Source organism: Cyanistes caeruleus, chromosome 3 (assembly GCF_971803275.1).
Source record: "Cyanistes caeruleus chromosome 3, bCyaCae1.hap1.1, whole genome shotgun sequence".
In the NCBI taxonomy this organism is placed as follows: Eukaryota; Metazoa; Chordata; class Aves; order Passeriformes; family Paridae; genus Cyanistes; species Cyanistes caeruleus.
Window position 1 is genome coordinate 96,550,252 of NC_141703.1, and position 121,896 is coordinate 96,672,147.

At 39.6% G+C, this 121,896-nt stretch overlaps 1 protein-coding gene across 4 annotated transcripts; it reads left to right on the forward strand.

The window, feature by feature from the left end:
• The first annotated feature begins 6,038 nt into the window (after positions 1-6,038).
• On the forward strand, positions 6,039-120,533 carry ALCAM (activated leukocyte cell adhesion molecule). 4 transcript variants are annotated; one of them, XM_086883209.1, is made up of 17 exons: positions 6,039-6,426; positions 85,817-85,917; positions 88,598-88,817; positions 92,836-92,900; positions 93,281-93,368; positions 94,210-94,392; positions 99,182-99,309; positions 100,913-101,042; positions 106,569-106,681; positions 107,530-107,665; positions 107,741-107,874; positions 109,334-109,466; positions 110,190-110,228; positions 110,534-110,651; positions 112,602-112,658; positions 117,405-117,519; positions 119,041-120,533. In XM_086883209.1, the coding sequence occupies exons 1-16, from the start codon at positions 6,327-6,329 to the stop codon at positions 117,490-117,492; spliced, it is 1,833 nt and encodes a 610-aa protein (XP_086739335.1). In that variant the 5' UTR covers positions 6,039-6,326; the 3' UTR covers positions 117,493-117,519; positions 119,041-120,533. The 4 variants fall into 4 exon arrangements, with proteins under 4 accessions (XP_086739335.1, XP_086739337.1, XP_086739336.1 ...); XM_086883212.1 differs by having other exon boundaries at positions 6,094-6,426; positions 107,741-107,878; positions 109,338-109,466; XM_086883211.1 differs by lacking the exon at positions 112,602-112,658.
• Positions 120,534-121,896: the final 1,363 nt, after the last annotated feature.

The following is a 121,896-nucleotide window of genomic DNA, read 5'->3' on the forward strand; positions in this document are numbered from 1 at the left end:
AAATTAAGCATGAGCAGACTAACTAGTAGAGGCAGGAGCATTTCACTGAATTGACTACCGGCTCCTGGTAGCTCCTGATCTTTACATTTGTTTGTATTACCTTTCTCTAACCAGCAAAAATATAAGCAGCGTAGTTTCAGTTTGGGAGGTTGAGGATGAAATCTCAGGAATTCTGAATAGTTTCTTTTGATCACCATTGGTCTTTCAAACAGATTAGGAAATTTGTTCATATCTCTAGGGTTCAGTATCTTGTCCAGTGTCACAGGCTGCCAAGCACTTAATGCTCTTGCAGAATCTGAAATCCTCAAATGAAAGGCAGGAAAAAGGTGAAAGCTATTTGAATACCTGCCTTATAAAACACCATTATTTAATGTTGTAATAACGACTGGCAGCATGCAGCAGGGATGAAAGGAGGCTGCTGGCCAGAGTGGGCCTCCATTCTCCTCTGTTGCTCTGCCAGGGTGCTGTCTGCACTTGCTTTGGCAGCGTGAGTAGAACTGGGCAACACAGGCCCAGATTTGGAAGCTGGGGCAGATTATGACAGAGCTGACCTTGCAAGAATCAAGCCAGTCCAAATCTCAGCCACAAGTGACATCAAGGGAACAGATGGGGAACTGCTTCCAGGTGAGGCTGGCAGCATCACCAACTGCACTCCACTGCTTTGTGAACAGCCCCATGGAAAGGCTCCTCAGCCTGAGAAGCAATTTTACAAGCCAGGACTTGGCTGAGCCCTTCTGGGAACTATGTTCTGCACCTCTTGAGACTCAGGAAAGTCCATCCTATACACAGGCAGGCCAACTGTGGGTAAGTGTAAAGAATTGTCTGGATCCATCCAGCAGGGCAGAGAAACTCAGTGACATCCTAATAAATAACATGACACTCTGCTCTTTCTTGCTCCTTCACAGCATGCCAACATTGCAAACCAGGTGTTGCAGAGCTGCTTGCAGGATAGTTCTGGCAGAATGCAACGTGTCTTGTCAAGGATGCTCCTTAGTACAGGAGGCCCATCAGATCCTATATTATTAAGGAATTTTCCTGTTGCAGTCAGGGGCTGTCAAGGACTAGAAAGCACAAACAGTCGAAGAATTTGGTTTCATGGACACTGAGAAAAGGGGAAACAGTCTAATCATTTTAGCAATGCTAATATTATCACTGTTTGTATTATATCCACTTGACTCCTCCAATATATTATCAGTGCTACTCTTTGCAATTATGTATCACACTGGATATTCACAGAAAAAGAATTCTTTGTCCTCAAAAGTGGCTTTTGTAATGAAAAAAAGAGACCTGAAATCTGAAAACTTCTTACTTTTACCTACCTCCAACCTTTATGAAAAAGACAAAGGAAAAGGTAAATGAATCCTCACAAAAGGCAAGTGGGTGGCCAGGAAAGTTGATATGTACTGGTCCAGCCTAAAGAACTGGATTTCTTTTTCTCTTTACGCACTTCTCAATCATCATCATCTAATGTGACTCACCTATTTTGTCCACAAAACCTGCTTATAGTCTAAAGACTTTATTTTCTTCATTTTTGTTTTTAAGATAGATTACAAACTTTTAAAGATAACCAGCTATTCCAAAAACTCTTTATTCTCAGGTTCCAATTTTATTTTATGAAAATTTCATCTCAGCTGAAAGCATTCTGTTTTGTATTTAATACAAATGTAGTATTGTTTTAATGAATGTTTGTACAGTACTGGTCCTTTAGTTAAACTATGTAAAAAACAGGTGCACTGGACATTGGTAATAGAAGATAAGTTTGTTTCAGGAGCCTAATTGCTATACTGCTTACTGTAATAACACTGGCAGGCATTTGCTAATGTTCTTGAGTAGTATGATTTTTGCAGTGAAGAAATACTGAAAATGCTGCTTCCAGTTATTCTTACTGTAATTTGTCAAGGCTTTTTTATTTATTCCAAATATATGGGACTTGTTTACTTAGGTCAAAGACAGCCAAATTTGCAAACATCTGCAGAAACCCCAATTAAGTAGGTTTTCTTCTTTGCTGCTATTGGTCACAGTTTGTTTTTATGCCAGCTCTGGTTCTTGACCATTTATGTATGACATCTATGTGTCCTGCATGTTCTGTTTGAAATAGTTTACAACCAAGAGACACTTGACCACGTACAGCTGATCCACTTCAGAAAGACTTGGCTGCCCGTTGTCCTCATGTGCCAATACTGAGCAATGCAAAACATTTTCTGACAGATATGAGTACTCATCTACCACAGCTTGTAGTGCAATCAAGCAAAATCAGTGAAAGACTGTGCTTGACTTCAACGTGCTTTCACTCAGATTTGCAGAGCCTGGTGTTTAAAGGTATTCAAGGTGCATAAGGGGGCTGGAAGCACCTTGTGGATTTCTCAAGAGTTATAAAACATGAGCCAAGTCCCAGATGATTCACTAAAAATTCCTGTGGCTGTGTTGTAACCGGCAGTATGGATTACATATATGATTAACCCTTGGTGTAAGATAATGTTGAATCACGTTTTAACTCAAATGACAATAATCTATACACAATCAGAGCTCTTCTGAATTGACACCTTTACCCCAGCAGCATCTAGCCAAACAACCAGAATCAGATTTGCAGAAACACAGGGGTGGACATCACATCCAATGCTTGTCTTACAATTCAGTGGCAGTTTCAACAACAGGACCCTACTTTTCAGGCTGTATTTTGGGTGCTGAGCCAAACCAGCCCTCAAAGTTTCCTTGGAACAATATTAATTGTCATCCACTTACTATTAACAATAGATTAAATTATCAGGAGCATGGCGCTCTCTTAAACACTACTCTCTGCTATTCTTGCTAGAAATTACCTTCCAAAGTGTTTTATGCATCTGTTGTAAAAGAGAAATGACATTTCAGCTTAACAAAAACTCTTTATTATGCACAACCATTATTAATGGATTACACTTTTAATCCACTTTGTCACATAAATAGAAAATCTACGGTTTGATAGGATTAAGCATTTAACAAAGTATTATTATTATTATTATTATTATTATTATTATTGCTTTTCAAAAACAGTTATTTTCTACAGAATTTTTTTTGTACTAGTAAGTGCTTTAACTTCTTCAAAATAAATGTTTATTTTGGACTTTAAAGGCAGGCAGTTGCTGCTTTCCCAACAGATCAGTGCCTCACTCATGCTCCCATTAAATTCAATAGGAAGAGGAGCATGGCCCAAGAAAATAATCTGTAGGAAAAAAAATCTATGCTGTATCAACCTAATAGACATTAAAAGAATTAATTATAAGTCTCAGAAATGAGGATAGTCGAACTGACATAGCATATAAAGATATCTTTAATAATTATCTTAACAATTGCTAATCACATTTAGAATCCTGTAAAGTTATCAAAACACTTAAGTAATCTGAGCTTGAGATGTTTTCTATTTACTCTGAATTCAAAGAGCTCCTTTCATGTGAAAGGTAGAAACAGCTTTGAAGATAAATGACAAAGGAGTGAGGGAAACCCTAAAGAAATCATACTTCTGATTAAAGTATTATGTCCTAAATGTAATTTCCCACATTTCTCCTATTCCTTACAGACTTCAAGCAACACATTCAGAGCAAGATAGTCCTCAAATAATTTTTCTCAATACTATCTTGAGCATAAATTCTAAAATTACCCTATATGTTTTAACTGCCTTATATATGTAGTTCTATAGTTTGCCTTTTAGTCTCTGAACTGTGCCATTGGAAATTATTTACAATATTCAGAAAGATTTCCTCATCCCTTCTCCCAGTGAGAGAGAACATATACTATTCATTATGTTGATGCAAATGAGGCAGCAGTTAATCATCTGCTTTGAAAACAAGGTACTTGGGCATTATTTAATTCCCTAAACCAGCAAACCATGTGTTTGCATTTATACAAATTGATCTCGCTATTGCCATGTTGGAAAAAAAAAAAGCAAACATGAACTAAATGCAGAGTGCATTCTGGCCTATAAGCCTTTTTCTATATTTATTTGCACTCAGATAATTTTTAGAGTCAGCCTTTTATGTCTTTTTTTTCTGAGCCCAAATTTTACTCAATTCTACAAGCTTGCTCATATCAATGAAGAAGGCAGGAATAGGCCCTTAATTTGTAATGGAGCCCAAGCTGCTGCAAAATCAGCACATACTACTAAAAACTCTAGAAATTAAAAAAATAAAAAATGAAGTAGAAACAAAAGTTTGAACTCTGTTAGATGGGCATCTCAGTGCAATTCCATAGAAAGTCTCTCTCAAGATTTTGAGGTACTCTCCAGGTCTGACAGCAAGAGAAATATTATATATCCCTACTAATGATTACCCTACAACTTCTAAACTTGCAAGAAAATAAAATACTGAAAGGGAAATACTAATTTGCTTCAACAGGAAAACAAAAAGATTATTGATCTTAAAAGTAACATTTTTTAATCTGCTTAGTAATACACCCATAAAGAGAAATCTGCTGAGAAAACAAAGGATGACAGAGCTCTGCTGAGCAGTAAGCCTAGAAAGTAAAGTATTTTTAAAACTGATTGCAAGGCGTGCCTTACACAATATGAAAGATAATAATAATAATAATGTGGAAGAACAGAAGGACTTTTTGAAGTGAAGACAATGCTTTAGACTTGAAGTTCTAAAAGCCAAATATCCTTACCCTGCTTTACAGAAAGCACAAAAAAGTACTGTCTTTTTCTAAACCTACTTTGATTCACTGTAATGTTTAAGTATTTTTAGTTGTTAGCCATCAAGAAAATTGTTTTGAAAATAGCACAAAAGACTGGCTAAGTTTGTATTTAATTTTCTGGAGTTTTGGGGAAGTTCCCGTCAAAGAATTCAAATCATCACATGGTGAAGTAAGATAGAGCACCTGACATTTCAGATTTCACTACTAGGAAGTCCCTCTGGAGAGACCAAACCATGTGCATTATTCATATTTCAGATTTTGGACATCAGGTTTACTTCACATGACAGCGTGGGCTACATATTGATCACATAGAACTGTTAGCTGAGAAACTTGCTGTGCTGCTTCAGCGTGCTTATTTCCTTCCCTCCCAGTGAAACAGCACTGCTTACTGAAACCGAAACGGGGGGAGAATAGAGCACTGTGCATGAAAGCGCTGCTTCTGGATTACATTACTTTGATGAGGAATCTTTTTGACCTTTAGGGCAGCCGACTTCCACAAGTGACGAAAGATCCCTCTTCACCCTGCAGTGCATTTCTTCATGCAACTAGAGTGTTGTGAGCTCCCTGTCTTTTATCCAATACTCTGCTATATCGATTAAAGCAGATTAAACTGATCGCTATTATCTCTTTTTTTTTTTTTTGCCTTTTTTTTTTTGCCTTTTTTTTTTTTTTTAATAATTTTGGCTCGGAGGAGGCACCATCACATTTCTATACACACAACAGAACGGGCATTACCATTATTATTTTATTATTTTTTGTTTAGCTTTGGATCTGCAGTACTCGTAACCAACACGAATCCTGAACACAGCACCAGAAAACAGCCCAAGCGACGAGCAGAGGCAAGGCAGGGGTAGGTGAAGGGGTGATCGGCTTGTCCCTCATGCCCGCCAGCCCCGGCCCCCTCGCCTTCACAGCGCCGCCCCGGAGGCAGCGGCGCATCCCGGGGCAGGGCAGGCACATCCCGGGGCAGGGCAGGCACATCCCGGGGCACGGCAGGCACATCCCGGGGCAGGGCAGGCGCATCCCGGGGCAGGGCAGGCACATCCCGGGGCACGGCAGGCACATCCCGGGGCACGGCAGGCACATCCCGGGGCACGGCAGGCGCATCCCGGGGCACGGCAGGCACATCCCGGGGCTGGGGAGGCACATCCCGGGCGGCCGAGGTGGCACATCTCGGGGCAGGACAGGCACATCCCACGGCATAGAAGGCACATCCCGGGCGGCAGAGGAGGCAGCAGGCGGCGGGGGCTGCCCGCGGGGCTCCCCCCGCCTGTGTGCTGTGTGCCGTGTGCCGTGTGCCGTGTGCCGGGAGGGGCGGGGGCTCGGGGGCCGGGCCAGCCCAGCCGCCGCCGCCGCCCGGCTCCGCCTCTCCCGCCGCAGCGCTCAGTCCTGGAGCGCCGCTCGGCTGCCAGAAGGAAGCCGCCACCTGCTCCGGTGCGGAGTCGCTCCTCGCCGTGTGCCGAGAGGGAGAGCAGCCGCCCCGCCGCCCGCGCCCGGGAAGTTACCGCCGCTCCCGCCGCCGGGGGAAAGCCTCCTCTGCTTCTTCCCGGCCTCGACGAGGGAGAAGTCTCCGCCGCGCCCCGGTGCGAGAGGGAAGAGCCCCCCGCGGGCGCGCCGCCCCGCTCCGCCGCCGCCTCCCGGTCCCGCCGCGGGCAGGCGGGATGATGGAGCCTCCCGCCGCCGCCGCCTGCGCCTCCTGCCGCCGCCGCCCGCTGCCGCCCCTGCTCTGCCTCCTGCTCGCGGCGCTCTGCCTGCCCCCAGGTGAGCGCCCGGCCGCGGGAAGCGCCGTCCCGGCCGCCCGTAACTTGGCGGAGGGGAGGCCGGGGCGCAGGTGACGGTGCTCCCCCCGCCGCTCCCCGGAGCGCCCCAGCACCTACCCCGGGCTCCCTGCTCGCCGGGGGTCGCTCCCGAGCGGTGGTGCCCGCCGCATCCCGCTGCGCTTCTGGAGGAGAGCGCTCCTCTCCTGCCCTCCGAGGGTGCGCCGGCTGGTGCTCCTGCGGGAAAGGCAGGGGCTGCCCCAGCGGGGAGGGGGACCGAGAAACGCCGGTCTCGTCTGTCCCCGTGGGAAGCGGCGGTGGGGTCTCTCCGGGGCGTTGTCAGCGGCCCCCGGGCAGCGCTGTCCCCGCGGGAGCGGCAGCCGAGCCCCGGTGCGGTGCCGCTTCCACTTGCAGGCTGAGCGGCACGTCTGCGCAGCGAGCCGCCTGCAACTTGGGCGCTTCGGCCGCTTCTCCCCTCCGCCCCTCCAGTGCCGCCCGTGGCCTTGCCGGGAGCCCGGGGGACCGGCGGCCTGGCGCCGCTTTCCGCTGCCGGCCGGAGCCCGGGGAGCGCGGCGGGGCAGCCCCGCTGTCGGTGCCCGGCCCGCGGGGGCAGCGCTGCGTGCCTCAGGCTGCTCCGGCGGATCCGGGTCGCGTGGGGAACTTCGCTTCCCCTCCCCGCCCCGTAAAAGCCTCGCTCCTGAGCGAGGCGCTGGGGAAGTAGGAAGGCGCGGAGAGTGCTAAACATCGTAATTGTTCTGGGAATATTTTGGCTATGAGGTGTTTGTAGGCTTTGTTTTGTAAATATTGAGCGTGAAAGTGAAGTCTGAGGGAAAAGCTGTGAAGTGAGGAGTTCTGCATTCAGCGCGGGGACCGTCTCATTATTCTTGTAGAAAGAGCGTCAGCCTGTGGTAAAATTTTGTATTGCTTTAAGGAATGGCTTTGCCTCTGTGTGCCTTTGCAACAACGGAGGCTTTGCAGAAGTGTTGGAGCCGCTGGTGGTTTTTCATTCCTGGCCTCTGCCGGGTTGTTACGTGCTCTCCACTTAACCATTTACGGCCAGCAAGGGTTGGCGAAATGGAAGAGGAGAGCAGACGTTTTTCACTAGCTGCATTTATGCTTGTGTTTTACCAGCTCCAAGTAGGAAACTAGCTACAACAGTAAAGCAGTAAAGCAAGGCTGCTGGATCTGTAGTTTCAAACAGAAGAGTGAAAAAGCTCCAGACGAAATCAGCAGCAATATTGGAGCCGTAAGCAGTGTGTCAGGCTGTGCTGCTAGGCTTTTGCTGTGGCAAGTACAGGGTATAGTCACTGTCGGACATAATAAATACCAGTCCCGGTGGCAGAGCTTACAAAGAATACTGGTTGCTGTGATGCACTGTAAGTCTTCAGGAAAGATTGTTCATTTTAGGAAATCTTGAAGGCATGTGGATTATCAGAGGGATAAGCACCTCAGCTTCTAAGAAGCAGGACTTGGCCCCTGTGGAGAGATTTAGCTTAGTAAATACAAAACTGTCTTGGTGATTGTGAGACTGTCCACATTTTCCATTTGAAGAAAACGTGAAACCATAAAATATTTTATCTCAAAGGTTGTGTTGATGGAGCTGTATAAAAAGATGGCACTTGACTACTTATGATCTTAATAGGTTGTCAGCAAAGCCATTTAACTTGTTCTTTCTGCTCTTCACTCCTTCCTTGCCCCCTCAAGGAGAAGCCCAGGCTAACTGTAAGGAACTACATGTGGGGAGAAACCAGCCCCTCCTCATCTTAGAAACTTTCCCTGCAGTACTGGAAATGCCCGGAAAGCCCAGTAGTAGATTTAAACCTCTATCTCTATGTTTATTCTGAGGAATATAAAAGATACTTAGATACAAAATTACCTATAAAAAGGTCTTGATGTTGCTGTAGCTTTACTGGTTCTTCCCCCTTGCTATCTCAGCTATTTTAGATGATAGTTTGCTATCATCTAAATAAATTACGGATGTATTACTGTACCATGGTGCTCGGCTTTTGGGAGTTCCATTTGAGCTTCGGATGTGGAAAGCAATAGCTGAGCTATTAATAGTATATTAAAAGTTTATATCCTCAATTGTAAGTATCTCTGGCAACATTCAAGACAGACTGGAGATCCTTATGAGAAAACTTGATTTTGTTTCTCCACAGAATGAACTGCCTAGAAAGATACCCATCTTTAAAATAGAGAGAGGCTCCAAGTACATGTTTGGCACTAAGAGACTGACTCGAGGTCAGACTAAGTGAGAACACCGATTATAATCTCATACATCTCTAGAGGAAATGGCTGTGTGTGAAAAGAAAGTCAACTCTTAATCAGGAGCTAATCATGATCTTTTCCCCTTCCCCTAACAATGAAACTCTTAGTCTCTCATTTTATTACTGGACTTGTTACATATTGCCAGTATTGCCTAAGCCTAGTGAGCCGGAAACGTGTGATCTTATTCACGACACTCATTGTGTTCTCACTCCTGACTGCGATTTTCCCCTGGTGTATCTGGTGTGACTTTGAGCTAGGGAAACTGGATTTCTGTATTAAGATCTGGAGTTCACATGGGTTTTCTGAAACTGAAGTCAGAAAGCATCTGCACCACGTGTATATGCTTCAGCGTGCCATGTATTTGTGGTCCAATAGAATAAGCAAGGTAACAAACCAGACTGATTCCTAAATGAGTTTTAATTGTTAGATTGATTACTTTGGGAAGCTTTTTATGTATTTAGAGATTTTTTTTTTCTTTTTTGGTCTGAAAGTCTTCCAACATAAACTACTTTTCTTGTGCTCTCCCCTCTACTGTTGGGTTTGTAGCACTGAGAAGGCAGAGGGCAACAACAGAAATCATCCAGGTTGTAAATCCTTTCAATTTCAGCCAGCTGATTTTTTATTGAAGAGAATATATGTTGTTATGTTCATTAAATAAATATATGTCACAAGTCATATTTAATTTCAAGATATTTTATTTTCTCCTTCCAACCTGTGTCAGAGTAATCCCCTGTCTTGTACTACTATCCATTCTCCTTCCTAAAGGAACCTGTGTTGTTAAAATTATTTGCCCTGGGTTTGTATATTGTCTTCTTTGTGGCAGAATTCCTTTGATTTACTTCCAGCACAAATTTTTGAGGAACAGGATCTCTAAATATTTATGCAAGATGATAGATAAAGGGGAAAATAAAATAGTGTGGTTTACATAGTGCAAATTACATCTGTGTGAGCTGGATAAAACTGTGTTCTCTATTTTCTTGCATATATTTTGCTTACACAGTGAGGTTTATAGTCTTTAGATGTAAGAGTCACTCAGAGTTCTCTGAGTGCAGATTTCTCACTGCAGATTTCCATGGTGTTATACCTGATTCCATATGAGTTCCTTCTAAGGTGTATGAAAACAAACATTTCTGCAGCAGCAATAGCTTTAATATATTGGCTGCTCATACCATGTCACACCATCATGGACTTTTTCAGGTTCCTACCAGAGGACTTTGTGGAGAGTATTTTTTGGCCAGTGATTTTGGACTTCTTGGGTGAAATAAGAGCAGGCTGCTAGTAGGAAACAGACTACAAAGGAGCCACACCTCTCTGTATGCGCTTTGAGCCTAGTAACAGACTAGTAACTGAATGTGCTTGTTTTATAGGAGCTGTAATTTGCTCTCCTAACACTAGATTATCAATATTCAGTCTTCCCTTCCTTGTGATCTGTACTCCGTGACCATAACATGATGATTGCAGATAAGCTGGCTTGAGGTCTGGTCTCCAGTGGTTGTCTCACACACAGAAGTTTTGTGGCTTTTTAATACTACCATGCTGATTGTTGAAACTGCTTTCACACATCTCTAATAGAATTGTGTCATAGTATGGTCTTGCTTAGTTCTGCCAGCTCTGATAGGAGGCTAGACTTTATATATTTATTTTTACAATACCTAAAACCCCATAATCTTCAGACTCCCTCTTCAGTGCTACTCAAGGTTCCTCTGGGTTGGCTGGTGTGCAGCTTTTTCCTCTGGTAATACAGTAATTTTTTATTAAAAAATGTGTATAAACTGCAAGGCCACATTTGTAAGAGAATTGAGGACCTGTTGCAATATTCTGGTTTCTCTGTCTTCAAGAAAAATAGTTATGCTTCCATGCACTGGTGCTCAAATGAGAGACTCTTAAAGAACTGTAAATGCTGTAGGGTGATAATTAGAAATGACTCAAGCAGAACGTGATTTTTCCAGGAAAACCTGAATATTAACAACTCCCTTATCATTAACTTGATATGAAATGGTTGAGTGTTATCTTCCCAGAAGACTTTGACCTACATGTTCTTTATCTTGGTATATTTTCTTTAATGGGAACAGGATGAATATTGAGGAGGCTGTACATTTCTGCCTTTAATATGCTAGAAAATGAATCTCATCATTTAGAGAGGAGATTCTATTCTTGTGCATACACCTTGTATTCTGACAGTCCAGTACTGGCAGTGATCAGATTAAGTTTTTTCCTTTTTTTTTTTTTTCCTTTCCTTTTTCCCCCAGTGTGTTTTATTGAGGATGGCTTGAATCACAATCCTGTACCAGTGGATGTTAATCCGCTGCACCGAAGTGTTGACTCTTTTGAGGAATTTCTGCCTAGCTTAAGGTCAAATTGCATTTGTTACCATGCATATACGTCTCCTGAAAGGCAAATAAATATTTGCTTATTAAAACACTGCTGCTTCTACTGATCTAGTATTTTTATTGTTAATAATAATTATGTTTCTCTGGAAGGTAAAAAATGGGAGAAAGTGATGCCATAGTGTAGAGAGCAAGACAGAGCACCTGCAGCTTCAGGGTATGATTTTTAGAGGTTATCAGGGGTTAGAAGAGTTCTGTAATGTTTGGGTAGAAAGCATTTGAAGTGCTTTAAACAGCAATGGAATACTAATCTGTTCCCTTAATATGAAGTAAAAAGTGCAATTGGTGATTTAATGAGTGCTTCAGCAGTCTGTATATCCAGATATTAATTTTTACTCTGTACAGTTAACCCCTGCTGTGAAGAAAAACTTTGAAAGTTCAAACTGCATTTGTGTGTTGTGTTTTGTGCTGTGGTAGCACCATCTGTAGTATGACCTGGCATCATTCATCATGGGTTTTGGTTACAGCAGTTTTGGACTTGAGGGAAAAACTCTCAGACAGCAGCCAAGGATAGCAGAGTCCCCAGGGCTGGAGCCCTGGCAGGCGGTGACATTTTGGCATGTGTCATGGGCTCTGTGTGGTGGCTGTCCCCTTCCCTTAGCTGTCTCTTGCACATAGTGTACATGACGGGTCCCAGCTGCCCAGGCTGGAGGGTTTTGGGTTTTTATTGGAACATCAATTCTGACCACAGTTGGCATCTTTTAAATTTTGAAGAGATATTGGCAGCTAATTCAATAGAGGGAGCTCCTCTACCTTACTGTTAGAGGCAGCGTGTCTCAGCCAGACCTCTGGCTTCAGCCAGAAAGTTACATTAAAAGTCTTTGTTTCTTCAGTGTTTTTGTAGTGCTAGGCTTTGTCACTGAAAGCATCTTACTTTCAATCACAGGCTTCCTGTTGCATGAAGGGGAAGGAAGGACAAATCCAAATCACGTAATAGGCAAACCCAAAAAGATGACTCAATTAGAGATACTTCTCTTTTGCTGCGAGGCTTTGGGTGTTTCAGATGAATACACTACAGAATCAGGCTTTTAAGTGACGCTTTCTTGCCTAGGGAGGCAGGTGGTGAGATTCATGGGGAAGCCCAAAAAAGAATTAGAATAAATAGAGGGTATTTCCAGGGATTGAATGGGCCAAGAGTGGTGTGGCATGAAGTAGGATACAAACAGAACAAGGAAATGCTGATGCCACGCTTACTGCTGGGGTGAGAGAAAACTAGGAACTTCCAGTAAAATGTTAGGTAGGACACTTGTTTAAAAAATATCTCTTTTTTCAGTAAGTTCTTTTAGGATCTGGTTTTTAATTTTTAAGGAAAAGTGGAATATGTATGCCATTCTGTAAACATGGTCATTGTGAAAGAACCCAGTTTAGGTGTATGCTTTTAACCCATTCCACGTCTTTAACAGAAAAGCATACACACAGAAAGCTGATAACTGCTCTGTAAACGTGGGACTTTATATTTTTCTTGACTACTTACATTTTTAAAATTGTATTTCTTATCAGATGGTTTTGAAACTAATTATGAAGTCCCAATAAAGAACAGCACTTCTAAAAAAAAATATTCTTTGAGTCACCTTCAAGTAAGCTGGTAATGAACTCAGCATTATTCTTCAGATGAATCCCAGACAAATGCCCTTTATAATTTTGCTTGCTGCAGAAGTTGCATTTTTTTAATCCATTTTTCTCCAATTTAACTAAAGAAAATAACCATAGATGTTGGAGAACAAAACAGATGTCACTTGTGTACAGCTTGATTTAAGTGTGGCATTTTATATACAACTGACTCATTTCATGGTTTTGTTGTTTGATTTTTTTAATGTGAATTTTTGGTGAGGTGTGTTTGGGGTTTGTTTCAGTTTTTTTCTTCACTTGTTATTGTTACAAAGTGCAACAATTTATTTTTTGAGAACTCACTGTTGAGCTGAGTGAGTTTTTCATGCTGACCAGGAAGAATTCCTCAGGCTCCTATTTTAGAGGGTTGGCACAGTCTATCTCTGGGTTGGAATGGTAAATGTTCCCTTAAGAGTCTATAACTGGATATCTTACAGAGAATACATGGCTTGAAAAATTGAAGGCAACTATGAGAGCTCAAAATTATTTGTAAGATGCTGTTTCTTTTAATTGCAGCTTCTGAATTATTTTTCTGCTGATGAGATATCTGGAGTATTAATCTATGCATTTTTCCCTTTCTGCGTGGAATTTTATTTTGTGAAATGTACAAAGCAGCATGTGTTTAGCAAAGTGAATTCCGTGACTCATCCAGATGAAATCATGGTTTGTTGGATTATTCTACTTGTTCTGGAGAGTATAGATGAACTCAGTGGCCTTTACCTACCAAACCACACATGGAACAGGAAAAGGACAAATGGCATGTTCAGGCAGGATTGCAGGGAAATTGCAGTGTAGCCATGTAACTTCAGAAGAGAGAAAAATGCTGAATCAATTTTTTCATTCTTGATACAGCACATCATATGCTTGCATATGGAGAGGATGACAGAACATGTATTATTTTAAAATCTACACAGTGACACCCCAGTATAGGATTTGCTTTCTAAAACTGGGGAAGGTGAAAATTTCTGACACTTGACAGCAGTGCCCTGACAACTGGCGATGTAAATCCAGAAAACATTTGCATCTTACGCTTGACAGCTTTAAAGGTTAGTGGGGGGATAATTTTTCAAAATTTAATTCATGACTGAGATTTTTGTCAAGTATTTTTAGTATTACTCTCCAGTTTTCAAACTGCTACACAACTTACTGCTAATTTTGGACCTGGCCTACACACAGAAGCAATAAGAAAATCAGTGTTATGAATGTCCCAGCAGCTTCCAGTTTGAGTGAATTATGTTTCTTACTGTTGTGTTTTTGCACAGACAAGAACTTAGTAATGCAGAGCTTTACGGTTAGTAAAGTAATTATGGTTAGTAATGGAGTCTGTGGTTTGAAACAGTCACCAATATATGAGTAGATAATGACAGCTACTTTGCATTTCATGAATTTATATTTTGCACTTTTTTCCCCCAATATTTCTTCTTTTGTTAAATATTTAAAACTTTCAGAAAATGGTTTACTCCAGTAGTTTAACTCTTGACATGGTTTCTGTAACAGGACTTTTGGAGGGACAACTGTTCCGTAGCTCAGTTTGACCTGGCACGTCACACTGCTGTTGAATGATGCAACATCTTCTGTTTCAGCTTTGAAGTTTAAGTCCTTTACCCTCAAGATTTAACCCCAGTTAATGTGAGGTGCCCCACAGCAGCAAGTTCCAAAGTGTCTATGTGAATCTTGGCGTGTGCTTTCTGGAAGTTCACCTGCAGACTTGGTAAAGGTCAGGTTCTGGTATTTCATCCAGACTCCCTTGTGTCTGTGGGTCATTTCTTGTCACTGTTGGTCGCTTTAAATACCCTGAGGTGTAAAATGCAAAACTTCTGCACAGCTTCTGGGGGCAGCAGGAGGAGATGTCTATCTTTTGAGATAGTGGGAAATAAGTGGTGTGTTGCAAAGGTGACTACGGTGGTTGTAGAGGCAGGTTTACCATTTTTTAGTAGATTCACAGAATAATTTTGGCATCTTCTATGCATCCTAACATGATGTATTGCCTGCTCTGTAAGAAAGCTCTTTCCTTGTCTCAGAAGAGCTTTAAGCCCTTGGTATCTGCAGCCAGAAGGAAGGGAAACTTTCTGACCTGTGTGTAAAATTGTTGGTGTATCAGAGGGGCAAAAAGAGATGCCTTGTGTCTGCCTGAGAGCTGAAGGTATAGGAGCAGGGAAATGAGAATTGTGGGTTTTTTGGAGATCTCATGGGAGTGGGAATGTATCTGGGCATTGAGGCAGGCTGGCAGCACTTTGCAAAGCCTGCTGGTTATCATCATCCTGCAAAGGGGGCTCTGGAGTGCTGCTGCAGCCACCAGGGCAGCACAGCTCAGCCTGAGGAGCTTGGGAGCTCCTCTTGCACAGCATGCAGCTCAAGAGCCCACAGGCTGGAACTCCCTGTAGTGGTGGTCATCTGTAGGTCTGTGGTGGCTGTTTCACTTCTGCTGTGTAAGAGGGGAAAGATCTCTGTTCCTCCCAAGCATGAGAAATTCTTACCTTTTACTTGGGGTGTGCTTACTCTCTGACCTGCAGAGATGCGCCTGCTTACTTCAGAAGCACTTTTCTTCTGCTGGAATGGTGCATGAAGCCCTCTGTGTATCACTTTTTAATCATTATGTCCATCTGCAAGTCCAGCAGTGATAAGGAAAGATGAGCTTCTGCACACCCGGTATACTCACAGTCTGGCTCTCTTTCCATTGCATCAGTGGCACAGGGCATGGAGGAATGAATAACACAGTGTGTTTGTGTAGTGAATGCTGAATGGCTGAGTGTGAGCTGCCAGCAGCTTTATCCAGAAAGAAGTGGGGTGTTGGGAGGAGTGATATTTGCACCCAGAGGAGGAGAGGAAGGTGAATCATTGCTAACTGGAATGCTCAGTCCAGTTTCTTAGATGTGGGAGTAGTTTTGAAGACTGAAGGTGATGGCTCAGTCCAAAAGCTTGTTAATTTTTCCAGGCAGAAGTCATGCATTTTTAACTGTTTCTCGAAATGATTCATTCTTGGTTTTACTTATGGCTACTTCTGAAGACCACATATAAGCTTCACACTGAAAGTTTTGTGTGAATACATATAAAAACTTAACCCTCTTGGTAGGGTGGGATGCCTTGTTTTAGGTGTGGATTCTAATTCACAAAAGTAACATCCATATTGCTTTTACTCGTGTTTCAACTCATTTCTGGTCTTCCCATGAGGCATCATCATCTGTAAACAGCAACAATTGTTCTGGAAGGCTTTTCATCTAAGTGTGAGAGAGCAGAATACTGAGCATGTGGGGACCTTGACTCCTTTTGAGGAAGCTCTCTTCATGCAATAGAGTCAATATTTGTTGTTTTTGGACATACTGTGCAGTCCAGATTTTTTTTCATATTCACAGAAGGAGGCTGGTGGCTGACAGACTGCAAGTTCTGTGACAGTGTGATAAACTCTACATAAAACTTGAGGGGCCCTGTTAATTAAAAATAGAAACTTTAAAGGGAATATTTCAATGAAAACCTTTATTTTTTTGCTAAAACTTTTCATGATGTTTAAAAGGTTTTTTTTAGCTAGCTTTTAAGTCACTTCTAGTTATGTTTTTTTGTATTTTATTTTCCTTCTTTAGACCTGAACTGTTACTCTGTCTTTAGGGACTTTTTTTACTATAAAAGCAAAAGTTTTACTGGGGCTTTATTCCAGGTGTGAGGTTATGACCTAAATCTTCTGTCTGCTAATAAAATGCTAAGCTCTGCAGTTTTCCATTATCTTCCTCAACAGTAACTTAAAAGTTAAACAAAAAAAACCAAACAACAACAACCAAAATAAACCAAACAAAAATAAAAACCAAACCAAAAACAACAAGAAAGACAACCCCAAAAAAGCTAAAACCACCAAAATCCAGAGTTTCTTTAATTCCCTGTGGTCAGGGAGCACTGAGGACTGGATGTGGATTCAGGGTTAGATGGGGTTTTATTGGTTGGTTGTTTTGTTGTTGTTTTTTTTTTTTTTAAATATAATTTAGTGAAAGAGGAACTCGATGAGTGTTTTCTGAAAAATGTGACAGCATATGCCAGACTTTTCAAGCAGTGATATTTGTGGAAGCTGTTGTGAACTGGGACTGACAATGGCTTAGGAGAACCACTTTCCCCTTGGACATGTCAGCACTCTTGGGCTGTTAAGTCAGGGTGGAAGTACTACAGCATGCATTTCATCTGAAAGGATTTGAGTGATCTCTAGAACTTTAGTGGTGGAAAAATTATTTGTGTTTCTTGTGGCATTTGCTTGAGCTATACTCCAAACATAATGGACACTTCGTAGCCTTTGGCTGCTTGCTAATGTTGTAGTTACAACTGCAAGGCTGAGTAATTTTGTATGGTCTACTTCTGCAATGGATGCACATCACAGGTAATTTCTGTTGCCAACAAGCTGTTGGTGAGTCTGGAATGCCTAATCTCATGCAAATTATATTTGCAGATATACCAGGTGAATTGCATGTTGAAGAGCTCTCCCAGTGTCAGGGTGGCTGAACTTTGCCACTCAAGGCTTGGAACAGGGAAATTGTCTTGTGATCAGAACTGGAGCAGCACATGTCCAGGTCAGAAAGCTCAGGGAGGACCAGCTCCTGCCACCATTTGCATCAGGAGTAGCAGCTCCTGTGGGATACTCTCTGTTGCAGGAAGGGACTAGGCTGAGTGTTTTGTGACTGGAGGGAGCCTGACAGTGTCAGCCTGTACCCACCAGCTACTGCTGCAGTCAGGGAGCCTCCGTGTCTGTGATTTAGCCTTGCCTTGAACCCTTGTGTGGGCTTTAACTGTGCCTTCTAGGTGCTGTATTTTGTATATTGCCACATGTGAGCTCTTCTACTGATGATACACGAGTGGAGGTTTAAAATCTTGTACAGTGAGTTGGAAGCTAAAGCTGTTCTTCACTGCCATTTTATTTGGAGGGGAGTCTGAGCCTGACATCTCAAAAATCATAGGAAAGGGAAAAAGATGCAAAGATTATTTGAATTCTTACCCAGCAGTTTTTATTCTTTTGGCAGCTGAAATTTAAGAGAAAAGGTCTAGATTTATAGTTTAAAGAAAGCAAAATAACATAATAGAGGTGGTTTTGATTTATAAATGCCGCTTAAACATCAAAAGATATTTGCGAACATTTCAGGCTGAGAAATAGAAAATACTTTTTTGCTAGCGTATTGTTTGCTTAACTTCACTGTGTCATTAACTAGTGTATGTCTGTGTTCTGTAGGCTTTGCAGAGTGAAGGCTTTAGAGGTGAGAACAATTAAAGCTGGAGTATCTAGGATTGCAACAGCAGCATTTTGGATCTTTGACAGGGTATATTGATGTGCATACTTAAAAGTTCACTTTTCTGCCACTGTTCTGTAAGCAAATATTTATGACTGCAGCCTCTGCAGACTGGAGAGAGAAGTTTGCTGTCAGTAGTGGTGATCAGGCAAAGACACAGATCAGCATCTCTGCGGAGTGACAGACCCAAATTAAGGGCAAAAAACTTCCTTCCAGCATGTTCAACCAGGTATATCTCTTAAGCCTGTGAAAAGAAGTATTATGGCAATATCATGGAAAGAGGCAGGGAAGGATACAGTGTCATTTGGGAAGCTGGGGCAGAAGGGACAGACAGCTTGGGGACAGGAGGAGCTGCAGCCGGCGTGTCCTGTGGGTGAGTTTCTGGAGAACAGCTGAGTCTGAGGGAAGCCCAGCTTTTGGATGTGGCTTGTCACATCCCCTGCTGCTGCAGAGACGGTGGGAGGGGGTGTTTGTGGTGGAGAGCCTGGGGTGGGAGAGCAGGCAGGCTGTGTCAGAGGAGGGAAGCAGAGGGCCCTGGCACAGCTGCCTGGAGCCGGCGTGTGCTGCCTCTGCCCTTGTGCGGGAGGGGGAGGCAAGCCCTAGGCACAGGATTTGGGCTTGCAAGTGAAACAAGTTGTGACAGGAGAGCAGAAAGCGTTCTGGAAAGTGGTGGGGCTGAGGAGAGCCCCTGAACAGAATATTTTGAGGGAGAGGAGCAGGGGAGATCCCAATTTCAAGATAAGCATTGCCTGCCCTGCCCGTCTGTATCTCCATCTGCTCCCCTGGGTTAGACAGTCACATGCTTTCCTTTCACCTGCCTTAATTCAGCAGGATGTTCCCCTGGTAAAGATCATGTTACTGCCATGTCACCCTGTTCCTCTTTTGTCAGCCACGCAGTTCGGTGTTATTTCCTGTCTCAGGAAGCCATCTCTGCTTCCCCACAGGGACTTTGCAGAGCTGACGCATTCTTGCACTGGGCATATGAGGCCTGCGCTCATCGTGCAAGCACCTGGACTAGCACACCCTTTCTAGACAGCCTCACTCTCCACCTAGGGGTCAGGATCGATACACTGAAAAGCTCTTCATACTGATGGTCTTTTTGAGGAGAGGAAAAAGCCCTGAATGTTTTCTTCTAGGCATGGTGAGAGGCTTGGTGTATGAGGTAATGTGCCAGGGAAGGGGTGTATTCGCTGGGTGACCTGAATGTCTGTGCCTGGCCTGTTGGGCCATCAGATGTTCCGTGCACTGACTCACTCCTCACACCGTGGGCATTCGAGATGGGCAAGAAACTCTCACCCCTGGAAGGAAGCAGTCCATGTTGTCACAGTGCATTGTTACCAATTCTGAAGAAATGTTACATTAGGTATTTAATAAGGATATTGTAATAAATATAGATGTATGATCCACTGCCACTGAAATTGCAGCAGTCAACCATTTTAGTGCCCTAAGCCTGTTCACGCTGTGTCTGGGCTGAGGTGGGGGGAATCAGCCTCTGGTAGTTGACATGTGCTGTAAACCTATAACAGAACCTATGCTTAGCCACAAAATCCAGAAATTAATCTAACACAATAGTTTCGGGCTGTGATCCAGCATGTGTTTGAACACCCAGCTTTGAAATTATTAGAGTATTTAAACAGATTCTTAAGGACCTATTTTTTAGGATAGAGATAGGGCCCATGCACAGGGGCCAGGGAGGGATACAGTAAACCGTAAGTGATGGTGTAGAGGCTGTTAAGATGCTGGATACTGTCTGTGAATCATAATATCTTTCTGTTCCTTGCAGAGCATGTTGAGCTATCATGACTTGCAGAGAAGTAGTTTAGGTAGGGGATTGATCTAGTTCAGTATTCCCAAGTCTGATGCAAGTTCACGTCTTTGGCTGACTTTTTAAAGCCTCCGTTTTTAAATTGCACACACACGGTTTTCCCATCTATAAAATATAATATATGAGAATGGATATATATATATATATTTTTTTTTGTGCCTGTCAGCAGGGAATGGGCAGCTTACTAAGCTTTCCTGAGTATAATTTTAAATGGAGAAAATGCTTCTATATAAACTGAGATTATCTCATCACAATATTTTTATGATAGTTAATTAAAATGTGAGAAAATCCTTTAGAGCAGATTTGCAGTTTTGTGACTTTTATGAGACTTAACAGGAGAGATCTATTTTTATAGTTATGCCTTCTTATTAGTTTCAGGATTAGGATGTGTTTAAATGCATGGCTATCAAATCCTGTGATGATTACTTGTTTATTTTGCAGTGTAGACTAATTCAGTTATGGTCCCATTCATGTGTTGTTTGTGTCCCACTTTTCAACAAGATATTGTAGTGCTTTATTGTTATTGCTATTTCAAATAAACTTCCAGAGTAGTTTTAATTTCAGTTGATATTTTTTTTTAAATATTAAGTTTCAGTGAAGCATATTTTATTAGATTGTTGTGAATAATGATCATTTAGGTTGTTCCTGCTCCTGGACATCCATTTTCATTATGCTGGAGGATTGTAAAATGTGAGTGAGGGAAGGATCGCTGTGTCTAGCTGCAAGAGACTTAAATGCTTAAAACGTTGTCTAGACATAAATGAAATCCTGTAAAATCATGGCTCTCAGTGCATAGAAATGTGATAGGAAACAAGACCTATAGAAAATTTACTGAGATAAAGTGGGAGTTGCTGAAGATCAACATGTGCTCTCTTTCCTTTGCAGTGGACAGGCACGTCAGTAGAAGATTGATCTTTAGGCATAGTGCTTTCTACTTGAACTTGTGCTCAGTCTAAAGAAAGAATGGGCTTAAATAAATATTTTTTTTGTCTTCCTTTAACCATGCCTATGATACCATGACAACACGAATCTTTTATTCACAGGCTCATCTATCATCTCAAATAACACCTAGAAGTTCTATGCAGAATTTCATGAAGGATCTATGCTGAATTTCTCAGTCTAGGAATCATTCCATCAGAAGTGACTGTGATGAGGATTCAAAGTCCTTTGCCTTGACCTATTTGTGTGAGTGACCATGGGGAGGGACTTGTGCTCTAGGCCAGCAGGTGATTATGCTGCTCTTTTCTCCCTGTGGGTCATTAAACACAAGCTTTAGGGATTTTGTGACAATCTAGAGAGGAGACACATCAGATAAGTATTAGGTAGAATTCTCAGGGCTCTGTCCAACAGACTTGGCTCAAGAATTCATGTTTCCCTGATGCTTCTACGCCAGCCCAGGTGCGAGCAAAGATGCGCTTACGTGAGTAGACTGCAATGTCAAAAGCAAAGCAAGGGAGAAGAGGAAGGGAGAATTGTAATGCTGCCAGGAGTACACATGCTGATGAGAGCTATGTTTATATTAGCAGACTATTCTGATACAGCTAATTAATCAGAATTTGTCTACCAAACTGTGCCTTGGAGATATAGAAACACAGGATTATGAGATTTGCCAGATTTCTGTGCCAGATCTTCTTGGGAGACTTGTTGAACAATGGCTAACGATTGCCTCTGACTCCTAGATTTCCTCCCAGAAAAGCAGTAACTTAAGATAACCTTGTGTCTCATTTTGTCTCAGGCCATTTACCCAGTAATAACACCAAATACACTGAAGTAGTCCACATCATATTTTTATGGCAATTTGAGTTCAGTCTTTATTCACAGAGGGGAAAGTAGGCAGTGAGACAAACTGTTAAATAAAGTACCAGCATTTCACATACAGGCTTTCATACCACTGCAGTTGGATGCATACTGAAAGGGAGAATCATTTATATAGTGACTGCTTATCAAAAGTTAGTAAATAGTAAATGCAGTTTCATTTTTATAATCAATTACCTAGCCCTGAAACTTGTTAGCAAAGGTTAGGAGTTGTAATAATTTTCATTGAATGCCTACACATTATCTCAATGTATTTCTACATGCTGCATTTTAGGGAGATGAGGGAGAAATGTTTCTTTCCTGAAGTCTTTTAAACTGGCTTCCCAAAGATGAGGGTCAAGCCCTTCAATTTCTAAGCTTAATTTATGTTCATCCCACAACAAAGATGATGGTGTGTACTTTCTCATTAGTCAAACATCTTTTTTTTCACTTGCAAGCATAGGTTACTTTACTTTCAGCTTTGTGAGTTTAAAAAATGCTTGCATCCCTGTGTGTTTATTTCAGCCACATCATTGTTTAGAATTTACAGATAAGTGGGAGAGTAAAAAAGGATAACTTTCTTCCTTTTTCATTATTTTATTTTCCTCCAGTGTTCTCAACAAGGATCCGAAATTCTTTGTGTGCAGAAGTTATTTGTTGCTGGTGACAGGCTGTGAGTGCATAAAATTGTCAGTCTTTCAGTCCTGCTAGCCCAGTGTTTGCTGTTTATATGCAACCTGTCATGTTCTTATTTTTGAGGTACTTCCTTTATTTTTGTTCAAACATTCAATAATTGATGTTTGATTATTGACTCTTCTATGATGGTATTTCTGGGGTCTCATGCAGGCTTTGTTTCTGGTTTTGTGCTGGATGGCAGCATATCCTGTCAGAGTTGCATACCTCTGCATAGCTTCACTGAAATATTAAAAAAAGGAAAAGAAAATATTTTGTCCAGTATAATCCTTGGGGGTTTTTTTTGTTTTTTTAGTTTGTTTGTTGGGTTTTTTTTTTAAGATCCTAGTATCTGAAACTGCAGCAAAAAAATGGTTGGATCAAGTTTCAAGTTGCTAGCCAGATTATGCCCAGTAGGATTTTTGATTTATTTTTATTTCTTGCTCAAGAAATACATTACATGTATACATCTTGCTCAAAGAAATTTTGTTATTTTGCTCAAGATAAAATTAATTTTGGTGAAACTGGGTGTCTTGTATCTCTTTGTTTATTTCTCCATGAGCATGGTAAAATCTACTGAAATTGCTATTATCAGTTGAGTTTTTGCTCATTTTTTAATTTAAGAAAAATCATTCTTCCTCTCTGTTAATTTTATAGTTATTTAACACAACCATTTTTTATTTCTTGTTCAAGGCTAGCTTTCTTAGACCAGTTAGTTTTTGAATCATACTGTATCACAAGCATCCTATTTTTTTCAAAGAGCATTTAATTGACATTAGTCAGGCTCCCATTAACTGCATTTTCTGTTTCAGTATTATCTTTTTGTTAATTGACTTAGTGTCCTGACTGCACCTCTGTTTTTAGAAGTGGTAGATAACATTTGAATCTCTGGCAATGTCCAGTCATTTGTAGAATTTTCTTTTTTTCTTCTTCCTGGGGTCTCACTGAGAAACTCAACTGCCAGCTGCAAATTGCAGCAGCATTGAAAATGAAAGTGTTTCTTAGGTGCACTTGATATCTTTATTTAACTGAGAAATCTTTATTTAACTGGAAGCAATGCTAAGAATAGTAACCTCCTCTAGCCTGACTGGCACGATTCTCCTTCAGGCCTTGTTATCTGTGTTTAGTAGAGCTATTTTTCTGTTCTCCAAGAATCATGCATGTCTTCTCAAGTTGTCCCAACTTTCTGCACAAATTAGTCAGGTAATCCAGATCACACAGATGGTTTAACCAACTCTTCCATGAGCACGAGGTTGATGCAGGGCAGGAGTCTTCTGGTAGTGGTTTTCTGGGGTGCCAGGTGTGCCTGGGGCTGTGCAAGGATCCTGGAATGAGCAGGAAGGATGGAGCTGTGGTGATGTGCTAGCAGTTGATTTATGGAGGTGCTGCTCAGTTGCCTTATCAACAAGGCAATTTTCCTTCTGGTTTTGTTTGTTGCCACCTCGTGGAACATCAGCTCAGAGGTACCTGAGCTGTACAAAAGGGACTGGAGAACTGCAAGACTCTTTCTCAAAGTCCTGTGTGGACAGGAGTGGGAGATAAGAGTGAGCTCTGCCCTTTGCTGAGATGAGAGGAGGGTGTTTGAGTGCAGCTGTAGTTTGTCACCATCACCAGCTCGTCCTGGCCAGCTGGGATTGTCCCTCTAGCAAATGTTGCTGCTGTACCTGGGGCAGTGCTGCTGCAGGGTGCCTGGGGGAGCAGTGGCTGCCTGGCTTGCTTCTGGCCAGGAATGGTCAGTGGAACTCATTCCTGTCATCATCTAAAATGACAGAAGTATTGACAGTGGCCTGAGAAGGACTCTGTTACTGCATGGCAAGAGAAATTGGATGGAGATGGAAAAGCTAAGTGAAAGGTAGAGAAAAATTGAGGGAATGAGGGCCGTTGCAGAATTCTGTTTGTAAATTAAAAAAAAAAGCCAACAACCAAAAAAAAACTCTCTTGAAGTAATAAAGCACAGGAATGGTTTCTTTGCTTTCTATTTTATATTTTGCACAGCTTATAAAAATGATATAACTCTACTTCATTTATGTCTATCAATAATTGAGTCTGTAATTAAGGCTTTTATTACCAATAAACCCTTGTGATTCCGTGTGTAGTGAATATTATTAAAGCCCATTTTTCATTATCAATTTCTCCTCTTGATCAGTTATTAAAGTGGTATTTTTTCATTTTAAAATAAAGGACATAAAGCATTTAGTAGGCAGTTCTTTCGGTTTTTTCTTTTTTTGCGAACAAAGTAGAAGAGAGCAATAAAACAGAGATGATGATCCAAACACTGCCATCTCCATTTTTTGTCTAAGAAAACACAGAATTATTTTCTTTTTCAACCATTAATGTGGGCCTTCATATGGGCAGGGCTGACTGAATGTGTTTTAAATTCTGTTACTACATTCCAGTTCTTTGTTTTGCTTTATTCCTCAAAAGCTGTGCAAGTTCAAATGCAAGGAAAATAAACTGTAGCAGAGATTTTCATAAGCTGGTGCCTGCAGATTAACATGTACTTCTGTAGATGCCTTTTTTCCTTTATGTCCTATTGCTGCACTGTAGAAACATCCTACAGAAGGAAGAAACAGTGGTGTGAATGGATCGCTGTCTTTTCATATAATGTGACTGATTTCCTTAAAGTAAGGAAATAGAAACGTTACTTAATTATTTGATGTTGTTGCCAGCATTTTAATACTGAAAATGTGAGTTATATAATGTTTTGAATCAAAACTTGATGAAGGAGAGCATACTATGCTGTTCAGCAATGGTTTCTGCACCAGCATGGGCTGCTTCTTAACATCCTGAACATTTTTCCTCCTACCAGGTGACAAGTTTCTGAAGCTGGAACTGCTGCTTTGAAGACTCTTTAACAGCAGATCTGTACTTCAGACTTTTTGCTCTTTTCCACAGTTTGAGGTAGCTGGTGCCTGACTGGCTTTTTCATTTTCCTCTCCTTTCTGCCTTTTCTCCTGTCCCAGTCCCTGATGGTCTTGGCTGGTTTATTCCTGCTTCAGTACAGCTCTCATATCCCTTGCCTCATCAGCCAAGGTAATGAAGAGGCGCACCAGACTACTCTCAGGATGCAGTTTCCAGCTAATTGTGTGCTCTTGAATTGTCCTCTTAAGAGAATTATTTCCAAGATGGACTATATGCCCCTTTGTAGCCAGTTTCAAAAACACTTTTGGGTGCTGGAAGCACTAAGGCAGCTGTCCAGTACCTTCTCTGCCTTGAACTCATTTACATGCTGTGAAAGTGGAGCATCCTGATTACACCTGATCACTTGGAAGGTCACTTCAGCAGCTCTTCCAATTAAGTTGTCTGTATTAGAAAAACAGAGTTTTATTTTCCTCAGACTTTTATTTGACTAATGCTGAAGTCTCTCATGTCCCCTGGGCAGTTGCTGTAAAATGTCAGGAAGTGAAGAAAAACAGTGATTTCAGCATGTAATGTACTATTCTTTCAAAACTCTTTTGATGTCAAATTGCAGGCCTTGTTCAGTGTAGCAGTGGTGTCCTTAGTGGAAGCTAGGTGATGTGTAGCTTCTGTCAACTGAAATCAAATCACCTATCCTGCTGAGGCTGTGCTTGCTTTGTCTTAATTTCTTTTGCTGATCTTAGAAAACAGTTTTTAATTTTTGTCAGCAGTGTGAGTTTTCAAAGTGGAATAACTCATACATATGGGTTGGTTAGATTTCACCACTGCAAATAGCCAGGTTTCTTTGTTTTTATTATTATTAAATGTGCTAAATAAGCAGGGAAGACCATGATTATTTCTAATGCTGACAAACTAATTCTGCACTGTTAGAAGGTGGCAGCTCTGCCACTGAGATCCCTGTGGCCCAGTATTCGCTCTGTGTGTATGTAACTTCTTTATTAAAACATTAAACTAGTGAAGTTCTGTACTGGTATATTTTAAACACAAAATTACTTTAAATTATACATTTTTAAGATTGTTTCTCTCCTAGTCTGGCATAAAATCTTCCCTCTAGGATTTTTAGTGCTTCGAGAAGAAAGCAGAATAGCCTGCCTGCCCTAATTCATGCAGGGACATGTCTTGGTGGCTGTGAAAGCTTGGTGTGTTTGTGTAAGATTGATTGCTGTACTTCACTTTTTGAGTTCCTGTTTTAGTTTTGCCCTTCAGAAGTTTTACTAGGATAGTTTGTAAGTGCCAATATTGTACCTTAAGTGGGTGTGTTAGATGGTCTTAGGTGCCGTGTTCTTTATTGATGTTTGCAAGTTGCACTAAATATTGCTGGGGAAAAAAATATAAAGCTAAGCACAGGAGACCTTTATGAATAATTTTATGCTTTCAGAAGTGTTATGCTTAGCTTAATGCACACTTTAATTCTCCAGAAGGCACCCAAGTGAAAGACACAATGCAACAAACTAAATCTCTTTCTTCTCTCCTCTTCAAATTTCATCTATCACAGCACTGCAATTGTTTCTGCTACTTTTTTTCATGCCAGAAAGGTGGAAGCAGATCATGGGGCTATGGGAAAATTGCAAATTATTTTACAGGAAGATTTGTGATAAAAGGACAAGTAAGAAATACAGAGGAGGATGTTGATGCAAATAAATGAAGTATGGAGAGCAGGAAAAGATACCTAAAATGAAAGTAAATTCTTGAAACTGCTACTTACATAAGTGAAAATTTATAGGATAGAGTATATCAAACTGTTCAACAGGAAATCTGGACCATATAAAACCCTTCCATCAGAGTACAGTTTATTAAAAACTTGTATTCAGTATGGAGTTGAGTTTATTTGTATTCAGTTTGGAATTGATGTGATGGGCTAAGTGGAAGGCTGTGCTTACCTGCTTAATCTTTACTCAGGTCTATGGATAGATTTTTAGATGATGTAAAGCTAAATTTGGGCTCATGATGGATCATCAGATGTGATCCATTTCAATTGTGTAGTGAACTCTATCTTTACTTTTCTGTTTTGGGTGTAACCTTTGACTCTGAAATTTTGCCAAACTGCAACATTAGGCTACACATCAGCTGAGACCACAAAGTCCTTTAAATACAGTGTTTGGGTAACACTGTAAATAGGAATGAGTATGTGTGTGTGATGGGAAGAGGTGTATCTCTTTAGTTTGTGATCTGAGTGCCCTTTCTGAAACAAAATGACCTGATATCTGTATGCTTCCAACACAAGATCAAAGCATCTTTTTTGGGATCTAGTGAAACATACTGACCTCTGAGCACATGGCACTGAACAAGATTCAGAGATTTTTGAGGTCAAGAATGGATTACTAAAGCTACTGCATTAACAAGGCTTCTTGTTACCATCAAGGCACACAATCCTGGCTCTGCTGCCAGTCACTGGGTTTACAAACAGACTGATGTACACATCTGTGAAATGTGGTTTGAGGAGAAGTATTCCCTGAAGAAGGCTGGCTTTCTGTGAACCAATGTTTGGTTTGCAGGGCCAGGTTTTGGTGTTGGTGGAGCTAAAGGGGTGGTGGCTTCTGTGAGAAGATGCCAGAAACCTCCCCCGTGTCCGACACAGCCGTGGGAGCACATCAGCAATGGTGGCAGTACCTCTGGAATAATGTATTTAAGGAGGGGGAAGAATCTGTGTGGTGGAGATTCAGCAGGAGAGAGGAGTGAGGATGTGTGACAGAAACAGCTCTGCAGACACCAGGGGCAGAGAAGGAGGGCCAGGAGGTGCTCCAGGAGCTGAGGCAGCCCTGCAGCCCATGGTGTGACAGCTGGGCCTCTGCAGCCCACAGAGCTCCATGGTGAAGCAGAGATCAACCTGCAATCTGTGGAGAACCCCATGGCAGAGCAGAGCCCAAAGGAGGCTGAGACCCTGCGGGAAGCCCACGCTGGAGCAGGTTTGCTGACAGGACTTGTTACCCTGTGGAGGATTCACACTGGAGCAGTCTGTTCCTGAAGAGCTGCACACCATGGAAGGGACCCACCCTGGAGGAGTTTGTGAAGAACCCGTGTGAAGGCCTCACATACGGAAGTTCATGAAGAACTGTTTCCCGTGGGATGGAGTAGGAGAAGAGTGTGCAGAGTTCTTCCCCTAAGGAGGAAGGAGCAGCAGAAACAACATGTGATGAACTGACCATTTCCCACCCCGCTGTGCCGCTGTGGCGCTAGGTAGAGTATTCAGGAGTAAAGATAAGGCCAAAAAAAAAGGGAAAGGTGGAGGCAAAGTGTTTTAAGATTTGTTCTTATTTTCTTATTATCCTACTGTGGTTTGACTTGGAATACTTTAGATTGATTTTCCTCAAATCAAGTCCATTTTGTTTGTGGAGACGACTGGTGGGTGAGCTCTCCCTGTCCTCAACCCTTGAGCCTTCGGTTGTGTTTTCTTTCTCCAGCTGAGCTGGGGAGTGATCTGGTATCCAAGCAAGACCAGCCCACCACAACCAGCCACAAAGCCTGTGGGAAGGAGCTGCCTTGAGCTGTGGGTGTCTGCCACAAAGGCTGGGAGATGTGAGTTGCACTTCTGAGTGCTTGGAGCCCTTGAGCACGGTCTTTACCTGCCAGGGTGGGTCAGTGTGTGGAATTGCTGGAGGCTGCTCACTCCTCTGTATGGAACAAGCCTCCCAAAGTATTTTTGTGTCTGCAGTCATTCAAAGAGCCTCAACTCTTAATTAGTTGAAATTTGAAAGGTTTATAGGAGCTAAAGGCATGAAGTGCTTCTTAATTCGAGTAAAAGGTATTACAGTTCAGATGAACAGTCTCTTCTATCCTTTAATCTACCTGTGGTCATGTCAGGAATACCAGTCTGAGATCATATCTCTGGGCTGATGTCTGTGGTTACAGTTAGGAGGAAAAGTCTTCACGAAAAGTGATAAAGATGGTCATCTCTGTCTCTTAAAGCTGAAAAGAAAAATAAATCCCAGAGCTCCTATTTTTCTGTTTTATTTGGCTTGTTTTAATTTATCATATACATAAGAACCATGAAGTTTAATCTGCATATACCTCATCAGGGTTGTTGTTCTTTCTTCTGTCAAGATTAAAATGTAAATATAAGTACAGAAAAGCATCCATATTAAGAATTCAGTGACTGACTTGTTATAATTGAATTTGTGTCTCAGACTGGGCATTTGTGCTTTAGCTAGTTTAATTTGCATTTGAATGAGTAAGTAGAAATTTTGAATTGGATGCTCAATTAGAAAATGGTATGCAGGTACATTCTTCCTTACTGTGGCCTGCAGACACATTTAAAAGACCAAGTTCTAAGTTTCTTATTCAAAAATTAGGTTTGAATTTAAAAAATACTGATTTGTTAGTTCTTTTTCTATACCAAAATCAAATATAGAATTACCAGACTTTAATTAGGACTTTGTTTCAGGAGTGTTGGAGATGCCCCAGTACTCTCTTTGCACTGAAGAGTAACAGTTTTGGTATTTTACTTGCCAGTGGTCTTGAAAAACAGTAGTATCTGGTAAGAGACGTGATTTAAGCAGAGTTGATACACTGACAAGCCCCAATCTGCAGAATCAAATTAGTTTAAATTTACACCAACTGAGCAAAAGAAAGATTTCTGTATATATTTAGAACACGTAGGAGAAGGTCTGTAATTTAGAAGTTCGTTTAATACTACTTTTATGGGGAGGAACATTAGAGCTTGGCAACACCAGCATTAGTGCTGAGAAATTGCAGGTGGGAGATGCAGGCAAATAAGTACTTGCTATTAAACCAGCTTATTAAATGCTGAAAAAGCTGTGGCGTGTCACTTCAGGAACATTTCTGAAAGAAATGTGTTACAGGGTGAAGAATGAAGGACGGGAGAGGGGGAGGAGGAGGTGGAGTGTAAAGTATGACCAAAGATGAATCTGCACCTTCCCAGGCTGGTGGTGCATCCCCGGTGCTGTGTGGAGAAGAGTGAGGGTACCAGGCACTTGTGATGCTCCTGGAAGCCTCTAAGGCTTCTGCCTCAAGTCCTGGGCTTACAGCATGTTGTTATAGGCCCAGTAACTTCAGCAGGGACAAATGGGTATTTTAAGCAAGAAAATGGTAAAAACACAGGAGAACGGAGAGGATACAGAGGAGAAGAGGAAATTTATGGTAAATCTATATTAAATGTATAAGGGGTTAGGCAGCTAGAAGCTCATTATAGGGGAATTTGTTTAAAAATTCAGCAGACTGGAAAATTGAGGTAGGCTCAGAGGAGTCTTGCATTTCCAGTTCAGGTGTTAACTGCTAATTTAAGGCTAAAGGGCACGGCACATTTGGGTGAAGAAAGTGGTTTATGCCCACATTGGAATTTCCTTTGGGGAGATTTATAGTGATGTTACTAAGACAGAAGTGCACATTTAAGACTGGAAGGGGCATCTTGAATCACTGAGCCAGTGCCCACATAGTTGCAGATGATATTATAAATTACACTTACAAATTGACTGACCTTAAAATTATGTTTTCTGTTGTTGCTTCTTCCATTCAGAAGGGAAGAAAACTTAATAATGTGTGTGGCAGTATTTTAACTGTAGCTTAAACACTTCTATCTCCAGTATGTTTAGATAACAAAGAAGTCTTGCTCTTCCCTCATGTGATAGACTTTCTTCTTGCAGGTAAACAGTCTTTTTACTTCTTCAAGTTAAATCAGGTCTTGAAAATACTTTTAACAGCAATGAGCTGTTGAGTTGAGGCTTCACTGTGGTGGTTGTTGTACTTTGTCCTCAGGTCTAATTTAGGTTTTTGTTTCTGTTGAGCTGTCATAGTTGCTGTGTCATTATTTGTCATACCTGGGCTAGTCTACTTGTGCAGTGCTCATGAGACATTCAGGAAAGCTTGGATTTTTATAACTTTCATCCCTTCTCTATTATTCTAATCCTAGGGCAATCCCAGATCTTCCCATGTGGTGCTCTCCTTTGTTCTGATGGCAGCATTGTAGCATCTCTCCACTCTGCTCAGCCTGCCAGTGTTCATCCTTGTCAAAATTTGCTGTGCAGTGACAGGAGGAGCAGAGCTGTTGACTTGGTTATGAGCTGGAACGTGTCATTGTCTTGACTAAATCTGTGGTAATTGGAACAATGTTTTCTCCATGTCTTAACTTTGGAAGGGTAGTTCATTCACCATCTATTAGATTCTAAGTACAAATATGGTGGGGTTTTTTGAACAAAACACTATATTAGTGGAGAAAATTACTGAACTGTGAAAATGTAGTGAATAAAGCAAGATGGATGTGGATAGAAAACTTGATGGATATTTGTTAAGGCACATGAAAGTGTTGGGCTTTCATTCTAAAGACTTAGTCATATCTGTTTATACGTGATTTTTCTTATAGCTGTGCAGAACTGAGCCTAGTTCAGATGATGCTGTTTATATTCTATTCATCATCAGAATTTTCTTTTTCTGTTAGTATGCATGCATGCATGCACATATCCATCATCTAGAGCTGATTGAAGGGAACAATCCAAACAAAGATGTCTTGGATCTTAGAAATCAATACCTGACAAGTTAGGACACAGTTTATCTCACTGTCCTTGCTGTTGCAGTGTCCAAAGTGACCTGCACCCTTCACTGGTTTTTGTTTGGTTTTTTTCCCCTGTTCATTGAAAGCAGAAGAATTCACATAGCTGGAAGTACAAACTTTGGGGAAGTTTTTTGAGATGTAGAACATAAAGGAACTTTGAAGGTAAATGTATAACCACTTTTTACATCATTTCAAAACTAGGACATAATTTAATTGCTCTGACTGTATCATTAAAACTAATTTTTTATGTCCTAAAATGTCTGTTGCATGCAGGGATAAAATTAATGCATAGCTGTTTTATGGAGTGTAAACTCAGTAGAAAAAGTAATATGGTGGGATACAAAAGAGGTAGATGAGAAAGGTATGAATGATGAATAAGAATGATGAAAAATACTACAGGAAAAGTCAGTATGATGTGGTTTCCTATGTTCTCTTATCAGTGATAGATCTCCTGGTTTCAGGCATAGATCACAGCATTTTTGTTGGACAGGTAGACAGGATCTAAGTAATCTGGCAAGTTTGATTCCTTGCGAACTTCTGAATTGAGAGAAGAAACCAAAACTGGTATTTCCAGTGTGTCAGTAACTCTTCTGGGAGAATACATGCTCTTCTTTTCTCGGATATCTACCTTTCCCCACCACACACTTGAAAAATGAATTGTTGCTTTAGCTGGTGAGTAATTAGACCCTAATGGAGCAGAGCAGTGAATTACTAATGAGAGAGAGGGTGGCTGCATGATTGGCAGGAAGGAGGCTGGACTGAAGGATGCCCAGTACTTCAGAGGCTGCCTGTTCTCTTTTTTCTTGTTATTGTTGGGTTTTAATTGGGGTTTTCCCTCACAAATGTAAGGAAACAATTATTGCAATAGCTGCTTATCTTTTAAGGAGGGGAAGTGTTTGAGACAGTGAAAGAAAAAAAGACCCTGGAAGAATATTGATTCCCAACCAGCATCTTGCTCTGATATTCTGTGCATTCACCAGTTACTTTTTCCCCGGTATTACTGAAAGCAAGCAGTCATTTTTCAGAGTGCCAGTAAAGCAATGCTCTGCTATTTCTCACTTAGCTGCAGGAAAGGTTGCTCATTTTATGCACATGTGAACCAAAACAAAGAGATAGGTCTAAACAGCCAGGGTCTACTCCCTTGTAATTAGGAAATCAGAATGAATAGTTTCCTATTTCTTAATAAGCATCATTTTTTGCCACTGTCTACACAGTGTAAATGCAGTGATAAAATGAAAATGAAAGGAGGGGGGAAATAAATATCCTGTCCACCAACAGATTTTAATAAGAAATATATAAATAAGGAATATGCATAATTCTTTGGAATGACATACAGCTGGACTTAGCTTACAAAAATGGCATTGTAATGAGACTCATGCTAGCTTTAAGTTTGCCTGCCTGTAACTTAGGGCAAAATATTTGTTATCATATATTATTTCTACTAACTGTTAGCTGACTCTGGCTGTTTTAGTGACATAATAAATTACAGAGGAAGTTATTTCTTCTGGATTTACAACAAAAAAAACCTAACCACAAGCCCTGAAGAAATAAACAACCCAAACAACTAACCTAAGCCCGAGCAATGCTGTAACAGGGTGGCTGTAAGGCTTCCTGCTCTGGAATTTAATGTTTGACTTTGGAGTTAGCAATCAAAACTCTTGTTTTTCCGTAAGCTATAGCAATGTGGAAGATAAAACAAGATAAGTAGAGTGTCTTGCTTTTGTATTCATTTCTCCCCAGCAGAAGGAAATTGGTTGTGAGATGATAAAATACAAAGCAGCTAAAGGTCCTGCTGAAATCTCATCCTCCTTGGTTATGAAAGGGAGTTTACTGCAATGGCAGACAGTGACACCCTATGCATGTAGTATTTCTCTTAAGGCAGAGGACGTGTGGTCTTGAAGTGCAAAACTGGTTTATTGTAGCTTGTTTATTCAATTTAGTGGGTTTTGCTGCCTTGGTATGGTTTTCTGTGTTTTACATTCTAAAGACAAATCTGAAAAAATGTTGAAATATTTTTTTAAAATTGATATATTGACTTTCCTGGGAAATGATAAATATCACTCTTCATGAGTAAAAATTATACAGCTGGCTGGATGTTTTTGTTTTTTCCACTGATAGTTTAAGAAAAATATTAGATTAGGCTATCAGGGAAAAAATCCTTAAATCTCTGTATTTTACATTCAGACATTAGGCTATAATACGAGCTATATGACTTCAGTTTTTGGAACTAGCTGATAAATTCAGTTATAATATTGATTCTTACACTGCAGTAAATATTCAAGGGATAATGGAAAGCAAATCTGACTGTAATGAAAACTGACTGTAAAGGACGTGTAGTGTTAATATGCCAAACTTCCAAAACTATGGTAAGATCCTAAAAACTGTGTTGAAATCCTAAAATTGTTTGGGTTGGAAAGGACCTTAATGGTCACCTAGTCTCAGCCTCACCTTCCATGGGGAGGACACCTTCCACTGGACCAGGTTGCTCAGGGCCCCATCCAGCCTGGCTGGTCACTTCCAGGGGTGGGACATCCACAGCTTCTCCAGGCAACCTGTGCCAGGGCATCAGCATCATCACAGTAAAGAGCCCAAACCTCCCCTCTTTCAGTCTGAAGCCATTCCCCCTTGTCCCATCACTGCATGTCCTTGTAAAAGGTCCCTCTCAGCTCTCCTCTAGACGACTGTGGGGCTGCTGTAAGGGCTCCCCAGAGACTCCTTTCCTCCAAGCTCAACTGGTCCAGTTCTCTCAGCCTGTCTTGGTAGGAGAGCTCCAGCTCTGTGATCACAGAGGCTTAAAAACATCTCAGAAATGGAGCTTAAAACAAGAAGGGCTAAAACTGGACTGCTTTCATCTTTAATATGATTGCAAGAATTTTTGGAGAAGTTTTACTCAAATACTGAGATTATTAATTGTATTGTTATGGTTGTGTGGGAAGAGACTGTTAAAAGTGTAAAGAGCTGTCTTACTGCCTTTTCATACTGCCACCTTGTGTGGGAGGAACATGGAAGGGAAGGACAGAGATACAGTGGTCAAACTGTCAGAGACCATATGTAACACCAACGGGTTAGAGATCAGCCTGCTAAAAGGAATATATCTGTGTGGTATCTATGTGCATGAAGACTTTTAGACTTCAGCTGTCTAACACAGAAACTCAAAAAAATTAGAATCTTCCTTGAAAATGAAAGCTAATGTACTAGAAATGAGACATAAAATGTGAGCAAATACAAAGTGAGTGACTTGGCTAAACAGATAAAGATTCTCAGCTCAGAATTAGCGTGATTGTTGTTTGCAGTGATGTATTTTTCTGAGGAGCTGGAGATGTGACTCTAAAGCACCTTTGCCAGTACCCAGCTTGCAGATAGGGAGGAAGATCTGTGCAGCCATTCCATGTATATTCATAAATGTTCACTGTAGGGGAAGTGGAGTTTGCGTGTGTCAACTCCTAGGAAGTATCGCAGTCCCCAAAGAAATAATTTTCATATCGAAGAAACATTGTCAGCAAGAAAGACTGGGGGGGTCATGGCTTTCTGTGATTTTCTGGTCTCACAGCTGGGCTTGCTACTGTGATGTGCTGACATTGATGCAGTCAGCCAAAGAAGCTGAACACAAGAGTTGAGGGAGAAATAAAAAGTGCATGCTTCTACCTGTATTCTGCTTGGTATTCTTTGTAATGTGTCTGTTAAAAAATTGGTGAGTATTGTTTTGGGTTTGTTTGGAGGTTGTTTTATTTTGTTCTGACTTTTGGTGGTGGTTGTTTTCTTTAGTTTTTTTGTTGTTGTTGATTTCTTTTGTGTGTGTGTGTGTTTTTATGTTGGTTTTTCTTCTTTCATTTAGTAAATTTTGTTGGGGGATTCTTTACTCCTAGAACTGGCTTCTGTGTGAAGAATTATTAAAGCATGAAGCAGTTACTGCCTGGCCATAGCTCCTCTTTCAAGCCTTCTGTTTGTGCCAACACACATCCTGTTCTTGTTGCTGAATTGTGGATTATGGCTGTGCTGTGCAGCATGCTTGCATGAATCTGGCATGAGAAAGGAGTTTTCTGCTGGGCAATCAGCCCTTTGCCTTACTATTTTTTTATTTTTTTATTATTTTTTTTAGTTGCTTTTCTCTGTGAAGAGAAAAAGGTGATCACTTATTCACTACATTGGCAATACAATGTGGAAGCTTTATTGCCCCTGGGAAAGCCCGAGGACCCTGTATGTTCCCATGAAGAAATGTGTTTTGACCTGAAAATTCATTGTAGCCAGTGTTAGATTAACAGATTGCTGTGCTTTTCTGATCTATTGGTCAGTTTTTTTGGCTTTGCTTTATAAACAAGGAGCTTTTCAAAGTCTAGCCCACAGTTGTATCAGAAGAAATGCCTGTTACTTTCTTCTGTTTCCTTCTCAGTGGTTATGCAAAAACTAATTTTTGGATGCTATACAAACCAATGAAGTAATGGCAGGATATTTCTTTCTCTGCCATCTAAAAGTTGCGAAAAAAACCTTTCCATAAATCAGAAACCCCACTAAAGTCTTAATTACTTGACATCCGTCCCTATTAGTGAGAAGGCAGAAATTGGATAAAGCTATTTTCTTACTGCTGAGATTTTTTTTTCTCTTTCTATTTTTTTGCAGACTTCAAATTCAGGATTTTTTAGATTACTTTTTGAAGGTCCAAGGGGTAATCTTCAGAATATAGGTTGGACTGTTTTTTCATCCAGCTGACTAGCAGAAGAAATATGTTGTGTAAAGGCGATGTCAGGATCAAGAGCATTAGACTGTTTTTTATCCAAAGTGTGAAGTTTTAATGGCCTTTTTAAAAGCTATTGTGAAGCACTATTCATATTCTACAAAGGTTAAGTTTTATAGCTTGCTAAAAATGGTGTATGCTTAGGTTGTTAATGCATTTTGAATTCTCTAGTACCATCTTAGCGTGGTAAAATCGGAATGGATCTTTTCTGACCAATGACTAAAACAGTGAAATGTATTTCTTTTTCTCAATAGACAGTTTCAAAAGGCGAATATATATATATATATATATATATATATGGGTTTTTTTAATAGAGGAAATGGCCACTGGTGTGTGGATATGTCAAGTGTGCTATGAATGAAAGCACTTCAAGCCTTACAAGTTAGGTCAGTGAAAAATCGTGAGGGAGGAGATTACAGACTTCCACTGGAAGCCTTGGGGCAGACTTGTGGTGTGATCTCTGGGCATCTGTATTAGAGTGGACAGGGATTGCCTTGGACAGTTCTGTCTGGTGAACGACTTTAAAATTATCAAGGGATGAGAAAAGTCATATAACATCTAGCTAACAAGGAGCTACTTGTGTATCTCTGCAGTTCCTTGAGTGTTTTCAGTCTGAGGACGTCACATCTTTGTGTGGTCTCCTAGGGGGATTCATCTAAGCATGAGCTTATAACCTTGGACAAAAAAAGGAACTCTGACTTGTGTCACCTAAGCTTCTTATTTAAGTAATGTACATAAGGGGTTGTTTGTTGTTTTTTTTTTTTTTAACTATGCACCAGTGAAACATCAGTCTTGCCATTATTCAGTGTTTTTCTTAGCACATATATGCACAAGATAAGCAGATGAAACTGAGACTGACAATATTAAAAGCCCGCTGGCTTTCTTGGACAGAGTGTGCTGAAGGCCACAACAATTCTGTTGTATTTCTTTGAGGTTTTGTGTTTTCATGGGACCTTTTTGTTTGTTGGGGTTTTTTTGTTGTTTTTTTATTTTTCAAAAAAGGGGAGAGAGGCAGTGCAAATAGTGGTTCTAACAACCCTGAAGAACATTTGTGATCTAACATGCTTTGTTCCTCTTCTTCTAGTGTATCCAAGTTGCTCCACTTCTCTAAGGCAGTGCAACAATATGGGGTTTAGAATGCAAAAAGTTACAAGTGATTAAAAATAAAATCTCATCTATGTGCACAATGCTTAATTTGATTAGGGAAATTTTTCTTGGAAATGTTCCCTTCAGAATGTCATCAGTCTTCATTTAGTAGTCATCATTGTTGCCTGCCTTACAACATGTACAGCTGTGTGGCTGGTGGTGACTGTAGAACTCATTAGCCCTTCTGAAGGGCAGGGTAGCAGTAAATAACAGGAATTTTTTGTTGGTTTTTTTGGCTTTTTCCTTTTTTTTGGTTGTTTGGTTTTGGTTTTTTTTCATCTCTGAACATGAGTGCATCTAGAATACAGCAAATTTTGTGGCAGAGACCAAGAGATAAACACTTTCTCTTACTTAGAAGCAGCTTTTCTGGCAAAAAACCTGGCAGCTTTTGTGTCCTCTATTGGCTCAAATCAGGAGGGCTGGAGCAAAATATGCCTGGTGGGGGATGTCACTTGTGAAAAAGAAACAGGGGAAGCAAACACTCAAATCCTGTTTCTGGGCTTCCAACAATAAAGTGCTACTTTTTTTCCCCTCTAACTTTTTTATCCTAAGGGGTTTATCAAATTTATTTTGCGAGCTGTAAATAAATTTAGGACCCTGCCCCATGTTGAGAACCCTCCACAAAAACAAAAACAGAATCAGAACCACCATTTAAACAGGGTCTGACTTTCTGAAAAGGGACTGAATTTTTACTGTAGCTACAAATGGCTGAGTAACCATCTATTTGAATTGGTTGTGTGTTTCTAACAATAGATCTTTTCTCTTTCATAGTAACCATAGTGAAATGCCATTCAGCTTCACTTGACTTCACAAGAAGCCTGGCATAGAACTTTAAATGGCTAAACCATTTGTTTAATATAATCTTAAGACTGGAGCAAAACTAAAATTCCTAGTTAGCAGCATGTTTTGTGATGCAAAACTTGTTCAGGAAATTCTTGTCAGCTTTAATGATTGAATTCATGGAAGTTAGCATGATAAAACTTTAAATATATATTCGTGTTACTGCTTTGAACAGATTCTGAGTTCTTTTCTATGTAATATCAGAAATGAGAATTATTGCATAATGGGCTATTCCAAGCACTGGTAGGGAACTTTCCTAGTTTGGAATTTTCACATGTTTAGTCACTATAATTTTGTGTGTGATAGCAGTTTGCTAATCACAGGTATATGAAAGTGTGTGGTTTCTCAAGAAAGGTAAGAAGATTTGGAGGTTTTGTCCCCATATGATTCAAATTAAAGTGGGCCTGAGAGTTCTTACTGTTTGATAAAGCTGTGAATCTGTTTTTATGAATCCCTTGTTAAAAAGTGTACAGTGATTAGTAGAACTACCAGGAGAGGCACTCATCCAAGATAACATTGAACTGGAAGCATTAAACTTGTAAAGGCAGTAATACATGAACTGAATGTGGAAACATGCTAAAAATTTTGTATCATTCTAAAAATGTGGTGTCACAGGTTGAATTTTGGGTTACTTACCTCTTTTGATCCTTAGCAGTTTTCAGTCTCAGTCCAGAGAAGATTTTGCATTTCCTTTTTTTTTTTAATTATGATGTAAAAAAACTCATAAAAATGTCATGTACTAAAAAGTGTAGTACAGTTATTACCAAGTCTCTAAAAACTGGGGGGAAAAAGTTTCTTAAGCCTGTAAATCTGCTCCATATTAGTTTATGCCAAGTCTAGAAGTTTGATAAGCCCTACTTATGGGAATACACAAAAGATAAAGTGGTCCTGCTAAGATGTTCACTGCTACACTGACAAAGCAGTATTTAAATTGCAAAGAAATTGTGCAGGTTTGTTTTATGGTTTATTAAAAAAAAAAAATAAAAAAAATAAAAACAGTTCAATGTATCTACAATTCCAAATTTTTTTCCTTATTAACTCTTCCTATCCCAAGTCTGAACCAACTAGAGCTGGAGCTATTTCTTATTCACATAAATCTCAAAGACCCAGATGGATCATACTTTTATGAGTAAAAATCTATAAGATTATTTTAATTTCTTTTTTGCAAATGGGATTAAAGCATTAATGCAGAGACATGAAGAAGAGGGGAAGGCTTTTAATGATTTTTAGTCTCAAAGACTAAATATTTGAGCTCTGTTATCCAGCATTTCCTCATCTTTTTGTTCACCTGCTAGGGATGTGGTGTTTCCTACTGTGCTCTTAGGAGGTTTACAAAAGTTTCCTTGATCAACAGAAGTTTCTCACTCATTAATGTTTGGTTTGAGATTGAAAATGAAATAAATTCTATTTGCAGCAGTAGGGGTTTTGTCATGGTTTTAGTCCTCCATTGCAGAAGATACCATGTTGCTTGGATTTTTCTGTACTTCATGTTTTTTAACAAGTTGTTTTACAAATTGCAAATGCCTTCTAGTAGTGGGAGTCTAGCAGCATCATTAGAAGAATGGGAGGGGAACAAAAAGCTGAAGAAGCTCAAAGACTTCTGTTTTCCCTGACAGCAGCCCCATTGCTTGGACAGAATATAACTGAAATGATGCACTTAAATATTTAAATACTGTATGTTTTTAGCGTTGTGTTAAGCACTTTTGCACAAGAGTAATTGTCCTGTTCATTTATATGGAGTTCAGATGGCTGCTTTCTGAGGCATACATCCTATAAACCTGTAATTAAAGCACTTGAGCACTTGCACAGGTGCAGTGTAGCTATGATGCAGTAAGGACAGCTCTGAAGTCAATTTTGTGTTCAAAAGGTATTTAAACTAAATTTCATGGCAAGATGTATAATTATATCTTTTGTTGCAGGAGGAAGGTTATGGGGTTAGTTCTAGGTTACAGTACACTGAATTCAATAATTCTACATTTCAGGTCATTTTTGGTTAATGAAGAACAAAAATCTTTTACTCACCAGTATCTTTTTCCTTAATAACTCTCTTTATGATACATAATTCATCAGAAACACCTACAGATATGCTCTTTTGAAATTTCAACATGGAAATGTCAAAACTTAAATACTTTGGCATAAACAGCCTTCCACAGAATTCTTCCTTCTGATCCATGTGAATGTCATCATGAATATTTCTCAGATGAAATATTTGGGCTTGCCATTGGAGGCTGTTAAGAAGGTATGGCTTTGTTGAAGAACAGTGACAACTTCATTACTGTTTCTTGAGTGAGGATTGTGAGGAGCCTGTGTGTACTGTTAAAACTGTTGAGATTACATATGCAGTGTGCCTTTTGTTGATTCTTAAATACCATTGCCATCTTCTTAATACAAACCCCTAAGCAGGGGATTATTTCACCTACTTCTTTTTTTTTTTTTTTTTTCTTTCCCTGCCTGATTATGTGCTACAGGGATAATAAACTTTTCAGATATTAAATGCAGAGCAGCTTAATGCTTAGTCCACAGCTCTCTCTCACGCATCATAAAATAAGCATCGAATTTGTTTCTTGTTAAGGGCTTGTCCAGGCAGGTTTGCTGGGGAAACTTGTGTCAGGTGGGGATGAACAGGTCAGTTCAAGAGCTCAGGGTCATTGCCTACCCCAGAATAGTGAAAAAATATGGAGGTTTGCAGTTGTATCAAATGTACTCATTCAATTGTTTCAGTATATTTTATTTTTTTTATTTTCAGTATATTTTTTTCTGGAAGTGCAATGGCCTCTAGGAAACAAGCCCTTAAAAAGTGCTTTGAAACCACTGAGTGTCTCTAGGCATTTGAAATAGAAATGAGCCCTATCTAACACATTTTCCAGAGCTGTACTGACAGAGGAAAGAGCTCTTCTCTTCACTTACTCTCCTGACTGCAGGTGTACCCTTCAGCAGTACCTGGGTGTAATTTCCTTAAGCTGTGAACTCTTACCAGAATGTTTTGGGATGTTATTGATTTGATATGTGTGCTAGGAGAATTTATATCAGCTACCAGGCATACTGATAGAGGCTTTCTAAAGACCTTTGGTTGTGTGAATAGTTGGAATGTTTGTCTCCAGTTCCTTCTAGTTTCTGGAAGTACTCTGTGACAAAGTGGGTGGAAAGCTATATTAGGGAATTGTGTTGCAACACAGTGTCATGGAAGAAGAGTTTTGGTAGAGTTTTATTAGTCATAGAAATCTGGAAGGTAATTAACAATGAATTGGAATAAAATTTGCTTTATGATTAAGGGAAAAAGTGTATTTTCTTACTAGGGAGGGCTTCCTAGGCTTAAGGACTTAGCTTACTTTTCTGTATCAAAGCAGAGGAAACCTGTTAAATTTGCAATACAGTAGAGACTAAGTATCAATCTATTAGAGAAAATAAGGAAAAAAACCCATATAATTTCTGAATCTGTACTTTTAGCAAACATACAGTGAGATTTATTTTTTTTAATGGCTGAGGATATATTTCTGTTGTAAGAGTAGCGGTCACTCAACAGCTTTCACAAGCAGCTGTTGCCAGCCTGTTGGTTAATTAAATATGTTTTATTCAGTGAATGATAACAGTTACTGAAGGTCCAGTGCCTGCTTTAGCATGTTGATTGTATGTGTAGCACACGTAGAACAGGTGCTTCAGTTTCAAGTTTGATCCAAAACTTCATGAGGGGACACATGCTGTCATTTGGCATTTGGAAGCCCAGGGTGCTAAAGAGATCTGTTTCCATGGGTTACACAGTGGGTTTGAGAGTTCCTGGTTGGTGAAATGTGGTTGGTATGTGAACATGACATTAATATTTACAGGGTTGGTAAATATGTGAACAAAGCTCAATATTCTTAAGATGTTACCACTGTTCTTTTTTGCTGGGTGGAAATTGTTTCTGAAGGAATAAAAAAAAATATTGTGCATTTAAAGATTCTTATGAAAATTAGCCTTCCAAAAGACAACTCTCAAATGTTATATAATTAACTACTTTTGGAAACAAGGACAGACAGATTTTTGAATGTATAATTTACACTTATGTCACAGAATCCATAATTCAGGAGATAAGGGATGCGTTTGCTTGCTCTTGATTGATTGTAATTGCAACCAGATTTCAAAAAAACAAAAAAAGGTTAAAGAGAAATTCTAATGGAAATTTTAACATGGAAAAAATTGATGGTACTAGTTTGAAAATCGTGACTTTTAACAATGTAAATTGACTGAATCTTAATAGTACAATATTCAGTGGTGGCATCAATCAGCTTTTGGCCTTCTCTTTTATTTCGTGCTGATCAGCCCTTTCTGAGGCTATTATATTTTCATCTCCCCTGAATAGCTTCAGAGTAGTGATCTGAGGATGGAGGAAGATGAGTGTGCCAAAGCTGTCAGATCTCATGCACACCAGCTTGATGGGAAAAGGGAAATCTGTGACTGGCTGTGGGTCTTGTTGCAAGCAGTCGAATGTGTCTAGTTAGAGGACACAGAATTAGCTGACACAAAGTGCCTGAGCCTCTTGTCTTGCCTCGGTCTTGTGTAGGAAGTCCTGTAAAACTAGGTTAATATAGGTGGGAGATGGGGCTATTTAGATACAGAAGGAAAGTTTGAACTGTGTCCCTCATACCTGAGAAGTAATTTAATGGCAGATTTGATTGTGGTCATATCGGATCGGTATAAGGGGTTTGTAACAAAAGTGTAGTACAGGGCAAGAATAAACTTTTGTACTTGAACTGCTGTGCCAGCTGTATTAAGAGCAGGCTAACAAAGGGCTCTGCCCATTAAAGTGGCTAATAAAACTTTGTATGGCACAGTGAAAGTTCTGAGGGAAGTACCAGACTTGCTCATTAATTGTTGCCTTTTGTGATACACAGCTTTCTTCTTTCATTTTTATTATTTTTTTTTTTCCTCTTCAGAGGATGAGAGAGGTGGATGGCGAACAAAAAGAGGCAGAGTCTGTTCCTTGACTTCTTGGTATGAATCAGACAGATTTGGCATATCTGGGAGGAGAACAGATGACATTTCTGCAGGAGGCAAAGTTGTTTTCATTGACATGGGGGGAAAAGAATCATTCCAGAGTTTTCTTCTTTCAGAACCCTTCCTGCAGCTTTTCCTTCAAAAGACTTCCCTAACGATGAATAAACTTGTCCCAGTGCTTGCAAGGAAATGTTTTATTTTGTGTTATATATGGGTAACACAGGAACTATGGAGTGAGGACACATTTTAGTATTCATCTCTTGATACGGAGAAATGAGTTACATGATAGATTTAGAGGAGGCCGTGAAAATAGCCTTACAAGACAAAGAAGTATTGCAGTCTGGGACTGGAAATTCATAGAAGCAAAGATCTCTGAAATGAGAAATTTGCCATTAGATCTGAGAAATGTGAGTAAGAGAAAGAGCTGTTGATCATCTCTAGGTGTAAATCTTGTCCCCAAATAGGGCTGTAGTATTTAAAGTAGCTTGCTTGCGTTCTCTTAATGATGGTTAGCAGCTGTTTGCAATGTTGAATTTCAGCCCTTGGAGACATGCATAGCAACCAGTAGCACTCAGGAGTACATGATAAAAGATTGTGGTGTGGTTTCTCATTCAGCGTGTATGCCTGTATGATGACCATGAATGAAGTGGGATTTATAACCATGTTTCACTTCCAGGGAAAACAGCCCTAATAGCCAGCTGAGAAATACAGTATAAGTGGTCCTGATCACCCTCCCCAGTGTTTATTAAGGTTAAAGACTGCTGTATGGCAGGCAACCAGTTAAAAGTAAAACTATAAATAATTGTGTTAATCAGTGTATAATATATCTTTGTATTTGTTTATTGCCTTGGGTACTTGATTAGGCAGCTCTAACATAAAATTAATCAGTAACCTTCAGTGTTAACTTCTCAGTGCTCTTTAATTAATCAGTTGTGTTGCAGAGGCTCTGCTGGCTTGGAAAGCCAGGAACTGTGCCATGTAAACACTTTTGTTAATGTCAAGTGAAGGTTGAGATATGCTGCTTCTTTTTTTTTTTTTTTTTTTATTATTAGCTTAATTGAACTAGTCAGCTTTTCAGGGTCTAGGTACAACTTCTATAGGCAATTGTAAACACTGGACAAGAAACGTGGAAACAATGTGTCATATAAATGCTGTGAAGTTTTTTGTGCCTTAACCATTATCCTAAGTCTTCTCCAGTGTACTGATAATGCATGTTTAAGTATCAATATAGCTATGTTATAATAGCTGTGCATTTCATTAAAAAGCACAATGGGAGGGTCTGATTTTTGCCCTTTCTAAACACAGAAAAGGTACCTGCAGATCAAGTAAGCATGGAAGGATTTCATCTTGGCACTGCAGATAATAACATAAGCAGAGGTACTGATGCATTTTGGATATTGGATATCAATATTGCATAGACTGAAAATGGTTTGGGTTGGAAGGGACCTAAAGATCATCTTATTCCAACCCCTTGCTGTGGGTAGGGACACCTTCCATGAGACACGCTGCTCACAGAAACATCCTTTGAACACTTCCAGGGATGGAAGGAGATTTTGAAGTTCTGCAGATGTTCAGGAGAGCATGAAGAGGCAGGTCATAGTTCTGGGACTTTACAAAGAAGCTATTTGTCAAAGTTGTCAAAGCCTTGGCTCACCTAAAACTGCACCAACAGTGTTATTCAGACCCTCAAAATAACATGAATGTAACAAACACTGATTTTAACAGTGTAAAGTCTTGGTTGTTAGTAACAGTTATGTGAACTTGAAAGGAAAATTATACATTTCAGTCTTAATACTTTGAGTTCAGTTACATTTATGAAGATTGTGTGGGTGACGTAGCAGTGGAAAAGCTGTTTATACATGTTTGTGTTTCTGTGAGGGCACCAAAAGAAGGAGCAGGATGAGGATTGTAAGAACAGCCTGTCTTGCTAACAGCAGACACAGTTTGAGTAGTTTGAGACACAACTACTCCCAGGACACCGTTCCTGGTAGTACCATTGAGAACATATGGTTCATGTCAAGACCAGAAGGCTGTCCTTTGCTGAGACCTCAACATAGATGAACACTCAGAACACAGTGTCTTCTGCTGGCAACGGGACAATGACAACAAGGTTGCAGAATAGCATCTATGTGATTTTTTTCTTCCTGTGATCTCATGAGGGAAAAGCAAACATATTTCAAACAAACAAGGAGAAATGGCCAGCAAACAGCAACCTGTCCCAAGATTTATGAAGGCTGAAGTAAGCAAGAGTTTGAAGCAAGGGACAGTGCCATAACAAGTGTTACCTCAGCTGCTTATGTGAGAATGATAATACAGGATGTTGCATTGAAATCAGAGCTGCACACAAGGTATGTAGGCCAGACCTCTTGGACACAGAGGCGTGTGTGGTGTTGCAAGAGGTCAGTGATATCTTTGAGAAAATTGATCAGGTTGAATTAACTTGGAGATATGCTAAATAATTATCACATAGAGGTGATAATATCCATATAGGTCTCTTAAAAAATTTTCTGATTGTATTTGTCAAGGGCAGTCTTTCCCAGAAAATACAACTCAGGACTTGTTACTGTTCATCTTGACCTTGTTGGTTAGAATATACTGGTTAGCATGTATTGCCAAGTCAACGTGTTCATCTGCAGGCAGAAGAAAGTCTCTTTTCAAACAGCATTGTATTGCCTATCTCATATCTCCCTTCTGCCTTCTCAAACTCCTGAAACCTTGAGGTCATATCCATGATAACCCTGACCAACATCCAAGGAGAATCAGCCAGATGAATTAATTCCTCTGAAGGGAAAGAAATTAAATTAAATATGGGCTTCCTTATAGTCCTTATCTCTGTTAAATGAGAAAATGGTATGTACTGAAGAACCTTGAGGCTGGTGTCTGTGTATCAGCTCCCAGGACACTTTCAGGCCAAAGTAATTAGGGCTCGGCTGATGGATGGACACGTACACAGCTCACCATGTTTACATAAGCTCTGTTTCGATAGGACACCAGGCTCCATATATGACAGTGTTTATTGTAGATGAGCAAAACTTATTGTGGCTTTCATCCAGCAGGATGATAGATGGGGATTCTTCACAGAAGGAGAATGAGAAATAACTGCCAGCACTGACAAAAATGCCAGACCGTGAACTGAAACAGTGAATAGGTGGTATTGCAAAATCAATGCAACTCCCATACAGGATGATGTAGAGGGGTCATCTGTCTTCGTCCTAGCAGACAGTCATCTACATCAGATACAGCTGAACATGTTAAATGGAAGCCTCATCCAAAAAAAGTATCAAGGATGACACTGCTAAAAAAGACTGATGTTACTCCTTCTGCCTGACAGGTTGGGCTGCTTGGTCTCAGTCGCACAAAAAACTGCTGTCTAGACATGGGGGTGGGGGAAAGCCTTTTGCCAATAGTAAAAGTGGTTATAGAGTTCTTTAAATGTGAAAGAAATAGTCTCCTTTAGCCTTTCTCATTCAAAAGTGCTGTTTATTAAAAAGAAGAATTGGGCAATTTTTATATTTGTTCTTTGAAGTTTAGCATGACCTACAAAACTACCATATATCTAAATTCAGAGGATTCCCTCTGCCAATATTTGTATCCTTAAGTGTATATTTTTCTAGTACTGGCTGAAATGCTGCAAAGTAGACATTTTTATTCATTGCACGCATCTGGTTTCTTTAGATAAACTAAGTAAAAAGAGCTAAAATACTGATGAGAGTATTTTTCAGCTCAAGCTTTATTTTCCTGTGCTTTGCCATAAGCTTCAATACCGAACTATTTCTTAGCCTGGAAGTTCATATTACATTATCTTTCTAATAGTTAGAATAATCTCCAGACACTGACAGGCTTATTACTGCCATAAGTCTGGGTACAGTGACCACTGCTATCAAATGCAACTCTGTATCTGAATTCCTACTATCCCAAGTTTATGGCTGAGCAAAGTAGGTAAACCAAATCATTCGAGTACTAAGAGACTTCAAAGTCTAGAGACAGTTTAAATGCCTTTTTTCAAGAAATCCATCATTTGCACCAGACATAATACCTTAAAATTATAAAATTGATATTGAAGTGGACTTAGAATTACTTTTTTTTTTTGTTAATGCTTACACTAATGGACCAGCTAGGGGTAATATTTTCCTGATCTTAGCTCATGAACAAGTAGAAAATGGTAGTGTAATCAATGATGAAGCAACCATGAAATGATGAAGCTCAAGATGGGGAGGGAATTTCAAGTTACCTGGCAAGTTCTTCATGCTGATATTTTCCTTCCCTCCTTTGAGCATTCTGCCTGTTAGCAAAAAGAAGTAGGTAAATCACAACAGGGCTTCATTTTGAGTGGGCAGTACTGGGGAGGTGGGAGCAGCAGCAGGCAGCAAAAGAGGGATTCAGAGCTGTTGCCGTGGCACACAGTGATTGTGCCAGGAAAGCCACAGCTCACCTGGAGCTGAAAGTGGAAAGGGACCTTGAGGACACAAGGCAATCTTCTGCCACTGCATGGGAAATAAAAGAGTAAGCTGGAAAACGCTGGCCTGTTGCTGAACAGGACAGATTGTGTGACAGTGCAAACAGATAAGGTGTCAGGCAGACCAAGTGTGCAGAACCTTCTTTCCCTGAGTTTCCACGGGGATGTCCCTGAGGTCCCAACAGATGGGCTGCCCACAGGCTGGCAGTGTGCCCTTGAAGCAGGCAGCAGCTGCTCTCTGGGGCTGCATTAACAGGAGAATTGCACCAGGTCGAGTGAAGCAGCTACTCCCCTGAGCTGGTGTTCCACATCGAGAGTGCTGCACCTGATTTTGAGCCTGTAGATAAAAGACAGATGTGGGTGAACTGGAGCACCTGGGGAGAGGAGCCTGCCATAGAGGAGGGGCTTTTATGGTTCCATGATCTGCCCACATAAAGCCTTGAGGAGCCTAGTGCAATCTTATGGCTGGCTCTGGTTTGAGCAGAGGAGCTGGACTAGAGACCTCCTGGAATCCTGTTTAACTTGAATTACTCTCTGATGACTGTGTGGAATAGGTCATTCTCCTCTGGATTATTGTCCTTCCTTTGCTTCCCTGCTGCATTCGTAGTCTTGATACTGGATATACCTGAAGTTTGCTTGAAATGTATTGTAAGAGAAGAAAAAGATCTTTTGATACCCTGGTTAGGGGGCTTGTCCTATAGTGAACGGTGTTTGAAAACTAGGTATTAGTAGTGAAATGTGATATGCTTGGAGTTGATCTGAATTGTGAAGCTCTCTCCTCAATGGCAGCTTGTTAGCAATAGTCAATTCTAGTACAATTCATTGATTTCCTTACTTGTTTGGGAAATGTATTTTGTTCCCCTCTGACTTTTCTCTCCTCCCATACTTTCCTACAAAGGCCTTTGTCACGGCATACATTTCTTGTTGACACAAAATAGCAGGAATCTAATACCATGTACTTGGTAGGCTGTGTGTCATAAGTATTAGATACCAGACTCGCTGGTGCCAAGCTAACTAACAAAATCATTTATCAGATCACTTCAGGAGTTTTCCTGCATTTGCTTAACCACTTTGAAGTGATGTAATAGGCTACTGACTTCTTGTCATCAGGGAATACACAATACAGTGTCTGGCTTTTGTAATCAAACCTCCAAGGGTCTCTGTGCAGACCTGTAATGTGACTCCTGAATTCTCAAATACAGACAAGTCCACTTTCATAAAAAGGTAGTTTAGCATGAATGACACATGCAGAGCACTAAAATTTCCCATTCAGCATTCCCCCGCCCATTTACTAAGAACCATTTCTCAGCTGTGCATTTTTCAGAGAAGGAGTGACTTAGGCCAGGTCACTTAAAGCTGACAAGGTGGAGAACTCATGCAGGTTGTCTTTGCTAAGACAGTTGTGTTTTGTCAGGAGAATGCTCTGAATTGTTGATCTTTGCTCAGTGTGGCCTCTATTTTATATATGAATGTGCAGTTGTGATGTTGCTCATAACCAGCAATGAGTTCTTTGTATTTCACTCCAACAACATTATATGGAAACATCAGTATAAGGAAAATCATATATTCCTTTTGATAAATTTAGTCTGCAGGGATGTTTAAAAACCTTTACTTTCACTGGAAAATAAATGATCTGAGAATTTTTATTGAAACAAGCAATTATGTTGGCAGGTATTGTGTACTTTGGCCTTCTAAGGAGAAAAAAAGTGTGCTGAGGTGCCTGTTTTCTTGCAGTTTTTTCCTGTGGGTTCATGACCAGAGGCTTCTGTTCTTGGACTTTGTCTTGGGGCAACAATTATTTAGAGGGCATAGTGAAAAAGTCTGTCTGCTAGAAAGCTTTACAAATTGTATTTACAAATTTGTAGTTTTTTGGTTCAATTTTCACTCCTGAAACTTCTGTTATTTTACAGTCTTCCTGAGAAGATGATGACAATTGCAATTAGAAATATAATCACTGAAGACAATAGTGCTCAGCATTCTCTAAATATGCCGTTATTTTTTACCTTATTGTTCAGGGATATTTGAGAAAATTCTGTATTTCAGTTGCTTTATCTCACTCTTATCTGAATTTAACATCAAAATAAGGTACCAAGTGTTTTGCTTCATTGCTAAACATCTGCTCAAGCTGCATCACGATGATTTTGAACAACTGGAGGAAGATTTCCTGAGAACTCTACAGTATAAATTGGAAAACTAATTTGGCACCGTAAATGGATTTATTGCCACATGGGCATGTATTGTCCAGAGTCTTACACCAGCCTTGCTTTCAGAGATCTGTAGTTTATCATGAATGTGTAAGCTGTGTTCTCATGTTCCTGGCCTTTAATCTAGGCAGTGTGTGATTAGTTAATTTAGGTTAACTAAGTATTCTGGGATGTCATTTTTTCATTTTGGAATGAAGTTTCACACACTATGGGCTGACTAATTAGGCTCATTTAGAAAGCAATGAATGACTTACTCTATTTGGAACAGAGTGTGAGGTTAGAGAACCTGATAACTGCTGAAAGGAATGCAGAGTGGTCAGTTCCCAATATCTTCACCTTAAAAATGTCAGTCTATGAAGTGACTTCCTTAGCTTTTGCTAATTGCTTAGAGAGTCACCATTTGCATTTCTCTTCCAGCTACTTTGGAAAAGGGAAGAGCTGGGGATGCCTGGGCTGCCAGGAGCTGCTGCCTTCTTTTGGTGCAGAGCCTGGCACTCACCTTCAGCTGCATCTCCCTTCCTTCTTGCTCATCCCACTGACTCAGGTCAGTGACCTGAGATATCTGTCAGGCTGGTGACCCTGCACATAGCCACCTTGAAATGAGGGCTGATGAGACCTTTTAGTGTTCCATGTGAGGTTGCCAAGTTCATTACTCTGCTGGATATGAAATCCAGGCTCTCTAAGCTCAAATCTGCATTAAACACTTGATTTTTCTCTTTTTATTTTGTTCAGCTTTTGTGCTTGAAAAACAGAAATGGTAGTTATACTGCTTTTTCTAGGTAGCTTATGTAGATGTAGCAAAAATGTCTCTAAACTGGTTAATTTAAAAAAAAAAACAACTTTGTAATTTAAAAATAAAATCGTATTAAGTATATATCAAATATATCAAATACATGAGGGTCCTTACGTTTGCAAATTTTTATATTGACTTCAGCTTTTTTCAGTACACTGGTACATGTTTTGCAATTAATTTCAAATGGCAAAAGGTTGAAAAGGCAAGTTTTTCCCCTTTGTCAGCTACTTCATTTTCTCCAGCATTGTTGAAACCAGTGTAGCACATGTGTTATGTTGTCTGCTGGATTTATGAAGCAGGATGTAATTAATTAAGAAGAATCTCTCCAGAGCCAGTTTCTAGATCAGGTGAAACCTCTGGCCTCATCCTCTGCTTTTGAATGTGTGTATGTGCTTTTGGTGGGTGGAACAGAGACATCCACAGAAAACTTAGTGGCTTTCATTTTGTTCAGAGTGTCTAGTTTGTTGCTTGGGGAGGGCAAAGTGCAGGAGGAAGAGGGAATCTGGCCAGATGAGCTGTTTGGTTTTTTCTTATCTTTCCCACTCTAATCTTGGAAACTTTATGATGAAGAAGTATGGCCTGAGATCCTCTGAAAAGAAGAGATAGCAAGTAAATCAGTATCCTCTTAAGAGCTGGAAACCAAGGCAGGAAACACAGGACTCCTTGCTGAAGCTCCTGTGACATAATACTTTTCCTTTATCTCCTCCCAGTAGAGCTGGGAGGGTGAATACTTCCTACCAGGAACAGGCAGGATTAGTTACACCTTTGAAGTTCACAAGCAGGAGACCTTCAGGGCTTTCTGACAGCTGCTCTTGGAGCATTGATCATTCCAGCATGAGAAAAGTAATTCCTGTTGATGACCCAGTAAGTATGCACTCTTAATTTGCTTTTTGGCATCTCTGAGGGAGCAGCCAATACATGTAGAAGTGCTCCCAAATTATTTTTTTACGCTGCTCCCTAAAGTTGATGACTTTTAATCCAGAGTTCTTACTACATGAGAAGATAACTGTCCCAAGTCTCTGTAGGGTACTGTCTCTTCCCTCCTCTGATTTCCTTTAGCATTTCCCATGGTACTGGAATTGAAGGGCAGGGAGTGGCAGAGGTAGCCCCTGGTGTGTGGTTTTATGTTCAAAAGCATGATATATCGAGTTTGAAATAAAATATTTCATTTTAATGACCATAAAGCATCAACTTAAAACAGTTATCTATACAACAAAAAATAAAAGCCTGTTCAAACCCACACTGCATGCAGTCTGTCAACCTTTGTGATTATCTTCTGTTCTGTACTCGAGAGATTTTCCCAAAGCATAGAAAAAAAGCCAGAAGCTCCTCTTTGTGCATCTAACCCTTCTGGGAGACACTGCTCTTATTGCTTCACCTTGTCTCCTGAATTTAGAGCCTGAATATGGCAGTGGAAGCCATCCAGGGTATAGTCACACCACTAAACCTTTACAGTCTGTTGTCATGTACCTTACAAAGACAGCTTTCATACTGACTGCAGAAGGGATGTAAAACATGGGTTATAACAAGGATTTGCTTGTTCTTGGCTTACACATAATTCTCACAAAATGACTGCAAAGATGTAGGGAAGAATGAAATAAAACTCTGGAGGTGGTACATGTCCAGAGAACTTTAATACCGTATGTTGATATAACCTGCACCAGCCTTGATTCTTGCATGGTACTACAGATTATGCTAGAAATAATCCTACTCAGTTGTTACTTCTTTTGTTGTAGGAAGAAAATGCAGACATAGGTCAGGATGTGTTAAACCAATTTTCATGTCATCAATATTATTCTCTTCCATCAGAATTAGCAACACACGGTACCACATAAGTTATCCATGGCTGTAGATGGGACACGACAATAATTTCTATTTGTTACTTTTATGATCTCACAAAGAAAAGGAATGGCAGCATTTATCCTTCCCTGTGAAGGGCCACACACTGGTTAATAAAGTCTGTGTTTACTGGTAACAGTGACAGCAGTCAGCCAGTCTGTGCAGGCACGTGAGCAAATGAAATCCCTGCACACGTCCTCCGGATCAGTAGATACCAGCTAATTTCCCTGTTCAGTGGAGCGGATAGATATCCCTCCAAATATCTAATATCGATATCCTGAGGAGGCAGAGTAGCTGGATAGTCAAAAAGGCAGATCCTTTCCCCCATCATCTCTCCCCAAAGCGCAAAGGATTCAAGTAATACCGATTCACTGGCAAAACAAACATGCTCAGGTGTGTGTCTGCGAAAAAGGACTTGTTACAATCAACGGTGGCGCATATAAGCTTTGGAACTAGAAGTTTCTTGGCTGTATCTCAAAGCAAGTTCCCGCAGCTCTTCATTACTGTGGGAGATAAGCTCATCCTAAGTGATTCAGACTAAAGACTTCCTTGAGGAAATGCCAGGAAATTTTAAAAATTACGTCTATCAGAAAGTGAGTTTAGATCATGAAGAGAAGATCGTGATGAAATCACAAAGAGCCAAAATCTCTGTAAAAGATAAGACTGGCAGCTTAAAATGCTTAAGGGAGAGCATGGGGAGGATCGCTATGCTGCTTGGGATGGTAGTTAGACATAAATAGATAAATATTAATCTAGGTTGTTAAACTTGCTAGTCTCTCCAAAATATTCCTAGATAAATTTTGTCTGAAAACAAATGAGAAAAATTTTGTATTCTTCCCTTGAAACAGAAACTCTGTGTCCTTCCTGTGAATTATTGTATCTTTCTACCTCTCTTTTTTTGTGTGTGTGTTGGAGAGCACAAAGTAGGAGAAAGGATTTTTTTTTTTTTTTTTTTTTTTTTGTTAATCCTGTCTTTCTCACAGGAAGAGACTTGAAAAGTCAGCTCACAAGTTCTTAATTGATGCAGTCTTAAAACTACAAACAGCTTTTTTTCTCATATGAAATTGTTTGCTTATTTTAAGGCCAAAAAAATTGGCTAGGGAATTAGTTTGGCAGTTGCTACCAAGAAAATTCTAGTTATTATTAGTTGAAGCTATGAAATTGATTTGAAGAAGTATCATAAACCTCTGCATGCTTTTTTCAATCTTGGTGATTTATGGTAATGGTGATATCTTTTAAAAATTCTGTGGTTTTAATTGCGTTATCTAGAGAATCTTTATATGTAGTTTGTTCAATATCAGTGTCTCTGTGAAATAAAGTTTCATAGATTGGTGTCATTGTTATATCCTCTAAAAATTTTGAATGTTTTATTACCAGAGAGTAGATTAAATGCCTGTGAAGTGTTTCCTCTGTTTGCAGTGTCTGGGATATATCTTCCAATCTTTGGGGAAATAAATCCATCACTTATGATATCTGTGAAAAGTAATGCTCTCAACAATGATCTATTACATGATTCTGCAAATATTGTTTTTTCCTCTAGTTCTATAACTTTAAAAATATTGTTAATGCTTGAAGCAAGTTAATGTCAGCGTTTTTGCTAGAAAACCTTTACATTATGTCTGCAAAAATTGTAAAATACTGAAACTGCTTATTCAGCATTTTGTCTTGCAAACCAGTGACTACAAAATCAGCATGTGTATTTGTGCCAGTGTGATAGAAATGAGCATGCTTATTTTTGCAGCCATGAACCAAATATTAATATCCGAACAGTCCTCAAGGCTCCATTATGCTGTATTGTTATTTTGTGTGTTGGGACTTCCTCAGGAGCTATCCAAAGTCTCTTACCCAAATCTGCTGCATGTGTAAACCTGCAGCAGTGGCCAGCATGGATTTGCTGGGCATCCCTGCTCTCCAGGGAGGACTTCTGGTGGCTTTGGGTTTGTAAATGTTCCTGTCCAAGGCAGAGCTGGAACAATTGCAGGCTTATGCACAGAATATTTGATTCTCAGCTTCTGTTGGTAACTTCCTTAAAAATGCTGTTGACTGTTTGGATTTTTATTTTTTTTTGCCAAAATATTTTGAGTACAGTAATCACAGGAATTTATCTGACCACTTGGGCAGGTGTACATGAGTCAGTTGTCTGAACAGCATCTGCTTACTGTCAAGAGGGCATGATTCACTGTGAGGAAGACTATTCTTTGTTAGTTCTCTAGAAGTGCCATTTTCCCTCATCTGAGTATAAAGGTGATGCTGAAGTGGCATAAAAACCCACACTGAATGTAATTACAGTTAGGTGAAATCAATTTCACTTGAGTTTACTGCTTTATTAATTTTTCTTAGAGAATGGCTGTAAATGGTTCTGGTGGGGGTAACAAATGCAGTGAGATAAATATCCTGAGTTTATGACTTTAGGACTGTGTTTTAGTAATAAATGCTTGGTAAGTTTTACATCAGCATACAAAAGATCAGTCAAATTTTTGAAAAGCATACTTAGCCCTGATAATACTTACCTTTAAGAGGAGAGAAGTGGGAGTTGCTGATGAGCTGAAATGGAAATTTTACAGCATGAACAGATAAGCCAGGAGTGTTAGTGGTAGAGTATTCAGCTGCATTTTTTTGGTAGGTTTTCTGCATGCTTCAGATATGGGTAGAAGCAACTTTTTACTCAGCTCAAGGACTGTTCATGAATCCAAATTAATCTGTATGCCAAAAAACAAAGAGGATTTTGACATCTCTAAGACACAGGGGCAGCAGCATTCAGAAAGCCCTACTTAGTAAACCACAGTTTGGAGAGATATATAAAAGATACTGGACTTGATAATTTTCTAAGAAAACTTTAAAAAGGATTTTTTAATGGCTTATAGTGCCAAAAGTCTCTTTACAGATTAGGAAGCTTAAGATCCACAAAGTACTTAGTGATTTAGTAGTCAGAAGAAATTAGGATTCTTAATTTTTTTCAATGTTCTTTGAATTATTTTTTTATGTCATGTACAACGATTTTCATGGGCCATGTAAGTTTTGTCAGTGTTTGGTATTGAATCATTTTCAATTAATTTAAAAACTGAAGTTTAAATTTTTTGCTATCTAACCTCTTATTCAGTTGTTTCTGCTTCCTCACCTTTTTTACCATTTTGTTTTGTTTATTTACTCAGTGTTGCGCTTCTTTCAGTGATATTTATGAGAGGAACCTTGACTAACAAGAACAGCAAATTTCAGATCCATCTAGAGTGACATTACTTAAATAGTAAATCAGCAATTTTTTTCCCCTCATAATTCTTCTGGGGATGTGTTTCCCTTGATTTGTTGCAGTTTATGTTACAAGAAATGTTACTTCTTAACATTTCCCCATACACGTGTAATGGCACAGATCATGTCCTGTCTGCATATGTTCTAGGGAATGATTTTATTGATGATCAGCTGTTCTTGACTTCATCTTCTGGCTGCAGAGTCTCTTTTTTTTGCTTCCTAGCATCAGGTTCAGAATGGTTAATCACAGCCTCAAGGGATGAAGTTCCCTCTCAGCAGCTGCTGATGTGTTTTAGAGACTGGTGGTCCAGGCATACCTCACAATACTGGTATAATTCTTCCTAACAAGTAGGTGGTGATCCTGGTTTCCCACAAAAAGTCTTTGATAAAATCCACAGAGGTGGCTACTGAAAGGGCAAATAACACCTATTTTAGCAATCAGGGGCAGAGTTCAGGGATGCGGGAAGCCTTCTTTCACAACTTGAAGTCACATTTCCTTCTCTTCTTTTTTCCCTTAAAATACTCCTTTTAATAAAATTCACATTCAGAGGATCTTTCTTCCCTGTGGTCTTAATCTGATATTGAGTTTCTTAATGGAAGCACCCTTTGAGCCTTCCAGTTTTGATTGGTTGTAATTCTTGTTCGTCCAAATGCCTCTCTGTAGTTATCTGTTCTGCACGGAGGGTTACAGTTTCAGATCTTTCCTTATTCTTCAGGAGACAAATTTTCCTCCTTCTTCCACCTGTTCTTTTTCCAGTGTCCCAGGATTCAGCTGAAAATCTAATTTGCCCTTCAGTTAATCAAGGCTCTGTTCTGCTTCCTTTCTCATCGATATCCGGCACATCTTAGCTGATTAGGACACTGTTAAAACAGATTAACCTTAGCTGTAGATTAAGGACCTAAAATGTTTGCTGTGGTCCTCAAGGGAGAGCCTTACAAGTTTAAAAGAACAACCTGTCCTCTTCAGTTAATGGCAAGATGCTTCTTAAACAAACTTTGGGATTGACAAAGCCTTAATTAAATTGCTTAAATTCTCAGGTGTGGATCTGATCCGGCACTCGCTGATGCTGATTGATATCAGCAAGATTTAGACAGACCCAAGTCCAACACAAACAAGGTATTCTAGTACTGTCTCACAATAATTACAGAACAGCTCATCAGCTTCTTTCTGTCACTAGCTGGAAAACTATATTGTGCTTGGGTTTTACACCAAATGGCAACTGTAATACAGGATCTCTAAGATGCCTTGCTAAAGTCCTTGGAACTGCATTTTTATTGTTTATCTTCAGGTTATTACAAAACTATAGAGGATATTGGGTGATTTGGATATTAAAGCTAGATTTTGGAGCAACTTTTTTAACCTTGCATTTGCTTTCTGTCTTGATATTGTATTAGAAGTCATCATTCCTTGAAGGAAAAAACTTAATATATGAAAATCAGTCAAAATGAAAGGCCTCCATTAAAGTCAACACCTATCTGGTATTTGAATGTTATTCTTACCCTTGTTACCTAGCTTGAAGAGGATTAGATAAAAATGTAGTATTTCACTGTATATGTTTAAAGACTGTCTTGACAGGGCCATGCATAACCTGATCTGGGCTCTCCTTTATATAAAAGGTTACACTGGATTATTTCCAAACCCCATTCAACCCAGACTGTGTTATGAGTCTGTGATTCTGCAGGATGTCCAGGGGCATGGTGGGTGTGCATCTCCCCAGAGCTGGCTAATCCTAAAGATGTATCTTTGGCTAACTTTCTGCTCATGCTGATCTGTAATCCCACCTCATCTAAAAACCCCATATAAAACAAAGTCATAAGTGATGATCACCAGAAGAACTGGGAGTTCTGCTTCTGTACTTGGCAAGAAGAAGCTTTTTAGAGCACAGTGCTGTTTGCATTTTAGGCCTGGAAGTAATGAGAGGAAAGCCAAAGGAGGACTGAAAGCATTAATGAATGTCCTGGAGACATGACAGGGTATCCTTCTAAGCAGGATATTATTGCTTTCTTCCTTTGAAAAACTGTTTGCTGGTCCTTTTAATGTGACATGGAAGATTGCACATGTGTTTAACAGCAAAAAAAACCCCAAAAAACAAAGCATATTTACACAGCTCGCCTTTATAGCTCTCAGTTTTCAGAGTGCCATGAGATTATGTGGGAAGATCTGGCATTAGTGCAAAAGCACCTGGGTTGGGTCTGTAACGAGTCCTCTGTGCAGTTTTTTCCCCCATAATGTCCTGTCACATGTTTCTTCCAGATGGAGGTGAGTCCAAGTCAGGTTAGTTTCTAGCTGGGGAAATGTGGGCTGAGTTACATCCTGAACTTTTGTTTTACATACACGAAGAGGGAACGCTTGGTGCTCTACGCTGTTTTGAAACCGGGCAGGAGAGAAGAGAAGGGGGAGGGAAGCGTGGGGATTGCAGCTATCAACAACTTGTGGATCCTGTTATAGTTGGGGATTTGCCTGATGACACCTTATAAAAGCTGGGGGAAATGCTTTTAATTTACAGCACATATGTCTGTTTGACATATATCTAAGGGCTCCTGCTCTTCAGCTGGCTCTGTTTGGCATGTTTTCCAGGCTGAGGGGTCTAAATTCCTGAAGCAAACTGAAGAAATCCACAGACAAGGTTAAACTTGATTTTAAATACCTTATTACAAATCCTTGTTCAAAAGTTTCCATTCAAAAAATTAAATTTCTAAAGGGGTAGAAGGATTTTGTTTGCTTTCCTCTTAGGATATCTTCAGAGATCTCTTCAAATAATAAGAAAATTTTCTTCTTTGACAACTTGCAGCTCTGAATTTACTGAGTTGGGATAGATTTGGGATATTAGGTGTTTGATTTGTCAGGGCTTTTTAATCTCCAAATATATTAATTCTGATATGATGAATAGAGCACTTTATAGGTTTGTAGTAGATTACAGAATTTCACTTTCCCATAATAACAGAATTTTGGAGGGGTCATATGTTGTGTGAAGACATAATAATCTTAAGAAGCAGTGCAATGGGTGTGCTTAGCCTTGGGATGCCAAGATGGATATCTTCTCAGGGTGTGATAAAGGGGCAGTTCAGGAAATTAGATTTCTCCATTATATGTCACTTTGATCACCCAAAAAGCAATATTGACTCTCTAAATTCATGTTAATGTCTGTGCTGTCTTGCTCATACAGAGCTATATCTCTGATTGACATTTTTGAGAAGAGTCCTGATTAAAAATGTTCTTTATTAATTTTTGACTGAAGTAAAATATCTATTTCTTATTAAGGCTTATGGTTCTGTATCTTCTGCTGCTTTTATTTCTTCCTCCCTATTAAAAATAATAAGGTTACTGTCCAGGAGCAGCTTTACAAGCTGTACACTTTTCTGATGGAAAACATGAGGTTATGTGGTAAGTGTTCAGAGCAAACAGCACATCTCTTGCTTATGGCTGATCATCCTGCACCAACAGGTGCAGACTCTGCTTCCTTCCTCATGCTTCATTTTTCACCAGCCCTTGGTAGCAGCATCCATGGGGATTTGCTAACAGGAGAACTTACAAAGAAATATCATTTTGGAAAAGCATGAAATAGCTGTTTTTCTTAGGGTCTGCTTTGTCTGGGCTCCTCCAGAGCTGGCCTTTATGTGCTCACAGAGCTTGTGGCTGCAAGCCCAGGACTTAACAGGTTTTAAGATCTCTTGAATCTGTGAAATGTGCTGTCCCTAGGCAGAAAGCTGTCCTTGCCTCTTAGCCCCTCTCATCTCCTGCAGGCTGCCTTTTCACCATTTGAAACAAGCCAACCAGGGTGCCACAACAATGGCACATTTACAATTGAATTCCTGGGGTTAATCTTACTGGAGAAGGTGATTTCAGTCTCTGGCCCTTTTTTAGAGATGGCTCTGCCCCTTCTGCAATTTTGGGCTGGGATTTGAGAAAGATCATCTTGAAGAGTGAGGTTTCCAGGTTCCTGTGTGCAGCTGAGGCTGCTGATGAGCAGCAGGTGTGACCTGTTCAGCAGGGGCATTTCCAGCTCCACCGTCCAGCTTCTCACCTCCAGAGCACAGCAGTGTCTGCTCACCGGATCCATGGCTTCTCCAAGGGCAGGGAAGTAGGGAGAAGAGGTGGAAGAAGTGCTTTGCCTTTTGTTTTGTCCCTCTGCCTTGCTTGTTTTGCAGGGGTTTGTGGCACTCTGCCTCCAGAGATGTGCAGCACCTGGTATGGTGCAGGCTGAGTCTTCAGGTTGCTTCATGCCACGGTAATAGAAGCCCTAACAATGCCAACATTTGAAATGCAGAGAGAAGTTGTGGTGTCTGAGCAGTATGGAAGATTGCAAATCTATCTGTAATAACAGATAAAAATATGCTGGCATCTCTAAAATTAAGTAGGTTAGATGTGTTTTTTAATACTTACTGCACTGACTGCTTTTTGCTGTCACATAATTTTTGAACAGAAAATGGAAAAGCAAGGGAAAAGGAATAATTCTGGTATTTGCACAGTGATTTTTGAGAATAGTGGAATAGCAAGTTCTTAGAAGGACTGTGCTATAGTGGAAAAGTTGCAAAGTCTTGCTTTCTCTTCTCAATTTTCTGACAGGCAGCAGAGCCAAATTAAATTGTGTTTAGAACATGAGGTTAATACCCAGGAGACCTGGAGTTGCATTTGTAATACAATGTATTATGGGTTTAATTTTCTAAGTAGCCGTGCCTCCAAGTGACACTTAAAAGCAGCAGTTTAAAGCTGCTTCTTCCCACATTATGTTTCATGAAAAATGAGCTGAAAGCTAAACCTGTTCTGTTTTTCCAAAACAGAAAATGATGGTTTTGTTTTCACAGTCGGATGCCAAATGATAACAATTTTTTTTTTTATTCATGCAATTAAACCTGGAGGTTAGAATCTCAGAAGCACATTATAAGTTCGTATTTCGACTTACAATACATATAGAATATCTTAAAGAATGACTGGGAAAATTATTACTGTGTTTGTTCAGTTTATTTATTCCCCAGGCTGGTGTGTCATAAAACCCCACAAAGGGCTCACAAAGGTGTCGCCATCAGACCAATTTCAGATTTTTCTGTGGAAATTGGTGAATTTTTATACTAAGTGTGCATTGAGAGGGGTTATTTTGCAGTGCCCATAGAAGCTGGATTAAATAGCAGGTTTTGTGGTTACTTCAGAGGCAGCTACTCCTGTAGTACCCATCCCCAGAGTGGGAATGCAGGTCAGCCAAAGGAGCACGTGTGCTGTAATCCAGTAACAAAGCGTTAGGTAAAACTCCACATGCCTCGGTGGGCCTGGGCTCTGACACTGCTCCCTGAGCTGCTCTGCCTCAAACCTGATTGTGTTGGCCTGCTTGGGCAAAAGTCAGCAAAATCACTTAGATCTCTTTGAGTTTGTTGTGAAACAAAGAATTCATTAGCCTGAAAGGGACTCAGCAGAGAGAGTCCTGTGAGTTGCTTGGATAAGACTTGAAGGCAGGAGAAACCTTTGGGCAAAATTGTGAGGTTTTTGTCGATGTTTCTTTTGCTCCCAAAGGATGTGGACATCAGCAAGTTGTTTACTGTGCAAATGTAGGTGTTGTGTTTGAAACCCAGCCTGTTTTAAAGTTCATTTTGATTTTGAAGGATGTGACAGGACAGGTTCATCCTGCTTCATGACCTGTAGGTAAAGCCAGCATTCATTAACCAATTATCTTCATGCTCTACACACATCAGAAGAAAGCATCAGATAAGAGAGCTGCTGTCCAACCCCTATCTGCCTACCTGAGCACCTGGGTCAGATATGAATGTGCTTAAATCAAAAAAGGAAACAACTAGCCACAGGAAGGCAGAGTTATCGCTTTGAATTGCTGCCCTGTTTAAGTTTTATGGTGCCTTGGGTACTGAAACTCTAATGATGTAGAAAATACAGTCATTGTTTCACCTTAATGAAATACAAGTGTTTACCTTTGTCAGAACAGTTTGTCATCATTTGTTATGTACCTTCAGCATTTAACCTAGCAGAGTTTTAAACTACAAATTTTACGTATTTTGTGAAAACCTGAACTGCATATCAATAGTCAGGTGTTAGTTCATTTAACTATACTCACAAAATCATTATTTTTTTACACAATATAATATTATCTCATCACAAAATACTATAGAGCTGGTTTCAAGGTTTGAAAGTAATTTCCCTGGTGCACAAAGTTTTGTTTTTTATTGGCAGAACAAGAATACAAATCTCCTTGTTCTTTACTCAGAGCTTTAGCCAAAAAACCTTTCTTTCTCTAATTCTCATAGGTTAGTTGTGGCTTTCTATTGAAAATTTCTATTTTCTATTTCTATTCTTTGCCTGTTACTCTAGATATAGAACATACAATTGTCCTACCAGTAAATTATTCAAATTAAGGTATTTGGTTTACATGAAGTCTTTCACCCTGCTTTACATGAAAACTGACTGGTGTGTTTAAGAGAATAAATTTAGATGCAGCATGAAAGATAATGCTGAGTTGGTTTACTGGCTTGAGCAGGGAGGGAAGCAAGGACATAGAGATTTGAAATAATCAGCTTTCAGTGTTTTGTTCTGGTGTCCATAACAAAATTTTCCACTGTGATTTAAAAATATGCATGATGACATTAAAAATGTAGAGCCAGATCTTTGTTGCTCTAGTATGAATCTAGAATAACTTTTAAATTTCAGTGGTTTATGCAGCTGCAGCTGAAATCAGAGCCCAAGCCACAAGTATAGTGTTTCATCTTCTCTTCATGCACTTAAAGAGAACTTGAAGGCTGAAATCTCAAGAAATTGTAATGATTTCACTAACTTGAGAAGGGGAGAGACAGGGCAGAGTGGCCCTTTTTTCTTTTTCTTTATTTAGTGTTTCAGTAATATATGAGTGTGAGACTGAAAAGAAGATTTTGTGAAATCTGTCCATATTTCTAGTGTGAATGAACATATAGACATAAATAGGTGTAGGGGTACATACATACCCTACATTTAATCCACTTTCTCTTTCCAGAAACCTGAAATCTAAAATCTCTATCTAATTTCTTTTTCAGTTGAACACATATAACAGTTTCTTAATATTTTGAAAAGTCCCATCTTCATCTGCTAACTTGAAATATTTAATATTATTTTATTTGTCCTTCAGTGATTCCTTATGGGAATATGTAGGTGAAAGAGTAATGCAGAGATCAAATCCTAATAGCTGAAAGACTTAACATCTTTAAGGCTTCTGCTTTGCTGTATATAGGGCTCTGCAGAATTGTGTAAAATTCTTAGTAAATCAGAATTTCCACTTGCCAGACTGCATTGGAAGAGTTGAACTGGATCCCTTCTCTTGCTCTAGACAGGTGGCAGGGAGAGTAAAAGTCATAACCTGGTCACAAATATGGTTTTTCAACAATAGTAGAAGCAAGTTACAGAATACACCTAAGTGCTGTTAGGTTTCCAACCCATAAGCACTGCCATGTGCCAAAATTTAAAGTTTGAAGGGTTTTTTTTTTGGTTGGTTTTTTGTTTGTTTGTTTGTTTTTGTTTTGTCGTTTGGGTTTTTTTTAACAGGAAAGTGTTTAAAATTTTGTAACCATGGAAGAAAGTCTCTGATGTATTTAAATAATTCAAAATCTAGGAATATATCATATATATATATATATATATGAAATGTTGAACTTATTATTTGCAATGTACCTTTAAAACCAGATGTGTTAGCTCCAGCTTATATCAGATATAATATTCACAGTTACCCCTCAAAAAAATTGATATCGAGAACATCAATTTCTCAAAAAGATTGTACATGCACTTCTTTTTAAACTGCAAGTGTAAATGTTAAAATGAGAAATATTTCTATTTAGCTATCAGTGTTACTATTTGGCCTGAAATACGCAGTGTAATGCTAATAAGCTCTAGTTGAACTTTCTTTTGGGTTTGTTTTTACTTTTTTTGCTAGGAATAATGAGTGTTTTAACGAAAAAAAATGTGGATTTTTTTTTTAAACCAGAAAAACGAGTTGTTAACAAAAATAATTTTATGCATTTGTTGATAATCAACTGCTATCACAGAAGAATGTAAACTCTATTTAAGATAGCATGTCGTGTGTGAGCAATGAAAATAAGAAATGCTGCATTCTGTGTTCAGTGGAAGAAAAAACACAAGTTAAGATGATGGACCATGATTCTGAGGAAAAATATTCAGAAGACTGGGCTTTTTTCTTAGTGTAAAATACTAATTCATAAATATGTAGACATTTAAAAAAAACCCAGAAATTTACCTATGATCAAAAGGCATTGGACTGAAGATGCCTGCTTAAATGTGTTTTTCACAAAAATTACAATGTGAAGTCAGGTAGAAAAGAAAATTTGCCTGAGTGTTATCCTGAATGTATGGCTCCTTTGAATAGAACAGAGTCAAAAGGATGCTTGTTAAAATATGATTCATTTCTTTCCAGTGGCTGTTTCCACAAGGCAAGAATAGGATTGTTTCTTTGATAGATGAATAGGAAAAAAATATGGGAGAGGCAAGAAAGGAGGTGTGTCAGCACATAGCAAGTGTCCTGAAAACAGCTAAGCCCAAGGTTTAACCTATCATTAGGTTTTATGCTTTGATTAATCTGCACAGTGAAATCTGGCAAAAAATACAGAGTAAGGTGTTTTTTAATAATTATTCCTAAGCTTGTGTTTCTGTTATGATAAGTGACTAAGCATAGCAAATCTGGCTGTGATGGAAAACAGGGAAAAGTTTTCCATCCTGTCCTTGATTTGTATCTGACTGCAACAGCTGGCATAGGTGTATCCAGCTAGGTGTGCCAAAACCAGCTGGGATACCTATTATTTTACTAAATAAATGCTCTCTGTCTTTGGGGGGGGTCTATTTATTACCAAAAGGTTTGATATTTTTTTTCTCTTTAATATATAAATTTAACAAGCTTAGTGATTTTTGGAAAATAAACTCATGAATTCAAAGATGCATTCATCATCTGTAAGACAGTGAAGTTTTCCTCCTGTTAGAGGGGCATGTACAGGCTGAGGTTTATAAGCAGTGTAGGTGTGTATTCTGATACTGGTTTTTGTTTGTGTGATAAACTTATGTTTAAGACGAGATAGATGATAAAGTACCTCATGAGGCATCTTCAGTACCCTTGAAACAGCATTTGAACCAGTTTCATTGTCCAGCTCTAACAGTGTGATTTATGGAAGCTCTCTAAGCATTGAAAGTACGGGGTTTTGTTTTACAGAATTACTTTCACTTAAGTCCTGTAATTTTAAAAGACACAGGTGTGAAGACCTGAGAGGAGAAAGTTAAGTGCTGACATTGAGAGAGCTTTTCTGTCCTCTCTCTCCCTCCTGTCAGCTGGAAAGGGAGGCCAAGGTTGATTTGGTGATCCACACCAAATTGAATAAACTTGGTTTATAACACTGGAGGGTGAAGTGACATTAACAAATACAGCTTTCAGAAGCATGTCTGGTCCATGGTGTAAACTGCTCTAGATAATCCTACTGGGATGGAGGGGACAGAAGACACTGTGCAAAAGATACTTAAAGACTAATATGCTAACACTGTTGTTAGTTAATGCAGCTGATTTTATTTCCTGGTGCCACCACTTTCACTCTTAACTGGCATCACGTCCATGCTTTTGCAGAGTGTTTCTTTTGGCACAGTTAGGTGCTGTTATGTGAAGGGTGTAACTATTTAAGATGTAAACTGCTCTGTTACATGTATTTATTATATATATTACTATTATATATATATTATATATATATATGTGATATTATATATTATATATATATATATATATATATATATATATATATATATATATATAATATTATCAGTGCTCCAAGACTGTGGTACCCAGCAAATCCATCTGCAGCTGTGTTCTTCTAACTTCTTGGAGCTGCAGGTAGATAACTTCAGTAACCAAGAGTGCACAGGTTATGTAGCTTGGGCCTTGGAATATTACCTACAGAGCAAATGAACAAAACTAAGTAGTCCTAATCATAAAGCAGGAGAAATTCTGCATTGCTGTTTAAGCTGTACTTCAATTTATCTGGCATGTACTCCAAAGGCAGCAGTCTGGAGCTTTTGTTAAATTTTTCATTTGCCCATGGTAACTTGGTTTTGTCTATTTTTCTTCTGAATGTTCCTTCTGGATTGAATGTTCTTATCACTCCTGTGCTCTTGAGTGGTATTTAAAAAGTCTTTCTTTTCTTTGCCGTGTCAAAGAAAAATAAAAGCAGAATCACTGTATCTGCCTCAGCTAGCAGATTGACACTTTGTGCTTCGAGTGCCCATGGTTTGTAAGGGAAAGTACCTTAACACTTCAAATTCAAATGTAAATCTTTTCTAACTCAAGAACATTGTCAGTAAGAGTGGAAAAATTATCCTCAGAGATTTCTGAGGTAGAATACGAGCAAATCAAACATACTTAATCTTTTTTGGAAAGGATTGTAAGTCTTGTTTAGGTCTGCTTTGGCTCAGAATGGTTTGAGATGGGCTCCATCCCCATCTTTCTGTCAAAGCTTTGCAGAGCAAAGAGGAGAAGGGAAAGGCGCTTAAGACGTTGATGTGGAAATAGGCGGCTCTGAGTCCGCAGCTTTGAATGCCTACTGAGGGCAGGACTAATGAATAAAGCATCACCATTTCTTCATTGCTCATTTTTAGTAGAGCCCCAGCACCCTGGTGGAGATTTAAATAGTAGCTCATAAAGATTAGGAGTTGGTATTTTTCATCTGTAACTTTTCCCTAACAAAAACAGTCAGAATTGTATCGACAATTAAAGTGAGATACTGCTTAGCTACAGTCTCCCTCTGCTTTTTGTCTTGTATTTATTAGCTGATGTAACTCTGTATTTGGTTTGCTGGATTTTATATGGAGAGGTATGTCTCAGTGTGCATTGGTACAAAATGAGAGTTTTCTTACAACTTTTCTCTCTGTCAAGGCTCTAAAAGTGGAAAAAAGGAAACAATATTGAATGAAACACCAGTGCTGCACACTGTTAATGCTTAGGTGTACTGGAAATAATGTGTCTCTTAGTCCACTCTCCTGAAACATCCCTTAATTCATTTTAATGTCTCTCCTCATTCTTAATAATACACTTTGTTGTTCTCTGTGCTGCTGCCACGTTGTATTACACATGCCTACATGTGAAATCCGTTCTGTTCTGTCACCTCCGGGTCTTTTCCAGCACGAGGATTGTCCCTACATGTCCTCTACCTTTTTTGCTGATACTTGCTTCAGAATTATTTTTCCCCATAAATTATGAAGCTTTTTTTCTTCTTCTAGCTTAGCATTTAATCAGGATTTCTATCTTATATTCAGAGTACTCTGAACAGCTCATCGTTGTGATCTCAGCACCATTTTCGTTATTTTTTGTATTAACACAGTTGCAAAAGTATGTTGACAGCTTTTAATTTATTATTAAAATGTCAGGTTTTATACTTTCAAAATGTGTACCTAAATTACTTAAGGCATTAATCTTCTAGTGGGCTCTAATGTTCTTTCACAGAGGTGAATTCAAGTCTGTGGTGTCTCGAATTGGAGCTGTTTTACCCAAACAGTTTTAGAAGATACATAAGCAGAAATCTTTACATTTATCAAGACCTAGATTTATTACACTCTCTAAAATAATTTACAGTGTGTTTCATGAGCTTTAAAATGTCAATGAATTTTAAAAGCTATGCTTTTTAACTGTTAAAAAATAGCTCAAGCTTTGAAGTCACAAGTCATTAATGTTGAGTGAGAATAAAGATTTTAAGCCATTTTAACATGAAGTGTGTTCTTTTCACAATTCCCCACATTATCTTAGCAAAATGAATGAGCTTTCATTAGGAAAAAAGTAAAAAGTACAAGATTAAAGTTGATGAGCTAAATCAAGGTGTCCTGCTTGGTTGATTTAAATCCGTGATTAAAATCAGTGATTTGATTTAAATCAATCCACTGTTCTTTCAGCCAGTCTGAAATGAACTGTTCTTCATTTCCTGCTTAATTAGAATTGCTTCTTTAAGATTAGTTAGGACTGTGCTTTGATACAGAAAATCTGCTGCAGCCTCTGAATTGCCTTAATTTTGGTTTTGGGAGCAGGTGAAGACTTTTTTTCCTCTTGTTTTCCTGCTTTTCAAATAATAGTTTTAATGAAGTGAGACTACCCCTAGAACAGTATACCTCTATCCCTTAATGGCTGGAGATAGAAAGCCAGGTCTGCAACCACAGCTCACCTTGTTAAGGATCATTTCAGCTGATGACTTGTTCAGATAGCAGGGAAGGGGTTGTTGCTCACTTGTGTTCTCCTGCCACCTCTCCATTATTGTGGGACTGATGTTCCCAGGTGCCTGCCTCCCGCAGAGCCTTGTCTGTTCAGCCTGGTGCAGGTCACCCTCAACCACAGAAATGACTGAATGTAAAGCTGTGGAGATGTAACTAAGGAAATGAGGGGCAGTAGACCTAATAATGATAAAAATAACTGGTTTTCCCATGGCTTCATGCCCATCAGTGTGTCTACAAACAAAGTTGGTGCAAGATCCTGTGGCAACTTCTCTCCTCCTTGCACACTTCTCCACAGGGTGATACTGATAGCCTGTCAGTTTAAGCTTATTTTGCAGTCTTTCTCTCACCTGACCACAACCTTTGGTTTATTTATTCATTTATTTTCCCCTCTTCCCTGTCTTCAGGACACTTTTATTGTGAAGTACTTATCCATTCCTGTGAAACTTGAGTGGAAGTTCTCAGCTTCTTAACTCGTTGACTTGCAGTAGGGGTACCTCTGAGCAACAGTCACACAAAGCTTCATTTTCCTTTGCCATAAAGAAAAGCCTGTAACACAGCTGTACTAAATTATTGATTTATCATACTTAAACCTGTAGTCCAGGATTATTTAGGCCCACAGAATCAACCTGGGATAAACTACTTTGTACTCTGAAGTGGAACAAAACAGCAATTTCTGTTTGTAGCGATTGCATCCACCTTGAAAAATAAAGAAGTGATTTCATCCTGGTGTGAAATCCAGGACAAAACCAGACTTTATACTGCATGGCCTATAAGCTGATTTCTTCAGAAAAGCCCTTAGTTGTTCATTTAATTGCTTTGGTTGTCCTGTAAGACCAGTCATAGGAAGGATGGTCTTCTGTAGCACAGCCTTGGAAAACCAGCTCAAAGTGTTCCTCCTGTCAAACGCTGCTTACCTGGACTTTGCCAATCATTTGTGAGAAATTTGTGCTGCACCTTCCCTATAGGAGAAAACAGGTTTCAATAAGGCTCTTTTTCTTTGATTTTCTTTCTTAGATGGAGCAGTTAAAGAAAAAGATTACCATGTATATACTCTGGATCTTTGGAGGGCCCTAATAGGTTGAGATACAGGAGAGACAGCATGGAGACAGCTATGAAAAATTACTTTATTAGTGATGTGCAGAGAAGATTGTTTGGAGAAAATACTATTGCCAGTTCTGAAAGCTGAAGAATTTACCTTTATCATGAAAATGAAAAATGTATAAAAGCTTGCTTGTACTTAGAACAAGAAAATAATGTTTTGTTAGCTAGAATATAATTTATTATATTCTAATGTTATGGGAATTTACATTTTTTTAAAGGAAGAGCTGCCAAATCAAATTAGTTTTGAATTCAGGAAGACTCACGTTGAGGGATTCAGACAAGCCATATGGTACTCTCTTGCAAACATCAAGGCAAGGGAAAGTATTGTGTGGGCTTTTATCACATTTTAGTCATTTTGAGAAGAAAATATGTTTTAATATTTTTATGCGTACAATTTATATTGCAATTTAATGAGAAAGAAATGACAGGTACCCAAGATAAATCTAGATAATGAAAACCTACTCAGATGCATTCAGCTTGATTTAAGGTGCCTTGTTTTGATTTTAGAGCACTTAATATATTGAGGGTTGTTTTGTTTATTTTAAATCTTATGTTGGACTCATTTCAGTACTGTAGCAGACAGTTTAAGGTACTTATATTGGTTGTCTAGAGAGGAAAAATAATTCTTGCAGCAGCTGTTGGTGCACAGAAGGCAGGTTCAGATGTGAAGCCACTCCTAGGGACTTTCTGGTATTTCATCCTCAGAGCAGAGGCATGATGCTTATTAAACAGTACTTCAGGATAATGCCAAGGGTATAAAAGGAAGCACTTACAACTCTGCAGCCTGGTGGTCTGTCTCCCAGTTTAAAGCTGCTTTGTGCCAGCTGTTTGTCACTGCTTCCCCCCATCCCAGCTCTGCCACAGCTGGCAGAGTGTTCAAGGCACTGCATGGCAGGGGACGTTTTCTGTGCTGTTTTAAAACAAGGATAAAAGCCTTCATGTCCAGGAGTAAGTGCTTTGAGATGTGCTGGTGAGTACAGGGATCTGTAAATGGAGAGTTTAGGTTTTCTTATTTCTTTTTAACTGATACTTTTGGGCCCTGTTTCCAAAGGTCCATTTTCACAGCCCTTTGGTGTAAAAACTGTGTGTTCCTGTTCAAAGGTCCCCGTGCTGCTTTCCAGAAGGGGGAATTACTGGAGACCAGCTGGTGGGCAGGGGGTGCACTGCAGCCCTGCTCCGTGGGGTCTGGTACACCCAACACCTGTTGGATCTCAAAACCCAGCCTTTCACTCTTCTTTCCCCCATCCCTGCAAGTGTTCAAAGCCAGGCTAAACAGGGCTTTGAGCAACATGGTCTGGGAGGAGATGACCCTGCCCGTGGCATGGGGGTTGGAACTAGAAGATCTTGAAGGTCCCTTCCATCCCAAACCATTCTGTGATTTGATTTAGACTGTGAACATCTGTTTTTCAGTGTGAATTTGCATATCAAATGCATTTATGAAGAAGAGAAACATATAAAAAAGTTAAACCAGTCAGCCTAAAAAGCTGATTTGTACCTGTGAGAAGCTATAGGCAGCTGCTCTTTTGCTGAAGGATGGCATGGGTTGATCTAGGGTTTTGTTTGTGTGTGTTGTGGGGCTGGTTTGGGGTAGGTTGTCTGTTTTTCACGACCTAATTAATTCTGATATAAACCTGATATACCATTGATTCCCACCGTGCACACACCACATGTGCCATGGCACCCCTCCCTTTGGTCAGACAAGCTGACACTGACATTTCTGCAAAGACCCTCATCTGTTACAAAAGGCAACTTCTAAAGAATAAAACTTCACAAAGTCACTTTTATCTTCACTGTGCGACACTTTTTTCCCCATTAATTTAGAGAAAAAAGGCTTGTTGTCAGTATCACAGCATTAAAAACATACATCATTCTGTGAGCTGTTCAGACGTGGTCAAAGCTCACATAAATAATTCTCTAGCCTTGGTATTTTAGGAAGGGCACCAGATGGTGCTCCAGAAAGAGGGGGGAAAAAAAATATTCCAAAACTATTAATTAGTTTTCAGGTTGTCTTCAGAATTATTATGTATAAGAGCATTTTTTAAAATATTTATGCTAATTAGTGCATGTTTTTACAGAAGCTGGAGGTGTTCTGTAAGGATGTAAAGATGTTCTGCATCCTCACAAAAGACAGAGCAAGTGTTTTTCTTTGGGGGTCAGATTGTTTGACCCACTGAGCCACCCTAGCACCCCTCCAGATGGTCAGAGATACGGCTTGAAGTAGCTGTAAGGTTGTTTTCACCTTTCAGGGATGTTTTCTGCCAGGTACCCAACATGGTTAAGTTCCTCTTCCTGCAGAGCGGTGGTTTCCCTCAGGCATGATGGCTTTATGGCCAAAGCACAGCAGGACAGCTTGCAAGTGACTGACTCAGGGATGCTTTCAGCTGAGCAAGAGCTGGAGCAGACCCTCCCAGACCCCGTGTGGATGCTGTTTCTCTGCAGGAAACACAAGAGAGCTCTTAGGAGAGAAGCAAGGTACCTCTCACTTCACAGTTCTGCAGCATAAAGGTGCACATGAAGGCTCTGCTCTTCAGGGTGGGATCTGCTTCAGATCTGCACAGCAAGCACTCTGTCTTCAATGGTTGCAAAGTGGTCATTCTCTGAGTACATAATTAGTGTCAAGAAGTGGGTACCTGGCACTGTACAGGTAAAAGCTCCTGCCACAAATCAAAATAACAACTCGGGAGACCCATCCTCTATGTTCCTGCTCAGGGACAAGTGGCGATATGGGCAGCTGCAGTATTACCTAGGCAGGGAAATTGGTAATTATGGCCCAAAAGTGTAGGTCAAAGCAAGATGTTCAAATGTACTTGAAAGTGCAGTTGGGCATTAACACAGTTTACAGGAGCATGATGCACTGTAGCAGCTGTCATGCTGGCTAAAACACGGCTGCCTTCTCTGCAGAGTTTCTGACAGGTATATGGAGGAAGCAGTGACTTTCACACCAAGATTGGTGTGCACAGAGAGTTTCAGTGACAACATAAGTGTAGCCAGTCTGCACTGGAAGCTGTGCATCTGAGGTGGGCTGCTCTGCAGGAATTGTTGTTTACTTGGCCATTCAGATCAAAATCTGAAATTACAAGTGCCAGAGCCTGTGCAGTTGCTATCATTTCTGATACTGCTGTGCAGGACTGTGTTGACGTGAGATGTGTGCAGAACACACAACTCCCTAAAGCCAGCACAGTGTATTACCCAGGCAGTCAAAGTTTCTCTTTCCCTGTAACCCACCTAGCAGGTTCTATTGGTGGCATAGGCACAAACCTGGAGTTGGAGGGTTATGCTCTGGAAGTAGTAGGGACTCCATGGGGGTCCTAAAGTGCTCTATACAAGGTTGGTCTGGGCTGGATCCCTGAGAAATCATTTGATTGTGATTATCTTACAAATGGGGTCCTGGACCTTCCTACCACAAGATTTATAATAATAGGGGGGGAAGCCTAGTGAACAGTTTTCTAGTAGTTATGCTGATGTCTTGTGCCCTCATCCTCATTCTGTGGCACTGTTTGTTCTTGAAGATTAATATGTGCATAAATATTTGAAAGATTAAACTTCTTTATGGCTTCCGTTTTCACACACTGAGTAATTCCATTTTTGGGCCTACATACAGGCCTTGCAATGTATCCTGCTGCTTTAAAACTTTTTAGCAGCACTGTATTTTCAGAAGGCAATGACTACATATTAAAATTCTTAGAAAGTAACTCCTGTATTAATTTAAAGCATTAATAGGAATCATGCTTTGCATTTTCTAACCTTTCATGGTTTTCTCCAGAGGGCAGCTGAGACTTGCAGCAAGTTGTTCAATAACTGGACAGTACCTATATGTTCCAATATTATATTATACTGGAAAATCATTGTTAGCTTTGACTGCATCCACCAGATTTGAGCTGCTCTTTTGTGCTCCTCTCCAGCTTTGTTTTCTATATGCAGCATTATATTAAGCAATGGTTTGGGGGGATTTTTTGTAAAAAAAAAACAACAATTCATGCAAAGCAGGAAAGTGATAGCACATCAGATGCTAGTTTGAATATGCATATAGAAATGTAAATTCATATGAGGTGGAAGCAGAATGTGGTACTTGGCAGCATTTCCTACCCTCAACATGTCAGTAATATCCACAAGTAGACATGATGGGCACTGAAGTCACACCAGCCTGAGGTATCTCCACATCCACGTGTCTGTGTTTCACCATTGAATAGTCTGTGTAAACTTTTTGGTTTATGTTACATATTAAGTTCTCTAGTAATTTTTTAGCTAATGCTTTAAAACCATAACATATATATTGCTTGCCATTTTTTGCTCGTCACACTTGTGAGTTTTCAGTGTGCTGGTTAAGAAAGGCAGGCAAAGACAAACTTTCAGAAATTAAGGTGGTGTTGATTTCTCCCCTTGGTGAAAGTGCACATCTGCTTCAGCTCATCCTCCTAAGGCAGGAGGCTGTTGCCAAAACCAATGCAACAATACTACAGGCACCCATGAAATTTAAAAAACTCTGTCTGTGATGAGCCCATTAAATCTAGAGAGACCCACAGAGGAGCTCTCAGTCACTTATTTTAGCATAAACCATAAGGATTTATAGCATTATACTTTCAATGAGCTTTTCCCCATCCATATCTATGTTGCTGTGCTATCAGTGAAATGATAGGTCTTGTTTCCAGGTAACAAAGACCTGTGGGTGATTTGGCAAGGCTACATTCATCTATGTTGCTCTCTCCTCTCCCTTATCAGTAGGGAAAACAGTTGGAAAAAGGATGGAGCAGCCAAAAGCCTGTTGTCAGCTGTAGGGTGTCTGTCCAGAGGGTTCTCTGGAAGCATGTGCAGCTTTTTTTCACCCACTCAGTGTCATAGAAGGATAAATCTGTCCTGCATCTGTGCTCTTTGAAGATGTATCTTCAAGGCTTTGGCCTTTTTTTGTTTGTTTGGGTTTTTTGTTTTGAGGTGATTTAGCACGTGGTTTTCACCACAAGTAAATGAAATTCATTCACTGAAAAAATTACTCTGTACACATTAGGCACATTACAGTCACAGGTTATTATTTTCTCTATCATGAAGTCTAGCTGATTTCTTTGGGAATAACTGCTAAAGCCAGCAAGCAGCAGGTCTGATAAGTGTGACTGCAGTAAGGCAAGTGTGTCAGGATATCATTTGTTAATTGGCTGTGGATCCTACAGCCTTGATGAAGGGCAGGAAGAAAAAAACACTTTTCTGTGATTCACAGTATTGGATGTGCAATTTTGGATGCCCATCCTGGCAGAGTGTCAGTGCCTTGTGCCCTTCTGCGAGTCACCTATCAAACTTACATTCACTGAATATTTTATTTCGTACTTACTGGAGTGTATGGGATTATTACAGGAATACAGGTGAATCTTTTACAGTTGAATCTTTTGTTTTGGAGCACTGATAAAGAGAAACAAGAAATTATGTTTTCTCCCCATGGGTTCTTCTCTGCATGCTGGAAGCACTGTTTGTTGCAGAGGTGAATATGGACAGCAGTGAGCCTGTGGCAGAGGCTGGGGATACCTTAGGATGGTTTTGCATGAGCAAACAAAGGCCCAAGGGGATGTGCAGATAATGGAGAAAGGTACATTTGGAGATCTGGATCAGTCAGCAGGAGAGATATGGCCTTTTCCCTTGTTTTAGGATTTCTTGACAGGGCAGTCATGATTTGAGGTAGAGGGACAACAGGCATGATTAAAAAAAAATTACATTGCTGGAACCTGTCAGGCACTAATTTCCAACTTGGAAAGACCTTAGGTGGAAGGGATGTGCCTGTTCCTTCTGACTGTGGGCACAAAGGACACAACTCACAGGAGGAAAGTGCTTAGAAGAGGAGGAAAGTTGTTTGCTGTTGAGTTTTCTTTACATAGAAGGTCTCTGGTGGCATTCATTTAACTACATCACTTTTTCCAGTTTTTTCTGTTACTTGCCTTTTTTCCCCTTAATTCCTAATTTTTGTCCACTGCATTTTTTTACTTTTAATTAGAGTGATCAGTGATATTTTTCTTCCCTCATACTTTGAAATATTATTTGCTTCATGGTACTTCGATTTTGCTCCTGACACTCGTTCAAAATTAAATAAGTATGCAAATTATATACATGTTTTGGAAAGTTCATATTTTGTAAAATATTAACTGTTCCTAAGCTTTCACTAGCAAAGAATTCAGTATACTCTATACTATCAATATCAAATCATGAAGAAACAAGAGGGACAGAATCTTTTTTTTTAGTATACTGTCTATTGACTTTTTTTAATAGGAAAAAAGGGATTCATGGAAGAATATAATGGGGATTTTTAGGTAATTGTTTTTGAGCTGCAGGTTTTATTGGACTTAGCAGAAACTTTTAACTCTCTTCAAGTTATTAGATACACACCAGCATTGCTGACTAGCATAATGAGAAAATGAAAACCAATTTGAGTAGTTTTAACAAATGGAGAAGTGCTTTAGAAGTGCAAGTGAGAAGCATATCAGAAGTATGCTTCAGGAGCAGCCAGGGGCTAACCTCAGAAACAGTGAGAAGCTTCACCAAGCCACAAAGGCTCTGTTGATCCCATTTTGCCTAATTAGGTATACCCTTTAAAGTAAAAATTCTTTGCAGTATTGACTCAGAAGCTGTTCTGTGAGTCACATTTACTTCTCATCTCTTGGCAGATAGCTTATATCATCAGCCTTTAGTAAGCTATAACTCACTTCCCTGGCAGATGTGCCTGACCACTTGTAAAAAATCACACCATATGTTGGTAACTATTTTAATAAACTATTCTCAAATTTTTAGTGTGTTAAAAAAAAAAAAAATCATAGTTCCTTTGGTCATGGCTACATCTCGAACAGAAGTATTTGCAAGAAGATACGTTAGCCATTTTATCTCTTTCTCTGAATTATGAGAACTATCCTAACCAATGTTTTGTAAAATATTGCACAAAGGTAAATCATTAACCATGGTCTTTCAGTTACAGCATCAGCTGTGGGAAAGAACCTTTTTCCCACCATATGGTGCTCGTAAAAGTCATAGCTGGGTTTTCTGATGCTGACCACAATTTGCCAATGTTGGGCACGTCTTCTGATGTATTTCCACCTGGATCTTGTGGAAACATTGTCTTTGTTAGCATTATACTAATTCAGGCATTTTTAAGTAGTTAGTTGTGTGTTCCTTAGGTCTAATTTGCAAATACTTGCTTGGAATTACACTGCATTTTTTTTCTATTTACAGCAACATTGATATATGTGTAACTTCTTTTAAACCAGTAAGATTTACTCAAAGGACTTGAAAATTTAAATCCGCAAATATGACTGATTTGGGATTAGCACTGAATCCAGAAACAGAGTTAGATAATTCTGAGCCAAAAGCTAGGGCTTCCATAAAATAGTGTGATTAGAAGGCCACTGAAATCACAGGTGATGTTTTGGTGTGGTGGTTTGGGAAAAGAAGGGTCTTTCTCTTTGCAAGGAAAATCTTGCTACAATAAAGCCCATGTGCTACAAAGGCACTAGTGGCTTTCATGGGTTTTCCTTGCAGTTCTTTAGCAGGTTTTGGAGCCTTCCTGATTTCAAAAGGGAGTGGATTAAAAAGTGGAGTTTTTCTGGTCACCATTTCAGAGCTGTTGGACTTAGCAGGATTTTTTTGTCTTCATGGAGCTGGGCATTGGAGTGAGGCTGAGGTGCTAAGGTAGGAAGGCTGATGTGCTGACACAAGTAGTTCATTCCGCAGTAGCATTTTGCATCAGTTACTGAGCTTTGAACTGCTCATTCAGTCTCCAGCTTTGCAGAAGGTAATGCTAGGAACAGCTCTTTTATACCATTTGAAAGCTTTGCTGACTGGAAAGCAGTATCTGTTTTACTTTAAATGACAATGATAATGCATTTAATGATGGCCATTCAAGTTTTAAAGGAGTATGACTATGTGCAAATGTCTTTTGCATACCTATCAAAAATTCTAGAAACTTCTGGTGATTATGATCTGGAAAATGTCATGGTTATTGCTTTATATATAATATTTGAAGTTACTAAGCTGACAGAAGATTATTAGTCATCATTATTTAGCTGCAATCTAGGTGTTTGGGTACATTCAAAATGAAAAGCTTTTTTTGCTGTATGTCCCCCAGCATAGTGCTTTAGCGATGATGATGATAGAAGATGTTCAGAGAAATGCTTGGTGTGAACCTCCCTAGGGTAAAGTTTGCAGTGATGATAATCCTTGTAAACTATCTGCTGTGGTATCCACTACAAAACCATCTGCTCTTGGAAGGACATAACTTCCTAAGACCTCTGCCTTGCAGGGAATCTTCCCTCAATCTTTCTAAAAGCTCAGCTGAAGTAGTTTCAAATCAGGCTACATGCAAATCATACAGATAAGGGAATAGAGATGAAAAACTGTTTTCTGGTTTGGGAAGTGAGAAGAATAGTGACCAAAATACTGACGCAGCTGCATATTTTGAGGTCTTGGAACAGAAGTAGCCCTCAGTGAAATAAACAACAGTTGAGTAGTCTGGTTTGTGAATAGGCACACAGCACTCAGAGCTGTTTGGTCGTCATGAAGGACTTCAAAAACTGTGGTTAAAGTTCTCCATGGGATTTTGCACCTGAACTCATGGAGGCTCAGCCTGGAGCTCACACTTAGAAAGCTCACACTTACATGGAAAGCCAAACTCAGTGCACTTGTAGGAAAACTGTCCATCCCTGCCGTTCCAGAGTGGCTGAACTACAGAGCAGAGAGCCAGAGAGGAGCATGCAATGACCTCAGTCCTCTTGAAGGAGTGGGCTGAGGAATTCTTCGTTGATTTAGGTGGTAGAGCCCGTGTAGCCTTGGTCAGATGGGGCAAGTTATCTCTGCTAGTTTCTAATTATAGCTCATTTCTTTGTACTGATAAGGAAAACACTCATTTTATATGGTATTAGAAAGGTGAAATTGTTAGTACTCATAAGAAACGATTTCTGAAGGGCTGACATGTTTCATTCAGGATCTTTTCCTCATGCATGAAGAAAAGCTGTTTTAAACACACTTAATGCTTGTGTAGGGTGATGATAGCTGAATTCTGCTGGCATTTAGTGCCTACTCTCTGATATTTTCAGTATCTCTTTAGCTTTAAATACCCTGCCTGTATCCTGATGCATACTGTCCAGTGCCTTAATGTTGCCAGGTGACGAGCCCCATTTCTCTGGCCTGCTCGAGCACTTGCCAAAATCAGTGTTAAGTACATAAGTGCTCCTGTATGTGTGGGTTTGGCTACTTGTGTCATTTGAGTTAAGAAAGTGTTTCTCTGACAAGCTTGTCAAAAACAGCTCAACATCTTCCAGAGTCACAACCACATTTTCAGCTGGATCTTCTCCCTTTCCTTCCCTCCTCCCCTCACCCCCCCCACCCCAAAAAAAAAAAAAAACCAAAACAAGCCACAAACAGTCCCAAATGTGCAAGTTACTTCACATCTTCAAAGAGCTCAAGTTAGCAGTGTGTATTTTGAAAGGTAATTGCTGTCTCTTCCATCAGTGCTTATAAGATGATAAAGGAATTTTTTTTCCTTTGGTGTTAAAATTGCCTAGGCTTTAATATTATTCAGGGTTAAAACTAATTGAAGGAACACTGTGATAAAGAAACCCTTCAGCAAGTTCTGTTATGTTGCTTTAGAAGTGTTTGGTGCAGTAAACACTGATGTATATGTTTATCTACAATTAGTTTCTCTCCTGGATACTTTTGATGATTCTTTGTAACTAATGGTCCTTTTGATGACCAAGTTGCTCTTGTGGATTTGTTTCACTACTTAAACAGGTAGAGATAAGAAACAGTACGCTGTTTATATAACCTGTATCAGATAACATATCAACAAATGCATGCACCTTTGTTTTTAATCATATTTGTACACTGAAGATACTCACTGTTTGAATTTTCTTGAAAGTGTTTGCCCTGCTTCCCTATTTTCATGGCCAGCATACAAATGATCATACCCACCTAGCTGAAATAAGGGATGTCTTATGTTCGAGTTTTGATAACATAAGCCTTTTATTTATTTTTTTTGCTTTCTTTAAGCAGTATTTTGACATCCTGAAGTGTATCTTGTGTTTTCTGTGCTGTGTCAGAAAATTAATGAGCACTGTGTGAGCTGTGCATAGGACTGCCTGTTGTAGCTCATGTGAAGAGGTTTATTCTCAGTAGAGCAAGCTGGCTCACAAGGACGAGCTTGTTGAGAAAGCGGCAGCTGGACCTCTCTTGTGGAGAAGGGCAGACTCAAGGCTGGGTGATGTTTGGATCCCTGGCTGTTGTGCCTCATCAAAAAGATTATTTAAAGGCCCATTAGATCCATATAGGTTTTTGTGTGTTTTTCAGCAAATGATTTTATCAGGCACAGGTGGTGAAGTAAAAGGTGCACGACATGTTTGTTGCATAAGGTCTTCCTCCGCTACCGTGAGAATCTGGAAAGCCTACTAAGTGCCTTCCTGAAAAAGGAGGAGATGAAAAGAGAGGGAGGAGGAGTTGTTGAGAGTTGAGGAGTCCATGCAGCAAGGGAAGCAGCTCTGGAGAGAAGATCATTTGGTAGACACAGGGTTGAACAGGAGCCAGGGATGAACCCTTGCACAAAGATGGCTAATGAGATTCTGAGCTGCGATAGGGAAGGTACTGCCATCAGGTGTGAGAGGTGATCCTTCCCCTCTGCTCACACCTGGAGCAGCATGTCCCTTCCTGAGCCCTGCAGTATGAGAGACATGGGCATACTGGAGAGAGTCCAGGGAAGGAAAAATTATAGGAAATATAATTATTTCCTATAGGAAAAAGCTGAGAGAGCTGTGACTGCTCAGCCTGGAGAAGGGAAAGCTCAGGGGGGAATCTCATCAGTATGTACAAATACCTGAAGGGAGGGTACACAGAAAACAGACAGGATCTTCTCAGGGATGCCCAGTGACAAGACAAGGTGCAGTGGGCACAATCTGAAGTACAGGTTGTAATTCTGAACTTCAGGAAACACTTTTTTCCTGTGAGGGTGACTGAGCACTGGCACAGGTTGCCCAGAGGGGCTGTGGTGTCTTCTTCCTTGGAGATGTTCAAAAGCCCTCTGGCTGGAGTCCTGGACAACTGTAGGTCAGTGCTGTAGGTTGCCCTGCTTCAGCAGGGTGGTTGGACCAGTTGCCTCCAGATGTCTTTTCCAACCTCAATCTGTTTGAGACTTTGTAAACCTCTTAATTTTTTTTTCTCCAAATAGTGCTTTTAATGAAATGAAAAATACTTTCACATGTCAAAACCCTTTTTAAGGCATTATCAAGTATCAAGTTGGGGCAGTAAACACCTGTTGTCAAGTCTTGTCACATCCAAAGCAGGAGAGTTTTTTTCCTAATACATATTGTATTGTATCAACTCCCAGCTGTCATCCATATACTGCTTTGTCTTAAAAAACCCCCAAATAATTACTTATAATAAAAGTGTGTTCAATGAGGAGTGATTAAGCTGGTGAAGGGTATAGAGAATGAGTTCTGTGATGACTGACTGAGGGAGCTGAGCTGTTTAGTCTGGAAACTAGTAGGCTTATCACTCTCTACAGCTGCCTAAAAGGAGATTGTAGCGAGAAGAGAGTCGAGAAATGGTCTTAAGTTGTAGCAGAGGACATTTCGATTGCCTGTTAGGAGAAATATCTTTACCAAAAGGACTGTCATGCCCTGTAATAGGCTGCCCAGGAAAGTGGTTGAGTCACCATGCCTGGAGGTCTTTAAAAGACTTAGGGACATAGTTGGGTGGTGGGCTTGGCAGCTCCAGGTTTACAGCTGGACTCAATGATCTAACTCTAGTCTTTTCCAAGCTAAATGGTTCTGTGGTTCTAAAAGGTGCCTTCCCGATTTTAAGAACATGTCATGCTTTCTTGAAACACTGATGTTTCCTAAAGAAAATAATTTAGGTCAGTACCAGCCATTTATGCTGGTACCTAAGTGGGTGCCCAGTAGGATCTATGTATGGGCCTGTATAGCTGAAAATCCTTTAGGAAGTGGAGGACAGAAAGAAAAATAGAAAACAACTTGATAAAATATTTATTTAATGAGGCAAAGCTTTATAACTTCCCAGATTATATTTAGTACAGGCTAGGCCGTGCTGCCTGGAGGAAAGATTGGAGGGCTAATGCCTCAAATAAAGATTTGGAGTGCTAATGTTAATGTAGAGTTTCCAAAGTAGTTAACTACAGTTTCTGAGGTAGGTGCTAAATAGACATAACAGCTCTTGAGTTTGGACACTGCCATCACAGAAGCTGCTAATTGACCTCCCTTGCTTCATGCTGCTGATTGCTGCAAAGAACCATAGCAGCCAATGTGTCCTGCTGTTCTCTAGTAATCGACTTCGCTCCTTGGGTCCAGAAAGTGTAATAAAAAGCAGCATTGCCGAACCTGCCAGGGCAGAAGTATCAGCAGTAAAAAATTAAGTGGAAAGGAAAATACAGGACATCTTTGTAGATGTAAGACATCATTTCAATCAGTGGACACCAAGGTTCTGAGGGAGGTTCAGCTCACCGGATTTGCACCGCTCTGGAAGCCCTGCTGTGCAGGTCAGCGCAGAGTAGTCTTGGGTAGTACCTGTGCTACTCAGTTTTCAGATACAGGCTTGTAGTCTCACATGGAGCTTGCATCTAGAGGGTGCTTGAACAGCTCTTGTTCTGTTTTACGTTTGTCCCAAAAATACCACCAAGCACTTAGAGGATGTGTTTGTGGCAAGAAGTTGTTTCAGTATTGAGAACAGAAGGTGGAAAACATGCCTGATTTCCATACTTCCTACAGCTTTTGTTATTTCCTTGGAGAAACATCAGCTTCCCAATTCCTTTTATTTTTTTAACTCACCTTCTGTGTGTGCCTCCTATATGATCCCATTGATTTAAAAGTAATAATTGGTCTAAAATATGACCTGCTTCAAACTTTGGTGAGGATCTAAAGTAACAGCACCTTCTCTGCATTTAAGCTTCTGTTCAAGATTTTTTGTTTTGTCCCATGAAGATGTTGGGTGTTGTTTGGTTCATCCCTTGTGAATCACAGGAAAAGAGCAGGACAAAGGATGCAGTTAGCACTGCCATGGGGACATGGAAAGTACTCCAGTTAAAAGCATCAATAGCTATGTCATCTCAATTTACCAGTGTCCTGCTGGGATCTTTCTCTGAGCCTTCATACCTCATGAAACTGCTTTCTTCCCATGTTCTAACCAGTGTGGAAGGGTCTCCTCTGGCCCAGAGTTTCTTCAGCACTGGATCAAAGAGAGGGAAATGAAGTAAATCTCAGCCCACTCAAGCCTCTTATGTGTGTAAAGAAAAGGAAGGAAAGTGATGCAAGTGTAATTCGGACCGAGCAGGTAGAGCTGCTCTTGGTGTACATGGGACAAGATCCTGCCTCTGAATTACTGGTGTTATTACAGCATTAGCTCAGTTTTAGAAGACAACATCTGAAAATCACCTAGGGAAGCTGGCTGAGCTCTTAATTAGCTACAGAAAGGTGCACCAGAAATAGAGCAAGGCAAGGCATGATGTCCGGTGACGTAGTGCCATTCCCTGCCGTCGCCTTTGCGCCCTCCTGCAGAGTTAATGAGAAGTGAGGGCCCTGGCATTGACCCTGTGCTGTGTTAGGGCATGGAACAATTTGTCATGTATTTGTAGATCCTGCTTTCATTGTCTTTTTCTTAGAATGAGCTGGAAATTTCTATAAAGAGGCTTCACAATATGATGGTTGGTAGTACAAACTGTCATATCATTAAGCAATAATTTTCTTCATTCCACCATTTTACAAATCTGTCTAAGAGCAACAGAGAGAGGAATTACCAGTTCTGTTGAATAGAGTTGTTTTTTGTTTTGTTTTGTTCTTTTCTTAAATGTATAGGTTGGTAGGGTCATTTTGTGGAGATTACTGCAGTTATTGCAGTGAAAGTTTGCAGCTATTCAGTTAATTTCCAGTCCTTCAATGTGCTAGATCTGTTGCTACAGAAGTGGGATGAGAATATTTTGCAGAAGGATCTTTTGTATTCTTGCAAGGACTGTTTCTCTGTATTCAAAGTAGAACATGTGTCTTTCTGGTTCTTTGTTAACAAATTCATAGAAAACTCTGTGATTTTAGTATAGGCAAAATTTATGGCAAGTCATGATTTTGTCTGTTTTAAGAAATGCCTTTCAGCTGAAAGAGTCCTAAAATCAGAGGTCAGTGTTTCCCTTTATCAGACCATTCATCAATTACCTACTCTGATTGCTTTTCTCCAGAAACATCTTCATTCACCCTCGTGAGGCTGTTTGTTGAGTGTTCAGTAGTGTTTACTTGCTGCCTTAGCGATTTTGCAAGGGCTAAATCTAGAAGAGAGCAGCATTTCAGAACCTAGGGGTCGTTTTTGCCTCTGACAACGAGCAGTATTTCCCCTAATACCAAAAAGTATCTCATATCAGAGGAGCAGGTTTTTTTTTCCATATGATGCCAAATAACCATTACTGATTTCAAATTACTAAATGACACTTAGCTGGAATTTGAACAGGTACTAACCAGTTTACTAATTTAATGTATATTTACAAGTCTGTTGTAGTTTTGCTGCCATGGGAGATGACCAAAAAAGGACAAAAAGGGCAGCTTTTTCTAGCTGTAGCAGAAAGATGAAAATTAGGATTCAACTTGCAGAGCCAAAGTTACATTGCCCCCCTCCTGGTGATCAGAATGAGGATGAGTACAAGAAAGGGCCAAGGGAAAAATTTCTTCCAGCTTTGAATTTTACTTCCATTTAATTCCACTTGATATTGTGAAACATTGCTTCTGTTTCCATGAAATTGAAGTTAATCTTTTTAAAAGTTTTGTTTCATTTTAAAAGATTGCTCTTACTCAGCACCACCTAGTGGAATGACCGCTATTGTCATTTAGGGAACTGCTGTTCTCCGTGAGCCATAGAGAAAATTAGAGCATCCAGTCCTTATAGTGTGAATAATGCTTCTAAAGCATGCTTGTGACTAATTAAGTAACAGCATCAGAAAAGTTCCCAGTGTTTTAGTTGAAAGGGAGCCGAGTGAAGGAGAGAAAGTTCAAGATAAATGTGGGTAGTTTTGCCTGTTATCTCTTGGGTTCCTTTAGTCCATTAAGCTCCAGCTGGCTTTTCTGCCTTAACCGTGTGCTTCTCTAAGGAAAGATTTTGGAGTACTGTTTCTTTGTGCAATATCACACAGCACAAGCCCCACAGCCTCATTTGTCACTCTGATACACATGATAAATACAAGCTGATGTTAACAGTGAACTCTGAAGTCCTCACCCAAGAAAAATGCTCTGGAGTCTTTGTAGCTTAAATTGCAGGCAAGGAATTCAGTGTTTGGCTCTTTGAAAAGACATTATTTTCTCTAAAACAAAAAACAATCCCTTGTAAAAACCTCCCCATGGAGTGCATCTATGCACTGTATAGAATTGTCAGGTCCTGCAGGCAGCTGCCTTAGGACTTGGGTAAAGCAAAGGGGTCTGTGGCTCCAGTCTTTGGGGGTGCATGTTTCTTTTTCCAGCTATAGAAAGGAATGGCTGAATCTCCAGGAAAATTAATGGTTTTAGAAGGAATGGATGATTATCCTCAGAAACACCTGGCTACATCATCAGCATCTTACTTTACTCTCTTAAGTGCAGTTCCTTTGGCAGCAAGCCCTTAAGCTGCAGTTGCAAATGAAAAGACAGCAAAGGGGGAGATCCTGAATCTCTGGGCAAAGAATCTGACAGAAGTTGCAGATGTGTGGCTGAGAGAAGGCAAACAGCACAGTCTCTGGGCAAGCACTAGAGGCAAAATCCATCTCCAGTGCAAGGAGCAGCAAACAAGAGGCAGCTAAGAAAAGGAGGAGCAAAGTTGCACTGTAGCAAATGCACCACGTTGTAACATCTTGCCCTTTAAGCTTCCTTGCATTTCAGCGCTTCATCACTTTAGGGGCTGTTGTTTTTGTTCAATTCACATGTTTTGGACAATGAAAATAAGTGGGTCAGTTTTATTCTGTAAATTTGTATGCATTAGCATAGTAACATTGTGCTGAGGTTTCCAAAAACATTGTTCTTAAATAATTCATATTTATCAGCATTTCACTCATTTTTCCGAAGTCTAAATGTGCAGACTCGTTTGTTGTTTGGTTTGGTTTTTTTCCCAGGTTTTAGGGAACACATTTTATACACATATAATAACGCATATTTATATTTAATATTCAAGAAATCATTCCCTTTTCTGTCACCATTTCCTATGTTTTTAATTTTATGCAGCAGTCTGAGTATCACTTCTTTGTTGGCTTCCTCACAATATTGTGTTGTAATGAGGCAAAACAGCCTCTCCAGGGTGTTTTTTTCAGATGAAGAAAATAAAGGTTTAGGGATTTTCCCCTTGTAAAAATTGAGACAATCCTGATTGTAGTGTAGATATTCATCTGATTGAGTCCTGTTTGGAAATACACTTGGCTCCTATCGACTCTGGCAGGAAGCATGGGTCCAAAAATGTCATAACATTCACTTAACAAATTTAGTGACAGGAGCTGTGTTTTGTTTCAGGTTTGAGGATAAATCCTACATGCTGGAAAATAACCATTTGCAAAGGAGCTGCTGTTGCAATACGTGTAAACCAAATATTAGCTGGTATATGGGAATTCAAGAGAACACTTAAAATTGTTTCCTCTCTTTCTGTTTCTCCTCCAGCTCTGGGATTGTACACAGTAAATGCAATATATGGAGACACTATTACTATGCCTTGTCCTCTAGAAGTACCAGATGGTCTTATGTTTGGAAAATGGAAATATGTAAGTATATCTTTATATTTATTAGAGCTACTATAAGATGGTGTGTATTTTTTGTGAGTCTATGTGTGAGATTTTAAGATTCCAAATGATGGAATTTCTCCCTCATATATGAAGCCATTTATTCCTGTGTTTGTAAGACCGCAAGATTCCAAGCTGAATAATTTCTGCCAAGCGCAGATTAGAGGTTTGAGGAATTAATCTCATTGTTGAAGAGAAATAATTATTCAGGAGTTCTCTGCCAACCTGTATTAGAGATCTGGCATGTTTTCCTGTCGTGTCTCGCTCACTTGACAGAGCCACCGTTGTACATTTGAGCACTTTTGAAGTCGGCTGCCTGAAGCAGAGCGTGCTGCATCCCTGGGAAAAAGCACTGTCCCCGTCTTTGGTTGATCTGACAGTCACTTGGAGCTGTTTCAGGCTTCGTTGTGCTCAATGCACAGCAGAGAAGAGAGCAGAGCTGACCTTGGGAGCACTGCTGGTGGTTTCACTGCCGTTTCTGGCAGGGAGCAGGTGCTCTCTAGGTGTGCTGGTCAGCCTGCAGTGGGAACACCGCAGGATGAGCTTCTCCTGTGTATGATCGCTGTCCCAGGTCACAAGGAGAATCAGCATATCAAAGTCCAAGGAAACCTGGAAGCATATGTGGATAAAAACCCTGGGATACCAAACCCCTTTTGCTTCTCAGACTCTTTTGAGACAAATGGTTTTCCTGCCTCTGTGAAATTCTTCTAAATTTCCTCTTCTCAAACAAAATGTACCTGCAATAATAGATAATCTCTAGTGGATTTAAAATTATGTAGTTCTCTCTTTTTGCAAATGGATTCCACCAGCCTATTTTTACAGGAGAATGAGCTGCCAGTGGTGGCAGGAGTCATATTTTCCCCCAGCTATTTCCTTTTTATCTTTAGATTTGCAGCTTTTGCAACCCACATCCACTCAGTAGTTCTTTTTCCTGCAAATGCTTTTCAGGAAATGAAGTCAGAAGTCTGGGGAGAATCTTTCCCCAAAAAGGGACAGTAAAACTGTTTCATGTGAGTGTTCAGAAGATGGAGTGCCTACATTTTGCAGTATCTTTTTCAGTCTGTTGACTTGGGAAGACACAAGTCCATCTCTCTGATAATGCAAGGATATTCTGAAAAAACGAAACACATTATCTCTTTCCATTGCATTTGGATTGTCTGCGTTGGACAAGTACCAAGCAGCAAGTGGAGATGTTGCAGCTTCTTCTAAATAGAAAGGGATGCAAAACCTAACATACAAAGAAGCCTATCTAAGTTGTTATTGTATGAAATTGCTGGCAGTCCACACAACCAAGGGAAAGTGCTACCTTATCTCTCAGGGCACGGCAACGGAGATGGTTGGATTAGGTTTTTTTTTGTCAGGTGATTATTTCACTGGAAGAAGGATGGGCTCTGTTTTCTTTTCTACTGCCTCCTGAGGAGCAATTTGGGTTCCTGGTGGGAACCTGGAGAGATTTGCACCATGGCAGTTGTTGCTCACTTCAATGTCTACCTGTGTGTGCTGGCAGCTGGGTGGGCTGCAGGAGTTAGGAGCTCATTTGCACCTGACAGCCAGCTTGTCAGAGTATGGAGTCAGGACAGTGTTTTCTGTGTGACAAACATTAGAAAAATTCAAAGCAGGAGAGGGAGAAAGACTGTATGGGAATTTAAACTTCACAACCAGCTGATGCCTCCTGCTCCCTGGCCAGCTGTGACACCACTCATCTGGTCACAGCATCATCATGCCTTTGTGGGCTCTGCAGTCCAGCTCTTGAGGTATTGTGCTGGGAGCACTACTAACATCAGTGCTGCAAGGTATAAGGGATAAAAGAGAATTAAAATTTTCCAGCACTGGGCACAATACTGAACATAAAGATAGAATCAGTGTTTCACCTCTCTTTAAATACAGGCAGACACTGTGTGTCCCTGCTCTGTGCATGTGTTTGTGTAAGGAGGAAGGAATCAAATCCTATAGAACTGCCCCTGTAACTTTGTCTCTCATAAAAATGTTTTGGTGTTTTGTTTTTTTTTTTATATGAGGGATTTGTGCAAGGCTGTCAACTTTGTATTCCTTCTTGGGATGGCAACTGCGTAAGAAGGATGTCTAGAAAACAATACTTTGCAGATTAACAATATTTGATTGTATGCATATTCCCACGCTACAAGTTCTTGAGTCCTTTAAAGACAAAGGGAAAAAAAAGCTAAGAACTAATTCAGAATAAAATAGGCAGTTATGCCTGATTAAATCCTGGATTTGAAATAAAGTCTAAATATCCTAAATAAACAATATGAATATGTAAAACAATAATGAAGAAAGGAAATTGGAGCTGTTGAGACTAGCTCACACATGCTTCTATTTTAAATACTTTTTCATACAGACAGTGGTGAGTGCTGCCAAAAACACCAGCTTTTATCAGAGAAAGCCCTTTGGTGTGCTGAGATTGAGCCAAAGGATCGAAATAATTTCTATTGATGATATTCTCAGTGTGTACCATGGCAGTCCTAAACTAGCTGTTACTACACTGGATTTCTTCTATGTACAGCAGAAATTAATCAGGAAAAAAAAAAAATCTGATACAATTTTCAGATTTTTTTTAATTATAGGTTTGTACTAATTGCAAATCTTCAGGAACTTCTAATTGACTCTTTATGCAAAATAGAGGTGTTTATTCTTTTTATTATAGGAAATGCCAAATGGATCTCCAGTATTTATTGCCTTCAGATCATCAACAAAAAAACATGTACAGTATGATGATGTACCAGACTACAAAGACAGGTTGAGTCTCTCAGAAAACTACACATTATCCATCAAGAATGCAAGAATCAGTGATGAAAAGAGATTTGTATGTATGCTAGTTACAGAAGATGATGTTTCCGAAGAGCCGACGATAGTCAAAGTTTTCAGTAAGTAAATCCAGTTGTTACTACCACCAACATTCATCAGCATCTGAATCATAAATTACAGAAACTTTTGTTTAAGGCAGGATTAAAGCCAAGAAAGTAAGTTTGGCTCAGTAAATTACTAAGACTAGCAAATTTCTGCAGCTTTCAAAAATGTAATCTACTGGTGGCATTTATGTAACAGGACTGCCTGCACTTGCAGTTTATTCATGATAAGTGCTGGCTCAAAGAGAATTTTAGGCTTTGATAATGACTCACTTATGTGATGTCATTTGGCCTTGGAAATGAAAAATGTAAAATTAGCATTGATTATTTTCCATTTGTTCTCAGAGCAAATTCTTCTGCAGGAGGGAAACATTAACCGTGTGCAGTCTGTAGGATTATTTCAGGGGGGAGGTTTGAAGCGGCTCTGAGCAGCTACTGTGCAACAGCACAAACTGTGAGGGAGAGAGCAAGAGGCTGGAAAATGAGCCACCAGCCCCAAATGCTTGTTTTGTCCCCTGCTGAATGGCAGGAAGGTAAAGTACCAGTCTGCTGCTCTCCCCTGGAGCACAGCAAGGTTCATTAGTGTGTGGTATCACTACAGCTCGATGGTAAGGCTGGTCTGCAGTGCCAACCCCAGCCCTGTGAGGCACAGCCAGCTCAGAGCTCACGCAGGAGAGGGACAAGCCTGGTCCCTTCCTGGTGCTGATTCAGAGCAGAAGTGTAATCCATCAAACCCTGAGTCAGCCTGAGGAGGTGTCCATTGTGGCTTTCAGGGACACTGGGCTGTGACTGCAGTGTCTCATCTTCCTTAGCTTCGTGTTTTTATATGGCTTTTGGCCTTTGCTGCTCTTCAGGTGCAGATTTACACAGTCACAGTAGGTCTGTTGTGGGAGCACTCTGTCTGCAGGGATGGGCAGCTTCAAAGAGATGAAAAACATCAGCTTGAAAAACACAAATTCGTGTCTTGGAAAGGCAGCCTTCTGCTTCTGTCAGGTAGAAGGTGTCAGGGAGTCCTCAATGATGTCTGTGCTATCAGTCACATAAATGAGTTTAAAGCTAGATTAGGAGCCAATAGTAATTCCCTCGTTTCACTTTCAATTTGGCTGCAAGAACAGTTGAACTAATGACAACAGGGAGGAGTGTGCTCAGAGCACGCATAGTAAACACAGTGCTTCAAAGGAAATGATAAAGAATTATCATGTTTACTTATTGCACAGTAGTAAATATGGAGATTGAGGCAGTGGTACACGGTAAAACGAAACGCTAACTGCTTGAATTACTGTGTACTCCACTAAGCATTAACACAATGCTAGCTCAGCCATGGAGCACAGCTTGTCTGGTTTATTCTGTGCATTAATTCCAATAGAGAAAGCTTCTATTTACTAAGGAAGATAAGAAGGGAGGATGCCACATATTTAATATGGCCAACTTAGCGCTGCAAGAAAAATTAGATTTGTGTTTTTTTCACTTTGCGTTCACAACTTTATTTATGGTTCTCTTAACTTTTTTTTGCATTTAATTTTCTTGAGTCTAGTTTTTAAATTCCCACTTTTAGTTGCTTGCTTGCTTGCTTTAATTGCAGAAGAATTAAGAGTAGCTGGCAAGCTTCATTTATTTAATATGGGGAGTTTCTAACTCACTGAGCCACAGGTACAGAGCTAGGCTGCTGCAGTGTGACCCTCATAAACCAGAATCTCACGCACCTGAAACTCAGCTGCATCCCAGAAGTCATGACTGATTCTGGGTTTTGCTGGAGCTTGTTCCATCCTCAGCTGTGCAGCCTGATGATCTGGGGACTAAGGAGCTGAAATGGCTCACTGCTCAGGTACCACCTGCTAGTCTATCTCACTGACTACTCAAACAAGCACTACCAGCTTTCCAGATGGATCCTGTCAGCAACTTTTTTGTGGAATTAAATGGCCAGTTTCCAAAGCAGAGCAGCCCAGCCGACAGGAGCTGCTGCCCTGCTGCACCGGCGCTTGGCTTTTGTAGGCAGTGAATTCTTTTTCCCTCCATTATGAAGCTTATATAGAGTTGCAAAGTACTCTGGCAGGCTCTTAAGCTGAGAGATAAGCAGTGTGCTGAAGTTGCAAACCCACCAAAGTGGGGTTTGCTGCCAAGTTGAACATTTTTTCTCGCTTCAGACGCTGAGCTGGTAAATGCCAAGTCAGTGTTTTACAGTGAATTACCTTGGTGCACGTGCAGCGGCTGCGGGGATCTGGCAGCGGGCGCTTCCTCTCGGAGGCTGCTCGCAGAGAGCAGGTGGCAGCCTCTCGACAGGAACATCTGCTCAGTCACAGAGCACTCCAAATGGGGAGAGCCCCACACAGCAGCTACACAGCAAGGGGGCCTCCCTTTCCCTCCCAGGATCACTGCAGGGCACACCAAAACCAAGGTCTTCTCTAACCAGTCCTTGGGGAGATGGAGACCAAAAGAGGCAAAGCTGAGGTGGGGGAAGGTGTCATGGTTTGATCAGCTGGGGACTGGGATGGGCAGGCAGCTCTCCCTCTTTATAGGACCCAAAAAATCTGACCCAGAATGCCTGCTAATGGTCTTATAAAACCACATTTTCTTGAATTGACATGAAAATATTTTGTCCTCGACAGGTTCTTATATGGAAAAGATCAACCTTTTTCCTTTAAAGCTAACTAAAGAGAAATAAACATACGTATATCTCCCAAAAATAAAAATCTTTATTAGTCCTTTGAAGAAAATATGACGGTATTAGTGTATAGCTTTGACTGTGTCTTTTGTTTGGTTTTGTTTTTTTTGCCACAAGCAAAGTTATTTCAAAAATGTCAGATGAATAGCTTCTTTTATTCACTTTCATTTCCCTTTTGACCTGATTTTGTTCCATCCTGGGGTAGTCATCCAAGTGAGGAGTATTTGTGCATTTGCACGTAAACACGCACACAAATAAAATGGATTGTTGGGAAAACACACAGGCTTGTTACCTCTGTGACAACAGGAGCAGTGCATCTGCACATCAGTAACCTCACCAGTGTGTGCAGAGACTTCTCTGAGACAGTGGGAAGTTCACTTAGGGCTGGGATTACCGATGTACATGCAGTGTTTCAGAGGAAGCTTGGGTTGGGGAAGGCTTCTGTAAGCTGACATGGTTAAGAATGTTTCAGTCTGTAAAAATAGGCTTGTTTAAACAGATAGAGTGAAGAGCCTTTCCTAACTGTATAGACATTGATTTTTTTTTTTCTTTTTTTTTTTTTTTTTCCCCTTCACTCTTCCCCTCTTCTTTTAAAATTGTGGGGAAAACTGTCTCTTTTGGAGATAAAAATTTGCATTCCGGGCTTCTGGCCAAACTGTTTTAACAGACAAGTTATATAGTCCCTAGAAAGTAGTCTTTTATGATGGAAACACTGATAGATCCTCCACTTTGGCAAGCTAAGAGGTCTATCTACCATAATAAAAGTAAATAAGAAGACTAACTGGCACTGAAGGAAAAGTTTATTTTTTTTAAGAGAGTCATAACTAACACAGAATTGGTTCAAATAATTACACTTTTCTCTATCATCTGAATTTTTTAAATGTAATAATCCCAGTTAGGAAAAATAAACATTGGAAGAATGATCAGGTTGAATTTGTTCCTTTATAATGTTGACAGCTCAGCTACAGTAATACCTGCAGGAAAGCTGCTTTTTTGTTTCTACTACAGTTTCTGTACTACTGGCTCCTTCTCCAGTATGTGTATTCTATAAATAGATAGATCAGATCAGGTTCTCTCCTCCTAAATGGTGAACTAGTCTGTCTGGCTAAAAGCTGTATTGGCAGAGTACATGGAAATCATTATGGAAGGTGTGACACATTTAAAGTGAGAGTTTGCTCTTGGTTTTTTTTGCTAATATTGAAATAGAAGTACCTCACCTTTTTTTCTTTTAATGAGAAATTGTAGGTAAGACTGTATCAGGCTAGATTATTTTGTTCCATTTCAAAAGTCCACATATTTTTAGTATTTTTTTTTGTTTTTCAAACAGCTGTTTGTGCTCCCTTCACCAGTACTTTTATCCTATTTATGTTTTAGAACAACCCTCTCAACCAGAAATCTTACATCAAGCAAACCTCTTAGAAACAGAGAAGCTACAAATGGTAAGAGCAGCATTCTCCCTCACAGTTATGTTCCCAACAGCTGCCTGAAATGCCTTTACTTCTTTACAGGCAGAGGTGATGGCTCAGAGAGGTGAATGAGCACCTGCCTGTGAGTCTATAGCCAGGCTGAGCACAGAGCAGATGCCTTGCCACTACTCTATTTATTCCTGATCTGCAAACAAGGGCCACCCTGATGTTAGACCCACCACCTTCTTCCAAACTCTACCTCACCAATTTGATATGCCCTATTTTAAGAGAAGTGGTTGAGGTTAAGCATTTGAACTTCCTAGAACTTTTGACCCAAAACGACGTAAGTAAGAAGAGAATGATGTTAAAACTTAGAGGAGAAAACAAGTGACTAATTCCTGTCTGCTTTGCAGCTTGGGGAGTGCGTTTCAAGAGACAGTTATCCTGAGGGCAATGTCACGTGGTACAAAAACGGGAGAGTTTTGCAGCCCGTGGATGATGGTACGTTTTTGGTCATGGCCAGTGTCCCTGGACTCACACATGGCTGTGTGCATGAAGAACTGTGCTTGTAAGGGTTGCTCTGCCTTATTCTAATGTCTTGTTCCTTTGAGGAAAACTGCTCACATGGAAAGATACATCTGGAAGGAGATGTTCGGGTCTCTCAGAGTACCTGAGCTACACCACATAATCCTTCTCTTTTAGTCCCAGTTTTAAATACACATCACCAGGAGCAATATTGCCTTTATTACTGCTTTCACAAAGCTATTTTTGAGCCTATGTAACTAATAGAAACCTGTATCTAATTTCCAACCTCTGATAAGCTATAAACTGTCTCAGTTTCATATCTGCTCAATGTTGTGGTTTGGACCATACAGGCCAACATCTTGTACAACTATTTATTTTCCAGGATATGTAAGAACAGCTATGTTTTTTCCATCTTTTCAACTTCAACAGACCAATAAGGCTACAATATTTTTCCTTCCATAAATTAGAGAATGATTAAAAAATAAATATGATTCTAATTATTTTGCCATCATTTTTGAGGCTTTCTTTCTGTCTTACAAATTAGGCTGATATTTGTACTAAAAACCCCAGCAATTTGCAGCTTGTTTTCTTGTTTGGATTTGATTTAAAATGTTTGGTAGGTTAGGAGTGTCTTGTTGGTAAAATGTTTCTGGTATAGTTCAGTGGCAGTACTAGAGGACAACTGTACAATCTCTTGGGTAGCATGTCATGTTTCTTGTGTTTGCAGCCTGATCTCAAATGCAGAACAGGCAATAGCATACAGGAAAAATATTTCAAATTCTGTCTGTGTGACACTGCAACATTATTTCCCTTTCAGTTGTGGTCATAAATTTGCAAAAGATTGTGGACAGAACAACTGGACTCTTCACCATGACATCGTCTCTTCAGTACATGCCAACAAAGGAAGATCTAAATGCCAAGTTCTCTTGCATTGTGACTTATTATGGACCATCTGGCCAGAAAACAATGCAGTCTGAACCAGTTGTCTTCGATGTTCACTGTAAGTTACCTAAAAACATCTTTTGCTGTACAAAGTCTACCTCTGGGGCAGGGGAAAGTAAAATCAGAAGCAGTTTGCAAAATTAGAGAATTCTTGGCTATTGAAATGGTTTATTCAAAACTGATTTACATCAAGAAGGTCTGAGTACATTACCAAGGTCATTCTTATTATCTTCAGATTTACCTGAGATTTCATTTTTCCTAACAATAGAACACTGAATATCAAGATTCCATTGTCAAGAGAAAAGTGATAGCCATAAAAAGCTACAGTGAAGTAGGCTTTTGAGAATTTGAAGAGAAGTTATAGTGGTTGATAAAAGTGACTCTCTGTGCCCCCTGAAATACGTAGTAAATACACAGTACAGTTTTTAGTAAACTCAGATGTTTTTCATCTTTTCAGAGCCAGCACCAAGCAGTTAATGCTGGCTGTCTACCTTGCACAAAATGCTTCTCTACAGCTGTAAGATGCTGTGTTTCACGTTAAAAATGTATAATTTGAGTACTGGTAGACTTTTAAGTCTTTTTAAGTAGACATTTTTCTACTTTTTAAGTAGAGAATTTAAATAGAGAATTGCTATTAACTGGACTGAATTCTAAAGCAGCTTCCTTACTGTGTTACTGACGGATGTGGAAATCATAATGTTCCTTTGAATAAACAAAACAGGCTGTTGGCAAGGAAAGATCAGAGGAGGTGGCAGCACTTAGAGACCAGGGAAAGAGACATTTCAAAATCTTGTAAAATGACAAGTCTGAAGGACTGTAGAAGGCAGCAGGTCACAGCAGGATGTAGAGGAACAGGAGACAGACAATATGTCCAGTCAAGTCTGCACACTTCAAGTAATACCTCATCTTATAAAAGATGAATCCCTGTTTTGGGAATGATAGAGTTTAAGTGTACAGTCCAGCATCTATGTCCTAGCAATATGTTGTATGACAACTGTGTAATCCAGCTGAAAACCAAGAAAGTAAGGCACTGGATTTCTCCAGCTAGTGTGAATGCACCATTGGCTTGAAAACAAAAGCCAGGGGCTGGAAATGCTGTCTATGTTCTGCCTAGACATACAGGCAACAATAGTTGCCTTTCCTCTCTACAGGTAAATTTTGTTGAGCAGCAGGGTAGGGGGATCAGTTTTGACCTTTATCAAATGAAACCAAACCTTGGAGCAGCTGGTCTTTGGTTTCATCTGAAGTTAGGGTTCTCTTTTTACCAGCTGTTTCTCCAGAATGACGACCAGCAGAACGAATAGAGAAGAGCACCTCTGGGACAGCTGTTGCCCATGGGAATACCACAGACATTTCAAGCCTGCAGACACCTATCCCATCACTTTAGAGCTAGTGGCATTTCTTACTTTTTTCATTTTGCTTTATAAAGCTGAGTACCAAATTTCACTGTGTTTTTTTCTGTCATTTGTGGAGGACCATGAATAATTCCTGCTGTGCATGGCAGACGTTCCCAGGAAAGAAATGTAATGACCAGAAAGTATTTGTTGCTATTTCTTGCCAAGAGATGCTGTGCTGTCCTCGTTTCCCCTCTGCTTTCATGCATTAGGGCCACTTCACCTGTTGAGGGTGAGGCTGTTCCAGATTTCTCTGGTGCATGTACTACATGCACTTGCAAGTAAGAGCTACCCAGTATGAAGGGGAAAAAAGGCTGCATGGCTCTGAGATGGTCACTGGCCGTGTGTAGTGTGCCCTCTGCATAAAGATTTAATGTTTGATAACCTAGCTCTTTCAGTCCTGGCCTGGTAATACACAATCTAATTAATTCCAGCAGTGTGCTGCTAATAAGCCAATAATGGGAGGCAGGCACGCCCTTCAGCACTGAAGAGGCCTCAGGTATGAACTTTGGCTTTAGAATGTGGAGTTACCAATTGTCTTTCTGAGTATTTTCATCTGCTGTAGCTTCAGTTCCTTACTCTGAATAAATGCATCTCCAAGTGAATTCTTGAAATTCTTCATTAATAGGTGTCCAAGTTTCAACAGATATGTTTCATGACTGCTGTTATTTGATGATAATGACCTGTCTGATTTGCTTTCGGTTTTTTAATTTAATTCAATGTTCCTAATTAGTTTCTCAGTAATTGTGATTTTTTTTTAATTTGTCAAATACAATGCAGATTAAAAAAATGGCAGACTCCAACTCTTAAGAAATGGAAGTCTTCCAGCCTTTTTTATTTTAGATTTGATGATATTTTGCATCTCCAAAGCAATAGAACAAAATCATAAAGACCTGCTGCTCATTCCTTGCAACATCTTCTAAAAAAATGGGGAGAGCATGACTAAAATTATGCCTTCAGAAGATTTTTTTCTTTTAAAGATACGTCTATTCAGTCAGGATCTAAGAAATGCTTTATTGTTTGTTTTGGCTTTTTATTTTATCTTTTGCATCGAGTTAGTGCAGTCTTTAGTACTCAAATGTTTAATAGCTAGTTCATATCCTGGAAGGAGCCAGTCACTGTAACCTAGTGTGAGAAGAGTGAATTAGCTCTTGCTGTGTTGGATGTTACTTGGATTAGGATAATTTAACTCAGCTAGCAGCAGTTACGTGCTTCATTTTGCAGCTGCAAGCAAGGAAGCTACTGAAAGCAAGGAGTACTATGAGAGAAGTCTTGGAACTGGACAGGTAGATAGTATCTCAGATGTTTAATTATCTAGGCTCCAGTTACGTGGAGTTCTGCTCAGCATTGATCAGTGTAAAAAGATAATATTTGTTAAGCAGACTTCCCAGTTATGCCCCTTTGTTAGGTGTCTGTCCTGTTGTGGATAAACTGCTTTACAGAACAGATCAGAGTCAAATACCCTTCGCTCTCAAGCTGTTTCCAGCATTGGTGTTCTCCTTGAAATGGCACAGTGGCTGGGATAGCTCTGGGGTAGCAGCATTCATTTACTAAATGGCTGCCTTTTGGTGCTGGCTCCTGGAATTTTGCTCTTGTAGAAAGCAGAATCTTTAGCAGATTTTGCTAAATCACCGAGTAAGATGGGCCAAGTCAGGCATATGTACCACTGAGAGGCAAAATGTGCCCTCACCAGGCTGCTCCTGTGCGAAAGCAGGGGAGTACATTATTCATACCAAGCACCACTCTGCATGGCACTGGACACCATCTTCCTGTTCTCAGGCTACTTCTTCCTCAGAAGAATGATCTCTTCATCTTAGACAACAGTTAAAATAGTCTTTTGCTGTTTATTTCTGTATGTTTGAGGGTTTTTTTCTAGTTTAGCAAATTAAATTAAAATTTGCTCCTGGTTGATACAGTAGATAGAAGGGTAGGATATTTCTACAGAAAAGACTGGTGGCTTGCAAGAGTGTAACTTTTGTTTAACAGTGTCCATTTTTAATCCAGTTCTGGTTATTTCTGTGGGGAAAAACATGCTCTAAATTCAAGTCCAAAAGTCTTACTCTTTATTAATTGCTCCCATTTCAGTCTCGAGACAAAGCCTAAGCAATTCCAGTATATATCTAGACACTCTTCGTGATAATTTTACCTTAACATGGACTTGACAGGAGGAAGAACATTCTGCAGCAGCTCCTGAAACTGAGTTTTTTGGCCCAGCAGCTAACAAGAGGGGCATGCATGCCATTCCTGGCCAGCTATCTCATTGCACCTGTTGTATTCCATTCCAGCAGTGATGCTGGACTTCCTTTTTCCAGGCAGACAAAGTTGTGCCTCAGCTCTGAAGGTGCTGGGGTGGAAGGTTGTTTGGCCATGGGAGGGAGGCTGTGTCTGGCTGGAATCCTGTCCTGCCCTGGGGAGGGCTGAGGTGCTGGGCTATGTTAGGGCTCCCAGTGCTTGAGAGGCCACAGAGAGATGCAGCTCGTGGTACTGAGAAATGCCCCCGCAGGAGACAGACGTGATGAATGCCTGAAGTGTCGGGAGGGCTGCAGAGCACACGCTTCGCTAAACACACAAAATCACCTGTCAGCCAGGGCTTGCTCTGCTGTGGAGATTTTTTAGTGTCTAATAAGGTGTGCTGTGCTGTATCTTAATGCAAGACTGGCATCTTTGATGGAATTTTATTTATCCTTTGAAATTCAAATAGTGAGAGTTATCTGCCCGTGTTATTTTAATTCTGTTCATTTTACTTTGTTTTTAAAAAATTGTATTTAGGCCTCTACTTAGAAAGAATAGGATCTGCTGAAGAATACTCTGCTTTAAAAAAATTATGAAATTAAAATATAAGTTATAGTTCAACTTCAGTGAACATGACAGAAGTATGTTACGTTTACTGTTCTGTTGACTATGTTAAGGGTCCTATTATGTTCACCAGATTTATCTTTCTGAAAGCCTGTAGTGATCAGCATATAGAATAGGCTGAACATAGTCATTTAGTTCATATTTATTTCTTTTTAATGCCAGAAGGCTCTTATCTAGTACTAATACATGGCCTTGAGAGCTTCAGTTGTTTTTCTGATTGCTGCAGTCCTCCAAACAGGGAATTTCACAGAGGACAAGTTAATCCCTCATAATGAAATCACACCATGAAATGGTTCATACTAATCAGGATTTCTTTTGCTTTAAAGCACACGACATGGTTGTAATCATTGCTGTTTCAGTTACAGGTATTTTGGAAAAGAAAAATGAATTTTATGTCGTATGACTTCTTTGTACTTAATTGGCAAAAATATAGAAAGTGTGATTAACATCAACTTCTTTTATAAAAAGATCTACACATGCAAATATTTTCGGCTGCGGGATGATAAAATTGCATTTTCTTGGGCCATGAATATCTTATGCATAGTGTTGCTTTGTGGATTACGATGAAGCTATTTAATATGTACATTCTTTTCACAGACCCAACAGAGAAGGTGACTATTCAAGTGCTGCCTCAAAGTAGTACCATTAAAGAGGGCGATAACATCACTCTGAAGTGCTCAGGAAATGGCAACCCTCCTCCACAGGAGTTCCTGTTTTACATTCCAGTAAGTTCTGCCTTGCTGTCACTGCCTAGTGAAATATTCTGTATCATTCCTTCCTGCAGACATTGCTGCATGTCAGTGTCTACGTGGTTTTGTAACAAATGAAGAAAGGAATTCGATGTGACAAACACTGAAGATAGACATTGACCATTATATCATGCTCTGAGAATGTCTCACCTCAGTTGGCAAAATATTTTTGAAAAAACCTCTCCTTCCCCCGAGTCCAGCCAAATTTTTTAGGAGCTTAGACCTACTAAAAATACAAGGCTTCATTTCCTATCATCAGGTATTTTAATAAACAGTTTGGATTACTGCAGTTCTGCATCTTGAAGAAAACCATCTCATCTGTTGTCCTAACACAGATCCAGCTGTGAAAGTACAGCAAATTAATTCAGCTATTTTTTGGACTTTCACAGATTAATCTTTGTGCAATTTCTTTTCTTCAGTTAATTGTTTGGTGGCATAACAACACAAAAAATGCGTGTGACAGTACAAATCTGTAAAATGCTTAAGACGCAAACTGACAAAAATAAAGGCTTTGTCACCATCAATCTTCTTTGTACTGGTGAAATCCACAGAAAGATGTGGCTTTATATTCTAAGTCTCCTGGTCCTTGTTCCCATGTCCTGCTTCCTGCCTATTTTATATGCCTTATTTGTTCCTGCTGAGGCACTGAGCAGAGCTGCTCTTGCGAGAAGCCAGAAGAAGTGGTATCCTTTCAGATATTTCAAACCCAGCATGTCACCCTCTGAACATAATCGTCATCTACTCTGGACTTCTGGCATGTTTGAATTGCTGGAGAGAGCAAGGGGAGCCAGGAGCCGAAGTCCTTATCTCAGAACAGCCATTTAGATTCAGTGAGTCATCCTAGAAACTCACTAAATGCCAGTGAAAAAGTATCTGGTATCTCTCCTTGCTCCACTATCACAGTGAGTGAGCTAAACACCAGAGTTTGTCTTATCTTCAGGCTCCCTGCTCCCTGATACTGGTCCTTTCTCTCAAGGAGAGCTGCAATGGGTGATCTCTTTGAAAAGCTCACAGGTGTTATAAATCTCTTTCTGGATTCAGAGATAGGAATTAGAGCTATCATTCTATGCTTGTTTCAAAGCTGATCTAAGTCAGGGGAAAAGGGGGGAACTGGACTTGCATAAAGCAACATGTGCTGGCTAATTCAAAACACCAATGTGCTTGAGCTGTTCAAAAATGTGCAATGCAGTACAATTCAGTTCATGATTTGTCCTAAACTGAATGTATCAGAATCAGATTTAAAAACACAATTTGTTTTGTTGTTTTGATTTCTGCAATACTTGTTAGTAGACTGTTTTTTTTCTGCTGAACTTTCAAATTTTGTATTTCAACATCCTCTTAAAATGAGTTAGCAATTCAATTAAAAGAGTAAGCTCTTGATTGTAGTAGTTTTTTTAAAATTATGTTATCACACAGGAAGTAAAAATTAGCTTAACTAATAGGTAATTGCACTTCAGTGATGCCACGTCTGTACATACTGGGGAGTATTTCACCATCCTTATAATTAAAAAAATATTCAACAAAAATTAGTGGTTTTAGCAGGCCCATGTACAGTAAATGTCTTGTTTTCCACCCACAGGGAGAGACAGAAGGAATAAGAGGCTCAGATACATACGTAATGACAGATGTGAGACGAAATGCAACAGGAGAGTACAAGTGCTCTCTGACAGACAAAAGCATGATGGACTCGACCACCATCACTGTGCACTGTAAGTCATTGCATTCTGCACTCCTAGGCAGGACACAAATTGATCTTGAACCTCCTGGGATGGTTTCTCTGCTTTGTGTGTGCAGCTCAGTGCAGTTACCTACAAGTGAAGCGCTGGTTTGCAGGAGCATCCGGTCATTTCTCTTTATTCAAATGTATTTCGGTTTGAAAATCTTGACCTTCTCAATTATTTGGCTAGATAGTTTCACTTCATGTAACTTTGGACAGTATATGGTTCTATTGCACTGTCACATACAGTGAGAATTTTGTTATTTTATCTTTCATGTGAACGTATATAGGGAAAATTACTCTTACTCAGCTGTGCCCTAGAATATACACAAACATGGAAGCTGATCCACAGGGATATCACTGAAGGTCATTCTTCACAGTCAGCTTCCCATCCCCTCAACGAGGCTAAAGTGTAAAGAGTCTAGAAAAGAAACTTAGGAAGTTGTAATGTTCATGTAGGAAAAGTTGGGCAGGTGTTTTTTTACTTTTCCCAGGATCATGAGAGCTACAGAGCTCAGTAAATTTTCTTTAGGTGGATACTATTTAGTCACACTATCAGGAACACTTCAAAAATGGACATTGAACTGGTTGAACCATTGAAACAATAGTTGCTTTTAATCTCTTTATGAAGGAGACAAGAGCAGGAGCTCTTTCAAACTCTGCTATACTATCAACAGGCTGTGAAATAAAACTCAAGCCAGGAGTAGTACTTTCCTCCTAAAACACTGATGGTCTGTAATCTTCACATTAGCATCAACAGTTGACAAGTTTAGAGGTATCTGAAGGATAATGAAGTTTAAAGGCTTTCAAAGCAGTTATACTTTACATGCAAACAAATGTCATGTTTCTATACTTGGTTTTGAATTTTTTTCCTTGGAAGAGGTACAATAAATGCATAATATATTGGTACATGATTAATTACACTGTTTTATTTAATGAATATTTTGTCTTTAATAAGATCATCCGTTGTTACCCTGCCCTCCCTCCCATTCTGTTTGCCAAGAGTTGGGCATGTCAAACCTGAAAAGGGCCCTGTGTTACTGCCTCTTAACTGCTGGATAGCAAAGGTAGCTTTACTCTGAACCGACCCTTTAATTTTTCTCCAAGTGGATTGCATGTCTACTTGTACTTTCATAAATAATTACTCTAAAAAATGGCTTCCTCAGCACCAAGATATTTTTAACAAGACAGTTTTCCTATTTCTTCCATTTTGTCTTCACATTTGAAGAGCTTTACTATGCCAGAGAAACATGTAATTTCTAGACATGAGCCTTCCCAGCGCTGGCAGCTAATGCAGCTACTCAGAACTCAGAGCTGCACTCCAGTACCCTACTGCTTCACTTTACTTAGGGTTCATTTTGTTTTGTTTTTCCAAAACCCCTCTATCTGAAATAAAGCCTTTTTTTAAAATGAGGTGCAGTGGCCTGGAATAGTTCTATAATTCCTGAATGTCCGGACCATGGCCTGTCTTTAAGGTACTTCAGTGTCTTGTCTGATGCTGGTCTAAAACATTTCTGAAGCATGTAGTTTGTCCTTCAGATAATACTTAATAATGCGTATCAAATCCTACTTTTTCTCCCTCTTTTGCTTTATTGTTCACCTTTTATACGGATGAATATTCCTCTCTGTGCTGTTACACTAAAAAAAAACCCTTGATTAGGAGTCAGGGCTTTTCATTTCTTCACATCCAATCTCAGCATTTTGGATTTTTTTTATTTTCTTTATAAAAAAACCCAACCACTAACACAACAAAAAGCAGGCAATATAATAATATTAAATTAAATTCTGGAAACTATTTATAGTAATTTGTTACCTTTTAGCTGTAGTGTTTTTTTCCCAAACCGATTTTATTGAGCATTATAATGGCACTGATTTCTTTTGGTGCCTAGGTAGGGAAATCTTCTTGATGGTATGAGAAAACATTATCATGCCATAATCCTCAAGTATATTTTGTAGAGAGTACCAAGCTCCCTTTTTCCAAGTTGATTGTAAATTATGAGACTTACAGAAAGCTGAAAATTGACATTAAAGCACCTGAGTTACTCCTAATGCTTAGGGAAACTATTTATGAAGGAAATTGAGGTGGGGGGTGAAAGATTCCCTGTGTTATCCATGGAAAATAAAGGCCAAACTGTACAACCTGAGCTCTTGCCCTTCAGAGCAGGATCTGTGCAGCCATGTCCCAGTTTAAAGTCCAGCAGAGCAGAATGCTCGTGGTTGTCATGATCTGTCCTTCTACAGAGGGAGCAACAGAGCAGGATTGATGTTGTGGGTTTGGGGTTTTTTACACTAGGTTGTGAATTCTCTGCCAGCTCTGTTCCTTCACTGAGTTTGCCCAGGGTCAGATGAGCAAATCTGACAGGGAGGGGACCAGGGCAAAAGCTGTTTACAGCCACTTACAGAGATGTAGAAGCACACCCTGAGTGAGGCAAGGCAAGCACCCAGAAGTAGAGGACAGGTGTATCTTCCCTCAGCTATAAAGAAGCAGCTCTTTCAACCCACAATACCCTTTCATTATCTGTTGCTGTGGGGATTTGAGCAGTTTGGTGTAGTGTTGGTGTTCCTGCCCATGGCAGGGGGGCTTGGAAGTAGATGATCTTTTAGATCCCTTCCAGCCCAAACATTCTATGATTCTGTAATTATTTCTGCACATAAAACCTAGTGTGAAGTAGGTCTGTGGAACTTCCTCTTTGTGGTGCTTTCCTTTCTGCTAAAATGCATTCTACAAACCATCCAGTAAATTAAAGGTCTTAGGACAATAGCATTTGTATTTCTCTATAGATATTTTTATAGCCTTGTCTTGTCTTGTCTCGTCTTTTAGTAAAGCCATTGAAAATATAGGGGAAATCACCTGTATGTTGCAAATCACCACCATGTTGCATGGAAAAATCTATTCTCAAGATACTAGAAGTTTACAGTTGTCTATTTTATGTGCTAGATTATTTATGGAGTCCAGACAACAAAAAAAGTGCCTGCATAGTTTTCCCAGATGTAGCACAATATTCCATCGGAGGCCTTCTTTAGATGCTGGGAGTCTGTCCTAGATGTGCCAGAGCTTCCAAACTGAAATGTGTGCTCCAGCCTTGCCCACATTAATTCCATACCATCCTCACATGATGTGGTGATACGTGCAGAATGAACTGTTTGTCTCTTCTCTGCCCTGCTTGGTATGCAAAGACAGCACTGAAATCAATGCAAGACTTCAAATGAGACCACATTAAGAGCTAGCATATATTGAAAATGGTTCCTGATGAGGAGCTTGTTTCTGAAGAACATTTCAAAGCCAGACATGAAATGTACAGAAAATTCTCACAGAAAAGTTTTTCTTTCAACGGAGACAAGAATTTAATTTTGACAGTCTTCTACATGCAAAAAATGTTTTCTCCTCATACCTCTGTACCAAAGAGAGATTATTTTCTAAGTAGAGAGGTAAAGGTAATTACATCACATTTCTTTGTGGACCCTACAGATAAACTGGCAGAAAATTAAGCTAAATCAAGTTGCTCATGTAAAGCTCCTAGAGGGGATCCTATGTTAAACAGTAGCTTAGTTCTGTATTGCCTCATAAGTCATACAAACACTGCTCTGAGTTATGTAGCTCATCTCATGCACTGTACATTTTCCTGAACTGCTACAGCAACCAAGACCACCGTATGGGAGGGATTGTGATCCCAGTGACACCTCACAAAGGGGCCAGCAGGGCACACTCAGATCACCCTGGAGGAGCACTGGGCTGAAGGATTGCTCTGGCCTCAGTGTCAGTCTAGCCTGAGATGAAGGCAAAAACTTTCATGAATTTTTGCTTCCTATGGCAAATGCAAGAGGAATTCCTTCTGAATGGTCTTTGGTGATCTCTTGGGTTTGAGGTGCTATTTTGCTTCAAAGAACCAAAGGTTTAAGTATATGTAGAAGGAAATTCTTGAGGGGGGAAAAAAAAAGAAAATCTTAGCTTTTCTTCCTTTTTCTTCATCCACCCTCTGCCCTTGTAGAATGTGTTTAAGGGCAACTCAAAGCAAGAAGAAACACATCGCATACACTATCCAAATCTATATACTGATAACTGGAGGAGTCTTGTTATTTTATTTCTTTTTTTTTTTTTTTTCCTTCTGGAGGACACAGGAGAATAGTTTGGTTCAATTTACTGGTTTCAGGAGGGAGGATAGGAAATCGCCGTGGGAATACAGAAAGAAGATGCCATTTTATCTCATTGAGATTTTTGACTCATTCGCAGATGAAAGTGCAGTTCTTGTGACCTCTCAGACAAGACATTGGGCTTGTGACACAGATAATAATGCTGCAGACCAGTAGTACAGGCTGAACTCTACTGCAGAGAACAGGTTGTTCCCTGAAGTTCCACCTTTAATTACAGCGGTGTTTCCGGGACAACCACTGAATAAAGCCAGTAGTGAAGTTCACTGTTTTGTTAAAGAAAACTCACTTTCCTCTTCCATGATTTTTGTCTCAAGCTTTCCTTAAGCTCTGCTTAAAAGCCAAAAGGAGGCTTTGCAGTCCTTTTCCTGCAAGTACTGTATTTGAGATGAAGTCATGTGTGCTTTTATGTGTGTTACACATCTGTGTTAGTCATTCAACCAGGCAACCTGGCTTACAAGCAAGGCAGAGGGGAAACAAAATAGGGATTGGCAAACTCTGTTCTTCTTTCACTGTAGGATTAAAATTTTAAAAAATGACCAGCCCACCAAATCCTTACACTAAGAAAAAATCCAGAGCAGTGTTTGCTGATGTTTCTGTTAGTGGCTCTCACCCTGCCTTGTATCAAACACAGCTGTCGCTGACTGCAATTTCCCTGGAGCTTAAATATGTCACGCTGAGCTTGGACTCTTTTTTTGAGGTACACGAAAGTGGCATTTTAAATTACAAATGAGAGCAAATAAAGGGCTTCATGTGCACTTCCCCAACCCTCTAATTTAGACTTCTCAACCCTTCAGTCAGTATCATGTCTCATACACCCTCTTTGACCTTCTTTGTCCATCCCCCTCAGATTCTGAGGATAAAAATCCTCTCGTTTTGTCACACAAAAGAAAAGTACTCCTGGATCTGCCTTTCTCTCCACAATTACTATTTATTACCACCTGCACTAGACCTCCCCTGAAGATGCATTTCTACCTGCCCCATAGTAAGCTATCTTCAGAGCATTTTGTGCTTCGCTTTCTGAGATGCACGTACTGTTATGTGAAGTACTGCTTCTGCTTCTTGTGCCTACCCTGTCATTCCTTCAGCAGAACAAGGTGAAAAAAATGTATCCATTTGTCTAGTGATTATTGAGGTTTTGCTTTTCCTTTTAGCCTATAATTATAGCAAAAATATGAATGTTCTGCATTGCCTGTTTTAGAATAATTCTCTCATCTCCCTTCCTTGTAAAATTGACTTAGATTTTATTGAAGAAATGAAATCTTGAATTTAATGAGTGTAATTAGCCACATTTTCTTTTCTTGGTAAGCCTCTGAAATGGGCCAGGCTTTCTGAGATTAACTTTTTACAAATATTCTTTCTATCCCAGATTTGGATTTGCAGCTTACTCCTAGCGGAGAAGTCACAAAACAGATTGGAGAGGCCCTGCCTGTGTCATGCACGATTTCTTCTAGTAGAAATGCAACTGTGTTTTGGATAAAGGTCAGTAATTAATCTATTTCACACTCCATCTGAGTGTTCACCTCTTCATACTACTGCTGCTACTTCAGTGTTTTGGAAGGAAGGAAGGAAGGAAGTTGTTCATTGGGCTTTTTAAAGAATATTGTTAAAATGGGTCTTACGCATGTGGTTAAAATGAGATCTACTCACATTGATGACTGAAAATCAGTTACTGTAATTATCAGCTCAGCTTCTAAATGGAGAGAATTAAGGCATATTGTAACACAAATACAACTTTTTTGAAATGGTCTATACAAGGCCCTTTGAGAGTAAGGCTCTTCTGAGAAAAGAAACCCATTTGGAGGAATTTTGATGCATTTTGTCAGAGGTGTGCTTGGTCTGGATTCTGATAAACATAACAAAAGGACAAGGGCTGAGAGGTCAGATAGTTAAAAAGCTATTGAAGAAGGTGGCTTTATGCAAAAGCTGTGGTGCTGCAAACTTACAGTAATGATGCCTAATGGTTGTTTATGAGCATGTGTTGACCTTGTAAGCCTGGCCTAAAGGAGAGCTGCTTGTGTCTCAAATATGTTTTATCACTCGTGCTCTTGGCCAACCTACTAGAAAAACTTAGAGCTAATAACTGATCCCATCTATGCTCTTGATGTAAAAGCAAAATTGTTCAAGAAGAAGGGAGATGGCTTCTGTAAATCTCCAGCAGTTTCCACTTTTCATACTGTATATCCAAATGTACTTATTAATGGGGAAAAAGCTAAAAAAAGTGAGGCTCTAATTTTCCAAAGCATGTCTTGATGCCAGTCACATTTGTCATTAAGGGGTTAACGTCTTGTGAGTTGGTCTCTGTCATTTCTAACTCCTGCCTTTATCAGGACAATACCAGAATGCAAACAAGTCCATCATTTTCAAGTCTTCAGTATCAAGATGCTGGAAACTACGTCTGTGAAACTACTCTGCAGGAGGTCGAAGGATTGAGGAAAAGACAGACACTTAAACTTATTGTGGAAGGTAAGCAAGCAGATAGTTACAATTGTTAATTGTTCTTTTAAAAGAGAAAGCTTTACTGTAATATTGTTCTTGTAGGAAAACCTCAAATCAAAATGACCAAGAAAACCAACACAAATAAAATGTCTAAAACAATTATCTGCCATGTGGAAGGTTTCCCCAAACCAGCAGTGCAGTGGACAGTTACGGGCAGCGGAAGCATCCTAAATAAAGCAAGTATTTTTCTTATTACTTTATTCACCAAAAAATTAGCACGTAGGAAGTGCAAATTAAAATCAAGGAACATTTTTGAGATAGTGAGATTGAGGAAAGTCTTTTTCTTTTATCTAAGTGAAGGTTAAGTGTGGTAGCTGTAGCTACATGGTGCTTACATGGATGATTTTTTTATGATAAGGCCTTTTTGAATAGAATGTGTGAAGGCAAAGGAGATACACTGGCTACAAGCTGAAGCTGGAAGAAAAAAGAAAAGGTTACAAATGAAATATGCATTTTTTAAATGAAGGTACTTAGTCATTTTATCTGGGTAATGTGCTGATTTTGCCATTGCATAAAGAATTTGCAAATAATAGTAGAATGGCAGAACTTACATTAGAAAGCAAATGGGTACTTGATGTAGGCATTAACTGAGTGAAATGTGATGAAATTTGGCATGTGTGAATCAGAGGTTACATGCAGTGTAGCTCCTTATGAGCTTTGCAGCTTTTATCCTAATATTTATAGTTGTTTTTGTATGGTTATACCTGTTGTTTCTCACTGGAAACAGAACGATAATGCATTCATCCTGAGGGATTAATAAGAAGAACTCATATATAGGAGAAAGTATACCTGGAAAATATGCAAAATGAAGTATTTTTATATGGATTGCCAAATCCCATGCAAAGAATTGGCACATTTAGCCTTAGGAGGAAAAGTAAATGAGACCTCTCTACTGTCTGGTTGGAAGTACAATGTACAGTGCTCCTGTAGATTCTATTAAATTTCATTAGGTTTTGCTTTAAGCCTACAGAAGTTATGTGTAGCTGACAAAATTTGTCCATTTACTTTTAGGTATAGGCCAGGAGTTGTCTTGAAGCTTTATATATGATTGAAAATAATTTTCTCTAGGTGTTGCATTAATCCAAGAATGATGTACATCAAATTTAAGGAACAACACATCAATATTACAGTACAGATACTATAGGTACTGATAGATACACATAGGTTGGCAAAATAATGCTTAGTGTGGAAATAGCTTGGAAAGCTGGAAACTGGAAAACTTGGAACATTTGTTCTCCTTATAGTGACATAAATGAAAAACAGCAAAATGGAAAAAATTATATGTTAGACATTTTTTTTAAGCATTTTTTCACTTGGATATATTTTTTAAATACTTGAATTAAAAACAAATTCAGAATGTTGTTAACTTTTTCAGAAAAAAATCTTTTTTATCATTGGTCTTACAGTAGTCATTATACTATCTATAACTGGATTTTTTTGGCCAAATTTTTCTTTCAAATATTCACATTATCATTTAATAAAACAATGTAGTATTTCTCATGCTATTGTTTCAAAAACCGGCATATTAGCTGAAAGGTATTTCCCTCTGAACATTTTCAATGTGTAATACAAGTAATGCATGTATTGTTCTTTGTGTTTTTAAAGGATACTAATCTTCATTTTTCACCTTTTCAGACAGAGGAGACAAAATATGTTAATGGGAAATTTTCCAGTAAAATTGTAATTGCTCCTGAGGAAAATGTAACTTTAACTTGCATTGCAGAAAATGAGCTAGAAAGGACTGTGACCTCCATGAACGTCTCTGCTAGTGAGTGTCCTCTAAAGATAATTTCCTTAAAGTTACAGGTTCTCATAAAGTAGCTATACATCACACTCAAATGAAGAGTAGGTCTGCATAGTAATGTTGATACTAAGATATTTAACCTTTTTTGTCTTAAGTCAAGCAATTGTAAATCCACTCTGGATCAGTAGTACATAAAATTTATTGATAGTTTTCTACAATAAGTCTCTTAGTCTTCATGGCTTTCTTGGCTAGCAGCCTCTATTTACAAAACTAAACACTATTACAAAATAATAGAATGACATAATAGTACAAAATACTGCAAAGTAATACTTCATTTACTAGACAGAGGTCTTGCTGTATTACAAAATTAACACTATCTCTTAGTCCCTGAATTCCAGATTATTGTTACTGGTATGACTTGACTCACAACAGAAATCAGCCATACTGGGCTTTAATCACATTAAAATACCTTTTCATGGTGAAAGGTAGTGAGAAGCTATGGAAAGGTAGCACAAAAATACTCAATCAAAAATATTTCTGACTTGAGTATTATAGGTTTAGAGTAAGATTCTTCTAATGGATGTAGTAGAGTTACAAAATAAAGATTTCTGTTTAAAGATGGGATTAAATATCTTGTTTGGCAAACACTGTTCCAGTTTCTGTCATTGCTGTGAATAGGTAATTAAAGGTGATGTTCAGGTCTAATATGTGTTGTCTTTAATTTAATTTTAACATTTTTCCTTTCAGTAAGTATTCCAGAGTATGATGAGACAGAGGATAGAGGTGGTATGTATGGTTTCCTCTTTCTGTAGCCCTTACTTTTGTCTCAGTTCAAGACCTTTTCAGTTCACTGCACAAGTCCCTGAAAGTCCCTTAAAGCTGGACTTGATTTGAAATAGCTGGTGCTGTAATTGACTAAGGTGTGATTTTCTTGAAGGTTAAAAATGCATTTAAAGAACAATGCCTACTTTTTTTTTTTTTTTTTTTTTCTAATCCCTTTTTTTGTTGCTGGTGAAAATTCTGTAGAAATGTTGTATGTAATGCTTTGCTTTACAATAGGTCATCTCATTAACTTTTCTTCTTTGCTTCAGATGACAATAGTGAAAAGGTTAATGACCAGGCAAAGCTAATAGTGGGAATTGTGGTTGGCCTTCTGCTGGTTGCTCTGATTGCAGGTGTTGTCTACTGGCTCTATGTGAAGAAATCAAAGTAAGAATTTTTTGAAAACTTTATACTAAGCTGCAAAAATAACAGTGATAAGCAGAGATGTTATGTTTTCCTGTTTTCCTTCCTCTACAGCATTCCAGTTTTCTGGAGTGGGGAAAAGCTGTTACAGTAGGTGTACTTGGTAGCAAAAGGAAACTTAGTACCTCTCATTGGCTTGTCCTAATGCTTAATGAGACTCATCTCCTGGAGGTGGAGTTCTAAGATTTTCATAGATCACAGTAGTAATGAGGTCCTGTTTCCTGACAGCCAAGTCTGTGCTGACTCTTATATTTAAATATGGTCCTTAATTGTGGATGTTGTGTGGATGATGTGTGGAAGTCTGTGTGGCTGCAGTGATGCTAGAAACGGCCTTCATTTAGAAATTGGCTAGCTTGTTTCCTTTAAAAATGGAGTAACATACAGAATATGTATCAACCATCTCAGGGAGAAAAGGGATCCTTAATTGTTTTGTTCATGTGTACTTTGAGATTTTGAAATAAAATTGGTAAAAATAGAGCTTCTGTTGCAGAAAAATCTAGGAGCTCTCATCACAATCCAGGTTTTAGCCATCATAGGCATAGAATAGCATTTTCAAGTGATGCCTGCCTGCTTTCAAGTTTCTTCCTTGTCACAGAGGCTCACTTCAGAAAATAAATGGGAAGGTGTCAAGAAGTGACCATGTTGCTCCATCCTTTAGAAGCTGGCTAATACTGTGTGCCCTGTTTGGTCTTGCTCCCATTCCTTTGTCTCTAGGGAGAGCTGAGGGCAGTCAGGAGCAGGCTGTCTTTCTGACAGCTCTTACAGCTGCTTCTGAGCAGGGGAGGTTAAATGGCTGTGCATAACAGGCTCCAATCAGTACAGGTGTAAAAGCAGTCTGCAAGTTCAATTGGTTTTAGTATGATCTTCCATTAAAATTGAATCAAATGAAATCTAAAATACACCAGTGGGATTTTGCTGTGAACAAGTGTGTTTTCACTGATGTGAAAGTACAACAAGGAATTCTCCATCAGCTAAGAATTGCTCTTTTTTTTTATTTCTTATAATACATAAAGACTTTGGCTCAACCACAACTAATCAGATCAAATATAGAATTGTTATAAATTACCCATGCACAGAATCACATTCAGATACTATAGAGGGTTTTTTTGGTTTTGTTTTTTTTTTTCTGAAGCTTATGCATTTTTTTTTGTAAAAAATTAGAAGTAAAAACATAGTTCTCTTCCTCCCACACTTTGTTACTGTTGCAAAAATGTCTATGATAACTTTGTCATTCCTTTTCAAATGCGTGAATGTGGAGTCACAAAACTGTGGTACACTGCTTTGGATTTCTTTGGATGAGGTGGTTTGAGTATAACAAGGGCAGAGAAGGTAAAATATCTCTTCTTACACCATTGAGTAGTGTGGGGAGAGCTGACAGGAATCATAGAATATAGCATGAGATGAATTTATGAATTACAGTAGTTTTTTCTGCTTCAAAGATAGGATATAGAGTAATTTGAAATGGACACCACTTTTTTTCCTCATGCTCAGCTTCTCTTCCTAAAGCTTAGAGGAGAAGTTAGAGCTAAAATTGACTAGACAGGTTCACTGGAAACAAAAATGCCTTTATAGTTAAATAATAGTCTTGGGATTTTACACATGGTTGCTGGCTTCTAAGCCCCTTAATTGATATATCATCATTGACAATCTCCTGTTCTCTGTCTATTTTTAAATTGATCTTGTTGTTATCCTCCCTGCTTTCTGCACACCATACTTGCAGGAGCAAGCAGAATGTCAGTACCTATTCTGACAAAGTTTTCATTATGAATCATAGCCTAGAAATCAAAGTAGACCTTGCAAAAAGCAACTTACACCTCTGGACACAGCCCCCCCATCTCCATCCAGGCCAGCAGGTAGTAGTTATTTTCTGAACCCACCCTTGACCAGTAACTCACCTAATCTCTATCCCCAAAGTGACGCCAAAGGAAAGTCTGAGAAGGCAGCAGCACAGAACTTTCCGAGTCTGCCGAGGCAAGAAAAACATTACTTTTTTTGTTATTGGTGTTGTGGTTTGTATAATCTTCTATTGTCTTGTCATCCACACTAAGTAGGAATTATACTTGTAGCCTTGAAATACATTCACAATAAATCACTTGTACAGTTACTCACTGCCTCAGCTCCACTTGATGGAAAAGCTGATTATTGCCACATATTCTTTTCAGTGTGAATATTATCCCATAAATCAGAGACTCATCTGTATTCCCCATCCTGCAACCAGCCTCCTCTGGAATGTAGAGTTGAGGCCACCTTCCCCAGCATGCCTTGTTTCTCCTTCATCTGAGCAGAAGGCCAGACACTTGTTCTTTGCAGATTTCTCCTTTTTCCAAGAAGGGTGTTGTAAACGAATCTGCACAGAACAGAATATAACTCAGCACTTCAGAATCTTTCTAAAATTTTTGTGTCAGGCCTCAGTTGAGAGATTGCAGGACACCCATGTGAGGTAAATTCTTCATATATGAAATTTTCACCTTGCCAGAAGCTGCTGAGGGTACAGCAGAAATTAAAGATTCAGAAAGGAAATAGTGCACTCAGCACCCTGTCCCCTGCTCTCGAGTCACTGAGGTTTGCATGTAGCTTGGCCCCAGTTTTGTCCCTGGAGTTTGGAGGTGCCCAAATCTCCAGTCACATGAGACTAGATCAAGGTTAAAGGGGTTCTACATCTAGTGAAGGAAACTTCAGCTGGGCCAGCTGAATCACAGCAGCAGTCTTAAAGTTGTTCACTCTTAGAGCACATCGAGCTCCTGAAATGTTTCTTAGATCACAGTAATGACAGAGGTTATTGGCATCTCTGAAACCGAACACTTCAAGCATAACAATTCTGCTTTTCTGATCCTTTATAGAAAACAAGCATGAGTCAGATGTGGTGGGCCAAATATGTGAGAAAATCACTTTATTTTTAACAAGACTTAGCATTTGTATTGGTTTTCACCCAGTTCCTTTTCAGAGAAAAGACATAGTTACCAAACATCTCTCAAAGTGTCAGGTCATGACACAAATCTAATATAAAAGTGACACAAATTAAAAATGGTCACCCATTTCTTGATGACTGGAATATTTTTATAATATCCCTGTGGTTTTTCCTACTGATAGACATTAGAAAATAAGATTGGATTAAATAAGGAGGTTGCAGCTAGTCCAAATTGGGATGTACAAAACCATTAGCTCCTAGAAAATCATTTGCGACAGTGCAGTTGAGTGTAGCTTTAATGAAACTCATGGCTCTTGCTTCAGCACCCAGAACTGCACAGATGTGCATCATCTTTCCTGTCATAATCACAAGGCTGGCTAGCAAGGCCAAACAGCACTGCATGCTGTCTTCCTTAAATAGTGTTGAGGGCAAGGCCTAACTTGCAAGATTAAAAGAAATCAGAAATTAAAACCCTACAGAAATTTTTTGGCCAACTATATGTAGTCTGTATTTACACTACAGCAGGCAAGACAATTATCATGGAAAATGGTCTTCATATTACAGTCAATGCTATGAACAGTATCTAAACAAGATCCATTAAAATCGTGGCCCCACAGCACACACACTCCAAAGAATGCTAAAAATCTCACTTCGGTACTACTTACAGAGAGATTTTGATTAGGATTCCCTGAGGATAATTATTTTCCTGAAGAGCAAGCATAGATAAATGAGTCATAATTTTAGCAAGAGCTCAGAATGATCCATGATTTACAAATTAATTTAAAGGAAAAAAAAAAAGAGTGAGTAAGCTCATATTTACACAACCAACTTCTCACTCTTCAGAACAACAGCATATAAAGGTGTGGGATTTTTTTTTGTGGAGCTGCAGGTAATGACAGTGTGAGAGTGCTCAAGGTCTGGGCAAAGTGGGCTGTCTTCCCTTTAGGGTCAATCCTTGGGAATATTTCTGTCAGTTCAGGCTCCACTGCCCAGCTACTCAGATTTTATGAGGAAGTCGATCTTGAGTTGCAAATGGAGCAAGCTGGCAGGAGTTAATCCCCAAAAAAAGTAAGGAACAACTGTTGAATGTTAAGCTGGAAAAGGACCATTTGTCCTGTGGCTGAAGTCACCTCAGGAAGCGATGGAACCCATGTTTAGAGATGTTTCTGTTACAAACCCGAGCCCTGGGGATTGGTGCCGTGCCAGGGGCGGCTGTTCCTCTGCTGTTGGCAGAGCACTGCCTGTGGACCACACCTCCGTGCAACATAACTCCTGTGTCTCTTAATGTCACCATTAGATAGCACCAGAAACTGCAGCAGCATTGCTTGTGCTGAGGTGGTGAATCTGTCTAGATAATGGTATTTGGGGAGCAAAAAGCCAGGTCAGCAGGATCACCAAACCATCATAAATAAACAGCTGCCTTTCAGTCTCAGGCATTGAGAATCTAAATCCATCTGATTGTCAGGACGTAACAAACTTCTACTCTCATTTCAAACAAGTGGTTAGTAACATCCTCCAAAAGAGTTCTGGAGCACCTGCCTCTTTCAAAGTTAGTGTTGCCCCTTAAGTCTCCCATTTTTGTCCAGGGTGGCTTTAGGAAAATAAAAGTGACATTTAGTTTGACTGAATGTAGAACTAAAAGAGATTACTTTAAAAATCAAAACCTGATTGCACTGCAGAATGTCCTGACATTAGTCATTGAATACTTTTAACCTAATCAAAGATCGGACAGTTCCCTCTGCTGTTAGTGTCAGGTGAGATTCAGTCTGATCTGGCCACTATAAAACTCTGATAAAAGGCCAGAAAAAATCCCAGTGAGCCACGCCAGTAGGCTATCCAGTCTCCAAGAGCAGACATGAGCAGTTATATGAGGACAGATGAGCATGATACTGCATTCTCACATCCAACTCACTTCAGTTCAGGTAATTGCCTGAGTCCAGATTATTTCAGCTTTTTATCTCTTCCCCTATTGTCTCCAATTTTGTGAGACTTATTTATGGAAAAGACTCATTAGCCACATAAGAAGCCAAATTATGTGCTCAACCTAAACCAAACATGTTTTAAATTTAAACTTTTTTTAATTTTCAAGGGATTTTGTTTTGAGGGGTTGTTTCTTTTTTGTTAGGATTAAAGAGATTTGTGAAAGGTTTTTAAGCTCACAGGTCAGTGTATACCAAAGCACTGAATTTTCTTCTTCATTGCATTTCACATTCTTTGCTTTTATTCATGTCATGTGTTTCAGGTTTTGAATACCAGAAAAAAATAGATTGTTACTGCACAATAGAAATTTACCACCATAGAACAAGTTACTTTGTAATACTATCTCAGCACTTTTAGAATTAAATTTGCCTGTAGTAAAGAGGAGCTCAGATCTTGGCAGTAAATGGATTTTCAGCATGACACCTTCCCGTCAGTCACACAAACATAACAGAGACACCCTAAACCAGCAGCAGAAGATCAATGCAGTTTTAAAACTTTAAACCTTTTTTAGAGCGGTCCCTTTCGGTGTAGCCTGTGGGATCTGGGATGCCATGCTGCCCTGGCACTGCAGCTCAGGCTGGAGAGCAGCGTTTCAGCAGCAGTCCCAGCGGTGGGCAGGGGTTTGGTGTGTTTGCACTCTCTCGGGAGCTCTTCAGAGACACAGCCTAAAGTTCCCTGCCCCAGCAGCACCGCTCCAGGGTCCTCAGGGAGCGTGCAGAGTGTCCCGGCCTCTGCTCAGATGGAGGATGTGCACAGGAGCGCCCGGTAGCGATGATCCCAGCCTGGGAGGAGCATTCCTGCATGGTGTCAGCGTGCCCTGTCACACTATCTAACCTGTGTCTTCATTGTACTTTGCGAGTCAGCGTCACTCCTGGTCTTTACCCTGAAGCAAGGGTGAGCATATGCATCAGTCTGTCACAGCAGCCCGCATTTTTCTGTAGGGGAAACAAATTATCTGTAGAGAAAATGCAGATACGATAATCTGCTTTGACACAAGGGATTTACTTTGTCCCACTCAAATACATTTGCCCATTTACATTTTAAAAATTGGGGCCTTCAAAATGTTATCGCAGCACTGCAGGAATCTTTCACCTTGGCAGACAGTGAGGCTTCTCACAGATTAAGTGAATGGCATAGTGGTTTTATTGTGCTAAGCTAAACTAAGCACTTAACTCATTAATTCATCACCACTACTTGCATTAAGGAGGACCTGCTATTTTAAATGAGGCATACCTCTTTTTTTTCCCCCCTCAAACATTTACACAATCTCATCTTTACCCAAAGCTTGTCAGTCATAGCTAACAGAGACCTACAAGCCAGAGTGAGATTTTTTTTATTCTTTTCAGTGTTGCCAGAATTTTCATGAATTTCTTCACATTTAAAGAGCTTCCGTTTGGCACAGGCTCTGAAAGTCATTTACTACAAGTACACAAAAGATTGCTGTGTCGATCAAGATATCTTAGCCACACTTGTTTTTAGTACCCCTTAAAGCAGACTCATGTTTATTGAAACAAGCTGCACAATTACTTTGTCAAGAAACATGGATCTCCTCGACTGGTTTAACCTTACTAAATGTCTGCTAGCTCAGAATGATTCTGAATTCCTCGAGAGGTAGATCAAACACACAGAGTCCTGCTGCAATGCTTCCCGTGGTACTCACAGCACTGGTGTCACTGACCTATTTACAGACATATGCAAACCTGTTGCTCTGCTCAGAACAGAACTGCCAAAATTTTCTGTTCACTGTGAGGGGAGGAGGCAGTGTCATTAATAAGAGTATGGAACAAAATGCTGTGGACATGCAAAAATGACCTTCCTTTACATTATAGGACAGCATCAAAACATGTAGACAAAGATCTTGGAAATATAGAAGAAAACAAAAAACTAGAGGAAAACAATCATAAATCTGAAACTTAAGAGAAAATGTGTCAGTCATCATTCCAGGTAAGTGTTTCATGTTACAGCATTAAGATCTCTTTGTCCACCATTTCTCTCTGGTGATCAAAGCTTTAGCTGGGTCTGGTGCTCACCTTCCAGAGGCAAGGCAGTAATGGGGTCGTTTTGTGATATAGTTTTAGGACAGACAGACTCAAGCTTTTGGCCAGTTAAGAATTCAGAGCTGCACATACAAATATAAAAAGAAGCCTGACATTTAAATGGAACTTGGCTTTATTTTAATGCATGTGCTTGAGGAAATAAAAATATAGGATTGTATAATATACCAGTGTGGTTCGTGTACATGTATATGTATGTCTTTATATGAAGAGTATGGTTAGGTAGAGTTCAGGAAGTTTAAAGTTATGACTTGAAATATTTACAGGAACTTCCTTCCCTTAGAACAAAACAATTCTCTTAGTCCAAATTTCACACACCTGTACTGTGACCAGTTTTATCCTGGAAAGAGACACCATGTATTACATTAGTAACAGGTTTGAACATTTCCCCTGCTGGGATCTGTATGAAGTAAACTGTTTACAAATGATCTGGCAGATGCCAAAGTTCTGCTGGGAATTACAGGAGCACCACAGAGCACCACCCTGTGCTCACACAAATATACACCACTGCTGCAGCCCTCCTCCTAGTACCCAAAGGAGGGGGTTAGACCATTCTTCTGGCCAGTTTAGGCCATTTAAAATTGACCCTAGGATAACACAGGAGTCTGGAAAACAGCTAACCATAGAGAGGTTTGTTGAGTTAGATGTCAACTATTCTTAAAAAGGAGAGTATTACATGTCCAAGGGTGCTTGCACTGTAAGCTCCTCCACAGGAAAGCTCTAGACAGCCCTGGTTTTCAGTGCTCTTAAGTAAATAGCACTGGATAGCTTCTTGAGGTAGCAGGGGTCTAAAGCATGTGGAATTATGATATTTCATATTTACATAACAAGGCTTCTTATTTAAATGAGTGCAACTGTCAACAATTTCAATATGTCAGTATTGTTTGAAATGTTCAGATTTTTCAAATGCAAACCACAAGTTTTTCTTTAAATATTTAGAATTTATTGGATTATGTAGAGCAATTACATAGTATATAAAGAGATGCAGCATTGTTGTAGGCACTTTACCAGCAATATCACTGTTTCACTAGTTTGGAAAAGGGGATTGGGAACACCAAAATTATGTCCTAGGAAGGATTTAAAGTTGGAAAACAAGTCAATTTGGGTTTTGAAAAAGTTGCTGCATAAAGACATTGTGTGCCTTTGATTTAATAATTTACTCTGTATTCCTTCAGATCAGTAGATTTGCATAAATGAGATGAACATAAATCTATTACTTACCACATAAATTTATTGGATTTACCAGGAACAATATTGCAACAGCAATTCTTGCCATGAAAGAGTTTACATCATTGAGCCTGCAGAAGGAAGTACTGTTCATGTAGCTGTTTATATAAGTGTAGATAATGAGTAGTTGTGATGGTTAACATATTTTAAAATATTTAACTGGCTTTATCTTTCATATTTTCAGAGAATACATATAGACCAATTGAAGCATGAACGTGGATTGTATTTAAACATATACAAAGAAGTGACAGCTATTCATGGTTCAAGTATTAAGCAGATCATTCTACCAGGTTTTCAAAGGATTTTAGACACAATTATCTCAAGCTAAAAAAAACCCCACAAACTAATTTTGGCAACAGCCATGATAATAGGTCACCATGTTGTGTTCTGTTTGAAATATTTTTTTGTAAATGTCTGCACTGAAGATTTCTTTTTGTTTGCCTTTATGTAAATTTTTTACGTAGCTATTTTTATACACTGTAAGGCTTTGTTCTGGGAGTTGCTGTTAATCTGATGTATAGTGTAATGGTTTTATTTCAATTGTTTTTATGACACCCTTTGAGCAGGTACATGTCTGATTCTGGTTGTTTTCAGTGAAGCCTCTGCTTTGTAGCAAGTACCTAGAGTGTAAGATTGTCTTAAAGGAAAACGTCAAACTCCTTTTTCATTCTTTGAAATCGTGGTAAAGCAAAAGGGTGACAGCTGTGACAAGAATGAACTAAATTGTTAATGACAGTGAACATTTAAAAAACCATGCAAAGCTAAACAAGCTAGAAAGGGAATAAAGAGTTTCCCTGAAGAAGTCTGGGTATTGAGTAAGGAACACTATGAAAAATTCCCAGCCTACATACAGCTGGTGGCTAAAAAATCCTTTTCTTCTAGAGCAAGACACACATTTTATTGATGGTTATCAGTCGTCTTTCATGTTAGCATTAGGATAAGGAACTGGAATTGTGGATTAATTTTGATTCCTTTATGTTATTCGCTGCCTTAAAGTACTGTACCTTTCCTTCTTTTCAGAGAGATACCAGTCAGAATTGGAAACTTTTTTTAAAAAGTGGTCATATCAAAGCTGCATTTTTTTCCCACAAAAATAGAATATATATATATATATATATTTTTTGTGTGTTTTTGTTAACTATGCTACAGATATTGAATGCACCTTGAGATAATTTTAGTGTTTTTAACTGGTACCTAATTTATCAAACAGTACATATAATTGTAACAATGAAATGTCTATGTATCTTTAGTTACATTCAAGTTTGTAACTTTATAAACATGTTTTTTGCTTGAGGGAATTTTTTGAATGGTACTTGATAAGAAAAGGTTTTAGGGTGAATGGCCAATAGAAAGTTGTATTTAAGGGAGATAAGTTTAATCTTATCTGGAAAGTTAGTTTCTGGAAGAAGGTAACTGGCAGCTTTGATGGAGAGGAACAGTAGAAGCAGAACATCAGGTTTCCATTTACAAATATCCAGGGAAAAAGTAAGTTTTTATAGACTGGTAAGCAAAAATAAATAAATAAATAAATAAAAGAAAAAGATGGACGTTAGGAAATGTATTTTGCCACTTTTGCATTATTTAGGGGGCAGAAAACACTGTTACTTGTAAATTTGTAAAATGTTAAATGTCTGGGCAGTAGTGACTGATGTCTTAATAAAAGCTTCCTGTAGTGCATTGGCATGGATTAAATACATAAGATGTCCTATAAACTCTATGCTGTATAAAATATTAGAGGGAAATCCTGTTATATGCCTCTAAACTTTAATTTGTTACTGTTTTATTTGGCAAAAAGAAAAAAAAAATTATAATCTTGGTCAATATTTAAACCAAAGTAAAATGGGGGAAAAACCAAAGTAATTTGTTTTGCATGGCTAAGCCATTCTGTTATCTCTGTAAATATTGTGATTTTTTTCTTTTTAGAATTTTGTTAAAAAAATTCTAAAATTTTTAAACACCTGTTTTTCCAAAATAAAACGTGAACACACAAAAAAGTTACTTTATATATAAATATATCTTTTTCTTTTGGTGCAAGAACACTGCCAAGTGATACACGTTTTTTTAAAAGAGAAAACAAATTCAGTGGGCATGACTCTGAATGGGAAAAGTTGTACCAGAGCCCTGTCAAGGAGCGTGCATCTATCACCTCTCTTTCTTTATAACACTACAAATAATTCTTAAATACAGAGAGGAATCTTCCAAAGATAGGGAAAAACTCCAAAGGGAAAGCATAGGGAAGGGCTGAAAATTTTCATACCACTGTCAGGGGAATATAGGGCAAACAAGAAGAAAAAAAAAAAAAAGTCCTTCAACTTTCACAGCTACAGAAAAAGGAATATAAACAACTCCTCGCCTTTTGGGATTCTGCTTGATCTCCTATGCACTTTAAATCGTCAGTCCGAGGAGCTGGGCTTTTCACTGCTCCGAGTTCACTATAGGCAAGTTTCAAGAACCAGGAGTGCAAAAGAATTAATGTTTCTATCCATGCCTAAACAACAATAAAACTGAAGTATGTCTTCACTGGCTTGTGTGAAATCTCAGTTTACAAGAACACGTGTGAGCCCGAGGGAAGGCGCGAGCCAGAGCTTGAGCTGCTGCTCCTGCTGCTGCCCTTGGTCCTGCAAATACACCCCCAGAGAGTCTGGCTGGCAGGGAAAGTCATGGGGTGATGGGTGTGGGTTTGTGCAGCTTCTCCTGGCCCACAGCACCTGGGAACAACAACAAAAGCACAAGCTGGCACACAAAGCCTCGCCAGAGTTCATCATGCGGGTCTGTGCTTGTGACCTGCACGAATCATTCACCCCAGCAGTGAATCTGGGGTGGAGTGCCCAAATCTGAGTGTGAGCACCACAGGAGTTCAACCCCAGTTCACTACACACAGGAACAAAAACTAATCCCTGCTCACAAATGGTTTAAAAGCATGACAGGAGGCAGCAGAGGAGAGCCCATCCTCTAGCTTTACAGTCAGGAAATAATGTAATTAGTGGTGTCTGTTCATAGCTGTGCAGGAAACTCACTGAGCTTGGAACAGACCAATGCA

Bases quoted from the DNA above. Each gene is read 5' to 3' on its own strand.
- ALCAM (XM_086883209.1), top strand. From the start codon at position 6,327: ATGATGGAGCCTCCCGCCGCCGCCGCCTGCGCCTCCTGCCGCCGCCGC. The intron at 107,666-107,740 runs GTAAGCAAGCAG...TTGTTCTTGTAG, and splicing joins ACTTAAACTTATTGTGGAAG to GAAAACCTCAAATCAAAATG. The intron at 110,652-112,601 runs GTAAGAATTTTT...CTATCCCCAAAG, and splicing joins CTCTATGTGAAGAAATCAAA to TGACGCCAAAGGAAAGTCTG.